Source organism: Pantherophis guttatus, chromosome 16 (genome assembly GCF_059756535.1).
Source record: "Pantherophis guttatus breed Tessera chromosome 16, ASM5975653v1, whole genome shotgun sequence".
Lineage (NCBI taxonomy): Eukaryota > Metazoa > Chordata > Lepidosauria > Squamata > Colubridae > Pantherophis > Pantherophis guttatus.
Genome location: NC_142078.1, coordinates 15,450,568 through 15,579,615, shown reverse-complemented (window position 1 = coordinate 15,579,615; position 129,048 = coordinate 15,450,568). Strand labels below are relative to the sequence as shown.

The window sequence follows — 129,048 nt, the reverse complement described above, 5'->3', positions numbered from 1 at the left end:
CCTCCCTCCCTCCCTCCCGTGATTAAAATGCCATATTGCAGGGTAACTCTGCCAATTGCCAGGAGTTCGATCCTGACTGGCTCAAGGTTGACTCAGCCTTCCGTCCTTCCGAGGTGGGTAAAACGAGGACCCAGATTGTTGGGGGGGAGAGGCTGACTCTGTAAACTGCTCAGAGAGGGCTGTAAAAGGATTGTGAAGCGGCATATAAGTGCTATTGATTCCTTCCTCCGTCCTTCCTTCCTTCCTTCCTTCCTTCCTTTCCTCCCTCCATTCCTTCTTTCCTTCCTCCCTCCTTTCTTCCCTCCCTCCCTCAGCCTTCCGTCCTTCCGAGGTGGGTAAAATGAGGACCCAGACTGTTGGGGGCAAGAGACTGACTCTGTAAACCGCTTAGAGAGGGCTGTAAAAGCACTGTGAAGCGGTATATAAGTCTAAGGGCTGTGGCTATTGCTATTACAGCTTGTTAAGGGAAGAGAGGGGAACGGGGTAACAGTAAATACACAAAAGACTCACACACATTGTTTTTCCTGGAAGGGCCCTCCGGCCATCACTTTGCATGACCCTGATTTGCTAACCAAAGCAGGCCATCCAAAGATAGCTGTCAAGAGGCCGGGAGGCGTTGCGCAAGAGAAGCCGAGTTCGGAGAACTGGTTTTCTCTGCGGCTCCCGCTTGGATGAGATTTTGGCATCGGCTTTGGGTCTTGGTTAACTGTCAGTCAAATGCTGCGGGGTGGGGGGGGGAACTGTTAAGGGAGGCGAACGACAAAGAAGTGTTGTTGGAGGTGGGAGTCGAATTTGCATGCTTTCTTTTGAGAAAGGAGAAGTGCGTGGATTCCCATGTATGAACCTTCAATCCGGTGGAAGATTTTTGAGGGTGGAGAAGGACAGGGGGGCCTGACGTATTTTCCTTCGTTCCTTCCTTCTTTCCTTCCTTCCTTCCCTCCCTTCCCTTCCCTTTCCCTAAACATATTCCTTCCTTCTTTCCTTCCGTCCTTCCTTCCTCCCTCTCTCTCCCTCCCTCCCTCTCTCTCTCTCTCTAAATAACGTTAATAGATTTAAAATAATGAAAACCAAGAAGAACTTATAATTAAGAAAGAAGAGAACAACTAAAGAATGGAAAAGAAGCCAAGTGAGGAAGAAAGGAAGGAAGACAGGAAGGAAGGGATGGAGGGAAGGAGGGAGGGAGGAGAATAGAATAGAATAGAATAGAATAGAATAGAATAGAATAGAATAGAATAGAATAGAATAGAATAGAATAGAAATTTTTATTCGCCAAGTGTGATTGGACACACAAGGAATTTGTCTTTGGTGCATATGCTCTCAGTGTACATAAAAGAAAAGATACATTCATCAAGAATCATAAGGTACAACGCTTAATGATAGTTATAGGGAAGAAAGAAAGAAAGAAAGAAAGAAAGAAAGAAAGAAAGAAAGAAAGAAAGAAAGAAAGAGAAAGAAAAAAAGAAAGAAAAAAGGGAAGGAAGGGCAGAAGGAAAGGGAAGAGGGAAAGGAAAGAAAGAAAGACAAAGAAAGAAAAAAGGGAAGGATGGAAGGAAGGGGAAGGGGAAGCAAGAAAAGGAAAGGAAGAGGAAAGGAAGAAAAGAAAAGAAAGAAAAAGGAAAAAAGGGAAGGAAGGACAGAAGGAAGGGGAAGAGAGAAAGGAAAGGAAGGAAAGAAAGAAAAAGAAAAAAGGGAAGGATGGAAGGAAGGAAGGGGAAGCAAGAAAAGGAAAGAAAGAAGAAAGGAAGGAAGAAAAGAAAAAGAAGAAAAAGAAAAGGAAGAAAGAAAGAGAAAGAAAGAAGGAAAGAAGTCAAATGACTTCTGACTTTCTTTTACCATGGATATTAGTATATATTTACATTAAACTCTCATTCTATGTTTACAACATAACATTCATTTTTGACTTTTATATATATGTATATATATATATCCCTGTTGAAAAAGCTCGCAAAGCAAAGAGGATTGATGTGGGAAAGTGCAGCTTGGAAATCTGAAGCGATCGAGGGGTTGGGTTGATGACCTGCGTTTGGAGTGATAAGTTTATCGGGCCTCGCCGGCTGTCAACGGTCAGAACGCCTGTTTGGAGGAGGGGGACCAGCTCCCAGGGCAAGATAGGTCAGCCCTGGTCTTATCAACCCCGGTCTGAATGTCAGGAGTCCCCAAACATCCCTCCTTCCCCTCCACGGAGGCAGATTGACAGCAGGGGGGAGAGTGAAAGACAAATGCCAAATCTCTCCAAAACTCTTTTCTTCTTACTCCACCTCCCTGCCCCGTGCCTCTCATTTTAATTAAGAATTTTGATCATAATAGTAAAATCTAATACAAGAGAAGAGAAGAGAAGAGAAGAGAAGAGAAGAGAAGAGAAGAGAAGAGAAGGGGAGAGGAGAGGGAAGGGAAGGGAAGAAGGAGAGGGGAGAGAAAAGGGAAAGGGATGGGAAGGGAAGGAGAAAGGGAAGGGAAAGAAAGGGAAGAGGAGAGGAGAGGAGAGAGGAGAAGAGAAGAGAAAAAGGGGAGAGGAGAGGAGAGGGAAGGGAAGGGAAGGGAAGAAGGAGAGGGGAGAGAAAAGGGAAAGGGATGGGAAGGGAAGAAGAAAGGGAAGGGAAGGGAAGGGAAGAGGAGAGAAGAAGGGGAGAGGAGAGGGAAGGGAAGTAGAAAGGGAAGGGAAAGAAAGAGAAGAGGAGAGGAAGAGGAGAGGAGAGAGGAGAAGAGGAAGAGAAGAGAAGAGAAGAGAAGAGAAGAGAAGAGAAGAGAAGAGAAGAGAAGAGAAGAAGGGGAGAGGAGAGGAGAGGAGAGGGAAGGAAAGCTAGAGAAGAAAAGGAAGGGGAAAGGGAAAGGAAGGGAAGGGAAAGGAAAGGAAAGGAAAGGAAAGGGAGAGGAGAGGAGAGGAGAGGGAAGGAAAGCTAGAGAAGAAAAGGAAAGGGGAAAAGGGAAAGGAAAGGAAAGGAAAGGAAAGGAAAGGAAAGGAAAGGAAAGGAAAGGAAAGGAAAGGAAAGGAAAGGAAAGGGAAAAAATATTATTATTTTTTTATTTACAACATATCTGTTTTCCCTCTGGAATACTCCACGAGGCTAACAATCTAATATAAGATGTCACAATTAAAAAATATAATTTATGTAATGACAACTGCCTTACTGGCTGTTTTCCACAGTGACTGAACAATTATTTGCTGCTTGCTGGATTGAAATGGGGAGGAGGGAGGGATTAGGTGGAAGAGCAGTGGATGATGGGTTCAGCCAAGCATATTGAGTGTGCTTCAATGATACAGGCTGTGTGCGTGTGTCATATGTGGAGCCCCGAGACGTGATGTCCAAAATGCTTGCAAGAAAGCTTTTGGGTTTTTTTTCCAGATCGTTTCCAAGCGAGCTCATTTATCTACTGTCCCAAATTTGCGGCTTTCATTTCATTTTTGGCTACGGCTTAAAAAAAACCCAGCATGCTTCCTTCCTTTCTGCCCAACGCAAACTATCTTTCAGGAGCAGGAAGTTTTTTAAAAAATAGCAAGAAAAACCACCGGGAAACCCACAGCTGAATAAAGCTGTCCCTCAGATGATTGCATCCCCCGAGCGTCCTGTGGGTTCAACCTGTCAATCACCCACTCCCAAGGCCATTTGAAAAATCCTTTGTGTTCAAGAAACCGAAGTGTGCTATAACACACCATAGTATTTAAGGTGTTGTTGGATTAGCCTAAAGGGTTTTTTTTTAATTTTATAGACTTGGGGTTTTAAATTGGGAGGCCGATTTATTTAATCTCTTTTAATTATCTTAACTTTTGTATTGTATGTATTTTAATTTTGGCTGTTCACCGCCCTGAGTCCCTTTTGGGAGAAGGGCGGTATACAAATTAAATTAATAATAAAGAGCCTTAGTAGTACAGTGGTTTAATGCATCCTGTAATTAACACAGCTGCCTGCAATTTCTGCAGGTTCGAATCTCTCCAAGGCTCAAGGTTGACTCAGCCTTCCATCCTTTCTAAGGCAGGTAAAATGAGGACCCAGTTTGTGGGGGCAATAAGCTGACTTTGTATAAAATATACAAAAGTATGAAGGCTATTGCTTAACGCATTGTAAGCCGCCCTGAGTCTCCGGAGAAGGGCGGCATATAAATCAAATTTAAAAATAAATAAATAAATAAATAAGTAAGTAAGTAAGTAAGTAAATAAATAAATAATAATAATAATTATTATTATTATTATTATTATTATTATTATTATTTTAGTCCAAATAGTTGGATTAGAAGACATCTAAGGCAGGGGTGGGTTCTACTTACCTTTCCTACCGGTTTGCAACGGGACTGTGCATGCGCAAAAGCTTGATGACATCATCCATGATGACATCATGGCGGGTGGGCGGAGCTTCCCGCCGGTTTTATTACCGGTTCTATAGAACCGGACTGAACCGGGAGCAACCCACCACTGATCTAAGGAGTCTGGAAGACTTCCAAAGGTTTTGAAAGATCTTGAGCGGCTGCCACGCAGGAGAGAGGGAGTCAAGCTATTCTCCAAAGCACCTGAGGGCAGGACAAGAAGCAACGGATGGAAACTAATCAAGGAGAGAAGCAACCTAGAACTAAGGAGAAACGTCATGACAGTGAGAACAATTAATCAGTGGAACAACTTGCCACTGGAAGATGAGAATGCTGCAACACTGGAAGTTTTCGAGAAGAGATTGGACAACCCTTTGTCTGAAGTGGTGTAGGGCCATGATGGCGAACCTGTGGCAGGCGTGCCAGAGGTGGCACGCACAGCCCTCTCTGTTGGCACACGCGCCATTGCCAGCTGCTCTTCTGGTTTCCGGCACGCACATGCACGCCACCCAGCTGCTCTTCGCAGGTGCTGGAGCGCCCGAAAACAGCCCGAAAACCAGCCAAAAAAAGGGCCATTTTCATGGCCCTTTTCAAACCGTTTTTCTGGGCTGTTTTTGACCAGAAAGTGGCCTGAAAACAGCCTGGAAAACGACCCCAAAACAAGCCATTTTCCGAGCCGTTTCTGGGCCTTTCCCCAGCCTTTTTCAGGCCATCTTTTGGTTGTTTTTCGGGCTGTTTTTCGGGCCATTTTTCGGCTGTTTTCGGGCCAGAAACAGCCCTGAAAATGGCCCGAAAAACGGTCAAGAAACAGGCATGTGCGGTGCCAGCCAGCTGGTCTCCGGTTTTCCTGTGTCTGCTGCACACACCTGCACGTACATGCACGCGCGTTCTAGTTTGGGCACTCGGTGCCGAAAAGGTTTGCCATCACTGGTATAGGGTCTCCTGTTTGAGCAGGGGGTTGGACTAGAGGACCTTCAAGGTCCCTTCCGACTCTGTTATTCTAGCAACTCTTTGGTGCACCCACTTTGGCAAATATAAATATTCTTGCTGGCAACTTACTAGGAACCGTCTTCTCCCAACCATATTTATTTATTTTAAAATATTTGCAGTATATGCCTCCCCCCCCTCCCCGCATCTTATACAAGTAGTCCTCGACTTACAACGGTTCATTTAGTGACCATTTGAAGCGGCACTGAAAAAAGTGACTTATGACCATTTTTCACACTTAACGACCGTTGCAGCATCCCCCCGTGGTCAACGCGATCAAGATGCAGATGCTTGGCAACTGACTCATATTTATTTATTTTATTTTATTTTGTTTATTTGTTTCAATTTGTATACCGCCCTTCTCCAGCAGGACTCAGGGCGGTGAACAGCCAGAATAAAAACAGAACATACAAAAATTTAAAAACGGTTTAAAATAATTAAATATTTTTGGCCGCAGTTTAAAACAAACCCAATTTAAAATCAATTAAATTTTAACCCAAAACTGTGGGATCAAGCCAGCCCGGCTAGCTTATGACGGTCGCAGTGCCCCCGGGGTCATGTGATTTTTTTTTGGTGTTATTAACAGAACAGCTGCAGTGATTCCCTTAACAACGGAGGCAAGAAAGGTCATAAAATGGGGCAAAACTCCCTTAACTTGTCTCATTTAGCAACAGAAATGTTGGCCTCAGTTGTGTCGTAAGTCAAGGACTACCTTGCAGTACAGCTCTGAGAGGTTTGCAGCAACAATAAAACCACAAACAGAGAACAACCCAAAAAGCAAACTAAAACCAGCCGATACAATCATCTAGAGCACATTTTTTGGTAGAAAAATGGGGAAGGAAAAAATGCCGTTTTCTTTCCTTTGCAGGTATCCAAAAAGGTTGATCTGAAATTCTCTCGCATTTCACCGCCTCTTTTCTCCTCCTCAGCCTGCGGAAATGAAATCCCTCGGAAAGGCTCTGAGTCGCAACCACTGTTTTATCACTTCTCACCACTTGCCGCCATTGTCCTGCGCTTTCTCCGCCTGTGGGTGATTCGGCAAAATCTTCCTGGGGCAGGGAAAAAAAAAACAGGCTTGCAGAGAAGCAAATCACAATGGCAGATGACCAAGAGGAAGCAAAAGAAGATATCGCAACAGGGAGACTGGTTCCTGAATAGGAATAAAATGGAAGGGAAGGGAAGGGAAGGGAAGGGAAGGGAAGGGAAGGTGGGATGGGATGGGATGGGATGGGATGGGATAGGATAGAATAAAATAGAATAGAATAGAATAGAATAGAATAGAATAGAATAGAATAGAATAGAATAGAATAGAATAGAATAATGAATGGAATGGAATGGAATAATGAAGAATGGAATGAAATGGAATAGAATAGAATAGAATAGAATAGAATAGAATAGAATAGAATAGAATAGAATAGAATAGAATAGAATAGAATAGAATAGAATAGAATAGAATAGAATAGAATAGAATAAGGGTAGGGTAGGGTAGGGTAGAATAGAATAGAAAGGAATAGAGAAGAGAAGAGAAAATAGAATTAGAATTGAAATAGAATTGAAATAGAATAGAACCTTTATTGTCACTTTAAATGTACACTAATCAGCATCCATTAAAATGAAATTTCGTTCCATTCAGCTCTCAAAAGATAACCATTATGCATATACCCACATACACAGACAAATATGACAGACAAGCATCAAAGTCTAGTTTGAATGTATAGGAAGGAAGGGAGGGAGGGGAAGGAAGAAAGGAAAGGGCAGAGAAGGACGGAGGGAGGGAGGGAGGAAGGAAGAAAAGAAAGAAAAGAGAAAGAAAGAAAAAAAGAAAGAAGAAAAGAGAAAGAAAGAAAGAAAGAAAAGAGAGAAAGAAGGAAGGAAGGAAGGAAGGAAGAAAAGAGAAAGAAAGAAAGAAAGAAAAGAGAAAAGAGAAAAGAGAAAAGGAATAAATAAATAAATAAATAAATAAATAAATAAATAAATAAATAAATAAATAAATAAATAAATAAATAAATAAATAAATACGGGATTACGGGAGTCGGAGAAGAAAGAGGAAAGAAAGAGGCAGGGCAGCCACCCGCCTCCTGCTTCGGGCAAGGTAGGAACTCTCCTTCCTCGGAACCTTACTTGCTGGAGCCGCGTGGCTGCGGGACCAGGGGAGGGAGGGGGACGCTTTTAAGGGACGGACCGGCCTGTTCTCCTTCGCGTCGGCACCGACCCAGCCATGGAAGCCTCCTCCGTAGAGGGTGGCGAGCAGGACCGGAGCCCCGGGGCGGGGGGCAGCGGCGGCGGCGGCAGCGGTCCCGTGCTTTCGGAGCTGCAGCGAGAGAAGCGGCTGGTGTGCGTGGAGTTCCCCGGCGTGGTGCAGGACGTGGGCAAGACCCTGAGGACTCTGGGGGGAGAAGAGGGGGTCTCCCGGGTAAGGATTTTCTCCCACCCCCCGCTCCTTCTGCCATTAGCCTCTCCACCCGCAGGAGCCAGAAGAGGCACTCTGTACATGCTCGGAGAAATTACAGTTATACCAGTCTTTTCTTTAAAAAATTCAGCTGTGGCTTACACACACATACATATATTGCCTATGTTGAATAGAATAGAATAGAATAGAATAGAATAGAATAGAATAGAATAGAATAGAATAGAATAGAATAGAATAGAATAGAATAGAAAATATGGAATGGAATGGAATAGAATTAGGAATAGGAATAGAATAAGGGTAGGATGGAGTGGGGTAGGGTAGGGTAGGGTAGAGTAGGGTAGAGTAGAGTAAGGGTAGGGTAGGGTAGTAGAGTAGAATAGAATAAGGGGAGGGGAGGGGAGGGGAGGGGAGGAGAGGAATAGAATAAGGGTAGGGTAGGGTAGGGTAGGGTAGAATAGAAGAATAGAATAGAATAGAATAGAATAGAATAGAATAGAATAGAATAGAATAGAATAGAATAGAATAAAGAATTATTAGAATTAGAATTGAAATAGAATAGAACCTTTATTGTCACTTTAAATGTACACTAATCAGCATCCATTAAAATGAAATTTCGTTGCATTCAGCTCTCAAAAGATAACCATTATGCATATACCCACATACACAGACAAATATGACAGACAAGCATCAAAGTCTAGTTTGAATGTATGGGGGGGGAGGGAGGGAAGGAAGGAAGGAAGGAAGGAAGGAAGGAAGGAAGGAAGGAAGAAAGAACAGGAAGAGAGGAAAGGACAAGGAAGGAAGGAGGGAGGAAGGAATTTGTCTTTGGTGCCTACGCTCTCAGTGTACATAAAAAGACAAGATACACTCGTCAAGAATCACAAGGTACAACACTTAATGATAGTCATAGGGTACAATAAGCAATCAAATCATATTAGGAAACAGTCGATATAAATCGTAAGGATACAAGCAACAAAGTTACAGTCATACAGTCATAAGTGGGAGGAGATGGGTGATGGGAATAATGAGAAGATTAATAGTAGTGCAGACTTAGTGAATAGTTTGACAGTGTTGAGGGAATCATTTGTTGAGCAGAGTGATGGCGTTTGGAAAAAACTGTCCTTGTGTCTAGTTGTTCTGGTGTGCATTTTGGTTTATGTATTGTATGCATTATATATTATACAACTGTATATATTATACAATTGTATATATTATACAATTGTATATATTGTATTTATGTATGTATGTATATATGTCTGTGTACACATATACATACATACACACAAGAAAAAATAAATGAAAAAAAGGAAACAGGCCATCCACCCTTCTATCTATCAACTATAATGATTATACCATCATATTTTCCCCCCATCTCCTTTGGCTGTTTTATTCATCAATCCATTAAAAAAAAAAATTAGCAGCAAAAAACTCATTTAAGGTTTCTAAAACGTCCTTCTTATTTGGGTGGCATTAGGATTCCAAGGACTAAAATTTGGAGTTTGGGAGTAAAGTTCTAATTTCAGATAGAATAATTTGGTCTCTTTTCCTGTAGTCATTGGGAGTGGAACTTGACCTATTGGCTGTTGCATCCTTATTAGATTTATGCCGATCCCAGCAAAAGACTTGAACTGTATTTCCGTCCCAAAGATCCTTACTGCCACCCAGTGTGTGCCAATCGTTTCCCTACCTCTTCAATGCTGTTCAAAGTGAAAAAGAAAACAAGGAGGAAACGGACAGAGGAAGGAAGTCTGGAAGAAGAAATAAAGTTTGAAGTGGAGATACTTGGTGTCATTTCCACCGTTTATAAATTTCAAGGTAATTTATTCTAAAACGGTTGGAGTTTGTGTATAAGTAAGCCCTTACACCTGCTTGTTGCACAATGTATATTTTTATTTATTTTCTTCCTTCAAGTTGCTTGATTTCTTTTACAACCCGCAACCATGATAGTTTATGAATCAAAGAATAGTATCACACAGCAGTGTGGATTCAAAGAGGAAAATTACACAGTTGTGTCCAGATGAATAATTGTGTTCCCTCGCAATTTTTTAGTGTTATCCTTTTCAGTTTATTCTAGTTTACTCCACCCTTAAACTAAGGCAGCGAGCAAAAATAATGCATCATGAGTGACTTACTTATGTACAAAATCTGTTATTTTTGTTCTTGTCCATTCTGGCTAACTAATTTGATAACTTTCCAATTTGCCTATTTCTGTGTGCACTTTAATTTCACTCTAGGTATGTCTGATTTCCAATACTTGGCGATGCATTCAGAGCCAGACGGTAAACAAACATCAATGTATAACAAAGTCTTGATGCTCAAGCCAGAAAAAGAAGATTTTTTTATGAGCGAGTTGCCACTTTATATTCCTCCACCCATTTTCTCACGCCTGGACACTCCTATCGATTATTACTATCGGCCAGATACACATCACAGGTGATTTACTTGCGATATAACGGAGTAGATATTTATTGGAATGGTTTATCTCTGGAGATGTGGGCTAATGTCTCTACTTGTAGCAAGGATCTAGCTTTTAGTAAAGTGGATTATAATGGCTGTAAATAAGCGATAAGAGTCAGTAGAGTTGTGTTATCATTCTGGCAAGTAATAAGAATTTTTTCAATCATAGGAATAATCCCCTTTTGTGACTTTTTGACAAGCAAAGTCAATGAGGAAGGCCAGATTTAATTAACGGCCGTCTTAGGTTAGGATAGGATAGGATAGGATAGGATAGGATAGAATAGAATAGAATAGAATAGAATAGAATAGAATAGAATAGAATAGAATAGAATAGAATAGAATAGAATAGAATAGAATAGAATAGAATAGAATTCTTTATTGGTCAAGTGTGATTGGACACACAAGGAATTTATCTTTGGTGCTTATGCTCTCAGTGTACATAAAAGACAAGATTCATTCGTCAAGAATCATAAGGTACAACACTTAGTGATAGTCATAGGGTACAAATAAGCAATCAAATCATATTAGGAAACAGTCGATATAAATCATAAGGATACAAGCAACAAAGTTACAGTCATGCAGTCATAAGTGGGAGGAGATGGGTGATAGGAATGATGAGAAGATTAATAGTAGTGCAGACTTAGTGAATAGTTTGACTGTGTTGAGGGAATTATTGGTTTAGCAGAGTGATGGCGTTCGGGAAAAAACTGTCCTTGTGTCTAGTTGTTCTGGTGTGCAGTGCTCTATAGCGTCGTTTTGAGGGTAGGAGTTGAAACAGTTGATGTCCAGGGTGCGAGGGGTCTGTAGATATTTTCACAGCCCTCTTGTTGTAACCACACAGCTCTTTAAATGACTTCTACGCAGCTGCATGAATCCAAACTTGTGCATCATATTTGGAAGAGTTTTCCAATATATAATAACGCCAGAGCTGAATTCCATTTGCCGTTGCGTGTAGAACGGCAGAAGAACGTAATGAGAGCGGATCAAATGCAATCAATTGTAAAATCTCGTTCATATCAGCAACGCTACTTTTATCAAGCCACAATGGGGCTTTGCATTGTATTGACCCCCAAATGCCCCTGTCCTCAGTTCCTTTTCCATTCTTCAATGTAACATCTGGGTGGTTTCCCAGGCTAACATCTGTGATTTTTTCCCACTCCTGCAAAGGCTTATAAAAAAAACGTTGATGTTGTAGTTTTCCATTCGAAATGGTTTTGATTCCTCTTAGAGGCTGAATTAGGTAATCTAATTCTTCAGCTCTTGATGTGAGGGTTGCAGTTGTTCTTTTTAAAAACCTTTTATTGAAGTTTATAATCAAAAGTACAAAAAAACACAAAACTCAAAGCAAAAGAGGGTCAGGCTAGAATACAGGTAGTCCACAATTTACCAACATTTCCGTTGCTGAGTGAAACGTGTGTTAAGTCAGTTTTGGCCCATCTTACGACCTTCCTCGTCACAGCTGTTAAGTGAATTACTGCATTTCTTAAGTTAGTAACCCAGTTGTTAAGTGAATCTGGCTTCCCGTTGATTTTGCTTGCCAGAAGATAATCACGTGCTCACGGGGACACTGCAACCGTCATAAATATGAATCAGTTGCCGATCACATGACCGTGGGGATGCTACAAGGGTCATACGTGTGAGAAACGTTCCTCATCATCACCTTTTAAAGACCCTGTAATCTCTTTCTGGGTGGAGTCTTGGGCAACTGAATGGAGCTGAGTGTTTACTGGCCGGATGCCTTTCCTGTCACCAATGCGGAGTCTTGTTCAGCAGATATATTCTCATTGTGCCCAGAGAGAGAAATATCTGCCTCTAGCCTCCTGATTGCGAGACGAGAGTTCCACCTTTAGGCCACCGCACCACTCCTTGTGATAAACATTCCTAAGTCCCTTTTTTTTCGGTGGCATTGTAACTTCAAACGGTCACTAAATGAACTGTTTGTAAGTCAAGGACTGCCTGTCCATGACAAATCAAAGCTTTACGTTCAGCTCGCGTTGAGTTTCCTTTGTCGGTGTTGCATTGTTCTCCAGGGAAGGCTATCGCAACCCTCCCCTGTCGAGCGAGAATCTGATCGGCCTGAGCAGGGCGCGGCGTCCTCACAACGCTATCTTTGTCAACTTTGAGGATGAAGAGGTCCCCTCGAAGCCCTTGGAGGCGGCCGTGCAGACGTGGAAAAAAGTCTGCAGCAACATCGTGGATCACCAAGCGGAAGAAGAGCTGAAGAAAGTAAGTTTGCCTAAGCTCGAAACCTCCCTTAAAACAAATTTTTTTTTTAAATATCCAAGGCATACTTTGGATCGAAAATGCAACATGTTTGTTGCATTGTGTTATTTTTAAAATGCAAGTTCCTACTTCTGAGGGCGGAGCTTGGCATTCTGTGCCTTTCCTTGCCTCTTTGGGACACGTCAGATAAATTACATTGCCAAAAAAAAAACCCTGTCAGCGCTTCGACGCTGGCATAGAGAGCAAAGGAGAGAGAGAGATAAGCTCTGAACTTTTGCCTGCTAAATCCCTTTGAAGTCAGGTTGTCGTGATAAGTGCAATGAACGTTTGTGTTGCTGCAGAGAGTCTCCCCCTTCGGGGTCTTGTCGTGTGTTTATTTTGGTGACATTAGAAAGCAGAAAGGTGATTGTGGAAGCTGTTTCTTTGAAATTGATTGTGCATGGTGAAAAAATAAAATAAAAGATAAATCCAGCAGGATTTTCACTGTTTTGCTGTTTTAAGTCTGCACGAATTCTTTTTCAGCTTTTCGAACTTCGTCCCGTGTGGTCCCGCAATGCAGTGAAAGCCAACATCAGTGTCCACCCTGACAAACTGAAACTGTTACTACCCTATTTGGCTTATTACATGGTGAGTCCCTGTTTTATCAACGTTTTGGTACCTTCTTACAAAAGACGGTGAGTTCTAGTCCCACCTTAGGCATGCAAACCAGTTGGATGACTTTGGGATAATCACCAGGAGACGGTGAGTTCTAGTTCCACCTTAGGCATGTAAGCCAGATGGATGACTTTGGACCAATCACCAGGAGACAGTGAGTTCTAGTCCCGCCTTAGGTATGTAAGCCAGATGGATGACTTTGGGATAATCACCAGGAGACGGTGAGTTCTAGTCCCACCTTAGGCATGTAAGCCAGATGGATGACCTTGCAGTTACTTATAAAGTTACGAAGGCAGGATAAAAATTGTAATCATAAATAAAAATTTTTAAAACGTACTGTATCTACGAAAGAAACGTTCGGTGCATTTTATGATTCCGAAATGATGAACTGCAACAAAACTGCAAAAAAATTAAAATAAAAATCACGCGGTCGACTGAAAAGTAGGAGAGAACGCCTGTACTATAATCTCAGCCATTCTTCCCACCCCACCCCCGAGATGCTAACTTTTTAGCAGTCCGTTACTGATCCTTTTTTATTTTTCTCATATGATCCTTTTAGCTCACGGGACCCTGGAGAAGCCTGTGGGTTCGTTTCGGTTACGATCCTAGGAGGCACCCCGAAGCAAAGATCTACCAGGTTCTGGATTTCAGGATTCGCTGCGGCATGAAATATGGTAAAAATCTAAAACAGCAGCCGGAACGTTGCTCCAGATTTCAGTCCTATTGTCAGCCTCTCTGTTTTAGTTTTTGTTTTTTTGGGGGGGCGGATTTCGTGGCTCGCCAAATCATTCCGGGCTTCCCCGAGAACTGTACTACGCTTGTTGCTGTCCTCCCCATGGCTTGTATTACAATACGGTTGTCAGCATTCTGATGCTGCCATAAAAAGGAGGAGACAAGGCTTGACTTTTCACCTACTTATTTTCTCTGTAGATAATATCCCCTAGGAGATGGGATGGGAGGGGGAACATTCCTGTGGGCTGAGGTCAGAAGCTGGGGAGACTGACTTGGAAGATGGCCAATGAGAAGATGAGAATTGGGGAACAGAAAGGGAAGGGTTTGGGGGTCAGAGGGTTAGTATCGGCTACGACAAAGTTGGGGCCAGATCTGTCGTACTCAATAAATGGAATATTTCAGCAAAGATTAATTGTGCAATTTATTTGAGATGACATCGAAACCTGACAACGGTGTTTCTTCGCGGATCGTGTTTCCGTCTCTTTAGGGTACACCCCGAACGACATGCCAGTGAAAGCCAAACGCAGCACCTACAACTACAGCCTGCCGATCACTTTAAAAAAACCAGGTAGGTCGTTAAAAATTGGGACATTTCTTGGCGCACCTTAAGAAACGAGGAATGAACTTGCTTTCGTTTCTGCTGGAAATATTTTGAGACGCGCCACAGAGAAAACGCTTGTAAGCTAGGATGTACTTCAGGGACCTTGGAGGTCTTCTTGGAGCAGGAGACCCTATAGCCGTGATGACGAACCTATAGCATGTTTGCCAGAGGTGGCACACAGTAAGCCGTCACCCCAGCTCAGCTGTGTTTTTCAACTCCCCAAATTCCTCAGCCTGAGGATTAAATTTGATTGAATCACTAAGTCATCGTTCGGCAACCTCTTTTGCAAGGGTTTCCCCCCCACCCACCCCCCATGATGTTATCCTAAAGAAATTGAGATCATCCCCTCGTATCCCTTTCAGGAAATCACGGCCTCGGCATCCAAGACTTAAAACAGGGGCTCAGCACATCTGGAACATCAGGTGCAAAATCACCATTTATGAGCAAATACAAACTTAAGGTAAGTCCTTCTCCTCCTCCTCCTCCCCCTGGCCATACCGGGAAGTTCTTACCTTCAGACATCTTGTTAATTTTTGGGAGATCTAGATTTACCGAAGATTCCAAGATAAGGCTTACGACCGCAATTGAGCCCCATATTTTGGAGGGCGATTTTTTTTTTTAACCAAAGTACCTCAACTGGGAGAATAGAATAGAACAGAATAGAACACAACAGAACAGAACAGAACAGAACAGAATAGAACAGAACAGAAAAAAAAAAGAAAAGAAAAGAGAAAAGAAAAGAAAAGTGGAATAGAATAGAACAGAACAGAACAGAATTCTGTATTGGCCAAGTGGACACACAAGGAATTTGTCTATGGTGCCTACACTCGCAGTGTACATTAAAAGACAAGATACATTCATCAAGAATCATACATTAAGGTACAACACTTAATGATAGTCATAGGGAACAAATAAGCAATCAAATCATATTAGGAAACAGTCGATATAAATCTTAAGGATACCAGCAACAAAGTTACAGTCATACAGTCATAAGTGGGAGGAGATGGGTGATAGGAAGGATGAGAAGATTAATAGTAGTGCAGACTTAGTAAATAGTTTGACAGTGTTGAGGGAATTATTTGTTGAGCAGAGTGATGGCGTTCGGGGAAAAACTGTCCTTGTGTCTAGTTGTTCTGGTGTGCAGTGCTCTATAGAGTTGTTTTGAGGGTAGGAGTTGAAACAGTTTATGTCCAGGATGCGAGGGGTCTGTAAATATTTTTACAGCCCTCGTTTTGACTCGGGCAGTAGACAGGTCCTCCATGGAAGGCAGGTTGGTAGCAATTGGTAGTACAGAAGGCATCCAAAATTCAGATAGGATTTGGTCCAACCCTGCCTCTGATTCTTTGCCTTCTCCTTCTCCTAGGATTCCATATATACCTTTGAGGAAGGGTCTCTGCCCCCTTATCGACAGATGTTCTACCAGCTGTGTGATTTGAAAGTGGAAAGGTACAGCATTTGCATTGACCTGTTAATTTTAAGCTGTTAAAATCCATCTTGCGTTTTAGTCAAAATCTTGTTTCCTTTGTGCAGCTCTTCTGTGGTTGAAACCCAATCTGTGTATACGCTTGGACATCCTTTGCTTTGCAACTATAGAAAGTCAATTGATGCTTTGTCCAGATGTTTGAGGGCACCCAACCAAGCATCTCAAGTCACAAGTGTATCCTGACTCTAGAAAGACAATTGATGCTTTGCCAGATGTTTGAGGGCACCCAACCAAGCATCTCAAGTCACAAGTGTATCCTGACTCTAGAAAGTCAATTGATGCTTTGTCCAGATGTTTGAGGGCACCCAACCAAGCATCTCATCACAAGTGTATCCTGACTCTAGAAAGACAATTGATGCTTTGCCAGATGTTTGAGGGTACTCAACCAAGCATCTCAAGTCACAAGTGTACCCTAGCAACAGTTAGGTCATCTTGGTTAGCTATAGCTTTCCAAGAAACGGTGCTAATGACAGTCGTGGCTTGGTCCATCTAGGAGGCACGTTTCTCCTGAGCTTGGTTGTCAGAACAGGACTATTCCCTGGCTTCACAATTTGGTTGTCCGATTCTCTGCGCCGAGAAGAACCGCTCTGAAATTTGGCTTCTGTTCAGCTTGCAGAAGATCATCCATCGAAATGACAACATGGAGGCGGCTTGTACGGAGCGGGACGGCTGGTGTCTTCCAAAGACCAATGATGAGTTGAGGGACACCATGTCGCTGATGATAAGGCAGATAATCCGATCTCAAAGGCCAGGTGAGGGGGAAATGGGGCTGGTAAGTCCAGGTATGTTGGTCACCTGTATTATAACCGTCACGAGTCACGATTGCGATGGGCAGGCCCCATGATGGTCATAACTCGAGGTCTACCTGTAATAATGGCACCCATGCAGCTTTTCTCTTCTTCTTCTTTTAATAAAAAACACTTTTGCATTTCTTAGTGTTTTCCCCCATAATTCTGGAATCTTGTCTTTGCTGGCCACGAGATGCTCAAAAGTGCCAGATCCCATATTAATTCATGCTGAATTATCCGAATGGGGTTTTCTGAGCCTTTTGCTTCTCATTTGTAATTCCTTTTTCTCTGGTCTGTTTCAGCTCTGTTCAGAAACCCGTCCAGTGCCACAGAGGGCAAAGAGCAGCTGACTTTTGAATCTGGAGAAGAGGAAGAGGAGGAGGAAGAGGAAGAGGTTTTCAAGCCTTCGGACGGGAGTGAAAATGAAATGGAGACCGAAATTCTTGACTACGTCTAATGTGATGGGGCTGGTGGGCTGGACTGGTTCTTGGGGGGGGAGGAATTTGTTTTGCTCTTTTTGGGGGAGGGGGCAGGGGGGAAGGACAGAAGAAAGGAAGAAACCCATCAATCCAACCAATGAGTCAATGAACCCATCAACTCAACCAACGCGCCAACCCAATCAACTCACCAACACAACACGTTGCATTTCCTAAATAATCTCTCTTTCCTAAATATCTTTCCTAAAGAGCTCAGCGATAGTTGGGTTTTTTGTCGCTTCCTCGATGCAGCCGTCCTTCCATCATTGGATTCAAATGTAGATATGAGACTCTAATTTTGGGGGAATTTCTTTGGCATTTTAGCATTTTTTTGCAATCGAGGGCCAAAGCCCATCTACGTCCGTCAACTTCGTCTCCTGGAGTCTTCTTCTGGATCGGCCACACTCTTGAAATTCCAACCAAGGCCATATGGTTATCTCAGGCCTTCAACAACAGCAGGCAAAATTATAATTTCATTCCTACGAGGACTGAAGTTGTTCCTGTCCTTCTCAAATAAAATAGTCACTTGGAATTTCTTTTCTGACGCCTTGAGAAAAAGAAATCTGTGATTCAATCGTTTGGAGTTTTGTGGGACATCAAATGGGCAGTGTAAGAAATGTTCACTCCTTTGTATAGCGATAAAGAGATTTCTTTTTCAGCTCGAGTGCAAATAAAAGAGATTGGTGCCTTCAAAATAGTTTTAAGTGAGATTTGTTTATAGGACACTTAAAAGGAACTCGGAGAGACATTATTTTAAAATCCAATTTGGAAATAGCTGTTGTGACCTAGGCTTACTTTGTCATTACAAGACACAATTAGTCCCAAACAAACCTATTTTATTGTAACAGCTGAGAATAGAAAGAGTAGAGTAGAGTAGAGTAGAGTAGAGTAGAATAGAATAGAATAATAGAATAGAACAGAATAGAATAGAATAGAATAGAATAGAATAGAATAGAATAGAATAGAACAGAACAGAACAGAACAGAACAGAACAGAACAGAATAGAATAGAATAGAATTCTTTATCGGCCAAGTGAGATTGGACACACAAAGAATTTGTCTTTGGTGCATACGCTCTCGGTGTACATAAAAGAAAAGATACATTCCTCAAGAATCATAAAGTACAACACTTAATGATAGTCATAGGGTACAAATAAGCAATCGAATCATACTAGGAAACAATCAATATAAATCTTAAGGATACCAGCAACAAGGTTACAGTCATACTGTCATAAGTGGGAGGAGATGGGTGATGGGAACGATGAGAAGATTAATAGTAATGCAGACTTAAGGGAATTATTTGTTGAGCAGAGTGATGGCGTTCGGGGAAAAACTGTCCTTGTGTCTCATTGTTCTGGTGTGCAGTGCTCTATAGCTTCGTTTTGAGGGTAGGAGTTGAAACAGTTTACGTCCAGGATGCGAGAGGTCTGTAGATATTTTCCCAGCCCTCTTTTTGACTCCTGCAGTATACAGGACCTCCATGGAAGGCAGGTTGGTAGCCATGGTTTTTTCTGCAGTTCTAATGATCCTCTGAAGTCCGTGTCTGTCTTGTTGGGTTGCAGAGCCAAACCAGACAGTTATGGAGGTGCAGATGACAGACTCAATCATTCCTCTGTAGAACTGGATCAGCAGCTCCTTGGGCAGTTTGAGCTTCCTGAGTTGGCGCAGAAAGAACATTCTTCGTTGTGCTTTTTTGATGGCGTTTCTGATGTTAGGTGTCCATTATCCATTATCCTGGTTCTTCTAATCTTATCCTCGGTCTCCAAGTGAGAGTTTTGTTTGTTATTTGTCAGGGCTGGGGGCCGAACCGTGTGAAAGCACCAGCTGCACCTCAAAGGGGAAGATAAGTTTTTTTTCCCCACTTGCTGGATTTATCTTGGATATTTCCCTGCAAAACTTGGCAGGTGGCAAGGAAACCAGTCCAGCAGTTTTTCAGCTGGGGCTGCGATGCCCTTGGGTTGCCGTAGATATCGGGCTGAACCTGAGCTATAAAGCCATCCGTCTGGAACGTAGCGGCCCAATCGGACGTCGCCATGGATCGCTGGGCCGTTCTGGGCTTTGCTGTCCTCTTCTGCCTGGAGGCAGCAGGAGCCGCCAAGGTAACTTTCAGCTAACTAAGGGATGTAGAGGTAGTCCTTGACTTACAACAGTTCATTTCACCAACAGTTCACCAAAATTGGAAGTTTTTTAAGAAGAGATTGGACAACCATTTGTCTGAAGTGGTGTAGGGTTTCTTGCCTAAGCAGGGGGTTGGACTAGAAGACCTCCAAAGTCTCTTCCAACTCTGTTATTCTATTCTATTCTATTCTATTCTATTCTATTCTATTCTATTCTATTCTACTCTACTCTACTCTACTCTACTCTACACTACGTTGCTCTGCTCTCCTCTCTTAGTTCTATTCTATTCTATTCTATTCTATTCTATTCTATTCTACTCTACTCTACTCTACTCTACACTACATTGCTCTGCTCTCCTCTTTCCTAGTTCTATTCTATTCTATTCTATTCTATTCTATTCTATTCTATTCTATTCTATTCTATTCTATTCTACTCTACTCTACTCTACTCTACACTACGTTGCTCTGCTCTCCTCTCTCCTAGTTCTATTCTATTCTATTCTATTCTATTCTATTCTATTCTATTCTATTCTACTCTACTCTACTCTACACTACGTTGCTCTGCTCTCCTCTCTCCTAGTTCTATTCTATTCTATTCTATTCTATTCTATTCTATTCTATTCTACTCTACTCTACTTTGCTCTGCTCTGCTCTCCTCTATCCTAGTTCTATTCTATTCTATTCTACTCTACTCTACACTCTACCAACTCAGTTATTCTGTTCTGTTTAGTCTTTCTTGATGGAAGAATTAACACACGCTTCTTCCCTTTTGTGGCACGAGTGTAGCTGGGCATCGTATACACCGAAGGTGGGTTTGTGGAAGGCGTCAACAAAAAACTGGGCCTTTTTGGAGATTATATGGATACCTTCAAAGGAATCCCTTTTGGTGCCCCCACCAAGACCTTAGAAGACCCGCAGCCTCACCCCGGCTGGCCAGGTAAGATGGAAAAGACGCCTTAAATTGAATTAACTTCTGTTTTTAAACCGATAACAATTTTACTGTAGGAAATCACTTGGGGCGTCTTGAATAAAAAGACTGAAATTTCTTTCTTGACCCCTAAACGGTTTAGGTGTCTGTTCCATTTTGATGAATGTCTGGATGTTCTACAATCCTACATTTGGGTGGGTGATTTGGCATCCTTCATCCAGGTTGTGGGGGAGGAGGGAGCTTCCAGGGTTGGTAAATTTGAGGAACGGGGCAAAAGGAGAGACACACTTTTAAATCTCCTTTTGCATCCTTAAGGACTAGAAAGTTGTGGAAGGGGTGTGTGTGGATCTATTCCGAACGTGTGGATTTGAAAAATCAATTCTGCGTTTCCTTCTGTCCTCTAGAATTAGGATTAGGACTAGATCATTGCACGTCAACAATAGGGTCTAAATATAAGTGGGACTCCATAGTAGCAACTCCGAGAGGGATCTCGGAGCCCTAGCAGACAATCACTTAAATAGGAGCCAATGCAATCCCAGGCTGAATTAACAAGAGGGATAGAATCAAGATCAGGTGAAGTGTTAATACTGCTTTATAAAGCCTTGGTAAGACCAGACTTGGGATATTGGTCCCCATATTATAAAAAAAGATGTTGAGACTCGTCTAGAAAGAGTGCAGAGAAGAGCAACCAAGATGATTAGGGGACTGGAGGCTAAAACATACGAGGAACGGTTGCAGGAACTGGGTATGTCTAGTTTAATGAAAAGAAGGACTAGGGGAGACATGATAGCAGTCTTCCAATATCTCAGGGGCTGCCCCAAAGAAGAGGGAGTCAAGCTATTCTCCAAAGCACCCGAAGGCAGGACAAGAAGCAACGGGTGGAAACTCATCAAGGAGAGAAGCAACTTAGAACTAAGGAGAAATTCCCTGACAGTGAGAACAATTAACCAGTGGAACGACCTGCCTCCAGAAATATAACTCTGTTATTCTGTCTGCATTGGTATCCAGGAATTAAAAATACGAGTAGAGACCTCCACCACCCGATTTGATGGCTCTAAAAACTGTGTTGACGTGGGAGGTGGTTATAGATCAGACTTTTGAGATTGCCCACTTCGCCTTAAGTGATAACACAACCAATCCTGTGGCATTTTTTTGTCCTTCAGGCACGCTTCAGGCTAACAAATATCAAAAACGTTGCATGCAATCTACTCTCACCCAGAAAGAGGTGCGTGGCTCTGAAGATTGCCTGTATCTAAACATCTGGGTCCCTCAAGGGAAGAAACAGGGTAAGGTTACGCTCGAACGTAGAATTCGCCCATCGTTTTTATTTTTTTTTACTCCTTATTCGGTTGCTGCCTTTCCAGGAAACGAGTTAACCAAGGAAGTGTCTTGTTTTGGAAACCCAGACTATGCCTGGAGCTCAGTGGTGAAATCCAAATTTTTTTTCCTACTGGTTCTGTGGGCGTGGCTGGGTGGGCGTGGTGTGGCTTGGTGGGCGTGGCAAGGGAAGGATATTGCAAAATTCCCATTTCCTCCCCACTCCAGGGGAAGGATACTGTAAAATCCCCATTCCCTTCCCACTCTGGGGCCAGCCAGAGGTGGTATTTGCCGGTTCTCCGAACTACTCAAAATTTCCGCTGCCGGTTCTCCAGAACCTGTCAGAACCTGCTGGATTTTCACCCCTGCATCAGATGTGATACCCAATGAGATAAAGCTTACTTGACATGGCCTCCAGTCAACATTTGAAGATCCGTGGTTAGCTTTTTCAAGTAGCCAACTGCATTTCTTGGTCTGCTGAAGTTCAGCAGGTTGATCTCAGTGGTGGGTTCCAAAAAATTTTTACTACCGGTTCTGTGGGCGTGGCTTGGTGGGCGTAGCAGGGGAAGGATACTGTAAAATCTCCATTCCCACCCCACTCCGGGGGAAGGATACTGCAAAATCCCCATTTCCTCCGGATCAGCTGGGACTCGGGAGGCAGAGAATAGATGGGGGCGGGGCCAGTCAGAATTTTTACTACCGGTTCTCCGAACTACTCATAATTTCCACTACCGGTTCTCCAGAACTGGTCAGAACCTGCTTGATCTGATATATGGGGTTGGACTAGAAGATCTCCAAGGTCCCTTGAATCTATATTCTGATTGATTGATTGATCTGGACATTCTCATTCAAGGCAGAGTCGAAACTTGTTTCTTGTCCGCTTCATGTTTTTCTTTGCATTGCCATCTCTCCCTGTGCTTCAGTTTCCACCAACTTGCCGGTGATGGTCTGGATTTACGGCGGGGCCTTCATCTGGGGAGGTGGACAGGGGGCCAACTTCCTGAATAATTATTTGTACGACGGGGAGGAAATTGCCAGCCGCGGGAAGGTGATCGTGGTGACCTTCAATTACCGGCTTGGCCCGTTGGGTTTCCTAAGTACTGGAGACGCAGCTCTTCCAGGTAAGTTCAGCTCTTGGAGAATTTTGCTCTTCTCCGTCCGTCGTCAGACGAAGATCTTACGATTGCGCATCGTTGTTTTAGTTTTCAGTTACTTTTAATTCGTGACTTTTAGTAGCAAGGTTTCCATTTATTTGTCCATCGATCCATCTGGACTCCTGAACAAATGACATCGAAAAATTCCTGCAGTTTTTGGGGCGGCGGTGGTGGTGGTAGATTTTTAGGAAGAGCTGGCCTTTGCCCGCTCCTTAATTGAGAAAGGGACTGGCCCAAAGCCACCCAGTTTCCATGCCTAAGGTAGGACTAGAACTTCCAATCTCCTGGTTTCTAGCCTGGTGCCTTCACCACTACCTTTCTTGGATTAATAATAAAGCATGAATAATTTCATAAGAGAGAGAGAACAGTGGTTGCTTAATGCTTCATGTTTTCTTCTTCTTCCTCCTCTTCTTCTTCCTCTCCTCCTCTTCTTCTTCTCCTTCTCCTTCTCCTTCTTCTCTTCCTTCTCCTCCTCCTCCTCTTCCTCTCCTCTTCTTCATCTCCTCCTCCTTCTTCTCCCCCTCCTCCCCCTCTTCTTCTTCTCTTCTTCCTCTTCCTCCTCTTCCTCTCCACCTCCTCTTCTTCATCATGTTTTCCTCCTCCTCTTCTCCTTCTCCCCCTCTTCCTCCTCCTCTTCCTCTCCTCCTCCTCCTCTTCTTCTTCATCATGTTCTCCTCTCCTCCTCCTCCTCCTTCTCTTCTTCCTCTTCCTCTCTTCATCTTCTCCTCCTCTTCTTCTCCCCCTCCTCCCTCTTCTTCTCTTGTTCCTCTTCCTCCTCTTCTTCATCATGTTCTCCTCCTCCTCTTCTCCTTCTCCCCTTCCTCCCTCCCCCTCTCCCTCCTCCTCCTCCTCCTCATCTTCCTCTTCCTCCTCTTCCTCTCCTCCTCTTCTTCATCATGTTCTCCTCCTCTTCTTCTTCTCCTCCGCCTCCTCTTCTTCTTCTAGGTAATTATGGCCTCAAAGATCAACACATGGCTATCGCTTGGGTCAAGAGAAACATCAAAAATTTTGGAGGAGACCCTGACAACATCACAATTTTCGGGGAATCTGCTGGCGCTGTCAGCGTCTCCTTACAGGTGAGGATGTTGGAAGACTCTCGGCTGCCTAGTAGCGGGTGTTTCTAAGGACTTTTTGAAAATGTGGGGTGAATTCTTGGCGGCAGACCCAAGGCAAATAGGACCACCTTTTAAGACATCAAAAAGATGCTTGCTTCATTGTCACTGGCTTTCCCATGGCCTGCTAAACCTCCTCAAAGCAAACCACCATTTATGCATGATCCTAATTTTGCGTTGCCTCCTATGTCAACCCAGCTAGTAGACTCCTTTGGAACTAGGTTAATTCCAAAGTCCGTGTTTAATTCAATTCTGGGATTCGTGCGTTGTGGGAATGCGTCTTGCTTTGTCTGTTGGGAATCAAGTCATGATTCCTGAAAGGAATAGTTAGGTTTATGAGGGGTCCTTGATGTTATCTGAGCTTGGTTTTCTTGCAGATGTTTCATGACCCAATTAGATAACTTCATCAAAGTTAAAAGGGAGTGGGACTTTCTATCTATGTATAGAAACTCTGAGCTTGGTGTTTTTCTTGCTGACATTTCATGACCCAATTAGGTAACAACATCAGTGCTAGTGCAAGAAAAATCACCAAGCTCAGACAGCACCAAAGACCCCTCATTTCAACCCTGAGCTACAAATATTCTCCTAGTTAGGTTTATGTCTCCAGCCTTCTCAACCAGATTTGTTTGGAATTCGTTTCCTAGGAATTCCAGCTCTACTAAAATTGAAATCGTAGAGTTCCAAAGCTTTCTCTCTTTCCTGCACGTAGACCCTGTCACCATACAGCAAAGGTTTGATGAAACGGGCCATCAGCCAGAGTGGAGTCGGTCTATGCCCTTGGGCCATCCAGAAAGACCCCCTATACTGGGCTATCAAGGTAAAGCAGAACCTACACATTCTTGGGGATTCCCTCCTTCTATATTGCGTGATGCTGGTGGAAGTTCAGTGGGGTTTTCCTAAGATTCTGTCCATGTTCCCCTTGTAAAAGTGGATTGGGGAAGCTAGAAGGCGGGAGTGGAACAGCTGTTCCCCGTGGGATCTTCAAAGACTGGTCCTAGAGACCACCATTGGCCCATTAGAGATGAAGACTGAGATGTTCCTCAAGTCAAGAGTGGCTCCTGCCCCTTGAAATCTCTCTCCCCAAATGGAGTCATTCAGATGGTTATGGATTGTGGGGCCACCTAGCTCTGGAGATCTTCCATAGTTAGTCCTGGATAGGGTTGGACAGTCCCTTGATGGAGTCGGCGCACAATTTGAGGTCCTCCTAGATTCCCAGATCCTGATAGAATAGCAGATTGGAGGCGTGACTTGGAAGATCTTTGTCCTAGTACATCTTGCATTCGTTCCTGGACCAGGAGGCCCTACTCGGTGTAATCTGGACTGTTACAATACACCCGACACCTTGAGCTGCTCTTGAAATTCACCTAGAAGCCACCTCTGGTCCATAACACAGCAGCACAACTAGTTCGGAGTACACTCACCTGACACTGCTACTGCGTGACCTCCACTGGTTTTCAGTAGACATCTAAATGTGCTTCAAGGTCACCTATAAAGACCTTCATGCAAAGGTCCTGAAGGAATTGAGGAACATCCCCAGTTAACCTCTGACTGCCCTAAAAGAGATCGGACATGTTTTGAGCCCCATCAATTAAAGAGGGTCAGTTTATGGGACCCAGATGTTCTCTGTTTCAGCCCCTGCCCCAGGGGTGAAATTCAGCAGGTTCTGGAGAACTGGTAGCGGAAATTTTGAGTAGTTTGGAGAACTGGCAAATACCACCTCTGGCTGGCCCCAGAGTGGGGTGGGAATGGAGATTTTGCAGTATCTTTTCCCCCTGGAGTGAGGTGGGAATGGAGATTTTGCAATATCCTTCCCCTGGAATGAGGTGGGAATGGGGATTTTGCAATATCCTTCCCCTGGAGTGGGGAGGGAATGGGGATTTTGCAGTATCCTTCCCCTGGAGTGGGGAGGGAATGGGGATTTTGCAGTATCCTTCCCCTGGAGTGGGATGGGAATGGGGATTTTGCAGTATCCTTCCCCTGGAATGAGGTGGAAATGGAGATTTTGTAGTATCCTTCCCCCAGGAGTGGGGTGGGAATGGATATTTTTGCAGTATCCTTCCCCTGCCACGCCCACCAAGCCTCACCACACCCACCAAGCCACGCCCACAGAACCGGTAGTAAAAAATTTTGAATTCCACCACTGCCCTGCCCTATAGAATAGCTCCTCCCCATAGGATTCAGTTGGTCATAGTCCTGCCTGCTTTTAGCAGGACTCTGAAAACGGACTCTTCCCTTGCAGAGCTAATCCAATTGTAACTTTGAGTTTTATGCTTACTCCTCTGTTTAATAGGTTATTAAATTTGATTTTTCATCATTTCCCTGGACTTTTTTAATTCCATCTAGCTGGGGAGGGAAAAAAAAAAAGAAACAATCAGCTCCAGTTCCATTTCCTTTGCAAGATGTTTACAGGGCATCCTCAATTTATGACCCTAATTGAGTTCAACTTTTCTGTCGCTACGTGAGACGGTTAAGTGAGGTGTGCCCCCATTTTAGGACCTTTCCCGCCACTGTTGTTAAGGGAATCCCCTGCCGTTGTTAAGTTAGCCACACGGTCGTAAAGGGGATCGCGTGACATCCCCTCTCCCCCCCAGGGGACACTGCGAACCGTCATAAATGTGAGTCGTTTATCTGAATTGTTTATTGATCGATTTTTGAATGGGGATGCTAAGGTTCCCAAGTCTCCCCTTTTTTCCCCCTCCGGTGCCGTCGTAACTTTGGTCACTAAACGAACCGTTGTAAGTCGAGGACTGCCTGTGAACATCAGTCTCTCCGGCAGCCGAATAAATACAGATTCCGCCTTTCCAGATTGCGCATAAAGTGGGCTGTCGGACAGACAACACAACCGTCCTGGCCAACTGCCTCCGAGTTACCGATCCGAAGGCGCTGACCCTCGCTTACCATATGGAAGTCACCAACCTGCGCTGTAAGACGGAGTGGGGAAGAGTGTCGGGGTTGGGCGTGGGTGGGAAGAGTTTCGTAAGCCAACCCAAAGGAAGAGTTGAGCTTCCAATAAAGGAGAATATTTGTAGCTCAGGGTTGAAAGGAGGGCTCCACAGTGCTCCACGAGCTGGGAAATTCTGGGAGTTGAAGTCCACAAGTCTTAACGTTGGCCAAGTTGAAGAGCCCCGATCTACAGCCACAGATTTAGCAATAGGCCATAGCCCTTAGACTTATATACCGCTTCACGGTGCTTTCCAGCACTCTCTAAGCGGTTTACAGAGTCGGTCTCTCGCCCCCAACAATTTTGGTCCTCGTTTTACCCACCTCAGAAGGAGCAAAGGCTGAGTCAACCTTGAGCCTGGTGAGATTTGAACTTGGCAGAGTTAGCCTGCAAAACTGCATTCTAACCACTGCACACCAGGGAAGGGAAGGGAAGGGAAGGGAAGGGAAGGGAAGGGAGGGAGGGAGGGAATGTCAGGGCATTTATTAATCCCATGTTTGGCTCTGGGACTAATGACCCTGGTTTAATTAGAGGAGATGAATCGTGTCTCCTCCTTGTTTGCAATATTCTGAAAAAGAAACGCGAAGAAAGGTTTCTAATAAAACTCATTTATTTGTTATAAAGAAAATAAAACACCTCACTAACTAAGAAAAGTTAATTGCTACATTTTTGAAAGTAATTCTTGCCGGCTATCTCAGCCGGACCTTGCTGGAAAGAGAACAAAGGAAAGAGTGTGTGAAGCAAGTGAAGGAATGTGGGTGGATACGGAAATAACGCAGTGACAGGGAAGGAGGAAGGAAGGAAGGAAGGAAGGAAGGAAGGAAGGAAGGAAGGAAGGAAGGAAGGAAGGAAGGAAGGAAGGCAGGAAGGAAGATGTTTAGGAAAGGGAAAGGGAAGGGAGGGAGGGGGAACGAACGAAGGAAGATAATATGCTTAGGGAAGGGGAAGGGAAGAAGAAAGGGATGAAAGAAGAAAAGAAAGAAGAACAAAGTAAGAAAGTAACCGGATAGGAAAAGGGAAGAGAAATGAGGAAGGAAAGGAAGGAGTCAGCCAAGAGATTTTGCAGCTCAGTTCTTACTCCCAATGAGAGAGGGAGGGAGGGAGGAAAGGAGGAAGGAAGGAAGGAAGGAAGGAAGGAAGGAAGGAAGGAAGGAAGGAAGGAAGGAAGGAAGGAAGGAAGGAAGGAAGTCCACCTTGAGCCTGGCAAGATTTGAACTGCCACATTGCAGGCAGCCGGCAAACAGCAGAAGTAGTCTGCACTCTAACTCTGCACTCTTGCTCTCTTCTCAGCTCACTCTTTTTTTTTTTAAATTTGATTTATATGCCGCCCTTCTCCGGAGACTCAGGGTGGCTTACAATGCGTTAAGCAATAGCCTTCATCCTTTTGTATATTTATACAAAGTCAGCTTATTGCCCCCACAAACCGGGTCCTCATTTCACCTACCTTAGAAAGGATGGAAGGCTGACTCAACCCTGAGCCTTGGCGAGATTCGAACCCTGCAGTAATTGCAGGCAGCTGGTCTTAATAAGCTTAATAACAGGGTGCCTTAAACCCCTGTACTACCAAGGCTCTGTCTGCAGACCTTACTAATTCAGAAAAGCCTTGCCTGGACTGACTCTGCCCTTCGCCAGTTTCCTCCAAGGCCAACGGAGCCGCCTCTCCATCTCTGTCGGCTCTTGTTCCACCTCATCTTCCCCTTCAGAGCCACCGGCTTTCTCTCCGAACTGATGGGAATTTGCTGTCTGTCTTCTTCCCCTGCAGATCCCTTGGTCCATTATCTAGCTTTCAGCCCGGTGGTGGATGGAGACTTCATCCCTGATGACCCGAAGAACCTCTTTGCCAACGCGGCGGATGTGGACTACCTCATCGGATTCAACGATATGGACGGGCATTTCTTCGCCGGCATGGACCTGCCGGCCATCAACCGTCCCCTAGCGAAGATCACCCCGTAAGGAGGGGCAGGCCAATAGAGATGGTGGGGCACTGGGGGAGGGGAGATCGGCGGTTCGAATCTCACCAGGGTCAAGGTAGACTCAGCCTTCCGTCCTTCCGAGGTGGACCCAGATTGAGGACCAAAATGAGGAGCCAGATTGTTGGGGGGCGAGAGGCTGACTCTGTAAACCGCTTAGAGAGGGCTGTAAAAGCACCGTGAAGCGGTATATAAGTCTAAGGGCTGTTGCTATTGCCCTTTCCTTTCTTTTCTCCTTCTTTCCTTTCCTTTCCTTTCCGTCCCTTCCCTTCCCTTTCTCTTTCTTTCCTTTCCTTTCCTTCCCTTCCCTTTCCTTTTTTCTTTCCCTTTCCCTTCCCTTTCCTTTTTTCTTTCCCTTTCTTTCCCCTTCCCTTCCCCTTCCTTCTTTCCTTTCCTTTCTTTCCTTTCCTTTCTTTCTTTCCTTTCCTTTCTTTCTTTCCTTCCCTTCCTTTCCTTTTTTCCTTTCCTTTCCTTTCCCTTCCCTTTACTTTTTTCCTTTCCTTTCCCTTCCCTTTACTTTTTTCTTTTCTTTTTTCTTCCCCTTTCTTTCCCCTTCCCTTCCCTTCCCCTTCCTTCTTTCCTTTCCTTTCCTTTCTTTCCTTTTTTCCTTTCCTTCCCTTTCTTTCTTTCCTTTCCTTTCTTTCTTTCCTTCCCTTCCTTTTTTCCTTTCCTTTCCTTTCCCTTCCCTTTACTTTTTTCCTTTCCTTTCCTTTCCTTTCCCTTCCCTTTACTTTTTTCTTTTTTTTCTTCCCCTTTCTTTCCCCTTCCCTTCCCTTCCCCTTCCTTCTTTCCCTTCCTTTCCTTTCCCTCTTTTTTCTTTCCTTTCCTTTCCTTCCATTTCCTTTCCTCCTTCCCTTTCCTTTCCTTCCTTTCCTATCCTTTCCTTTCCCTCTTTTCTTTTTCCTTTCCTTTCCTTTCCTTTCCTTTCCTTTTTTCTTTCCCTTTCTTTCCCCTTCCCTTCCCCTTCCTTCTTTCCTTTCCTTTCCTTTCTTTCCTTTCCTTTCCTTTCTCTTTCTTTCCTTTCCTTTCTTTCTTTCCTTCCCTTCCTTTCCTTTTTTCCTTTCCTTTCCTTTCCCTTCCCTTTACTTTTTTCCTTTCCTTTCCCTTCCCTTTACTTTTTTCTTTTCTTTTTTCTTCCCCTTTCTTTCCCCTTCCCTTCCCCTTCCTTCTTTCCTTTCCTTTCCTTTCTTTCCTTTTTTCCTTTCCTTTCCTTTCCTTCCCTTTCTTTCTTTCCTTTCCTTTCTTTCTTTCCTTCCCTTCCTTTTTTCCTTTCCTTTCCTTTCCTTTCCCTTTACTTTTTTCCTTTCCTTTCCTTTCCTTTCCCTTCCCTTTACTTTTTTTTTTCTTCCCCTTTCTTTCCCCTTCCCTTCCCTTCCCCTTCCTTCTTTCCCTTCCTTTCCTTTCCCTCTTTTTTCTTTCCTTTCCTTTCCTTCCATTTCCTTTCCTCCTTCCCTTTCCTTTCCTTCCTTTCCTATCCTTTCCTTTCCCTCTTTTCTTTTTCCTTTCCTTTCCTTTCCTTTCCTTTCCTTTCCTTCCCTTCCCTTCCCTTCCCTTTCCTGGAAAGAGCAGTCACCCGGTGCGCACGAGTGCTCCAGAAACCGGAAAATAATCTCCCCTGTGGACGCGTGTGCACTGGGAGACTGCTCTTTCCATTTCTGGCACTCCCGCTCGCGTGAAGACCAGCTGTCCGGCGTTCCGGAACCTGGAAGAGCAACAGGGGATAGCTTGCATGCCCAGAGAGATGGCTCTGCGTGCCACTTCCAGCACGCGTGCCATAAGTTCCCCATCACGGGGATAGGATCTTGGGACGTATTCTCCAAAGCCCCTGAGGGCAGGACAAGAAGCAACGGATGGAAACTAACCAAGGAGAGAAGCAACCTAGAACGAAGGAGGAATTTCCTGACCGTCGGAACAATTGTTCCTAAAACGGGATAGATAAATGTGATGATGGATCCTTTCTTTTTTTTTTTTTCTTTTAGGCAAAACGTCTACCGATTAATTCAGGGACTGACGGTAGAGAAGGGCCCTGCAGGAGCCGACGCGGCCTACGCCGTGTACACACAGATGTGGAGCAACACGGAAGACCAAGAAGTCATGAAGAGAACAGTGGTGGATCTGGAGACGGATTATATCTTCCTGGTTCCTACCCAGCAAACTCTTCAGCTGCATCAAGAAAACGCCAAGTGAGTGACGAAGGATTCGGAGGGGTCCCTCGTTCGTGTGGAGCATGTCTTGCTGACGGCTGGGCCTCTCAAAGAATCACAGATCTAGAAGGGACCTTGGAGGTCTTCTAGTCCAACCCCCTGCTCAAGCAGACCACTCTATATCATCATCTTTTAACGACCCCATAATCCCTTGTGGGAGGGGTGGAGTCTGGGCAACTGAATGGAGCTAGCAGAGTGTTTTTTACTGGCCCACTGCCCTTCCTGTCACCAGTGCGGAGTTTTGTTCAGCAGATACATTCTCATCGTGCCCACAGAGAGAAATATCTGCCTCTACCTAGGTTCGAACTCACAGCCTCCTGATTGTGAGGCGAGAGTGTCACCTCTAGGCCACCGCACCACTCCCTTGAGACCCTATCATTCTGGAAAAATGGTTGTCCAATCTTTTCTTGAAAACCTCCGGCGATGGGAGCCGTTCCATCGCTGACAGGAAATCTTCGACTTACAACCGTTGGTTCAGTGACCGCTCAGTTACAATGGCGCTGAAAAAAGTGACTGAGGACCGTTTTTCACACTTACGACCGTTGCAGCATCCCCATGATCACATGATCAAAATCCAGATGCTTGGCAACTGACTCATATTTACGCCCGTCGCAGTGTCCCCCTTTTGCGACCTTCTGATAAGCAAAGTCATTGGGATAACCAGATTCACTTAATAAGCATGTGATTAGCTTAATGACTGTAGTGATTCACGTTAACAACTGGGGCAAGAACGGTCGTCAGAATGGAGCAAAACTCAACGAATGCCTCGCTTAACAACGGAAACGTTGGGCTCCATTGTGGGCGTAAGTCGAGGACTAGCTGTCATCGTTCTTATTTATCTTACCATCCAACTTTCTGCTTTGCTCATTCCAGAACTGCCAAGACCTACAGCTATCTCTTCTCCGAGGCCTCGCGAATGCCCGTCTACCCCAGTTGGGTAGGGGCGGATCACGCCGATGAGATTCAGTACGTCTTCGGCAAACCGTTTGCTACGCCTTTGGGTTACAAGGCCCGGCACAGGAAGCTCTCCGAAGCCATGATTGCTTATTGGACCAACTTCGCCAGAACTGGGTGAGAATTTGGGGTTCAGAGTAGAGCACACAGCCAAGGAGCTAGTTAGGGCTCTGGAAACCTTCGCTCCCCCGCCTTTTAAACCATTTTTAATGTTCCTCTTTTAAATGCTACATAATTTTTTAAGGCTTTATTGTAGTTCTTAAATATAATACGTGATGGATGATGATAGATAGATAGAGATAGATATACAGACAGACATAGACAGAAAAGATAAAAATATAGAAGATAAACATATAAAGAGAGAGAGAGACAGAGAAACAGAGAGAGAGAGAGAAGGAAGAAAAGGAAGATCAAGATATAGAGAAAGATAGACAGACAAGAAAGAAAGAAATAGAGATAAATAGACAGAGAAGATAAAGATAAAAGTATAGAGAAGTTATGGATAGATAGAAAGATAAGATAGAAAAAGATCAAAATAGATTGATAGATAATAGATGGATAAAGATAGATGATAGATAGATAGATAGATAGATAGATAGATAGATGATAGATAAGATAGAAAGATGGAAAAATGGAAAGATAGACAATAGATGGATAAAGTTAGATGAGAGAGAGAGAGAGATAGAAAGATGGAAAAATAGAAAGATAGATGAATAGATGATAGATAGAAAGATGGAAAAATAAAAAGATATATGAATAGATGGATAAAGATAGATGATAGAGAGAGAGAGAAAGATGGAAAAATAGATAGATTAATAGATGGATAAAGATAGATGATAGATGATAGAAAGAGAGAGAAAGATGGAAAAATAGATAGATGAATAGATGGATAAAGATAGATAGATAGGTGATAGATAGAGATGGAAAGATGGAAAGATGGAAAAATAGAAAGATGAATAGATGGGTAAAGTAAGATAGATGATAGATAGATAGATAGATAGATAGATAGATAGATAGATAGATAGATATAGAAAGATGGAAAAATAGATAGATGGATAGATGGATAAAGATAGATGATTGATAGATAGAAAAAAAAAGTAGGGAAGGCAGATGGATGGATGGATGGATACACAGACAGAATGGGTGCCCTAGAAAGTTCTCAGTGCCCCCCTTGGAAGGTTTTTCCAGGACCCTTTCGACAACAGGTACCCTAAAAAAAAGCTAAAAAGCCAAGAGTGTCGTATCCTCAACCTAGAAAACATCAGCTCGGAGGATCCTGAACCTGCCTTTGTCGGGAAGGAGGCTCTAGTTTCTTTTCCGTGTCGCGTACACAAACCAATAAGCTGGTGTGATATTTTTTTTTCGTCTGAGTGTGTATTCCTCTCCCCATCAGAGACCCGAACCAAGGAGTATCCAAAGTCCCCATCGCCTGGGTGCCTTACAACAACGAAAGCGCCTTCTACCTCGATATCAACCACAACATCAACTACGAGTCAGTGAAACAAGGCCTGCGCGCTCTTTACGTCAACTTCTGGAACGTGGCTTACCGCCAGCTCCCCAACGTCCGAATCGCAGCGAAGCAGGAATAAGAAAAAACAAACAGAGAACCCCGAACCGTGTGTCTCTGCTGCTCTTTGTATGTGAAACGAGAATCCAATAAACAGATCTCACTCTATGGAAATCTTCCCCGTTTGTTCCGCCTGCGAAAGTCCCAAATTCCAGCATCTCTGTTGCTTTGGGAAACACATACACACACACAGAGAAAGAGAGACACAGAGACACACACACACACAGAGAGAGAGAGAGAGAGAGAGAGAGAGAGACAGACAGACAGACAGACAGAGACAGAGACAGAGAGAGACAGAGAGAGAGAGACAGAGAGAGAGAGAGAGAGAGAGAGAGAGAGAGAGAGAGAGAGAGGCCGGGCTATCAATGTAATGATTTTAAATTGGATGTTTTAAATTTTGGGGGGTTTTAATATTGAGCCGAAATTATTTAATAATTTTAAATTATTTTAATTGTTGTTTGTCTTTGTGTTTTTAATAGGCTGTACACCACCCTGAGTCCTTCAGGAAAAGGGCAGTATAGAAATAAAATTATTATTATTGTTATTATTATTATTATTATTAGAGACAGAGAGAGACAGACACAGAGAGAGACACAGAGAGAGACACACATACACACACACACACAGAGACAGAGACACACACACAGAGAGAGAAACAGAGAGAGAGAGAGAGAGAGAAAAGAGAGAGACTGGAAGAGAAAGAGAGAAAGAAAGAGACTGGGAGAGAGAGAGTGAGAGAAAGAGACTGGGAGAGAGAAAAAGAAAAAGAAAGAGAAAAAGAGAAAAAGAGAAAGAAATGAGGAAGAGAGAAAGAGAGAGAAAAGGAGAGAAAGGCTGGAGGGAGAGTCTTGTCCATTAATTTTGAAAAATGGGCTCTCCGGCAGTTCAGCTCAGTTTTGCAGCACACTGGGTGTTGCTAGGGCAACTCTTTGGGAATGGGGATTTCGCAGTATCCTTCCCCCAGGAGTGGGGAGGGAATGGGGATTTCGCAGTATCCTTCCCCCGGGAGTGGGGAGGGAATGGGGATTTCGCAGTATCCTTCCTCCAGGAGTGGGGAGGGAATGGAGATTTTGCAGTATCCTTCCCCTGCCACGCCCACCGAGCCACGCCCACAGAACCGGTAGTAAAAAAAAAATCTGAATTCCACCGCTGTCAACAGTTCAATCCTGAGCTACGAATAAATTCAATTTCTCAATTCGAAATTGTCGGCGAACAGGATTTCTCTTGCCCGACGCCGTTCTTTCGGGAAACCTTAGGATCGAAGCCCCCGACTCTTCTCAAGAGAGGCACCCAGACAAGACGACGATAGGACCGGTTTCTCTTTTAATTGAAAAGGCTACTTACATCAGCATTAGTGTGCTACTTCACAGAAATAGGTACAAAATTTGACCTCGCCTAGACAGCTCACTTGCACACTGGTTGTGGAATTGGCTGGAGACAAGCCTCCTGACACCAACCCCCAGCAAAAAGGGGGGTGGGGGGAGAGAGAAGGCTAAAAATATTTAGGCAAGAATTATAAAGCCCGATACCCCCTTAATTGCATCTCGGTATGGTCAAGGGACGGCGTGTTGTCCCAAGGAAGGCAAATCCTTGCCAATTTGGGGAAGCGGAGGGGGGCAGAAAGCATTCACCTGGCCGATCAACAGAGAGAAGGTGGCCTCCAGGTAGAAAAGGACCCCTTAAGCCCCCTTCCTTCCTCCCAGCCAAGCAGCTGAACAGGAGGCCACCAATTCCACACACCCCCTGCCCACCAGGGAAACTGTAAAACAAGCGAGACTAGAAAAATCAGCGTTGTCTTCTTAGGGCGCGGGAATTCATAAAAAGCATCCGATGAGGATCCTAGAAAAAGTTGGGAAGGGGGTGGAAAAGATGGTGGTGGGTGTGTGGAAAAAGATGGGAGGCGAGGAGGAACTTCGCCTCTGCCTTCAGGAAGACGATCCTTTCCTTCATAGGCAGAGGTGGAGGGGGTGGAAAAATCCACCGGTGTTAGCGGGTGGGTGGGTTGGTTTTTCTCGAGGGGGTCTTTAAGTATCTTCTTGTTAAACAGGCTCGAAAAAGCAGTGGGGTACCCCCCCTCTTTTGGGGATCCCAAAAGAGGAGAGTCCCAAATCTTTTGGGGATCCCAAAAGAGAAGATTCAGCGGAGAAGATGCTGCCCCATCCAGGTTCTTGGCACGTGGCTTGGAAACTGGAGATTTCCGTGGCCCAATGGAGCCACCGGCGTTTGACGTCGCCTTTCGATTCGAATTGAGGATTCTCTGCCAAGAAACAAGAATCCATGAAACTGCAAAAATTCATATTTCCCTGCGTGGCTTTGAGGCATCGGGGAAGGAGGGGCGAGCAATGCCCTCTCCTCAGTTAAATACATCTCCCTCCTAAGCTGCCTCTGGGCACTGAATTCCGGGCTGCGAAAGAAGCCAGTTTATCCTTATGGGTTTTGTTGTTGTTGTTTTGAAGTTTTAAGGATGAATTTATTAAGCCTTGATGCATTTGGGGGAGCTTTATCTCTCTCTCTCTCCTTGCCTGAATTCCTCCAAGCTCTTTGCACTCAAACCACAAAGCTCTCGGAAACAACCCGAGATGTTAAAACTGGAGTTTCTGCTTCACCCTTCCTTTCACACCTAAAATTTCCCTCGCCCCTCCACAAAACCCTTTAAAAAAAAAAAACAAACAGAAAATAAAAGGGAACGTCACGGACTTTTTAAAGACGGGGTTAGTAAAATGTATAAATCCAACCGGGCTATTTACAAACAATAAATATCGAGGGAATTAGTAAATTCAGGAAAAGCGGGGTCGATTCTCGTCGAGGCTTGTTTTTTGTTTTGTTTTTTACAAAAAAGAAAAAAAAATCAGTCACAGAAGCTACTTCGTAGTCAGGGCTGAAGTCCGTGTCAACACAAAAGTGGTACCTGTCCATTGGGGTCAGGAGCCCCATATTGGGGTGAAGGGGGGAGGGTGAGGAATGGCCTCACACTTTAGAGCTCTCGGTTCGTCCCCCGCCCCGATTCTTCGTCCAATCCACAAATTTTATTTACACGCGTCTGTACAAAAGCTAAGTGTTTTTTGTTTTTTGTTTTACTCCTAGTGTGTCAGCCGAGAGATTTGACGACTGAAAAAAACAACAACAGAAAAACAAAACAACCAGTGCTGTTAAGATCTTTGGTGCAGGTTCTTCTTAAAAGAAAATAAAAAGGCCAGATATTAATAATAATAATAATAAAAAATAAAAAAATGGAGAAGTTAATGATCTGGTGGCTTGGTCTGGCATCCTAAAAGGCCATCTTCAGCCACACACACACACACACATATCCCTTCTCCAATTCCCACAGGAAATTCCACTTTCCCGGGCCACGAAAGTGTCGAGTGTCGAGTCTTCCTCGCGATACGGAAACGGGGGGGAACCACTCCCGATTCCACATCCTTTGCTCTTCCGGTACGTCCACGGTGGGGAAAAAAAAAACCCTTTCAGAAATTGTCGAAGCCCCCAGTCTTTGTTGGTCAACAGAAGATAAGGCAGAAACGGTGGACGGGGAAGTTCACGCAGCCACAGGCTGTGGAGTCCTTTAGACCTTGAGAGAGGTGAATTTTGTATTTTTATATTTTCGGCTTTGTTTTGTTTTTTTAAAGGCTAAAAATCCTCCCCGGATCGGAGTTGGAGGGGGAGGAAGAAACCCCCCAGCAATACACATCTTTTTAAAGGCAACTTCTGCCGACACATCCCACACGCTCAGAAGTCTGCAGAAGCTTGGTTGAGAAGGAGCCACCAACTTCTTGAAGATCTCACCAACGTTCCTAAATTCCCGGGCGAAAATCCGAGGCTTAGGTAACTAGAGGCGTCATCGTCTCACATATACAGACGCCCCAGTGTGGCTTAAGACAGAAGGGCCCGTGGTGGTGGGGGGGGGGCAGGACGACAACCTGGAGAGTCAGTGGGAGGGGGAGACACGGAGACCCCCCCACACACACACCTTTCCCCCCCACCCCTCGGTTAGAAGATGCCTTTGGCGATTTTCAATCCTTTCTGCTTCACCCTGGGGAGCGTGGAGCTGGAGCCGTGCTTGATTTTGATCACTTTGGAGAAGCCTCGCTTCTTGAGCATGAAGTCGTAATTGGCGGCCGAGTTCATGGCGTAGAAGACGTTGGCGTTGTCGGGAATTTTGAGCTCTATGGGGAGGAGGGAGAGAGAAAGGAAAAGAAATGATCCCTACTCACGGTAACTTAATGCCCTAGTCCCGTGATGGGGTACCTATGGCACGTATGCCAGAGGTGGCACGCAGAGCCTTCTCTGTGGGCACGCGCGCCATCGCCAGCTGCTCTTCTGGTGGTTTTAGGCCCGAAAAAGGCCAAAAAACGGTCTGAAAACAGCTGAAAAACGGTCTGAAAACAGCTGAAAAACGGTCTGAAAACAGCTGAAAAACGGTCTGGAAACAGCTGAAAAACGGTCTGGAAACAGCTGAAAAACGGTCTGAACACAGCTGAAAAACGGTCTGGAAACAGCTGAAAAACGGTCTGGAAACAGCTGAAAAACTGAAAACAGCTGAAAAACGGTCTGAACACAGCTGAAAAACGGTCTGAACACAGCTGAAAAACGGTCTGAAAACAGCTGAAAAACGGTCTGGAAACAGCTGAAAAACAGTCTGAAAACAGCTGAAAAACGGTTGAAAAACAACCCGAAAAATGGCCTGAAAACGGCCCGAAAAACAGCCCAAAAACAGGCATGCGTGCCAGGTTGAGCCGATAACTACGCTCCCTTTTAGTGAAGCGTGCAAAACCAGCCTTGTGCATTTCCCGAATTTATTTATTTTTTGATATATTTATTTATTTAAATCCAGAGTTTGGGGAAAGTTAACCCGCACGGTAAATAAAGAAATAGCATGAAATAAAATCAGGAGGGTCCAAATTACCAACTTCTGTACCTCTCTCTTCGGAGATGATCTGGATGAGTTCATAATCTTCCGGCCGATCCCCGTCCAGGTTGTGTTTGGCCATCGCTTTCCGAATCACCACCGGGGTTTTATCCTGGCTTGTCACCTGGAAGAGTGGCATTTAAAAGAGGGACACCTTTAGGCACACGGTGAAGCGAAGCCAACTTCCCTTAATTTCATGGCTAAGGCGGTTGCTATGTTCTGTAGATGTTGCGCTGATGATGTTACCTAGTTGGGTCATGAAACAAGAAAACTACCACGCTCAGGGAGCACCAAGGACCCGAGTCCTTTTCCTTCTCTTCCTCCTCCTCCCCGCCTCCTCCTGCACTCTGCAAAACCTATTCCCATCTAGCACTGATGTTGTTACCTAGTTGGGTCATGAAATGTTTGCAAGAAAACAACTAAGCTCAGGGAGCACCAAGGACCCCACAGTTCTCCTCCTCCTCTTCCTCTTCCTCCTCCTCCTCTTCTTCTTCTCTCTCTTCTCTTTCTCCTCCTTCTCTTTCTCCTCCTTCTTTCTTCTCCTCCTCCTCCTCCTCTTCCTCCTCCTCCTTCCCCTTCGCCTGCACTCTGCAAAACCTATTCCCTTCTAGCACTGATGTTGTTACCTAGTTGGGTCATGAAATGTTTGCAAGAAAACAACCAAGCTCAGGGAGCACCAAGGACCCCACAGTTCTCCTCCTCCTCCTCCTCTTCTTCTTCTCTTTCTTCTCCTTCTCTTTCTTCTCCTCCTCCTTCCCCTTTGCCTGCACTCTGCAAAATCTATTCCCTTCTAGCACTGATGACGTTACCTAGTTGGGTCATGAAATGTTTGCAAGAAAACAACCAAGCTCAGGGAGCACCAAGGACCCCACAGTTCTCCTCCTCCTCTTCCTCTTCCTCCTCCTTCTCCTCTTCCTCCTCCTCCTCTTCTTCTTCTCTTTCTTCTCTTTCTCCTCCTCTTTCTTCTCCTCCTCCTCCTCCTCCTCCTCTTCCTTCGCCTTTGCCTGCACTCTGCAAAATCTATTCCCTTCTAGCACTGATGACGTTACCTAGTTGGGTCATGAAATGTTTGCAAGAAAACTACCAAGCTCAGAGAGCACCAAGGACCCCACAGTTCAGCCCCCAGCTACAAATATTTTCTTGAGGACGGCAAAGGCTGTCTCTTTGTGAGCGCGCAAGAAGAGACAGCGTAAAGACATGATTTTCACTAGCTGTGGTTCCACACTGGCTCAAGTCTCATCGACAGATAGACGTTTCAATTCGGGCTAGATTATTATCCCAACCTTCTCACCTCCGGCAAAGACGGAAGGTACCTACCAAAATACTTTTATACATGTTTCCATTATCCACCGCCAAGCTGACTCGGATGATACAACAATCATCGATCTGCTGGTTATAAAGAGGCAACGAGAGGGAGGAATAGCTGGAAATGCCCGAGACGGAGCGTTTGTGCGTACGGGACACGGTCACCGGCGTGGAGGAGACGGACGACGACGAAGCGCTGCTGGAACTTGACCCGACACCCGACGTATCCAAGGAGGACAATGAGGTAGATTCCCAAAACTTTATAGACGAAAGAGAAACGAAAGACAACGTTGATGATCTAATCAACGAGATCTACTAGCTATCCTATCTTTGCCCTTGTTGGGAGATGCCTTCATGGTGCCTTACAACAGGACCCGCCGTGGTCCAGAAGGACGAGGAAGAAGTTGAGAAGAGAGTGTCCTGACCCAGCTCCCCAAACACGGCCAACCCTCTGAAGTTAAATCAAAAGATTCCTTTATTAGCAGCCCCGGGAAAAAGTTTCTCTCTCAACGCAGGCTAACAAGGCCGTCCAGCAGCTTCCCACATCTATTCATCTCCGCCCCTCTGCCTTTTATCCCCAGATAAAAGAGTGGGGCTTCGCTAGCAGTGGTGGTTCTTCTGTCCCAAGGACCGGCTCATAGATCTCCACTGCTCTCCTCTCCTCTGCCGTCTGTGCATCCATGCATCAGGCATTGGACTCAGCTGTTCCTCCTCCTCCTCATCAGCCACCTCCAGAGCTGGGGGCTGTTGACTCCATTCCCTCTTTCCTCTCTCGGATCTCTCAGGTTGCCTGGATGCTGACCCTGACTCCCACGCCTCCTCCTCCTCCTCTGATTTGGCTGCTGGAGGGGCCGATAGGCCACAACAGATAGTTTTGGAGGTGGACTCTCCAAACCATCTCTAAACATCTTCTATTGCCCCACAAATTTCATCGTATCTCTCCAAAGCACCATGAAGAACATCTCAGCTTCTCAGTTCCCTGGTTGCTCTCAACCAACCCCCACATCAAAGCCCTCCTACCTCCCCCCCACCCCCCCGAAATGGGGCGCACCTGCCGCCTGACCCCCTGGGCACGAGTGGATCCCAGCGAGCCGTGGTCCTGTACCTTCTTCTCTTGAACCTCGGGCGAATCAGGAATGTAGCTGATGTTGATCTCTTCCACGTCGGAGCTGCTGGAACCCGCCGAGGTGATGCTGACCGAATCGGCCCCATCACTGCTGCAGAGATACGGCCCGCACTTCAACTGGTCAAAGGACTTGGAGTGAGAGCTGCCGCTGGTGCAGGAATCGGTACTGGGGGCCTGTCGGCTGTGGGGAGAAGAGAGTCAGGAAAAGGGCTGGTGAAGGGGATTGTATGGGGCTGGCTCCCACCTTGAATGGGAAGCGTGGGCCTGTAATGGATTGTGTGATGATCTGAGGGGAAGGAAGGAAGGAAGGAAGGAAGGAAGGAAGGAAGGAAGGAAGGAAGGAAAGAAGGTGCTGCCTAGGAAACAATTAGAGAAGAGAGGCAGAGAACTATATGATAGCAGTTTTCCAATATCTCAGGGGCTGCCCCAAAGAAGAGGGAGTCAAGGCTGTGGATGCTCCATCACTGGAGGCTTTTAAGAAGAGACTGGACAGCCATTTGTCTCAAATGGTATAGGATCTCCTGCTCAGTTGGACCTCCAGCTCAGATATTCTCTTATTCTGAAATATATTAATCAGTATTCAACTAGAGAGGACAATATATGTGTTTGGGTTTTGTTAACGGACATTTTTTTGTGTGTGTCTTTTGTTTTTGCTGTGTTTGTTGTTTCCCTTTTTTCGTTGACGTTTGTATGTTAACTTTGGAAATAGAGAGGGAGAGAGAGGGAGAGGTGGAGAGAGAGAGAGAGGGAGAGAGGGGGAAAGAGAGGGGGAAAGAGAGAGGGGGGAGAGATGGAGAGAAAGGTGGAGAGAGAGTGGGAGAGGGAAAGAGGTGGAAGAGAGAGAGGGAGAGGGAGACAGAGGGGGATGAGAGAAGGAGAGAGAGAGAGATAGGGAGGGAGAGGGGGGAGAGAGACAGAGGGAGAGAGACAGAGAGAGAGATGGAGAGAGAGAGAGAGTGAGAGAGAAAGAGAGGGAGAGGGAGAGAGAGAGAGAGAAAGAGCAAAGGAACACTAAGTCGCTTCCTGCTGCCACTTTTAACTGCTTGATGCATCAGCACGAGTCCTTCCTAACTTTCTTCCTCTGTCTGTTGAGCAACTGAGGGCTCCTGCCTCTCTTCTCTGATTGTTTCCCGGGCAGAATCTCTTCTCCTTAAGTCCCCCAAGGTCAGTCACACACACATTCCACCGCAGGTTCTCTCCTCTACGTGGTGCCCCAATCGATCGCACAGACCATTCCTCCAAGGGAGGAAGGGGCAAGAGGGCGATCCAAGCTAGACATCCTTAAATCCCTCTTGGGCTTTTGACCACCCCCCCAAAATGCAGTCATATCGTCACCGCTACCGTCTCGGGAGAACCGGGTCGAACCCGGAGGAACCCACCACTGCCTTTGCCACACACACCCCAACTTCCCACTTACTCGCTCCACCGCTTAATGATGCCCGTGTTCTTCTTGGCTTTCAGCGTGTTGCTGGCCGATTCCGACAAGGGTTCGATCTCGCACGAAAGGCCGTAGCTGAAAACAAAGGAAAGAGAGGACTAGAAGCATTGAGACCCACTTGTAGGAGATTTGGTCTAGTGGTTAAGGCAACAGGCTAGAAAGCAGGAGACGGTGAGTTCTAGTCCTGCCGTAGGCATGAAAGCCGGCTGGGTGACTTTGGGCTCACCAGGAGACGGTGAGTTCTAGTCCTGATTTAGTCATGAAAGCTGATTCAGTGACTTAGGGCCAATCACCAGGAGACGGTGAGTTCTAGTCCTGCCTTAGGCATGAAAGCCAACTGGGTGACTTTGGGCCAATCACCAGGAGACGGTGAGTTCTAGTCCCGCCTTAGGCATGAAAGCCAATTGGGTGACTTTGGGCCAATCACCAGGAGATGGTGAGTTCTAGTCCTGATTTAGTCATGAAAGCTGATTCAGTGACTTTGAGCCAATCACCAGGAGATGGTGAGTTCTAGTCCTGCCTCAGGCATGAAAACCAGCTGGGTGACTTTGGGCCAATCACCAGGAGATGGTGAGTTCTAGTCCTGCCTTAGGAACGAAAGCTAGCTGGGTGTCTTTGGGTCAGTCCCTCTCCCTCAGCCCAACCCAACTCAACTCATAGTGTTGTTATTGTGGGGAAAATAGGAAGAGGAAAGTGTGTTGTGTCTATTCGCAGCCCTATTTGCAAACATAATCAGTCAGGATACAAACAAAGAAAGAAATATTTCTTGGCTTTACAGTCAAGTCCTCAACTTTCCTCACCATTGGGGTGAAATCCAGCAGGTTCTGACAGGTTCTAGAGAACCGGTAGGGAAAAAAAATTTGGATTTCATCCCTGCTCCCCGTGAACAAAAAATCGGAGGGCGAGGAGAGGAATAAACCCACCAAAATCTTCATTTGCAGCCCCGAAGAAGAAAACAGCTCCCACTTACCTCTCGGCTTCGCTGAGGCGTTCCACGCTGTGAAACCAAGTCCCAAACCGATCGTCCTTCTTGAAGCTGTAATTATTACAAGCCGACTGAAGCAACTTGATCTGGGCGATGACTTCGAACTCCTGCAGGAACAACGAAGAGGTTAATGTGCGTTTGTGTTTAAAGAAGGAAGAAAAAAAAGGGGGGGAGAACCCCCCAAGAAACGTGACTTTAAAAGCAGCAGCACCAGCAAAATGAGGGTAGATTTAATCAAACTTTTATCAAACAATTTCTGCCAGCCAGTCAACCAGCAGCTCTTTGAGAAGAAGTCATTCCAAACTTCTGAGTTTGAACCCCTGCCTCCCTCTTTCTCAAGATAATACAGGTCGTCCTTGGCTTACAACTATTCCTTTAGTGGCCTGGACGGCACTGAGAGAAGGGACTTGTGACGGTCTCGCAAGTGTCTCGCTTAGCAGCATAAATGTTGAGCTCAATTGGGGTCGTTAAATCCAGGACTAATTGTGGTGGCCCTTAAACCCGGTCTGTGGTAACAACCACAATCACAAATATCTCACCTTCCTCCTTTTCTCAAAGTTGATCAGGCCTCCCTAAAAAAGAAAGAAAGAAAGAAAGAAAGAAAAAACAGATGCTTAACATCCCAAGTCATTTCTAAACATCTAAGAGATGAGAAAGGTTTAAAAAAAAGAGACATATTTTCTGCAGCAAAGCAAAATCAGCAAACATTGCAAGGATCACAATGTATTTATTTGCATCTAGAGGCTAGATTATTATTATTTTTTTAAGGCATTCAGGTCAAGTAAAATACGTTTAAAAAGACGAGGAATCCGTCAGGATACGGCTGGGATGCCAAATATAAAAACGTTCGAAAAGTCTTAAGCAACAAGGCAGGAACTGACAGGGATTTCCCAGAATTCTCAGGGGATCAGAGCTCCCAGAATACTCCCCTCACATTGTGAAAATGCTCACCCATTGCTCAACAAAATTAGAATAGAATAGAATAGAATAGAATAGAATAGAATAGAATAGAATAGAATAGAATAGAATAGAATAGAATAGAATAGAAAAATGAGATAGAAACAGAATAGAAATAGAAATAGAAATAGAAATAGAAATAGAAATAGAAATAGAAATAGAAATAGAATAGAATAGAATAGAATAGAATAGAATAGAATAGAATAGAATAGAATAGAATAGAATAGAAAGCGGAAATTTTGAGCACCGGCAAATACCACCTCTGGCTGGCCCCAGAGTGGGGTGGGAATGGGGATTTTGCAGTATCCTTCCCCAGGAGTGGGGAGGGAATGGGGATTTTGCAGTATCCTTCTCCTGGAGTGGGGAGGGAATGGAGATTTTGCAGTATCCTTCCCCAGGAGTGGGGAGGGAATGGAGATTTTACAGTATCCTTCCCCTGGAGTGGGGTGGGAATAGGGATTTTGCAGTATCATTTCCCTGGAGTGATGTAGGAATGGGGATTTTGCAGTATCCTTTCCCTGCCACGCCCACCAAGCCACGCCCACCAGGCCACGCCCACAGAACCGGTAGTAAAAAAATGTGGATTTCACCACTGAAAAACAGCCAGGGAAATGATTGAAGTCTGGGAAACGAAATGAGCCCCTTGTCAATCAACAGGAGTGCTGGTTTATCACCAGCTTATCGGTTACTTAGGAACGGAGGGCTTGGCAGCCCAAGCCATCCATCCACACCCCAATCAACAACAACAATAACAAAAAAAAAAAACCCCACACAACCAGGCACCACATAAATACCATGCACAGAATGGGTCAAAAACACACATTCTGGCGAGAGAGAAATAAATTCCCCGAGGATGGGCTCCAAGCAAGCACCAGCTCGAAAGCTCGGGAGATAATTTTCTTTTTATTTATTCATTAAATGCATTTGCCGCCCCGTCTCGCCACAAAGGGAGGACAACGCTCCTGCTTTCTTTGCTTTAAAGATAGGCTGCCAAAGAGATCCCAAACCCCATGAAATAAAAAATGCAAACATTGCTAAAAGGTTAAGTACCAGAAGGGTCCACCAGGGGGCGCCGTGCCCTCTTTTTTGCGGGCTTCAATCTGGGCGGAGCAAGGCTCCCTAACCAACCAACCAACCATGTTTTACAAAAAAGACGACATCAAATTAAACATCAAATTAAAAAGAAGGAAAAAAAAGAAAGAAACATAAATCTGGCAGGAAAGAAGTCAGAGGATGAAGGCAAACGAAGGGCCAAAATTTAAATTATTTTTTAAGATTAAAAAAAAGGAAGAAGGAGAATTAGGATCTAAGGATCTAAGGGGCTAAGACGCTGAGCTTGTCGATCGAAAGGCCGGCAGTTCAGCGGTTCGAATCCCTGGTGCCGCGTAACAGAGTGAGCTCCAGTGACTTGTCCCAGCTTCTGCCAACCTAGCAGTTCGAAAGCACGTAAAAAAAAATGCAAGTAGAAAAATAGGGACCACCTTTGGTGGGAAGGGAACAGCGTTCCGTGTGCCTTTGGCGTTGAGTCATGCCGGCCACATGACCACGGAGACGTCTTCGGACTGCGCTGGCTCTTCAGCTTTGAAACGGAGATGAGCACCGCCCCCCTAGAATCGGGAACAACTAACACGTATGTGCGAGGGGAACTTTTACCTATTACCTTACCTCTAAATAATCCTTCATGGCCGTGTCCAGCATCACCAGGTCGGTCAAGAAAGTGCCCAGGTAAGGAATGGTGCCTTGCATTACACCCTGGAATGGAAAATTAAAATTAGGAAGAGGAACGGAGGCAGCAGAGAGATACGGTATATAGTGCAATATCGGGTTTTCAATTTCAATTATATAAAATGTAAAGGATGTATGCTTGCGTTTTTATTTTTATAGTTATAATGTACACTGAAGGCGGCATTTAATTTCGCTGTACCACAAGCAATGACAACAAACTAAACTAAACTAAACTGATGATATTACCCAGTTGGGTAATGAAACGTCTGCAAGAATCCCGCCAAGCTCAGAGAGCGCCAGTCTGAATTTCGTTGCAATCCTCACCATTTCTCGTTGCTGCTGCAGGCGCTTCTGAGCTCTTTTGGGGTTGATCTCCAGCGTGGCAAACTTGGAGGTCCCTTCCTGGAAGTTCAAGAAAGAGAAGGAAGAAGTCAAGGTGAATTGAACGAGAAATTCAAGGCAAAACCACGAACCTCGGGTCGATAGGTGGAGGGAGAGGGAGGCGTCAACCTATTCTTCAAAGCACCCGAGTCAAGAAACAATCGATGGGAACTCATGAAGGAGAGAACCGAACCTAGAACTAAGGAGAAATTTCCTGAGAGTTGGAACAAGGATGCTCCATCCCTGGAGGTTTCAAAGATGATGGGATAAGGCAGTGATGGCGAGCCTTTTTGGCACCGAATGCCCAAACCGGAACACACGTGTATGTGCGTGTGACGGACACCAGCTGGCCGGCACACGCATGCTTGTTTCTTGGCTCTTTTCAGGCCGTTTTCAGGCCGTTTTCAGGGCTGCTTCTGGCCCGAAAACGGCTCAAAAAACGGCCCCAAAAACAGCCTGGAAACGGCCCCCAAAATGCCCAAAAGATGGCCTGGAAACGGCCCAGAAATGGCTTGGAAAATGGCTTGTTTTTTGGTCATTTTCCAGGCTGTTTTCATGTAGTTTTTGGGCTGTTTTTGGCCAGAAAATGACCCAAAAAAACAGTCTGAAAACAGCCTGGAAAACGGCCCCCAAAAGGCCTGGAAACGGCCCAGAAAACAACCAAAAGATGGCCTGAAAAGGGCCTGGAAAAAGGCTTGTTTTTTGGTCGTTTTCCAGGCTGTTTTCACACAGTTTTTAGGCCACTTTTGGGCTGGTTTTGGCTAGAAAATGACCCAAAAAAACAGTCTGAAAACAGCCTGGAAAACGGCCCAAAAAAGGTCTGGAAACAGCCCGGAAAATACCACCATGCTGCAATGGTTGTAAGTATCCAAAAGGGTCATATATATGCTCTCTTTTTTTCAGGGCCGTTGTTCGGACAGCCGCTAAATGAATGGTTGTAAGTCAAGGATAAATTTCCGCCTCTCCCCAGGCCGCCAGGAAAATACGAGCAAGGCACGGCAGCTAATCCACTCCTCGTGAGCTTTCTGTGCTCCAGGGGAAAAAAAAAAAAGAAGATAAGAGGCAGGGAAGCCCTTGGTTGACATATCGGCCTCTTTTCTGGGGCTTTATCTTCTGCCCCACCTCCTCGGGGGATTCCTCGGCTGCCAACTTTGGGAGTTTCCTCTGAAATGAAGCAGACCACAGAGATATCGGGCTGTCAACAGCAGCGCCTTCCTTCTGCTTCACGCCGGCTTAGCGGAGTCAAAAGCCAGCGGGGAAAAAAAGACTTGAGCGACGAGGAGCAAAACTTCGCCAACTCTCCACGCCCAGCCTTACAACTCCTTTGAGACTTAAGAGCTTTTAAATAGGAAGGAGTCCAACCATTGTGGCTTTTAGCACTCCTGGTGAACCCACACACACACAAACACACACACAGACAAATGTTATTTGTTATACGCTCATTCAAAGTTTCCTCCCAACTCCCAAGCGGGCTCACGCTGATGAGTCACCACCAGCGTGTTTACATTGAGAAGGCATTTGGACTGCAGTGCATTCCTGCAACAGAGAAATCTTTTTTATTTCTGGGCAGGGAGAAAATATTGGCCTTTTCGGCCCATCGCTTGAGAATGCAGGGGCTGTTTTGCATTGCGGTTTTCCCCACCAGGCAATGATGCTTCCCACCCCGGCACACGTCCGAGAGACAGGTCTGATGCGGCTTTCTACAGGCGGTGTTTAAATGTTGCCGCTTTTTTAAAAAAAATTATTCATCGGATTGATAAGGCTGGCCCTGGCTTCGTAGGAAGTTTGCCCAGCGAGGAATAAGGAAGGCATCGTGGGGAAAAGAGAAATGAAGCCTCAGGCATCCAGAGGAGAGAATGGAAGGAAGGAAAATTAATTCAGGGAGGGAGAGAGGGAGAGGGAGAGAGAGAGAGAGAGAGAGAGAAAAAGAAAGGAAGGAAGAAAGGAAAATTTCAAGTGAGTAAGAAAGAGGGATGGAGGAGGGGGAAGGGAGAAAGGATTCCTTCCTTCCCTCCTTTTCTCATTTCTTTCTTTCTTCCTTTCTCCCTCATTCACTCTCAAAATTCCTTCTTTTCTTTGCATTCCTACTTGAAATTTCCTTCCCGCCCTTGAGAGAGAGAGAGAGAGAGAGAGAGAGAGGGAGAGAGAGAGAGAGGGAGAGGGAGAGAGAGGGAGACAGAGAGAGAAAAAGAAAGGAAGGAAGAAAGGAAAATTTCAAGTGAGTAAGAAAGAGGGATGGAGGAGGGGGAAGGGAGAAAGGATTCCTTCCTTCCTTCCTTTTCTCATTTCTTTCTTTCTTCCTTTCTCCCTCATTCACTCTCAAAATTCCTTCTTTTCTTTGCATTCCTACTTGAAATTTCCTTCCCGCCCTTGAGAGAGAGAGAGAGAGACAGAGATAGGAAGGAAGGAAGGAAGGAAGGAAGGAAGGAAGGAAGAAAGAAAGAAAGAAAGAAAGAAAGAAAGAAAGAAAGAAAGAAAGAAAGAAAGAAAGAAAGAAAATGTGGAGGAAGGAAGTCCATTTATTCTAAAAATAATAAAACAGGAACCGTCCCATCTAACTCAATACCCCACGAAAAGCCAGATTTTAAGGGCTCTTTCAAACCCAATCAGGGTGGGTACCAGAAAAATTTTAAGAGAAACATTCCCATTCCAGCTGAGGCACCCTTACCTTAATCAGCAGCTCCCGGCTCAAGGAGTGATTGTTCTCGTCCGAAAAGATTTCGGATAATTCGTGGAACATGCGGCAGCTCTCCCTGCAAATGAAGGAATGACAACAATAAAAAAATGCAACGTGAAAAGAAGGGACTAGACAGCCACTTGTCTGAAATGGGGTAGGGCAGTGATGGCGAACCTTTTCGGCACGCGCTCGTCGGGGACGCGCCCCAGAAGAGAAGCTGCCAAGTGGGCATGCGTGCGCCGGGGAATGAACTTCCGGTTTCTGGCGCGAAACCAGAAGACCAGATCTTCCGGCACTGCCGCACACGGAAAAAACAGCTGATCATTGTGGGGCAAAACCCACTTAACCAATTTATCACTTAGCAACATAATTTGGGGGCTCAATTGTGATCATAAGTTGAGGACTACTTGTATAGATTTGCTGGCTGCACTGAGATCTGACTGCGATTGGGACTTTCCGGAGTTTAAAACCCAACCAACCCGGATCCAAACCATCATCCCTGGCGTGAAACCAAATTAAGGAATAGTAATGAAACACGGGAACATCCGATTCTTATAAAAACGCCTGCAAATATGCAAACATAACCCATTTCCCCCCCCCCTATAAGCAGAGATACAGTTGCAGCTTAAAATACACAGAACTGCAAATTGCAAAAACAAGAATAGAAAGCAAATGTTTTGGTGGGTTGAATATTGAAACATTTAATTGCAAAAGGGAAGTCAAACGTTGGTTGGTCGGTTGGTTTTTTTTAAAATGTTGATTAAATGTTTCAATTTAATTTTCTGCAAATTAAATGTTTCAATATTCAGCCCACCCGAAACCTTTTGGAAACATTTGTCTCCGGAAAAGGAATTTAATTTGACTTTAAATGACTTTTGCAGGCTTCCCATTTCGAGACTGGCTGGCTTTGTTTTCAAAACATTTCCCTGTGTAGGTGAAAGTCAGCTAAGGAAGAGATTCGGTCTTAACATTGATCCGAAGGCACTCCCGTTCCCTCCCGCTAAAATCTCCGTTAAAATTAAAAGTTTCCATCCCATTGGAAATTCCACACGGCTGCCAAACCAGCTTGCAGGAGAATAGAAAGGAAATCTTTATATTTTTCAATACAACCGGAACAATCTGGAACTGAACACACGCGTGTGCTGAAAACCAGAGGAGCAGCTGCTCTTTTGGGTTCCTGCGTGCACACATGCGCCAGCCAGCTGGTCTTTATACGCATGGGAGCACCGTAAACCGGAAGAGCAGCTGCCCGGTGCACATGTGCACGCCGGCCAGCTGATCTTCCAATTTCTGGCTCTCCCACATGTGCGAAGATCAGCTGTCCTGCATGCATGCGTGCACCAGAACCCGGAAGAGAAGAACAGGTGGCGACAGCGTGTACCCAGAGAGAGGGCTCTGCGTGTCATCTCTGACATGCGTGCCCAAGGTTCGCCGTCACGGGAGTAGGGGATACGGGCGCTCATCCACGCGGATTTTTCCCTCCTCTGACTCACCGCGACACCTCGTCCCAGGTCTTTTTCAACCGGTGAACTGCGTTGCACTGGAGGGCAGAAAGGATGGCTCGGAGGGAGGAGAAGTTCTTCAGGATGCGGCATTCCTGCAGAAGGGGAGGGGAAAAAAAAAGATGGATGTAAATTTAGCTGCTCGGATCGCTCTCTTACGCATACAGGAACATCCAAATCTTTTCAAAGTCCTCGTATTGCAAGTAAAACTCTTGTCTGTATCACTAATCTAGCTATGCTGTCTATCATCTCTCTGCATCTGTTTTCCCCGTCTATAATCTTGATCTATCTATTTACCTGTCTTTCTTTCCTTCGTTCCTCATCTCTCTATCATCTGTTGATATCTGTCTTCTCTATAATCTCTCCCTATATCTCTAATCCAGCTTCTCTATCTATAATCTTCCTTTTTTCTTCCCTTCCTTGCTTTCTTCCTTCCTTTCCTTCCCTGCTATTTTTCTTCCTTTCTTCTGTCATCTGTCTACATCTGTCTTCTCTGTAATCTTTCTCTCTCCCTCCATCCCTCCCTCCTTCCCTTCCTCCCCTATCATCTTTTTCTTCCTTCCTATCATCTGTCTATATCTGTCTTCTCTATCATCTTTCTCCTTCTTTCCTTTCCCTTCCTTCCTTCCTTCCTTTTCTCCTCTATTATCTTTTTCTTCTTTCCTTCTATCAACTGCCTATATTTGCCTTCTCTATCATCTTTCTCCTTCTTTCCTTTCCCTTCCTTCCTTCCTTTTCTCCCCTATTATCTTTTTCTTCTTTCCTTCTATCAACTGCCTATATCTGCCTTCTCTATAGTCTTTCTCCTTCCTTCCTTTCCTTCCTTTTTTTTTTTTTTAAATTGATTTATATGCCACCATTCTCCAGAGACTCAGGGCAGCTTACAATGCATTATTTCTCTCTCCCTCCATCTTTCTCTCTCCCTCCATCCCTCCCTCCTTCCTTTTCTTCCCTATTATCTTTTTCTTCCTTCCTGCTATCATCTGCCTGTATCTGCCTTCTCTATCATCTTTCTCCTTCCTTCCTTCCTTCCTTCCTTCCTTCCTTCCTTCCTCCCCTTCCTAACTCCCTCCCTTCCTTCTCTATCATCTTTTTCTTCCTTCCTGCTATTATTTGTCTATATCTGCCTTCTCTATAATCTTTCTCCTTCCTTCCTTCCTTCCTTCCTTCCTTCCTTCCTTCCTTCCTTCCTTCCCCCTTGTCTGTCCCATCCATCCACCCATTTCTTTCATCCAGCTTCCTATCACTTCTATCCATCCATCGTTTACCTCCCTCTATCTATCTGGACTTTTGACTTTCAGTTCTGACCCCTGCACAGCTCTGGTTTATTTTTTTAACGGGAAGAGAGAGAGAGAGAGAGAGAGAGGGGCCAGTCGGATCCTTAACGTACCCGGGCGACTTCGATCCATCGCTCCACCACTTTGGCTCTCTGCTGGGGCTTCAGCATCCTGTCCCCGAGGCAGGTGGCGATGACACAATTCGTGACGCTGTTGAACTGGGAGACGGTGGCCCGGATGCTGGGGGCCAAATGTTCCTTCCCCTTCTTGTCCCGCTGAGACCAGATGCAACCGAGGCAGTGATAAGGCACCACTTTCTTAAAGAGCTCCTGCGTGGGGAAAGGCGAGGGGGTCAAGTCAGTTCAGAGGAAAGAGGCAGGAAAGCAGAAGATCCCCAAGGACAGCAGGCCTGGCCGGACTTACAGCATCCATCAGGGTGAACTGCTCAGCCGCCATCTCCGGAGAAAAGGACAAGAACTCCGACTTGCCTTCGCTCAGGCCATTCTCATCCTCCAACCTCAGAGGGCAACTGGGATGATCTACAGCAAGGAAAGGGCAACAGGCAACAGCCGTTCACACAGACTTCTTATTCGGGTTCTTCAATGAATTCGTTTCCTACCGTGTTTCCCCGAAAATAAGACCTCCCCGAATAATAAGCCCCCTGAAAATAAACCCTCCCACCAAAATAAGCCCTCCCGAAAATAAGCCCTCACTGAAAATATTTAAACAGATGCGTAGCTAGTCCCCGCCATTTCCTCTGGTTAGGGTTAGGGTGACAGAGCTGGAAATCAGGTAAGACGCCCCAAAATAGTAAGACCTCCCTGAAAATAAGGCCAAGCGCTTATTTCAGGGTTCAAAAAAAGATAAGACAGGGTCTTATTTTCGGAGAAACACAGTAGGTTCAGGCGCAGGAAACGCAGTGGTGGGTTTCAAATTTTTTTAGTACCGGTTCTGTGGGCGTGGCTTGGTGGGCGTGGCAGGGGAAGGATACTGTAAAATCTCCATTCCCTCCCCACTCCAGGGGAAGGATGCTGCAAAATCTCCATTCCCTCCAGATCAGCTGGGACTCAGGAGGCAGAAAATAGATGAGGGCAGAGCCAGTCAGAATTTTTACTGCCGGTTCTCCGAACTACTCAAAATTTCCCCTACTGGTTCTCCAGAACTGATCCGAACCTGCTGAAACCCACCTCTGAGGAAACGGCAAGGCCAAGAGGTTGGGTTCGTACGAGCCGTAGGAGTACCAACTCAGGTTTTGAAAAGTTGTTATATATGCCGCGCTCACCTTCCGTTTCAGCCTCGGCTCGCTCTTGTTGCTGGAACTGAGTGAAGAGGATTCGTGCTCGCCTCTCCAAATCCGAGCCGGGGATATTAAGCCGGACGTAAATGATCAGCTGCTTAAGGCAGGTGTAATCCGGTGGTTTACGGAAGTCTTCGGAGTATTGATCAAGCCAGGCTCCCAGGATGGATGAAATGGTGCTGGGGGATTAAGAGGAAGAAAGAGGTTTTGGAGACGCTTATTTATTAAACAGAGGATATTTTCGTTGCTCGGGGTTCAAATGTGGGGTCTTTGACGCTCTCTGAGCTTGGTGGTTTTCTTGCAGACGTTTCATGACCCAACTAGGTAACATTATCAGTGCTAGAAGGATGTGTGGAGAGGAGGAGGAGGAAAAAAGGAGGAGGAAGAAGGAAGAGGAGGAGGAGAAGAAGAAGAAGAGGAAGGGGAAGAGGAAGAGGAAGAGGAGGAGGAGGAGGAGGAGGAGGAGGAGGAGGAGGAGAAGGAGAAGGAGAAGAAGAAGGAGAAGGAGAAGAAGAAGAAGAAGAAAAAGAAGAAGAAGAAGAAGAAGAAGAAGAAGAAGAAGAAGAAGAAGAAGGAGAAGAAGAAGAAGAAGAAGCAACAGCAAAGTCAATGGGGAAGCCAGATTCACTTAACAACCGTGTTACTAATTTAAGAACTGTGGCGAGAAAAGGGGCAAAACTCCCTTAACAAATTTCTCACTTAGCAACAAAAATGTGGGGCTCAATTGCAGTCACAAGTTGAGGAGTACCTGTACTTTTAAAACTATGATTTCCCCAGGCTTGGGAGGGGTGATGATGGTAGTACGGTTTTCCCTGGAGAAAACGTCTTGAAGGCTAGAAACTTGAAAGAGAGGCAAATACGAAACTGGCACTTACTTTTTCAACTCCAGCTTCTCATCCACAGCGTGCCTGGGGTGATCTCCATTGGCTTGGTGGTTGAACTTCCCATAGCTAAATAGAAAAAAGAGAAAAGGATGTTTATGCAAAACTTTATTTATTTTTAACAGCTATTTGTTAGGTAAGTGAAGCTTCCTGGCGTGATAGATAGATAGATAGGTAGATAGATAGATAGAGAGAGAGAGAGAGAGATAGAGAGATAGAGATAGATACAGATAGATAGATAGATAGATAGATAGATAGATAGATAGAGATAGATACAGATAGAGAGATAGAGAGATAGATAGATAGACAGACAGACAGACAGACAGACAGACAGACAGACAGACAGATACAGTAGTGGCCAAAATTGTGGGAAACCTTTTTGGAAAAGTGTATTTTTGAGGTTTGATGGCTAATAACACCACTTCTATTTTGGAGTTTCAAGATAATCCTATTCCACTGCTGGAATGGCCTGGGAATAGCCCAGACTTTAACCCAATGGAAAAATTATGGAGCCGACTAAAGAAACTTGCTAGTCAGAAGCGACCCAGCAATAAAACCCAGTTAACAGAAGCCATCTTTCAATCTTGGTTTCACATGATAACAGCTGCAGAACTCAAAGACTTGGTTCCCTCCATGGGAAGACGTTGTAAGGCCGTCATTCATGCTAAAGGTTACCCAACTAAGTATTAACTGATATGGGGATCCTTTTTGTATATCTTGTTTCTTCTATGGTATATAATTTTTGTAACTCTCATTTTTTCTACGTGTTTCACTTGTCTTCTTTATACTGTCACTGCTATTCTAATAGCAAATCCTTCATAAAAGTTATTGCATTACATTCCTGATTAAATGACGTTTCCATTGATCTATGGTTTTATGGGACTGCTCCCCCCAAAAAGTGGTGTTATTAACTAGTTTCAGAAAATACACTTTTCCCAAAAGGTTTCCACAATTTTGGCTACTACTGTATATAAGCAAACCTTTTTTTTTTTTTTTTTTGGGGGGGGGGGGGGGGCTGAAGCTAATTCAGTAACCTGTCAGACAAGTTTGAGCATAAACTGCTTTAGAGGAATGGAATCAGCTGCCTTGCAAAAGAGGAAGCGTTTTGTTCTACTGAACAAATCCAACATATTTCTGAAGTGTACGTACCTTTTGTGAAAGAATGGATGGGCAGATTGGTAAAGGCTGAGGGAGAGGAGGAGAAGAAGGGAAGGAAGGAGAGAGAGGGGGGAAGGAAGGCAAGAGAGAGAGAGAAAGAAGGGAGGAAGGATGATAAGAAGGAAGGAAGAAACTAAGAAAGAGGGAAAGAAGAAAGGGAGGGAGTGGGGAGAAAGGAAGGAAGAAGAAAAGAAGCAAGGAAGGATGGCAAGAAGGAAGGAAGAAACTAAGAAAGAGGGAAAGAAGAAAGGGAGGGAGTGGGGAGAAAGGAAGGAAGAAGAAAAGAAGCAAGGAAGGATGGCAAGAAGGAAGGAAGAAACTAAGAAAGAGGGAAAGAAGAAAGGAGGGGGAAAGGAAGGAAGCAAGGAAGGATGGTAAGAAGAAAGGAAGAAAATAAGAAAGCTGGAAAGATGAAAGGAAGGGAGGGAGGGAGGGAGGGAGGGAGGGAGGGAGGGAGGAGGAAAGAAGGAAGAAGGAAGCAAGCAAGCAAGAAAGAAAGGTAAGAAGGAAGGAAGAAAATAAGGAAGAGGGAAAGCAGAAAGGAAGGGAGGGAGGGAGGGGGAGAAAGGAAGGAAGAAGGAAGCAATGAAGGATGGTAAGAAGGAAGGAAGAAAATAAGAAAGCGGGAAAGGAAGGAAGGAAGGAAGGAAGGAAGAGAGAGAGAGAGAGAGAGAAAGAAAGAAAGAAAGAAAGAAAGAAAGAAAGAAAGAAAGAAAGAAAGAAAGAAAGCTTCAAGGGTTCCTTCCTTCCTTCCCTCTTTCTCATTCACCTTTGGAATCCATCCTTCCTCCCTCTTGGAATTAATCCATCCTCTCTTGGAAGGAAGATGAGAGAAGGAAGGAAACAGACGAGAAAAGGAAGGCAAGAAGGCCTACTCTCTACCCGTTTCCCAAACTCAAATCCTTCCAAGATCCGACAATCCAGCCCACCTCATCAGGTGCTGAAGGCAAACCGCCTTTCCCCAGGTCAAGGAAACCCCAACGAACGCCAACCCTTTTAGGTAGGCCACGTGTGCAGCCCACAAGAGATGGGGGGGGACCCATCTGGCTATCGCTCAGGCCTTGAAAGCAGGGCCTGCCTCCCCTCAGGAGGGAGAAAGGATTACCGGTTGAGCAGAAGATCCAGGACCTGCTTCGTGGTCGCAAACGCCCGGTAGGTACAGAGGAAAATCGTCACGTAGGTGGAATCGTTGCCTTTGAACGCCGAGACCAGGTATTCCACCAACTTCTCCAGGGTGCCGGCTTTGATCGTCCGCACTTTGCACGTCTCGTAGAGGTTCAAGGCCGACTCGTTCTCAAACTGCAAAGGGAGAGAAATCATGAGGAGGGGAGTCCCAAGGGCTGCCTTAAAGCCGAGGACGCACAGTCAATGAGGGGGAAGCTGGATTCGTTTAACGACCGCACCGTTCGCTCAACGACGGCAGCGATTTTCTTAACAAACCGTGGGGCCGGTAAAATCCGGAGCAATTCACTTAGCAACCACCTGGCTTAGGTCTGGAAATTCTGGTTCTAGTCCCAGCAACGGTCGTTAAGCCGAGGATTAACGGCAAGGCAGCCCTTTGGTCTACTCCGCAGGGCACGGAGCGTGTTTCCACCGCTCGAGAACCGTGCCAGAATCAAAACAAACGTCTTCGTTCTGGATCTCCGGCCAACCGTTTTATTTTCTCAGCTGTGCTGGCGTAGTTTGAAAAAGGAAAACAAAACAAGCACACAATCTCTTTGGTCACCTCGGGATCAGCCCTTAGAATATTCAAAATATTTTCCGCTGCTTCGCAGACGCCACACCTCAATTCCCTAACAGAGGAGGGGCTGAATGCTCAACTCAGCTGCTCTGATGTTCTCCTTCTCCGGGGCCCCGTACAGAGTTGGAAGGGACCTTGGAGGTCTTCTAGTCCAACCCCTCGGCTCAGGCAGGAAACTCTAAAACCTTGTTGGATGGAGTTTTCGGCAAGGCGGCAAGCCCAACGGATCGGCAGTTAAAATAAGCCAGCTTCTAGCCCTCAAGGCTAGACAGCATCCTTCCCCGTTGACTTTGCTCGTCAGAAAGTCCCCGAAAAACAGGATCGCACGAGCCCTGCAACCGTCATAAATACGAGTCAGTTGCCAAGCGTCTGAATTTGGATCCTGGGGATGCTGGTGAAAACGGCCGTAAGTCACTTTTTTCAGGGACGTTGTAACTTTGAACGATCCCTAAATGAATATCGTAAGACGAGGACTGCCTGTATTGGCATTAGTGCACAGAGTCCTCGTTTAGCGACCATGAAAGGGGACAAGCAACTTGGTCATTAAGTGAAGCGATCGCTAAGCGAAACCACGATGGCGCTTATATAATTTTTTTCCTTTGCTTTACGGACCTGCGAAGAAAATCTATATAAAATATGCCACCAGAAAAATTAGCAAAGGTGTTTAAGGATAAATCAGCCAAATGTTGGAATATGTTTGCATTTGCCGGGAACATACTCTCCTATGTGGTGATCATGTTTAGAAGCAAAAAATTATCGGTCTAGAAACGGTTGGAAGAAATATTACGTAAATCTATAGAATTAAAACCAGAGTTTTTTTTTTAATTGGGCATTCTCCCAGAGAGATATAGTAAAGAAGATGTGTATCTAATTATACATATAGCAAACGGTCGCTAAATGAGGCCGTCACGAAACGAGGACTACCTCGCGCGATTATTATTGGCTTAAAAGCTTCACTTCCATCCGAGGGGAACAATCTCAGCCCTTGTGGAAATACATAGAATAACCAAAGAGCAGGATATAATTGCATTTTGTGTCCGGGGGGGGGGAGGGAGGAAAGCTCCACCCACCCACTCGTGCTTCCCACAGCCCTGCAAGGTAGGCCAGTGTTCTCAAACACACACACACACACCCTCAAAAAGGATAAATAAGGAACTTACGCCCAGCCATCGCTGGCCTTTGTTGGCTGTGTGATGGAGCTGAACTTTCCGGAGAGAAATACTGTAAATCACGCTATCTTCAAATTCTTCTCCAATCTCCTGAGTTGAGCTCTGGAACGAGAAATGACAGGAAGGGGGGGGGGAAGAAAGGAATTCAAAACGACAGGTAAGTCCTCGACGTACGACGACCACAACAGGAGGCCGACGTTTCTGTAGCTAAGCAAGACGGGTGTGAAGTGAGCTTGGCCCCCCGTTTTAACGACCTTTCTTGCCACACAAGTTGTTAAGCGAATCGGTGCAGTCATCTGGTTGTTAAGTGAATCTGGCTTCCCCTATGTGACCATGGATCACTGCAACTGTCATAAACATGAATCAGTTGCCAAGCATCCCAATTTAGATCATGCTGCAAAGGTTGTAAATTTGAAAAATAACTTCTTCCTCCCTCCCTCCCTTTCCTTTTTCCCTTTCTCCTCTTCCTTTCCTTCCCTAGCTTTCCTTTTCTTTCTTCCTTCTTTCCTTTCCTTTCCTCCTCTTTCCTTTCTTTTCCTTTCCTCCTGTTTCCTTTCTTTTCCTTTCCTTTGCTTTCCTCCTTTCCTTTCCTCCTGTTTCATTCTTTTCCTTTCCTTTCCTCCCTTCTTTTCCTTTCCTCCTGTTTCCTTTCCTTTCCTCCTGTTTCCTTTCTTTTCCTTTCCTTTCCTCCTCTTTCCTTTCCTTTCCTCCTTTCCTTTCCTCCTGTTTCCTTTCTTTTCCTTTCCTCCTTTCCTTTCTTTTTTCCTTTCTGCCTTTCCTTTCTTTTCCTTTCTTTTCCTTTCTTTTCCTTTCCTTTCTTTTCCTTTCCACCTTTCCTTTCTTTTCTTTTCCTTTCTTTTCCTTTCTTTTCCTTTCCTCCTCTTTCCTTTCCTTTCCTCCTCTTCCCTTCCCTTCCCTTCCCTTCCCTTCCTTTCCCTTCCCTTTTTCTTTCAATATGGAATTTGGGGCAGGGAAAACTCCCTATTTTGCTTTATGGCCTGGAAACCTTTGAATAGGTTTTCGTGTTCCTGAGCCCAATCCGCCTGTGCTTTTCAGAGGCACAGAGTCCACAAGGAAACCATCCGCATTCTTCGCATCGCAATCGAAAGCCAGGATCTCATATTACTTTCCCTCCCACTGTCCCCGCTGCTTCTAGATAACGCTGGAAAGTACGGTATAAAAGCCAACCGAAGGACGGGGTTGACATACTAATTCCTGCCTGAAAGCTGCTGAAATTCCTTCCTGATGATTAAAAGCCTGGTCCTGTGTGGCAGAACAAATCCTGTTTTCTAAACGGCTTGAATTAAATGTTCCTGCAGAGATTGCATCCCAACGCAGGCGGCCTCAAGAACAGAAAGAGATAACCCCAAGTCATAATAGTTGCAACTTCCTTCCTTCCCTCCTTCTATCCTCCCTCCCTCCTTCCTTTCTTCCCTCTCCTTCCTTCCTTTCCCTCTCTCCTCCATTCCTTCCTTCTTCCTCCTTCCCTCCTATCCTCTCTTCTTTTTTCCCTCTCTTCCTTCCTTTCCCTCTCTCCTCCATTCCTTCCTTCTTCCTCCTTCCCTCCTATCCTCTCTTCTTTCTTCTCTCTCCCTCTCCTTCCTCCCTTCCTCCTTCCCTCTCCCACCCTCTCCTTCCTTCCTCTCCCTCTCTCCTTCCTTCCTTTCCCTCTCTCCTCCATTCCTTCCTCCTTCCTCTCCCTCTGTCCTTCTTCCTCCTTCCCTCTCCCTCCCTCCTATCCTCCCTTTCTTCCCTCTCTTCCTTCCTTCCTCTCCCTCTCCCCTTCCTTCTTTCCTCCTTCCCTCTCCCTCCCTCCTTCCCTATCCTTCCTTCCTTCCTTCCTCTCCCTTCTATCCTCCCTCTCTCCCACTCCTTCTATCCTCCCTCCCTCTCTCCTTCCTTCCTTCCTTCTTTCCCTCCCTCCCTCCTTCCCTTCCTTTCTGAAGGCAAGGCAAGGCAATTGTTGAGTTGTGCCCAATTGTACAACTTTGTTGTCACGTTTGCAGAGCTGAGCTGGGGTGATGGCTCATGTGCCCACAGAGAGGGTGCTGGCGTGCCATAGGTTCGCCATCACGGGTATATAGGATCTCCTGATTGAGCAGGGGGCTGGACTAGAAGGCCTCCAAGGTCCCTTCCAGCCTTAGGTGGAGGCTGGGTAATTCTACGCCACTCCTTTGTGGAGAAAAACCTCAGCCGCTCTTTCTAGGCAGCCCTTTACACAAAGAGAGATGGCTGTCTGAAATCTCTTTGATCCAAAACATCCCAGCAGGATCAAACCCAGGGGTGAAATCCAGCAGGTTCCGACGAACTGGTAGCGGAAATTTTGAACCGGCAAATACCACCTCTGGCTGGCCCCAAAGTGGGGTGGGAGTGGAGATTTTACAATATCCTTCCCCCAGGAGTGGGGAGGGAATGGGGATTCTGCAGTATCCTTCCCCCAGGAGTGGGGAGGGAATGGGGATTTTGCAGTATCCTTCCCCTGCCACGTCCACCAAGCCACGCCCACAGAACTAGTAGTCAAAACAATTTGGATTTCACCACTGATCAAACCCCAGGGAAACTTTCATGCATTCCCCCACGTAGACCACGACTCCAGCCAACTCAGGACTACCCAGGAATTACCCCCGTGTCGGTAAAATAAAGTCATCGTTTGGGTTTCTCGGCAGTCTACGTTCGTCCGACGGGTTTCCCTCCTGCCTCCGCTTCCATTTCTCCCCAATTTTTCACCCCGTTCCTGGAAACGGTTGCCTCCAAAGACGCCAATGTCTGCAGAAGTGTGGAAATATATATATATGAATATATATATTTAGCAGAAACAAAGTGCCAACTCCTGGAAAAAAAGAGCTGCGGACGTTTGCAGGCAGTGCAGCAGAGGAGAAAATGATGATGATTTGAAGAGGGCAGCCGCAAAGCCTTATCGAGAAAGGATGAATCAAGAATAGGAAACCTGACGTAGCAAATTCAGTTCAGGGGCTCACGAGGCTGCGACGAACCGGAAGGAGGAATGCCCCAGCTTGCTGAGTGCGCGCCCTCAATTTCCTTCCCCTTTTTTTAAATTCAGAAAGCTGATTCAGTTTCACGGCGAAGGGTATCTGGGGGGAGAGTTCTCGGCGCGGGCACCTCGGGGGTGAACTGAGAGTTTGGAGAAGCTGCCATAGATTCAGGGCACGTGATGGGGGGCCTCGTGTTTCGAAGGCTGGCTTGTGGATCACGCTGGCGCCCACTCAGCGGCTCCTTTTTTTTGCTGAGTTGGTCCCTTCGCTGCGTTTCCCCGAAATGGGGGAGGACAAAAACTTGGGCACCTGGGATGGAGTGGGAGGAAAACAACCAGAGATGCATCATTGCAATGGGATCGTTGCCAAGATAGAATTTGGTGGCATTCGGTAGTCTTGTCTGGGCTTTGAAATCCATTTCTCCCCCCTTTTTTTTCCTGGTTCTGATTTTCTCTAGATTGAAGAAGCATCCCATTGTTTCCAGCAACAATACAGGCAGTTCTCAACTTACGACCATGCGTTTATGGGTTACACGGCGCTGAACAAAACGGGACTTACAACCGATTCCTCAGAATGATCCCCTCCACCCCCAATGCAGCATCCCAGGTGTTCACCGGATCAAAATTTGGACGCTTGGCAACTGGCATATCTTTTACTTTTAACCGGCAAAAAGGTTGTCAAATCAGGCGTGGCTTACTTAACAAAACCAACTTGCTTAGCAGCACTAATCCTGGTCCCAATGGTGGTCTTAAATCGAGGACAACCTGCAGCATTTTTGTTTTTGCAGCAGAATTGAAAATAATGCGCATTTCGGCACGGAAAATTGCTGCTCGCTTTCCCTGCGCTGCTAGCTTTCTGCATGCAAGGAAGCTTTGACCTGCTCTTTCCGCAGAGATTTTGCAAGCTGTTGGAAAGACTTTCCGAGTGCCAATAACTGCACCCGCAAATTCCCCCCCCTCCCCAATCACAGGCAGTTCTCGACTTACGACCACAATGGAGCCCCAAATTTATGCTGCTAAGTGACGGCGTTTGTTCCGTTTTGCCCCGTTTGACATTTCTTGTTAAGTGAATCTCTCTTGCCGTTGATAACGTTAGCCGCCCGGTTGTTAAGCGAATCCGGCTTCCCCACTGCCTGTCAGAAGGTCGCAACCGTCATAAGTGGGAGTCAGTGGCCAAGCGTCCCAATTTGGATCAGCTGACGGTGCTGCGACAGTGACAGTATGAAGACCAATCCTAAATCGCTCGTTTTCAGTGCCGTTGCAACTTCGGAACGGTCACTAAAGGAGCTGGGGTAAGTCTAGGACAGAGGTCGGCAACCTTACACTCAAAAGAGCCACAAAGGTCCTAACCGGAAGCCCCCGTTCAATTCTGGAGCCGACCGGAAGTCCGATTTCCCCCACCATAGAGTCTCCTCCTAGCGCGGCGTCCTACCTGTCCTAACCAAAAGCCCTATCAATCGTGGAGCCGACTAGCAACAGGGAGCCGCAGCAGAGGGATGAAAGAGCCACATGCAGCTCCAGAGCCGCCGGTTGCCGACCCCTAATCTAAGACTAACTGTCAATCTTTCCCCGGCGCTTTGAGATAGGATCTGCAGATAAGTCTGTGCAGCACAGAAGTCATCAATATATATATATATAAAAATACTTTTTCTTAAGTGCCTCTTTGGGCCTGGAGAGCCATCCCGTCTATTATAATGTGCTTTTGATGACTTAAGGGCCGCGATGACACTCGCCTTAATGGATTGAGGTACCCGCGATTCTGCCCAGAAGTTACTTAAAACCAGCTGGCCTCTAAATCTATCTTGCTTTCATCTAAATTTTGGCAGGATCGTTGGCCGAGATCTGCAGCCAAAAAAAATCTCTTGATGGATGTGCTGGATCGCGAGAGGCGGACGGGCCGCGTTTTGCCGCATAAGGCCAGAGGCTTTCTCGCCCAGCCGCCAAGTTGTCTGAAATGACTTCGGGCATGGTTTGTGTGTTTTCTGCTTAGCCTACCTGGCAGGGTCGTTGTTAGCGTGGAACGAGCAGGGAGAATGTCCTGTAATGGCTGTATTTGGAGACGGGGCTGCGGCGCGGATGGACTGATCGGATTGGATTTTTTTCCCCCTGCCTTTATTTATTTATTTTTTTATAAATAACTCAAGGCTGGGGACGTACTTAACCCTCCTTGTTCCTGCTACAACAACAACCCTGTGAGGTGGGGTGTGCTGAGAGAGACTGATTGGTGCAAACTCATCCAGTGTTGGGGTCGTGAAATGAATCAGGCTTCCGTGTTGTTTTTGACGCCAGCCGGGAAGGTTTCAAACAGTTCCGATCGTGTGACACCCCCACCCCCCGGGACATTGCATTGCAACGGTCGTAAGTATGAGGATCAATGGCAAGTCACTTTTTTTCCCCCCAATGCCGTTCGAACTTTGGAACGGGTGTAAGTTGGTTTTCGAACTCGGAGCTTGCAATAAAATTGCACAACCTCTTCGCACGCACAGAGAAAAGACCAACAAAACCCGTCTTCGGGATTTCAGAAGAGAAAATAAGAGAGAGAGAGAAGGGACGGGGGACGGGCGGATGGGTAGATTTGCCTAAAGAGAAGTCTTAAAATGAATCACAACTTCCTATTATTCAACCACCTTCCGTTCCTGTTATATAATTGTATTCTTTGTTTGGTGTTGCTCCGGTATTTTTAGGCTTCCTTCACAACGCTCCGGGCACACAAACTCATCGCAAAGCGGAAACGTTTGCAAAGGGGTTGATTTTTTTAAGCTTCTGTAAGCTGTTCATTTTCCCCGTTCGGGTCGGCAATTTCAAACGTTAAGATCTTCAGCCTTGAGGGCTAGAAGCTTGGTTTTTTTAAAAAAAAAACCCACAAAAAATGAAACACTCAACAGCAGGATCATATCCGTGTCTTTCTCAAAACAAGGGCTTCGAAGTCAGAAACGATCACATTCCACATGCAGTTTTACACCTGCCTTGTGATTCCCTAATAATAATAATAATAATAATAATAATAATAATAAGAAGAAGAAGAAGAAGAAGAAGAAGAAGAAGAAGAAGAAGAAGAAGAAGAGCAGGAGGAGGAGGAGGAGGAGGAGGAGGAGGAGGAGGAGGAGAAGAAGAAGAAGAAGAAGAAGAAGAAGAAGAAGAAGAAGAAGAAGAAGAAGAAGAAGAAGAAGAAGAAGAGCAGGAGGAGGAGGAGGAGGAGGAGAAGGAGAAGGAGAAGGAGAAGAAGAAGAAGAAGAAGAAGAAGAAGAAGAAGAAGAAGAAGAAGAAGAGCAGGAGGAGGAGGAGAAGGGGAAGGAGAAGGAGAAGGAGAAGGAGAAGGAGAAGGAGAAGAAGAAGAAGAAGAAGAAGAAGAAGAAGAGGAGGAGGAGGAGGAGGAGGAGGAGGAGGAGGAGGAGGAGGAGGAGGAGGAGGAGGAGTTTATTATTACGCTTGGGAAGTGTTCGACTAGTGATTTGGGATTCGAAATCCAGCATGGTCATCTCGTTTGCTGTATATACTGTCATAATAATAATAATAATAATAATAATAACAACAACAACAACAACAACAACAACAACAACAACAACCTTATATTTTAAATTATTATTATTAATATGGTTAGTCACATAGTTAGGGAATGTTTTGGCTGGGTTTAGCTTTTTTATCTCCCTATTCAGTCCTTCCCAAGGACCTGGCATAGATAGATGCTGTTTAATAAAAATGTCAAAGACATTTTTATTGTTTATTATTATTATTATTATTACTCAGTGGCCTTTCAGATTCATTTCAATTCTTTGCGTTTGCTTCTGGGAAAAAAGACTGAAAGAAGAAGGCGAGTTTCCTGCCTGGAAACAAAATAAAAACAAAAAAACAACTATATTTTTCCAGCTGTTCCATGCAAATGACCAATGCAAATTCTTTTACTTTAGCAACTCGGTTTTTTTTTTTTTAAAAAAAAAGAGCTAGCAATCCCGGATGAACATAAGAAAGTGTTAAGTTTGGCAAAAGAAAAGCGCATTGAATTCATCCGTCCAACCTATTTTGGTTTCTTCTCACAAAGAAAGGAAAACTTTCAGCGAACATCTGCAGCTCTGCTACGTCAGCTTAAAAAATCCATGAGTCAACAAAGCAGAATGGAAAAAAAAAATTAACTCCCCCGCTGTGTCCAATTCACAGAATCTAGTTTTGTTCTTTCCGGATGGAAGCTTGAAAAGGGACGACAACAACAAGTACAGGCAGGTCCTCGACTTACGGCTGCAATTGATGTCGCTAAGTGAGACCGTTGTTAAAAGTGAGCTTTGTCCCGTTTTACCACCTTTCTTGCCGCCGCGGCTAGTGGCTGCCGTCGTTCAGTTAGTCACACGGTTGTTAAGGGAAACTGGCTTTGACTGTGCTCTTCAGAAGGTCGTAAAACGGGACCATGTGACGGTCATAAATGCAAGTCAGTTGCCAAGCGGCTGGATTTCGATCACGTTGACCCTTGGGTTGACGCTGCAAAGGTCATAAGTGTGAAAAACGGTCATTTGAATGGTCACTAAATGAACTGTTGTAAGCCGAGGACTTACATATCCTGAGACACGACAACCTCACAAGGGCATCTCTGGGATGCTTCTTTTTCTATTCTGCAACTAATGAAAAAAACAGAGATTAAAAAAAAAAAACACCGCCTTAATCCATCAGGAATGGTGGCAAATTTTGGAGAAGGAAGAATTTTTGTTCCATAATTTGAGGAAGGCAGAAATAGAGCAAACTGGTTGGATTGGAAGTCCGTATTTCTATATTTCTTCTTGTTCTTTCTTTTGTTCCTTTCCTCTCCTGTTCTCCCTGTTTTCCCTCTTATTTTCTTTTTTACCAGTTCTTTTGCACCTTTTTCCCTAGCTTTTAATGTCATAAAAATAAATAAATAAATAAATAAATAAATAAATAAATAAATAAATAAAGAAAGAAAGAAAGAAAGAAAGAAAGAAAGAAAGAAAGAAAAGCTCTCCAATAAAAATTGGCACCCCTCATCCCTGTCTTGTGTTGGAAGCTCAAAATACATTTTAGAATAGAATAGAATAACAGAGTTGGAAGGGACCTTGGGAGGTCTTCTAGTCCAACCCCCATTTAGGCAGGAAACCCTACCCCACTTCAGACCAATGATTATCCAATATCTTCTGAAAAACGTTGAGTGTTGTTTTCTGGAGTCTTAGATGAGAAAGATGAGAGAAAAAAAGAAAGAAACCGAGATAACCAAAGCTGAGATCGCGTGTCCCATTTTGGAAAGACGGGGAGTGGGGGGGGAAAAAATCATTTCTGATTTCACTCACAAATTCCACAGCACGCAAGCTTGGCTTCCCATATGGCAGCATGGCCCTAAAACAGGTTTTAAATCCAGACTTAATAGGAAATCCAACTTCCGTGGCTAGCTTTCCCCTTCCGAAGCAAAAACAAAATAATAAAAAAAACCCAAAGAAATGGAATTTTAAAGAATTAGAATTCTAATTCTCTTAGTTGCCAAAGGGACGGTTGCTAGGGTAAAAAAAAAAAAAAAAATCCAGAATATTTCCACTGCTGAAAATCCCAGCAACGTTCAGATGCACAGATATGTCGCTTTGATGGGCTCGCAATCTGGCATTTTGTCGCCTTGCAAATTTCCCCGCTGCTGGTTTCGGAGTGAAAGATCTCCGAGGAGCTGTAGGACAAAGACAGCAGAATATTCGGAACGACTTTGAAGTCCTTTATTAATCACCTATACTTCTTAATCACCTATACACATTAACAGAGGGATGCAATCAAGATCAAGGGAGGTACTACTACCACTCTATAAAGTCTTAGTAAGACTACACCTAGAATTCTGCATCCAGTTTTGGTTACCACGCTATAAAAAAGATGTTGAGACTCTAGAAAGAGTGCAGAGAAGAGCAACCAGGATGATTAGGGGACCGGAGGCTAAAATATTCGAAGAACGGTTGCAGGAACTGGACATGGCTAGTCTAGTGAAGAGAAGGACCAGGGGAGACAGGATAGCAGTCTTCCAATATTTGAGGGGCTCCCACAGAGAGGAAGGGGTCAAGCTATTATCCAAAGCAGCTGAAGTCCAGACGAGGAATAATGGATGGAAACTGACCAAGGAGAGATTCAACCATAGAAATAAGGAGAAATTTTCTGACAGTGAGAACAATCAACCAAGTTGCCTTCAGAAGTTGTGGGAGCTTCATCCCTGGAAGCTTTCAAGAAGAGACCGGATTGCCATCTGTCAAAAATGGTGTAGGAAGGAGGCGGGAAGGAGGGTTGGACTAGATGACCTACAAGGTCCCTTCCAACTCTGTTAATCTGTATCTGTATCTGTAGCCCTCAGATCAAAGGAAGGGAGACCAACAGCTCATCAAACAAAGCAAGACAGAATTCTCACTTGAGGCAGCCATGATGATCTCACTTCGAGCACGTTATGGGATGATCTAACTTTCTGGAGAAGTCTCTAATGCCGGGAAAAGTGGAAGGAAAGAGAAGAAGGGCATGACAATGAGCAAGGGTGATGAACTTAAGGGCAATGAGTCCATCTTTGCAAGAGCTGAAGGACCAGGTTAGAGACGGGTCATCTGGAGAAGATCTACGTGTGGTTGCCAAGAGCTGCCACCAGCGTGATGAGTTGACCCATACCCAATTAATCAACATGGAGACCTCGCTCTCTTGAAAAGTCTATAATGCTGGGAGAGAGGGAAGGACAGAGAAGAGGAGGGTGGACATCAGCAAGGAGGGATGGACTCAGTTAAAGTGGCGATGGGGGCACCCTTGGAAGAGTTGAAGGACAAGGTTAAGAACACATCATCACGGAGACAATCCATATCTCCAACTTGATGGCATACAACTCATTAATCAACATGAAGACCTATCTTTCCTGAGAAGTTTATAAGGTTGGGATAACTGGAAGGAAGGAAGGGAGGGAGGGAGGGAGGGAGGGAGGAAGGAAGGAAGGGAGGGGAGGCTGACCATGAACAAAGGGGATGGATTTCATTAAAGTGGAGATGGGTGCAAAGATGGAAGGTCTGAAGTACAAGGCTAGGAACAGAACTTCCTGGAAAAAATCTATAGTTGTGGTTGCTAAGAGTCTACACCAAGTTGATGGCACACCATCCATCCATCCATCCATCCACCCACCCGTCCGTCCGTCCGTCTGTCTGCCCATCCATCCATCCACCCACCCACCCACCCATCCATCCATCCATGCATCCATCCATCCGTCCGTCCGCCCATCCATCCATCCGTCCGTCCGTCCATCTGTCCGCCCATCCATCCATCCATCCACCCACCCACCCGTCTGCCCATCCATCCATCCATCCGCCCATCCATCCATCCATCCACTCTTCTGTCTGTCCATCCGTCTGTCCATTCGTCTGTCCATCCATCCATCTATCCATCCATCCATCCACCCATCCATTCATCCATCCATTTCTACCTGGCTGTACGATTCCTACAGACGTCCATAATGCTGGGAAAGTTGGATGGAAAAAGAAGAAGAGGACAGCCAGCAGAAAAGGTGGATGGACTTGGTCTAAGGATGAAGGGTATAAAATACTGGAAGATCTGAAGGAGCAGGATTTCCTCTCTTGTATATTCACGTATTTATTATATTCAAAACTTATTTTTCATTTTTATCGTGGTGTGCGAAAAACGCCGTCCCCTTCGGCTAGGTTACAGTCTAAAGGATTGTATGATTGAAGGAAATGTGTGAGTGCGCTAACAAAATTAAAGGTATCCTTCCTCCCAGACAGATTAGCCTTTTATTTCATTTATGCAACCACTCAGGATTTGGTGAACCACCGTTTGCGGAACCTGCTAATTGTGAGCACTAAGGACTAGCATCTTGATTAAACACAGTTTGCGGAACTTGCTAATTGTGAGCACTAAGGACAGTTTGTGGAACCTACTAATTGTAACTACTAAAGACTTGGGAAAAAAAGATGACATGTTGCCTGAAGAACCTAGCAATTGCGTAAACTATGGACTAGAACCTTGATGGAGAAGTTTTTGGAATTGAGTAAGTGCAATAACTAAGGATTAGAAGCCTGGTGATATTTTGCTTGTGGAACTTACTAAATGTAAAAACTGAGGGCTAGAAACTTGATGACCAACAGTTAGTGGAGTCTAGTCATTGTAAGCAAAGATTAAAAACTTGAGAATTTCCTGAAATGCACAGCTAAGAGGAGGAATGCCCAAATACCTGCATGCAAACACAGTCCAGGAACTTAAATTTCCTGCACCCCTTCAGGACTAGAGCCTTGAAATACAGACTTGCAAAAAGCTGCCAAGGGAAGTTGTACCAGAAACACAAAATTATCTCCCGCCTACGACTTTTCATGCGCAAGATCAACCGGGGAAGGCCAAGCGTTTATTTCGGGGTTCAAAAAAAAATAAAATAAGACAGGGTCTTATTTTCAGGGAAACACGGTAGCCGACTCAAATCTGGAGCTTACAAAATGCCGATCCAGCCAAATTTTTTACCCCCCCTTTAAAAAAAAACTTATTTTTATCGCTCTTTGTTTCCAATTCATTCCCTCTTGTACCGGTCTTTTTAATTTAGCCTTTTTTTTTTAGCTTTTAACCTTTTTACAGCCTCTACACAAAAAAAAAAAGAAAGAAAGAAAGAAATGGAGGGGGTTAGGAAACCCCCCCTATTTTGGACCGTTTCCAACAAGGAAGCAACTCGCAAATACTTTCAGATCCTCAATTAAAAACAATAAAGCGATCAATCAATAAACGATCAAGAGAAAGCTTCATTTCTAGCTCTAAAAAAGGCCAGGGAGTTAAAAAACAGAAGCACAATCGCTCACTTTGTTAAGAGACGACTAAAAAAAAAAAAAATGCACGCACTGGGAAATTTCTTTGAATATCTTAAAACACGTTTCACCGAAGAGTTCAAGCAAAAAGTTTACGGGAAGGCCTGGAGAATACAGAAAGACTTCTCTTTTTGACAATGAGGGCGGCCAAACTCTGAATATACCCGAAATACCTGATTTAATAATTGAAAACTGAAATAATCAATTCAAAGGACGGGCTTTTCTGCCTTGCCCCCAAATCTCATCCATTTTGGGTTGTTTAGAAAATGCCAAACCCTTTCTACAAAACTTTGGCCGACCCCAACACAGCAAAGGGATAACAATTTTGGTTTAGCGAACTGCTCTTCTAAGGCTTATTACCTACGTATTTCACCCACAACTTCTGGAGGCAACTTCGTTTCCACTGGTTAATTGTTCTTCACTGTCAAGAAATTATATATATATATATAAACGATATATATATATGATTTATATGCCGCCCTTCTCCGGAGACTCAGGGCGGCTTACAATGTGCTCAGCAATAGCCTTCATCCTTTTGTATATTTATACAAAGTCAGCTTATTGCCCCCACAAACTGGGTCCTCATTTTACCTACCTTAGAAAGGATGGAAGGCTGAGTCAACCTTGAGCCTTGGCGAGATTCGAACTTACTTTAATTGCAGGCAGCTGAATGTTAATAACAGGCTATTAGTCTGCTGCGCCACCAGGCAGAATAAGAATTATTCTTATTCCATATAAGAATAATTTCTTATTATTTAATAATTTCCAGGTTTTTTAATAATCTTTCGCCTGCTGCTTCTTGTCCTGCCCTGATGCTTTGGACACCAAGTCCATCCCCTCTTCTGTGTGACAGCCGCTCAAATATTGGAAGACGATTATCAAGCCCCCCGTAATCCTTCTCTTTGTTAGAATACCTAGCTCCCTCAATTGTTCATTGTATGCTTTAGCTTCCGAGGCAATAAGCAGAACAAGAAGAAATTTGAAAATATAATTATATAAAAAGGCGGTGTGGTAATTGTACAGTAGGGGCCAAAATTGTGGAAACCTTTTGGGGAAAGTGTATTTTCTAAAACTAGCTAATAACATCACTTTTTGGGGGAGTAGTACCATAAAATTATGTATCAATGAAAAGATAATTTAATCAAGAATGTAATGCAGTAATGCAGTTATGAAGGATTTGCTATTAGAATAGCAGTGACAGTATAAAGAAGAAAAGTAAAACACATAGAAAAAATGAGCTATACAAAAATTATCCCCGTCAGTGAATCCTTCGTTGGGTAACGTTTAGCATGAATGACGGCCTTAGAACGTCTTTCCATGGAGGGATCCAAGTCTTTGAGTTCTGCAGCTGTTATGATGTGAAACCAAGATTGAATGATGGCTTCTGTTAACTGGGTTTTATTGCTGGGTCGCTTCTGACTAGCAAGTTTCTTTAGTCGGCTCCATAATTTTTCCATTGGGTTAAGGTCTGGGCTATTCCCAGGCCATTCCAGCAGTGGAATAGGATTATCTTGAAACTCCAAAATAAAAGTGGTGTTATTAGCCATCAAACCTCAAAAATACACTTTTCCCAAAAGGTTTCCACAATTTTGGCCACTACTGTAGGTATCTAAGCATAATAAATTTCAGTAAATTTCTGGAATAACTCGGGGTTCTATTTACCAGTTAATGGGCCAGGAAGCCAAGGATCTCTTAATTCCATAAAGCCACAGCTTCATTCACCCATAATCCCCCTACATTTCCCCACCACCACCACAATGCCTGGCACTGCCGACTTAATTTTCCACAATGCCCCAAAGGGAACTCTCCAACTGCGAGGAATATTTTAAATAATGCCTGCGCTGTTTACTTGGACGTCAGCCCTTGGCACCCCCCAAACAGAGCCCTCTCATTGTGTTACACACACACACATACCCGCTTCAAACTTGGCACCTGTGCCAACCATCTCTCCGGCTACAAGGCAGGCATTCGGAGTGCCCATCCACCTCTGGATGAGTCAGAAAAACAGAAGTCTATTGTGGCCTGTCCAATCCTTCGGATTGCAAACCGGGAAATGTAGGAGGGTTCAATGAACGGCGGTAACCCCACATCACCGTGGTTTCTGGTCCGTTCCTCCCCATCGTGGAGTCGTTCCACAAGGCAGCCAATCAGAAATGGGAGGAGGGGAGGGAAAACGGGCACATATTATCACATGCGGTGGACATGTGCAAAGGCAAAAAAATACTGGACGAAAATACATACACGGTTGGAAAACACGTTAAAGCAACACATAGATTATAAGCCGGAAATATTTCCGTTAGGCATAGTACCAGAAAAATACGATAAAGGGAATATATATTTAATATTACGTATCTTGATGGCAGCAAAAGCTGTATATGCACAGCAACTGGAAAAACGAAGAGCCACCCATAGAAGAAGATGTAATTAAAAAAATACTAGATTGTGCAGAAATGGATAGGTTGACGTTAAAGATAAAAGACAAAGAAGATATATTCTGTATTTTCACAACATGGGACTTATTTTATCAGTGGTTGGCCAACAGAAGTAGAAATTAGAAATTGGAAAAAATACTATTATGTATGTCTTAACGTTTAATATATTATATGTGGAAACTAATCAAGGAGAGAAGCAACTTAGAACTAAGGAGAAATTTCCTGACAGTGAGAACAATTAACCAGTGGAACAACTTGCCACCAGAAGTTGTGAATGCTCCAACACTGGAAGTTTTTAAGAAGAGGTTGGGCAACCATTTGGCTGAAGTGGTGTAGGGTTTCCTGCCTAAGCAGGGGGTTGGACTAGAAGACCTCCAAGGTTCCTTCCAACTCTGTTATTCTATTCTATATACTATTATGTAAGCAAATTGACTAGGACAATACGCTGTTCATAAAACACTTATGTATGTTAAGAAAAAATATATATAAATAAAGTGTTTTTTTAAAAAAAGGGGGGGGAGCCCAAGGCGACTTGTCTTGTTTGCTCAATTGTCTTTCTCTTCCGCCTCCCACCCCCACTTTCATTCTTCCTCTTCCTCTCCGTTTCTGCAGCATTGTGAGCCAGGGAGCCACCCGAAGCAAGATTTCCACCCAAGAATCGTGGCATCCTGGCAAGGCCACCCACTCTGCTGCTCCTGAGCCGCGCGAGCCTTGCATTTCTCCGACCATCGGCGTGGTGGTAAGGCCGGCAGCTGCCTGGCAGGCCGGCGTTTGGGCGTGTGAAACATTTGCTGCAAAGGCCCCCGGGATTGCAAACCTCACCCCACCCGGACACCCCACAGCTCACATCGGCACACATCTGGCTTGCATTGCGAGGGGCGTTTGCTTCCTCGAAAACAATCGCTTGCGTCTTGCTGAGGGGAAGGGAGGAGGAAAAAAAAGAAGAATTTGCAGCAAAGGCGTGCCAAGAAATAATATATATATATATGTAGGTCTTTGGTTATTCGGGTTTTCTCCCGCGTAAAATTGGAGGTGTCTTGGCAACGTTTCAACGAAGTCTCATTCGTCATCTTCAGGCTGGTGTTCTCGGCTTCGTGCTTCTAGGAGCAATGTTGCATTGCTCCTAGAAGCACATTGTCACATTGCTCCTAGAAGCACGAAGCCGAAAACACCAGCCTGAAGATGACGAATGAGACTTCGTTGAAAGGTTGCCAAGACACCTCCAATTTTACGTGGGAGAAAACCCGAATAACCAAAGACCTACATACAAACACCCGCGAAAACCTCAGAAAACAAATTATATATATCCTGCGCTTTTAATCCACGTTCCATTGGCGGGCCTTTGGGGCTAAGGACTCGCTTTCTGAAGAGAAAATAATAATAAAAAAAAAAGGGGGTTTATTCTCAAGCAGTTTTAGCCACGGGGGAGTGAAATTACGTAAGATTCCCAGAGGTTGCAAGCAGTTATCGACTTACAGCCGTAATTGAGCCCTATCAAATTTCTGTTGACAGGCGAGACATTAGTTCAGTGGATTTTGCCACGTTTTCTGATCTTGATGAAGGAAATCGCTGGAATTAAGGAGGAATTTCCTGATAGTTAGAAAGAACAATTAACCAGTAGAACGACTTGCCTCCAGAAGTTGTGGGTGCAACAATACTTTTTAAGAAGAGATTGAATAACCATTTCTCTGGAATGATATAGGTCTCCCGCTTGAGCAGGGGGTTGGACTATAAGACCTCCAAGGTCCCTTCCAACTCTGTTATAGAATAGAATAGAGTAGAGTAGAGTAGAGTAGAGTAGAGTAGAGTAGAGTAGAGTAGAGTAGAATAAGGAATAGAATAGAATAGAGTAGAGTAGAGTAGAATAAGGAATAGAATAGAATAGAATAGAATAGAATAGAATAGAATAGAATAGAATAGAATAGAATAGAATAGAATAGAATTTTTCATTGGCCAAGTGTGATTGGACACACAAGGAATTTGTCTTGGTGCATACGCTCTCAGTGTACATAAAAGAAAAAAACTATGCTATTATTCTGTAACTAAATTAATTCTTGTTAAGTTGAGCACTACATATGTACCAAAACTGGCAATTTGAGAGGGCAAGTACACACAACCCCAGAGCATGCAAGGAAGTCCGTGAGAGTCTGGTGGCTCTGCTGTTTGCCAAAAGATCTTGCTAGCAATGTCTCCTCTTACAATACCTCCAGGCGAGAGCAGCAAAAGTTTATCTGGAGATGCAGCCTTGTAATTTAAGAAGGAAACACCATCCTTGTAGTTATGGGAACAAATAGCTGGTTACACCCAGTTAACCTGCTGATTGCTTCTACAACACAGGCATTGCTCAGAAAGGAAGACTCCTAGACTCCTAGGGCTGAAAGATATGCCGATGATACCACTCTTGATGGCAGAAAGCGAAGAGGAAGTAAAGAGCCTCTCGATGAGGGTGAAGGAGGAGAGTGCAAACGTTGGCTTGAAACTCAACATTAAGAAAACTAAGATCATGGCATCCGGGCCCTCTCAATTCCTGGCAAATAGATGGGGAAGAAATGGAGATAGTTACAGATTTTATTTTCCTGGGCTCCAAGATGATCGTAGATGGGACTGCAGCCAAGAAATGAAAAGACGCTTGCTCCTGGGGAGGAAAGCCATGGCAAATCTAGACAGCATACTAAAAAGCAGAGACATCACCCTGCCAACAAAAGTGCGTATAGTCAAGGCGATGGTTTTCCCAGTTGCAATGGATGGCTGTGAAAGTTGGACCATAAGGAAGGCTGAGAAGGCCAAAGAATGGAGGCCTTTGAACTCTGGTGCCGGAGAAGACTCCTGCGAGTCCCTTGGACTGCAAGGCGATCCAACCGGTCAGTCCTAGAGGAGATCAACCCTGACTGCTCTTTAGAAGGCCAGATCCTGAAGAGGAAACTCAAATACTTTGGCCACCTAAGGAGAAGGAAGGTCTCCCTGGAGATGGAGTGAGGAAGGAAGTGGAATATTGCATCCAGTCTTGGTTGCCACGATGTAAAAAAAAGATATGGAGACTCTAGAAAGAGTGACGAGAAGAGAAATGAACATGATGAGGGGACTGGAGGCTAAAACGAATGAAGAACGGTTGCAGGAACTGACTAAGTCTAGTTTAATGAAGGAAAGGATTAGGGAGACATGGCAGCAGTCTTCCGATATTTGAGGGGCTGCCCCAAAGAAGAGGGGGTGTCAACCTATTCTCCAAGCATTTGAGGGCAGGACAAGAAGTAACCGAAGGAAGCTTATCAAAGAAAGATCCAAGCTCGAACTAAGGAGAACTTTTCTGACAACAATTAATCAATGAAATAGCTTGCCTTTAGAAGTTATGGATGCTCTATCACTGGAGGCTTTTTAAGAAGAGATTACTAGAATGGTATAAGGATAAGGATAATTTTATTTTTATACCGCCCCGAGTCCTTCGGGAGCTAGGTAAAAACACAATACAAATATCACAATTTAAATTAAAAAAATTATTAAAAGTATTACATTTGAGGCCAATTAACTAAAAAACCCCCAAAATTTAAGAATTCCAAATTTAAAACTCAATTAGGAAGCTAGCCCCGCCTGTCGGAAGAGCAGGGTCTTAAAGAGCACAGCGTATAAAGCCGTGATGGCGTGGTGGCACAGAGAGCCCTCTCTGTGGGCACACCCGCCATTGCCAGTTGGTCTTTTGCTTTCCGGTACGCGCATGCGTGCCAACCAAGCTGGTCTTCGGGCGCACCAGAGCGCCGAAAACCCAAAAATCAGCTGGTCGGCGCACGCATGTCTGGTCTTTGGGTTTCTGGTCGAGTTTCCGGCGCTCCGGCGCACGCTCTGGTTTGGGCACTCGATGCCATCACTTCGCCATCACTGGTGTAAAGTCTCCTGCCTGAGTAGGGGGTTAGACTAGAAGACCTTCAAGGTCCCTTCCAGACCGATGAATTTATGTCATGTCTCTTTAACTCGTTTTTACAAGCTACGCGCACAATTTCCCCGTCTTGGTTTAATTCAGCTTAAAATCAGATTTCTCCTTCTTTTCCTTCTGGTAGCTTGAAAGGTTTGACTGAGCCTATGTTTGCCCCCCAGATGAGGAGGAAGGAAAGGGAAAGCAAGAGGGCTAAAAATGTTTTGGGTTGTTTTTTTTTTCTTCCCCTCCCTGGTTCTTCCAATGTTGAAAAGCTTAAAAGGAAAACAAACCAGAAGCGTGTTAAGTATTTCCGACTTTGTTCAGCTGTGGTTGATTAAAAGGGCTCTAAAAATAATATTTTTTTAAAAAAAAGGGATCCTGGACGGAGTCGACTGAAGGGCTCTCTTTCCAGGCCTCAGTCTTTGTTGCAAGACAAAGCACAAATCACACACACACACACACACAGCATCCATATCCGGTCCACCACACGCAGCTTGGCAGGGCAAAAAGCCCAGTGATGTTTTTCCTGCCTTCCCAGGCGCAGCGAGGAAACCGAAACGGAGATCCTGGCTGGATTTGTGGGGAAAGAATTTTCCCCTCCATGCATAATCCCCACATCAAAATGAAAGGTGCTAACAAGTAACATGCAATTGGGGGTGCTTCTCTCTCTCTTTCCTTCCTTCCTCTCCTCCCTTCCTCCCATCCATCCTTATCTCTCCTTCTTTCCTCCCTCCCTCCCTCCCTCCCTCCTTATCTCTCTTTCCTTCCTTCCATCCATCCTCATCTCTCTTTCCTTCCTTCCTTCTATCCATCCATCCTTATCTCTCCTTCCTTCCTTTCCTGCCTCCTTCCCATCCTTATCTCTTTCTTTCCTTCCTTCCTCTCCTCCCTCCCTCCCATCCATCCTTATCTCTCCTTTCCTTCCTTCCTCCCTCCCTCCCTCACCTTCCTTCCTTCCTTCCATCTATTCTCATCTCTTTCCTTCCTTCCTTCCTTCCATCCATCCATCCTTATCTCTCCTTCCTTCCTTTCCTGCCTCCTTCCCATCCTTATCTCTTTCTTTCCTTCCTTCCTCTCCTCTTTCCCTCCCTCCCATCCATCCTTATCTCTCCTTTCCTTCCTCCCTCCCTCCCTCACCTTCCTTCCTTCCTTCCATCTATCCTCATCTCTTTCCTTCCTTCCTTCATCCATCCATCCATCTTTATCTCTCCTTCCTTCTTTTCCTCCCTCCCTCCCATGCTTATCTCTTTCTTTCCGTCCTTCCTTTCCTCCCTCCCTCCCATCCATCCTTATCTCTCCTTCTTTCCTTCCTCCCTCCCTCCTTATCTTTCCTTCCTTCCATCCATCCTCATCTCTTTCCTTCCTTCCTTCCATCCATCCATCCTTATCTCTCCTTCCTTCCTTTCCTCCCTCCCTCCCATCCTTATCTCTTTCTTTCTTTCCTTCCTTCCTCCCTCTCTTCCATCCATCCTTATCTCTCCTTCCTTCCTTCCTTCCTTCCTTCCTTCCTTCCTTCCTTCCTTCCTTCCTTCCTTCCGTCCTTCCTTCCCAAAGGCTGTGGCTGAACCATACAAAAAAAAAAAGAGAGAGAGAGCAAAGCAAAATAAAATAACAGGCAAGGGAAGTGGGAACGGAAAGAGAAAACCTTGCCAGACCAACAAGGAAACAGGAAAACGGAAGGATGCTTTCCAAGATGCACCATTTAGAGCTCGGAGGAGGGGGTGGGGGGGAGAGTATTTTTTTTCCCTTTCCCCTCCAAGAGCTCCCCAGGCAAGCGAGTTCGAATCCAAACCAATTCCCTGCGAAGATGGCAAGGCCTCGGAGCCAGCGCCAAGTGGATTGGCTCAGGAGAAGGGGTCGCTGAATGCATCCGTGTTCCTCTCTTTTATTTCCTCTGGCCCTCCTCGGAGCTGAGCTTGCAAGGACACACACACACACACAAACACAAGACAAACACCCCTTTTGTGATGCTGGACTGAAGGATCCCTTGTCTGGTGTACCCGGAGCCTGCACGCAACTCGTGCAAAGCTTCCCTCGCTGAATGTTTGCCTTCCCTGGGCCGATGGAGGAAAAAATCGCAAGGAAAAACAAAACAAAACAAAAATCTCCAGATTTGGTTCTCTTGCTGCAGAACAAAAAGAGCCAGAGAAACAGACAACAGTGGGGTTTTTTTTTTGGGGTGGTGGTGGGGTAATCGGGTCAACTCGGGTGGGATTTAAATAAGTCCCATTTCCGGCAGTTCCAAAGACTTTCAGACCAGAGAAAAACAGGAAAATCCAGCATCCGTGTTTGTTAGCCGCTTTGGTTAAATCGCTTCAGTCAAGAAAAACTTCAAAGGAGGTTGAATGTTGTTGCCCAAACCGATCGCAGAATAACGGAGTTACCCCCCTCCCCAAGCAGGAGACCCCCCTATACCAGTATTGGCGAACCTTTTCGGCACCGAGTGCCAAAATGCGTGCACGTACGTGCCGGAAACCGGTAGAGTAGCCGTCCGATGCGCGTGCCGGGAAAATGGTCTTCCAGTTTCCAGCGCACGGATGTGCACCGGCCCCCTGGTCTTCCGGTTACTGGCGCACATGCGCACACAAAATCCAGGTGTCTCATGTGCACGCATGTGCCGGAACCCGGAAGATCATTTTCCCCACCGTACCATCCTATCAAATGGCTGTCCAGTCTCTTCTTCAAAATCCCCAGCGATGGAGGCACCCGCATTTCTGTTGTGCAGTGAGACCTTTGTTCAGTGAGTTTCGCCCCATTTTGCGACCGTTGTTAAGTGAATCGCTGCCCTTGTTAAAGTCAGTAACCTGGTTGTTAAGTGAATCTGGTTTCCCCCTTGACTTTGCTGGTCAGAAGGTCGCAAAAGGGAATCACGTGACACCCCTCCCCCCCCGGGACTGTCATAAATACGAGTCAGTTGCCCAAGCGTCCGAATTTTGATCACGTGACTGTGGGGGAAGCCTGCAACGGTCGTAAGTGTGAAAAACGGTCCGAAGTCACATTTTTTTCAGTGCCGTCGTAACTTTTGAGCAGGTCACTAAACAGACTGTTGTTGTTACATCTGCACGGATGTGAGAGAAGAGCTAAATTCAATCTCTTGGCTACTCTTTCAAAATGACCTTTGCACACCTAATCTGAAAACGCCGACCTAGAAATGTGCTTTTCAAGATTAAGCAAAAAAAAAGCTGATATTCTCTAACCAGCCTTCCCAGCAACGATAAAATTGCAGAACAGGCTGAAAAATGGGTAAAACTGTACCAATGATTTAATCAACATGGAAATAGTTGAATAAAAGCCAAATCACACAGGTTAAATATCTAGGGTTTGTGTGTGGTCGTATTAAACAGGTCCAACTTCTTACATTGTTTTGTAAAAAGGTAAAGGTAAAGGTTCCCCTCGCACATCTGTGCTAGTCGTTCCTGACTCTAGGGGGCAGTGCTCATCTCCGTTTCAAAGCCGAAGAGCCAGCGCTGTCCGAAGACGTCTCCGTGGTCATGTGGCCGGCATGACTCAACGCCAAAGGCGCACAGAACGCTCTTCCCTTCCCACCAAAGGTGGTCCCTATTTTTTCTACTTGCATTTTTTTTTACCTGCTTTCGAACTGCTAGGTTGGCAGAAGCTGGGACAAGTTACGGGAGCTCACCCCGTTAGGCAGCACCAGGGATTCGAACCGCTAACCTGTCGACTTTCTGATCGATATATATCCTTTGCAATCGACTTGAATTATCAAGAATGAGGGGTTTTTTTTCAGCCAAGTGAAGCAAAGTTTATCGGCAAACTGTCCATATGAAAAAGGGAGAATGTGTATAAGTATATGATGAGAAATGTGGTGGACATATTCAGGACAAAATTCCACAATTCAAGTTGAAATTCTAATTTGATCATTTTACACCTATCTGGGAGACAGTGGATAACACAAAATGCAAGATGACCACAAAGAATAGATGACTTTTTAGAATTGCACCACAGAGGGTTTTTCAGCAAACTCAGTTATTCAAATCGGGGAAGTGACCGGAAAAATAAAGGGGAAATACACACTCTCTTAAATATTGATGATGTTGACACATAATGGAAAGCACAAATTTTTTTAACACGATGTTCTGGTCAAAATCCCAACAAGGCAGAATATAATTTTGCAGATAAGCAAAGTTAAACGAGTAGGAGGTCTTTTCACCCGTTCAAACTCTAGAAAGTTCTAGTTTTTTTCCTGCAATCTGTAACTCTTACACTACAAAAACATATGGACTTCACAACTCGACCAGCAATAGACGCAATTTATATAGACTTCTGTAAAGCCTTTGATTCAGTGGTATACGACAAACTACTTCTAAAAACTCCCCAAAAAGCCACCAAACACCTGAAAATAAAGAAGAGATGCTAAATTGCAGTGTTTTGCAGAAAAAATAAAGTTCTTCAGCAGTTTCTGATTCACAGCAGTCATTCAATGTAACAACAACGACAAAAAAAAAACAGCCTCTTTTCTAAATGACTCTTTTTTTCCTTGTTTTGAACAAAAAAACAAAACACTCCAACAGTGTATCAATAAAGCGTTAGAAAGGAACAGCGGAGTAACAAAAGAGAACAAAAGAGAACGGGAAAAAAAAAAGGAAAGCTGCAGAAAGATGAGAGGAGAAAGGAATTTGGGACAGTGTGGGTCTCTCTTTGTGTTGATTTGCAACATTAGAACCCAGATAGTCCTCGACTTACGACCAACAATTGGCACCTCCGTGCCCCCCCAAGGAGGCTGCAACTGTCATATATACAGGCAGGTTGCCAAGCAAACTGAATTTTTCATTGTGTGACTGCAGGGATGCAGTGACGGTCGTAAATGCGAGGACTGGTGTTACAAAGATTCCTTTTTTTCAGTGTCTATGTAACTTTGAACAGGGGGGTCTTTCTCAGAACCCGATCCAGCCAAGAAACAACCATGTGCCCCATTTTTCTAAATCATGAGGACTAGAGCCTTGGTTCCCACATTCTTTTTGATTTTGAAATCCAGCATTTTGCAGCCGGGAGTGGGGAGAGGAATCATGAGGACTAGAGTCTTGGTTCCCACATTCTTTTTGATTTTGAAACCCAGCATCTTGCAGCCAGGGGGGTGGGGGGGTGGAATCATGAGGACTAGAGCCTTGGGGCTGGCTTTTGATTCCCACTTTCTGGAGGGGGAAGGCTCAAAATGAATGTTAGCCTATACACTAATGATACAGAAACCGTTGAAAGCAGCCAATGACAATGACTCTTCAAAGTTTAACATAAATCTTTAAATGACTCTTTAAAGTTTCTTTAAAGGGTAAGAGAATTTTTGGGAAAACAGCCAAGGCCAAATTTTGTTATCATATCCTCTTTTCAGTGACTAGATACCGAGACAGGTTTCCAGCCAAATCTCTGGAGTTTTGAGCGTTGCATAAACTCAGGGAATTGCAATTTAATCCATAAAGTGTGTTTAAAACGGCCGTGTTTATCTCTCTTAACTGTGCCAGAAAAAAAATCGCAGTTGCTGTTTTATTTTCCACAGCCAAACTCTGCACAAGTCGTGTGTTCCCTCTTAAGCCTCGGATTTTAAGAACTGTTGGAAAGAAAGAAAGAAAGAAAGAAAGAAAGAAAGAAAGAAAGAAAGAAAGAAAGAAAGAAAGAAAACACTCCGAAGAAGAATGAAAATGATTAAAGCGGGGAAAAGAGAAAGAAAAGTAGAAATGAAGCCGAACTGAATAAGTTCAGCCTTGAGAAAGAAATATCTGTCTGTCTATCTATCTATCTATCTATCTATCTATCTATCTATCTATCTATCTATCATCCATCCATCCATCCATCCATCCATCCATCTATCATCTATCATCTATCATCTATCTATCTATCTATCTATCTATCTATCTATCTATCTATCTATCTATCTATCTATCTATCTGCAGGAGATAGAAACTTTTGAAGTCCTTTTATTAGTCCAGAGTGCAGAAAATAGAACAAAGGTTTTAAATTACAAGAGAAGGCAAAAAATCTCTTTGGATGTTAGGAAAATTTTCTGATTTTCCTTTTCTTTTATGTACACTGAGAGCGTATGCACCAAAGACAAATTCCTTGTGTGTCCAATCACATAGGCCAATAAAGAATTCTATTCTATTCTATTCTATTCTATTCTATTCTATTCTATTCTACTCTACTCTATTCCTATTAAATTCTATTCTATTCTATTCTATTCTATTCTATTCTATTCTATTCTATTCTATTCTATTCCATTCTATTCTATTCTTCCATTCCATTCCATTCCCTATTCTATTCTATTCTATTCTATTCTTCTCTATTCTATTCTATTCTATTCCTATTACATTCTTCTCTATTCCTATTCCTATTCTATTCCTATTCTATTCCTATTCAATTCCTATTCAATTCTATTCTATTCTATTCTATTCTATTCTATTCTTCCATTCCATTCCATTCCATTCCAAGAATAAAGTGAAAAAACAGAAGCTTCGTTTGAAAGGAGAGAAAAATGTTCCAGAGAGAGTTTGGTCATAAAGGCAACCATAAAAAAAAATAGCTTTCTTTTGATGGTAGTACTGGAAAAACAGTCGTAAAAGTAACTTCATTCAGTATTTAAAAAATGGCAATTATAAGAGAGTATATCTGGGAATAAAGACCGAACAGATGATCCTCTGGGAACCTAATCTGCTATCTTGACAGTTTTGTAACGTGCAAAGCACCGAGAAGCGGAAACTGGTTTTTCCCCCCTTCCTAACAAAAGTTTTGAGAGTATGAAAGAGGTTAATAAATCCAATTTCTTCAGCTCTAGCCATAGAAAATGGCGTTTTATATTATCCTCTTTGCTGCTGGTGGAACTCCCTGCCACAAGACAAGGATCTCTCGGTTTTCTTAAAGGGCGGTGAAAAGCAGCAGCAAAATTAAAAAAGCTGTTGTGAAAGAACAAGAAAGTCCCTATCTGAGGACAATATTTTCCCCAGGTGGGGTACCCAAACAACAGAAAACTTCTGCCTTTGCAAGCCTGGAGGGCGTTCCTGACCGTCCCTGGCCAGCCCCAAACGGAAACAGGATGCTAGGTTAAAATGGACCTTGAACCTAATCCAAGTACGAACGGTAATGAGGGAGGTTCATACAATATGCAGCCATATCCCTTTTCAGGGATGGTAAGAAAGGCAGGCCACATTAGAGCAAGGAGAAAAGAGTGGGGGGGGATCACGGAAGGAAGGAAGGAAGGAAGGAAGGAGAATGAGAGGAAGGGAGGGAGAAAGGAAGAATGAGAATGGGAGAAGGGAGAGAGGGAGGAAGGAAGAAAGGAAGGAAGGGAGGAAGGAGAATGAGAGGAAGGGAGGGAGAAAGGAATGAAAATGAATGAAAATGAGAATGAGAAAGGAAGGAAGGAAGGAAAGAAAGAGGGAAGAAGGGAGGAAGGGAGGAAGGAAGGAAAATGAGAATAGAAGAAGGGAGGGAGGGACGAAGGAAAGAAGGAAGGAAGGAAGGAGAATGAGAGGAAGGGAGGGAGAAAGGAATGAGAATGAATGAGAATGAGAAAGGAAGGAAGGAAGGAAGGAGAATGAGAGAAAGGGGGGAGAAAGAAAGGAGAATGAGAATAGGAGACGGGAGGGAGGGAGGAAGGAAGGAGAAGGGAGGGAGGGAGGGAGGAAGGAAGGAGAATGAGAGGAAGGGGGAGAAAGAAAGGAGAATGAGAATAGGAGACGGGAGGGAGGGAGGAAGGAAGGAAGGAGAATGAGAGGAAGGGAGGGAGAAAGGAAGGAGAATGAGAGGAAGGGGGGAGAAAGAAAGGAGAATGAGAATAGGAGACGGGAGGGAGGGAGGGAGGAAGGAAGGAGAATGAGAGGAAGGGAGGGAGAAAGGAAGGAGAATGAGAGGAAGGGGGAGAAAGAAAGGAGAATGAGAATAGGAGACGGGAGGGAGGGAGGAAGGAAGGAAGGAGAATGAGAGGAAGGGAGGGAGAAAGGAAGGAGAATGAGAGGAAGGGGGGAGAAAGAAAGGAGAATGAGAATAGGAGAAGGGAGGGAGGGAGGGAGGAAGGAAGGAGAATGAGAGGAAGGGGGAGAAAGAAAGGAGAATGAGAATAGGAGATGGGAGGGAGGGAGGGAGGAAGGAAGGAAAATGAGAGGAAGGGAGGGAGAAAGGAAGGAGAATGAGAGGAAGGGGGGAGAAAGAAAGGAGAATGAGAATAGGAGATGGGAGGGAGGGAGGAAGGAAGGAGAATGAGAGGAAGGGAGGGAGAAAGGAAGGAGAATGAGGGGAAGGGGGGAGAAAGAAAGGAGAATGAGAATGGGGGAGGGAGGGAGGGAGGGAAGGAAGAATGAGAGGAAGGGAGGGAGAAAGGAAGAATGAGAATGGAAAAGGGAGGGAGGGAGGAAGGAGAACCTTTTAGCAACAGCTGTGAAAATAAGAAGACAAAAGAAAATATTTTTTCCTCCTCTCTGCAACCTGGCAGTCCCCATTAACACACACAAAAAAACACAAACAACACCTCCTGCCCCCAAATGTCTGAAACCAAGGCCCTCCTTTTCTTGCCAACTCTGAGGTTGAAGAAACAAGATCTAATGGGAAGCAGATGATGGGGGTTTGGCTTTATTCTACACCCCCCCTAAAAGGGGGAAAGGGGCCCAGCCCACCCACAAGAAGCAGACCCCTCCCCTCTCCTCTCCACATCAGAGGCAAAATCCAAGAAGAGGGAGGGTTAGAGTTTCCGGGAAGGACAGCGATAAACGCTTAAGCGATAACTGGGGAGAAATCAGAAGTAAATCAAAAGTTCTTTGGAGCCCAAACAGAAAAATCCGAAGAGGGTTAATGAAGCGTTAAGGAAATAAATGAAGGCCAGGATACTCGGATCAATGGGGAAGGGGAGAAATAACCCCAGATTTAGGAAAGATGGCCTCCTTATTGGACCAATGGAAGGATTTGAGAATTCCTTCCTTCCTTCCTTCCTTCCGGTTGGTAGACGGAAAGGAAGACAGAATCGAAAACACTGCTGGGATTTTGCGTTTGTTGAATTACTCCAAGGTTGAGTTAACTGGCCAACCCTAAATTGTTCCTTCCGTTTCTCCTGCAATAATAGGAGGAGGAGGAGGAGGAGGAGGAGGAGGAGGAGGAGGAGGAGGAGGAGGAGGAGAAGAAGAAGAAGAAGAAGAAGAAGAAGAAGAAGAAGAAGAAGAAGAAGAAGAAGAAGAAGAAGAAGAAGAAGAGAAAGAGAAGATGATAGAGGAGAAGGAGGAGGAGATGATGATGATAGAGGAGGAGAAGAAGAAGAAGAGGAGGAGAAGATGATGATAGAGGAGGAGGAGGAGGAGGAGAAGAAGAAGAAGAAGGAGGCGGAGGAGGAGGAGGCGGAGGCGGAGATGATAGAGGAGGAGGAAGAGGAGGAGAAGGAGAAGGAGAAGATGATGATAGAGGAGAAGAAGGAGATGATGATAGAGGAGGAGGAGGAGAAGAAGGAGATGATGTTGATAGAGGAGGAGGAGGAGGAGGAGAAGGAGAAGAAGAAGGAGGAGAAGATGATGATAGAGGAGGAGGAGGAGGAGAAGAAGGAGATGATGATGATGATGGAGGAGGAGGAGGAGGAGAAGAAGGAGATGATGATCATAGAGGAGAAGGATGAAAAGGAGAAGGAGAAGACGATTCTCAACAACCAAGCATCCCTCTCCGAGCTCCTGCGATGATGAAGGCTAAATGCACCCCAAGTGACTACGATCCCTTTCCCAAGCAAGTACAGCTAAGTCCTTGTTATTACAACGGTTTGTTTAGTGACCGTCTGAAGTTACAACGGCACTGGAAAAAAGTGGCTCAGGACCGTTTTTCCACACTTAACGACCGTTGCACCAACCCCGCGGTCACGTGATCACAATTTGGCCACCGACTCATATTTATGACGATCGCGGGGCCATCCGATCCCCTTTTGCGACCGTCTGACAAGCCAAGTCAATGCGAAAGCCAGATTCGCTTAACAACCGGGTTACTAACTTAACAACGGCGGGCGATTCACTTCAAACTGCGGCCAGAAGGGTTGTAAAACGGGGCAAAACGCACTTCACTGTCTCCCTTAGCAACAGAAATTCTGGGCTCCGTTGTGGTCGTACGTCGAGGACTCCCTGTATCAAACTTTGGGGGCTTTTTACACCCTCGGCTAATAAACGTTGGCATTTTCACGACAAGCAACCTAACCAGCACAGCTGATCTAATCGCAATTTTAACTCACTTTCTAAATCTGGAGTGTCTTGGCAGGCAGGAAGGAACAGCTCGGAGCAAAAAGTCCGAAAATAATTCCCAATAGGAAATCTGTCGCCCTCCATTCAATGCCTCGGAATTAAGTGCCTGGACCGAGCGCTCTCCCTGCAGAGCCTCCGTATCTCAGCGTGGTCCCTTGTCGGCTGGTGCCAATTAATGGCCTGAGAATCTGAAGCCAAGTAAATTAAGGATCACTCTCACTTGGCTCAGTGGTTAAAGATACTGAGCTTGTCAACTGGAGAGCTGAGAGCCCAGGTTCGAGACCTGAGCGCTGTGGGACCGGGGGAGCTCCCGTTCCTTGCTCCAGCTCCTGCCAGGTTCGAGACCTGAGCGCCGTGGGACCGGGGGAGCTCCCATTCCTTGCTCCAGCTCCTGACAGGTTCGAGACCCGAGCACTGTGGGACCAGGGGAGCTCCCGTTCCTTGTTCCAGCTCCTGCCAGGTTCGAGACCTGAGCGCTGTGGGACCGGGGGAGCTCCCGTTCCTTGCTCCAGCTCCTGCCAGGTTCGAGACCTGAGCGCCGTGGGACCGGGGGAGCTCCCATTCCTTGCTCCAGCTCCTGACAGGTTCGAGACCCGAGCACTGTGGGACCAGGGGAGCTCCCGTTCCTTGCTCCAGCTCCTGACAGGTTCGAGACCCCCAGCACCGCACGACTGGGTGAGTTCCTGTTCCTTGCTCCAGCTCCTGCCAGGTTCAAGACCTGAGCGCCATGGGACCGGGGGAGCTCCCGTTCCTTGCTCCAGCTCCTGCCAGGTTCGAAACCTGAGCGCCGTGGGACCAGGGGAGCTCCCGTTCCTTGCTCCAGCTCCTGCCAGGTTCGAGACCCCCAGCACCGCACGACCGGGTGAGTTCCTGTTCCTTGCTCCAGCTCCCGCACAATTAGCAGTTCGAAAGCATGCCAATGTGAGTAGATAAATAGGTTTGGTGGGAAAGGAACAGCGTTCCATGCTGGCCACATGACCACGGAAAATGTCTTCGGACAACGCTGGCCCCCCTCAGCTGAGAAACAGAGATGAGCACAGCACCCTAGACTCAGGGAAACTTTATCTTTATCTGGGTGCACTACCAAAATGCTCTTGGTCAGTTTGGCTTGTTGGTCAGAAGAAAAACAGACCCGTTTAGCGAAGAAAAATGATGCCGGATTAGACAGGTGACAGCTTGGTTTACCATCCAGTTCCCAACAGCAACGCTTTATGGCTTATCTTCAGCTTTTTCATAAGTAAAAGGTAGAGTGCCCCCAACGAGGAAGGTTCTATCATTTCAACAATCATCTCCTGTTGAATCTGAGTCCGCAATCATTTCTACATTGTTTTCAACAAACCGGTACCGGTTTAGAAAGTTGGTTTCCTGCATTGGTTAGTTTCCATTTCATGGTCTTTTTTTTTTTTTGCTTTGGCCTTATTGGTCTTTCCAGAAAGAATCGGTTTCATGATGAGGCTCCAATGCTAGAAAACTCATGATTTTTATGAAAGGATGACCTTTCTCCTATTGTTTTAACACAAAATACAACTTAACTTACTTAAATCCTACTACACTGCCAGCCTACGTATCAATCCCTCGCTTCAATTAAACACAATATTAATATTTGGAGGACAAATCAAGGCTGGAAAATCAGATTTTTTTTTTAAAGCAATTTTGCCAATCAAACTATTACATGTTTTGAGTCCATAAACTCCCAAGGAGCTGAAAGCAACACGAAGGAATCTCGATTTTGGATTCTACGATGGGCTCTAACATCACTGTTCCTCCAGCGAGTAAAAATATTTTGAACTGCACAGAAAACTATGCAACATTCTCGGATTCAAATTCATCTCTCTGCCATCCAGTGAATAAATTACTCATAAATTTCACGCCCCCCCCTACAAGTTAGAGAACACACAATCTTTGTGCAGATGGCAAGAATTATTCTTTCGATGGTATATAACTAAACAGCTGCCTTGAAATTCCAGAGTACTAATTAATGTGCCTTAATATATCCTCGGACGGAGCCCAGCAAGCTACAGACTTCTGTGCATCTTGATAAACACAAACAGCCTTATCCTTAGGGAACTCTGGACTTCCCCGGGTTTTATTTGGGAAAATAGGAAGTTGCAAGATGAAAAGGTCCCCAAATTCTAAGATACGACTTCCAGTTCAAATCAGGGTTGTTGTTTTTTTTGTGCATTGTTTGACAAAGACCATTCCTAGCCACAAAGAGGACTGGGATCTAGGAATGCACTAATCCTCGCATGAATTTCATTCATTCCAGATCTGAGAAAGAAATGTTTGCGTGGGAGGCCATCAGCATGTTCTACCTCCCGGTTCACTGCATGCATAAATTAAAAAAAAATAAAGAAAGAAATAATCAAGCAGGGTGAACCAGGGATCAACACACACTTCCTACTCAAGCAAATAGGGAAAGTAGTTGAACTATGCAGTGATTTTACTCAGAGGCTGTGTGCACCGAGCAACCAGAGGGAACAACAGAGGAAAGGAAGGGCAGCTAATTCCGCATCCTTGTTCTAGAATAAACATTCTTCTTCCGAACAAGAAGCAGGCAAGCAGATAGCTAAGAAGAGCTAAGAGGAGATAAGATGGGGGACAGGCTTCCAAAGTTTTTTACCCTCAAATAATTTTATTGCATTTTACAAAGTCATACGCATTAAAAAAAAAAAAAGGAGAATAACTACCCTGTTTCCCCCAAAATAAGACATTCCCCTGATAATAAGCCCAATCGGGCTTTTTGGGCACATGGCAATAAGGCTAAGCGCTTATTTCAGGGTTCAAAAAAATATGACAGGGTCTTATTTTCGGGGAAACACGGTATCTATCTATCTATCTATCTATCTATCTATTTATCTATCTATCTATCTATCTATCTATCTGCCCTGTTTCCCCCAAAATAAGATAATAAGGCCAATCAAGCTTTTGAGCGCATGGCAATAAGGCCAAACACTTATTTCAAGGTTCAAAAAAATATAAGACAGGGTCTTATTTTCGGGGAAACACGGTCTCTATCATATCTATCTATCTATCTATCTATCTATCTATCTATCTATCTATCTATCTATCTATCTATCTATCTATCTGCCCTGTTTCCCCCAAAATAAGATAATAAGCCCAATCAAGCTTTTGAGCGCATGGCAATAAGGCCAAACACTTATTTCAAGGTTCAAAAAAATATAAGACAGGGTCTCATTTTCGGGGAAACACGGTAACCATCAAGAGAAACAATGAAGAGTAGAAAGAAAAGCGGGATAGAAGCTGAGAGAAAGGAAACAAAACAAGGAAAACACAAAGATATACGAAGAATACTTCCGACTTCTTCCAATACAATGGATAAATAGGAAGAACGCTTCCGTCTGGCTTTTAGTTTAAGACCAAATGAAATACTAAGTCCTCAACAACTGAACTCAGAATTTCTGCTTGTTAAGAGAGAGATTTCTTAAGTGAATTTGGCCCCGTTTTACGCCCTTTCTTGCCACAGTTGTTAAGCGAATCACTGCAGGTGTTAATTTAGGAACAGGGTTGTTAAGCGAATCTGGCTTCCCCGATTGACTTTGCTTGTCAGACGGTCGCAAAAGGGGATCATGTGACCCCCGGGACGTCGCCACCGTCATAAATGCAAGCCAGTTGCCGAGAGTCTGAATTTTGATTGGGAATTCTGCAACGGTCATTAAGTGTGGAAAAAACGTCATGTCACTTTTTTTTTAGTGAACTCTTAACGGTCACTAAACAAACTGCCGTAAGTGGAGGACTATCTGCAATCCTCCAAAGTTCAAATAACCTGCCTCCCTTACCCAAAAGACGCTATTCTGAGAGATCCTTGGTATTGCCTAGAGCTTGGGTGCTTTTCTTGCAGACGTTTCATTACCAAACTAGGTATCATTATCAGTGCGCATCATCCTGTCTCCCAAAAGTTGTCAATACAAAATCCATCAAAAGGAATCCTTTTTTTTTTCCTTTTGCTTCAGACACCCCTCCCCTTAAACACCCTTCAGCTCTCCAAGCTTGAAAAAGTGTCAAATTCTCCAAATTTGGAAGGCCTTGTATCTAGGCTAGGTAAAGGTAAAGGTTCCCCTTGCACCTATGTGCTAGTTGTTCCTGACTCTAGGGGGCGGTGCTCATCTCCGTTTCAAAGCCAAAGAGCCAGCGCTGTCTGAAGATGTCTCCGTGGTCATATGGCCGGCATGACACAACGCCAAAGATGCACGGAGCGCTGTTCCGTTCCCACCAAAAGTGATCCCTATTTTTCTACTTGCATTTTTTTACCTGCTTTCGAACTGCTAGGTTGGCAGAAGCTGGGACAAGTCACGGGAGCTCACCCCGTTAACGCGGCACTCGGGATTCGAACCGCTGAACTGCTCTATCTAGGCTAGAGTCTGGTTAAAAGGCAGTTACGTTTTGTGGCTTCGTCCGTCCTGCGTAAACCAGCCAGGCTAAGCCTATTTATTTAGCGCTGTGCCTCCAACAGGGTGGCACGGTGTGACTTAATCCGCGGCAAGGATTTATTCAGGGGGCAGCTTGCGGTTCGGATTAAACACCCCAAGGGAGGGCATTTAAACCTAGTTAACCTGAGGGTGTGACGTTTACCCTGACCTTCCCCTGGCTTCATCTGTCACTTTCCATCTCCCGGCAGTAAAAACTTAAAATGTGATGTTATGGAATAAAGAAGTCGCAGTTGGTTAGGTCAAGCAGGTGGGGAGATGCTTTGAAGGCAGGGTTAGCCACCCACGAGGGAGGGCTGTTTTTTTTTTTACAGAGAAGGTTGCCACACAATCCCAGTTTGTCACAAACTAAGCTTTTCTTTGTTCGACCCAGAAAAGGGGAAGAAAAAAAAAAAAAAGACCCCCTCCTCTGCCGTCCCACCAAGCTGGAGAGCGCTCCATCATTCCAAAGACTCAAAACTCGGGGGAACCAGGAGGAGACCCCCCGAAAAGCAACCCAGCCAAGCGCACCACCCACCAACCGAGTTCACCAGCCGGATTCAAGCACCCACATCACATCAGCCCCCCATAAACAGGGCGGCGGGCATCGCGTGCGCCCTTGCCCCTGAGCGCAGCGCGTAAAAGGAGGAGAGAGCGCGCATTCCTCGGCGCCCGGGCGGACTTGGCGAGCCGATCCCCGGGGGTTGTTTTTTTGCACGCCGTGTGAACCCACCGCCCACTCGAGTTTTTTTTCCTTGCATCCCACCCACCCAGGCCAGCCTTGCGACCCCCCCCCACAGCCTTGCAATCCACCCCCCCCCCCCAGCCTTGCAACCTACCCCATCCATCCAGGGCAGCCTTACAACCTACCCCTCCACCCCCCCCAGCCTTGCAACCCCCCCCACCCGGCCAGCCTTGCATCCCACCCACCCAGCTTTGCAACCGACCCCTCCACCCCGCAGCCTTGCGACCCCCCCCAGTCCAGCCTTGCATCCCACCCACTCAGCTTTCCAACTTACCCCTCCACCCCCCAGCCTTGCAACCCCTCCACCCCCCAGCCTTGCAACCCCCCTCCCCAGGCCAGCCTTGCGACCCCCCACCCAGCTTTGCAACCTACCCCTCCACCCCGCAGCCTTGCAAACACCCCCCCCCCAAACAGGCCAGCCTGGTTTGTTACCTCCAGAGGGGGAAGATCGGGATCCAGCTGGGTGAAACTGTGCAAGACCACCGGGCTGGCGTCCTCGGCGGCCACTTCCAAGCGGACCGCATCCCAGAGGCTGCGGAGGCGGCGGCAGCCCTCGAAGAGGCGCTCGGGGCTGCTGGTGGTGCTGGCCGAGCGCTCCTCCGGCAGCAGCTCGGACCACATGAGGACCACCATGGAGCTGCGCCCGCCGGGCTCCGCTTGCAGCCAGCTTTTGGGGAAGAGAGGGTGGAGGGTGGGGGGTCTCTCTTCCCCCTTGCGCGGTTCTTCTGCCACCGGGAGGCTTTTCAAGAGCCCCTCCCCTCGGGAAGAAGGCCCTCCCCTCCCTCCCTCCAGCCCTGATGTCATTCAAACACTGGGGTGGAGTTGTGAGTTGAGTGGGGGGGGAGAGAAAAAGGAGCTTTCCGCGTCTGGGCTGAGCAGGGAAGGAAAGGAGACCACGAGGCGCCCTCTGCAGGCCGAGAGGCGAGGTTGTTGTTGTTTGTTTTTTGTTTCTGAACTGGAAAAGCCAACCTTGTTGCTATTTTTCTGATTTGTTTTTTTTTTTAGGAGAATTGGGCTATTGTTTCAATCTGTCCATCGGGCTGGCTTGATCCCACTGTTTTGGTTAAGTTGGATGGATTTTCATTGGGTTGCTTTTAAATTGTGGCCCAAAAAATATTTAATTATTTTTAAACTGTTTAAATTTAAATTTTGTAGGTTCTGTTTTATTCTGGCCGTTCACCGCCCTGAGTCCTGCTGGAGAAGGGCGGTATATAAATTAAAACGAATAAATAAATATCCGATTCACCGGGACAATGGGCCGGGCCAGCCCATCGCAAGCTGGGCTGGCTTGAGTTAAATTTTAAATTGATTTTAAATTGGGTTGTTTTAATTTACGGCCAAAATATTTAATTATTTTAATACTGTTTTTAAATTTTGTATGCTCTGTTTTTTACTTTGGCTGTTCACCGCCCTGAGTCCTATTTGGAGAAGGGCGGTATAGAAATGGAAACAAACAAATAAATAAATAAATAAATCGCAAGGCGGATGATTGGCTAAATTGAGGGCTTTCGTTAAATGAATAAATTGAATATATATATTTTTTTACTTTTGTTTCTACTTGGGAACCGCTTCTGGGTTTTATTTATTTCTTTATTATTTATTTTATTAAACTTCTAGACCGCCCTTCTCCCGAAGGACTCAGGGCGCGGTGTACAGCCATATTAAAACAAACAGATACTCACAAAATTTAAAAAAAACGACTTAAAATCAATCTATAAATTTGGCCCTTCTGTTAAAAGCTACAAACGCCCAATTTAAAATTCATTTTCTAAGCCAGCCCGGCCTGTTGGAACAAAAGAGTTTTAAGGGCACGGCGAAAGGGACGGAGGTCGGGGATCATGGAAACCTCCAGAGGGCTGGTGCCCCCACAGAGAAGGCTCTCCCCCGCCAGTCAACATTGTTTGGCCAATTTTGTGGTTGAGATTTGTTTGTTTGTTTAAATGAAATTTTGATTTGGGATTTTAGAGATGAATGGGTTTGTTGTTACACCAAAACAGCTAGACGCAAGGGCAGTTTTTTCCCCGAATGCCATCGCTCTGCTTAACAACTAATTCCCACAACACTGTCAAACTATTTACTAAGACTAGATTACTATTTTTCTTCTCATCCTTCCTATTACCTATCTCCTCCCACAACCATGCTGCTTGTATTTTTCAATTTATATTGTTTTTATTTGTTTCCTAGTACGATTTGATAGCTTATTAGTAACCTTGACTATCACTAAGTGTTGTATCCTTTTATTCTTGATGAACGTATTTTATTCTCCTTATGTACACTTGAGAGCGTATGCACCAAAGACAAATTCCTTGAGAAGATCTGCAAGAAGCAATGAGAAGCATCTGAAAGCAAAGAGTTAAGCTAACTGTCCAAGAGTTGACCTGGAAACCAGCAACAAGAAAATCAGGCCATTGTTTGCAGGGTGGGTTATTCTCTTCCACGCTGAGAAGAGTGTTTGTTTTCTTTACTTGTGGGGAGGGGGTCTGTAAAGGGGAGGGAAGGGTGGGAAATGGGGACGTCAGGCTTTTTCCTGGAAGGAAATAAATCCAGGGAAACTAAGGGGGGGGGGGGAAAAACCCCAAACAAAACGTAAAAACAAGTTAACTTGAAAGATCAAAACTGTTCTGTCCGTCCGCAGGAAACACGCAGTCAGCAACATTTTTTTTTCCTGCCCGATCTATTCATAGAGTTCGGTTAATTTATGGGTAGAATATTACTCCGCTTGCAGGATGCGAAGTCTGCAGAATTTGGGTTCATTGGGATCAGCTGATCGTGGCTAATGAAAGAGTCCAATATTCCCTTGGCAAAGCCTCTGCTTTCCCATCCCCATCCCCTGAAATGCATGGTTTTAATTTGGCGGGTGGCAAAAAACAAAAAAAACAGTCCGTGAGTTCAACCGAGACTTACGACGGTCGCAGTGTCTCAGCAGGCTTCCCACGAGCAGAGTCCGGGGGGGGGAAGCCGGACAATCGCAGTGATTCACTTAACAACCATTACAAAAAAAGGTTGTAAAATTAGGCAGGACTCACTTAACAATCGCCTAGCTTAGCAATGGAAATTCTAAGCCTCAACCGCGGTCGTAATTCGAGGACTATCTGTATTTTCTACATACAAGCAAGCTTTCCACTAGTAAAGAGCATTTGGGGACAGATTTACATGTTCCTCAGCACGTTTTCACTACTCGGAGCATCACTTCCTAAAATTGTGAGCGCTGCAGATTTGCCAACTTCTTCCTTTTGGGTTCCTAAGGTCCAAAATCACCAGACTTGCCTCCAAAAGTCTTCATTATCCATCCTTAAGTCAAAGCTTGTTTCCCTTTCCTTCATTCTGTTAGAAACACCAGACAGTCTCCAGCTCGGCAACACCATTCCTGTTTTATAATTAATGTTATTTATTTTTACCGATTCTCTCATTCCTTTTTTAATGTATGATCTTACGATGTGTTAATTCTCCTCCTGTTCCTGTGGCAGTTAATGTCACTTTATTGTCCTCGGGTGTTAACTGCTTTTGTACCCTGTCCGGACGGATCTTGCTGGAAGCAACCGTTTTTTTAAAAAAAACGTAATAATAACTCGTAAACGAACCCCGTAAAGACAGTTTGCTGATTAGTACGGAACATGAAGTACCACGAAGGCGAGCTAAACCAGAAAAAAAAATCAAAAGCTCTGGAAACGGCTAAATGATTTTAACACCCAAGGCAAAACATTTTGCATGTTGTGGGTCTGGATTTTTTCCAGCAATATCACACAAAGATTAAAGAGGAAGTTTTGGAGACCAAGAAGTGGCCACTCACTTCATAAAATCATAAGGATAGAAGGGACCTTCGAGGTCTTCTGCTCTAACCCTCTGCCCAAGACAGGAGTGCATCATGCCATCTCAGACAAATGGTTTTCCAATCTCTTTCCAAAGCCAACACAATCCTAAATTGCATTAATAGAGGGATGCAATCAAGATCAAGGGAGGAACTAATGCCACGCTACAAAGCCTTAGTAAGGCCACACCTAGAGTCCTGCATCCCGTTTTGGTCACCACACTATAAAAAAAAGATGTGGAGACTCTAGAAAGAGTGCAGAGAAGAGCAACCAAGGTCATTAGGAAGTTAGGAGGAGCTTTTTGGAGGTTAGGGGACTGGAGGCTCAAACATACGATGAACGGTTTGTAGGAACTGGGCATGGCTGGTCTAGTGAAGAGAAGGACCAGGGGAGACAGGATAGCAATCCTCCAATATTTGAGGGGCTGCCACAGAGAGGAGGGGGCCAAGCTATTCTCCAAAGCACCTGAAAGCCAGATAAGGAATAATGGATGGAAACTGACCAAGGAGAGATTCAACCTGGAAATAAGGAGAAATTTTCTGACAGTGAGAACAATCAACCAAGTTGCCTTCAGTAGTTGAGGGAACTTCATCCCTGGAAGCTTTCAAGAAGACACCGGACTGCCACCTGTCAGAAATGGTGTAGGGTCTCCTGCTTGGAAAGGGGGTTGGACTAGATGACCTACAAGATCCCTTCCAACTCTGTTAATCTGTATCTGTATCTTCTTAAAAATCTCCACTGACTGAGCACCCCATAGTTTCTGGAGGAAAATCTGTTTCACTGGTTAATTGTTTTCACTGTCAGGAAATATTACATCCTCGATTGCTTCTCTCTCCGATAAGCTTCCACCCATTACTTCTTGTCCTGCCCTCAGATGCTTTGGAGAATAGGCTGAGCCCCCTCGTCTCTGTGGCAGCCCCTCAAATATTGGAAGACGCGATCGTGTGCCCGCAAATTCTTTTCTTCCTTAGACTGGCCATGCCCAGTTCCTGCAACTTATTCATCATATCATTTAGCCTCCAGGCCCCCTAATCCTCTTTGTTGCTCTTCTCTGCACTCTTTCTAGAGTCTCAACAACTTTTCTGTATTGTGACGACCAGAACTGGATGCAATAATCCAAGTGTGGTGTCATTAGGCAACTCAACATAAAAATTCTTATTTCTTTAAAAGGTAAAAAAGATTCCCCTCGCACATATGTGCTGGTTGTTCCCGACTCAAGGGGGCGGTGCTCATCTCCGTTTCAAAGCCGAAGAGCCAGCGCTGTCCGAAGACGTCTCCGTGGTCATGTGGCTGGCATGACTTAACACCAAAGGCGCACGGAACGCTCTTACCTTCCCACCAAAGGTGGTCCCTATTTTTCTACTGGCATTTTTTACCTGCTTTCGAACTGCTAGGTTGGCAGAAGCTGGGACAAGTCACGGGAGCTCACCCCATTACGCAGCACTAGGGATTCGAACCGCTGAACTGCCGACCTTTTGGTTGACAAGCTCAGCATCTTAGGCACTGAGCCATCGCGTCCTTATTTCTTTACAGGAACTCAATAAACTGCCCCCGGGGAGCTAGCTAACATCCTGGATACAAAACACATCACTGAGTCACGTCAAATCCAGACAGGTGCACACGGTGCTTTGGTTCGGTGTGGCTCGACAGGTAAGGCTTTGTGGTGTTTGCAATCTCCACTGGCAGGTAATGCCCAGCCCAAACCTGGAGGTGTTGCTAATTGCAGCTTTTGGGAAAGTCATCTATATTTAGAGAAGACTTTCTTTGAAGGCCAAGGGGTTGGGCAGCCTTAAGGTTGCAACTCTCCAGTCTCCCAAGAGGGAATTAAGAAATAATAATAATAATAATAATAATAATAATAATAATAATAATAATATATTTTTAAAAATTCCCAAACATTCATCAGCACAAACATCTCTTTTGGAAAAGCCTTTGCTAGGAAAGGAAAGGAGGTCTAGAAAGAAAGCACTAGGAGGAAGGAAAAGGAAATGGAGGAGGAAGGAAAGAGGGAAAGGGGAAGGAAAAGGAAAGAAAAGGGAAGAGAAGAGAAGAGAAGAGAAGAGAAGAGAAGAGGAAAGAAGAGAAAGCTAGGGAGGGAAGGGAAGGGAGAAGGGAATGAAAGAAGGAAGGAGAGGAGAGGAGAAGAAAGCTAGAGAAGGAAAGGAAAAGAAAGGGGAAAGGGGAAGGAAAGGAAAGATGAAAGGGGGAGGAAAGGAAAAGAAAGGAAAGGGAAAGGAAAGGAAAGATGAAAGGGGGAGGAAAGGAAAGGAAAGGAAAGGAAAGCTAGGGAGGGAAGGGAAGGGAGAAGAGAATGAAAGAAAGAAGGAGAGGAGAGGAAAGCTAGAGAAGGAAAGGAAAGGGAAAGGAAAGGAAATGAAAGATGAAAGGTGGAGGAAAGGAAAGGAAAGGAAAGGAAAGCTAGGGGGGAAGGGAAGGGAAGGGAAGGGAGAAGGGAATGAAAGAAAGGAGAGGAGAGGAAAGCTAGAGAAGGAAAGGAAAAGAAAGGAAAGGAAAAGAAATTAATGGATGAGGAAGGGAAGGGAAGGGGAAAAGGAGGAAGAAGAAGGAGATGGGAAGGAGAAAAAGAGAGAGACAAAGAGAAAGAGAGCAAGAGAGGAAGGGGGAAGGAAGAAAAGAGAAAGGGAAAGAAAGGGAAAGGGAAGAAAAGAAAAAAAACCAACCAAAGGGAAAGGAGTAAGTACATTTTGTCATTAAGCAGCCTGGTCACTTTTTTTTTTTAATCAATCCAGGCCAAGCGAGACCGTTTTTGCTTGGATTTCATTTACTTTTCTCATTTGATTCAAATTCAGCTCTGGGCTTCTGTGCTGAACTTTCCAGCCAGGCGCTGAGTCAATACCTCCTTCGCTCCCAGGCAAAAACCATCAAACTTTCAGAGATGCATCAGCCGCCACCGACAGGCCGTACGTAGAAACACCGGGTGTGAAAATAACAAGCCGTTTTCCGCGTGGAGAAAGTACAACGGCAATCGGAGCAAGCGGGCATGATACGCCACTAATTCAAGCGACTCCCGTCTCTGGATAGGCCAAAATGTCTAAAAGGATTCATAACGGAGCAGAGTTGTAGCTCAGGGTTGAAATTGTGGGGGTCCTTGGCGCTCTCCGAGCTTGGTGGTTTCCTTGCAGACGTTTCATGACCGAACTAGGTAACATCATCAGTGCTAACGAGTGGAGTGTTCGCTCCCTGTTTATCTACAGTAGCTTCTCCTTTCAGTCTTGGTGGAGGTGTGGTTTTCTCCTTGATTGTTTGTCTGGTGTTCATCCCTGTGTCACCACTTCAACCTGCATTTACTCTAGTGCTGACATAAGAAGGAGAAGAGGGGGCAGCTGGCAAGAGGACGCTTGACATTTCACCTCCTTATTTTCCCTGAAGATAATATCCCCTAGGACAGTGGTCACCAACCTTTTTATCGCCGCGGCCCACTGAGCACACGCAGGGGTGGGGGCACGGCCCAGGAGCTTTTGCGCACGGCCCATTGCGCACGGCCCAGGAGCCTTTGCGCTGCAGCGTTCATGTCCCCCGGCCGCTGCGCGGCCCGGTGCCAGGTACTCCACGGCCCGGCACCGGTCCGCGGACCGGGGGTTGGGGACCACTGCCCTAGGAGACGAGATGGGAGGGGGGGACATTCCTGGGAGCTTAAGTAGTAGACATGGGGAGAGGGATTTGGAAGAAGGCCAATGAGACGCAGAGAATTGGGGAATGGAAAGGGAAGGTTTGGGGTCAGGAAGTCAGAGTTGGCTACGCCACGACTGGGGCCAGATTGTCGTGCTCAATAAAATGAAAGATTTCTTCAAAGGCTATCTGTTTGGAAATGCAATTTATTTTATTTGAGATGACATCGAAACCTGACACCCTGCTTATCTGGATATTGGGCGCCGGTTGCAGGTTGAGCTACCGAAAATAAACGCGGAACAAACTCCGCGCTCCCTCATCCTGATGATGTTATCTAGTTGGGTCGTGAAACGTCTGCAAGAAAACAACCAAGCTCAGAGAGCGATCCAGGACCCCTTAAAAAGGATCCTCTCAATTGGGAGTGGGAGGGTCGTTGGGTTCCCCTGGGCAGAGCAAAAGGGATGCATTTTGAGCCCGCTCCGATTTCCCCCAAATCTGCCTGCTTTCTCTGATATACACACATACACACACACACACACACAATCACACTAATAGTACAAGTTCTGGGCTGGCATCCTTTAAAATTGCTACTCACAATGCTGTGCAACTCAGTCTATAGAACGTAGAATAAACAAGATATGGAAGGGACCTTAGAGGTCATCTAGTCCAACCCCCTGCCAAAGCAGGAGATCCTAAACCAGCGATGGCTAACCTTTTTCCTATCGCGTGCCAAAAGCAGGGGGGACGCGGGGGAGGAGGTCACACATATGTGTGCCCACATCCATAATTTTATGCGCCCCTTGCTTTTGGCACACGATGGCAAGGTGGGCCCGGTAGGCTCATTTTTCGCTCTCCCCAGGCTCCAGAGCCTTTCTAGACGCCTGGGGAGGGCAAAAACAGCCTTCCCCACCGTCCCCTAGAGGCCCTCCAGAGGCTGAAAACAGTGTGTTTCCTGACTTCTGGTGGGCCCAGAAGGCCTGAAAATCAACTGGCCGGCGCACGCATGCGTGCCAGAGCTGAATTCACGTGCCCACCAATATGGCTCCATGTGCCACCTCTGGCACCCGTGCCATAGTTTCACCATCATGGTCCTAAACCATTCCGGACAAGACGCTGTCCAGCCTCTTCTTGAAAAACCTCCAGTGATGGAGCACCCATAACTTCCGGAGGCAATTATATCCATTAAGCACCCAGGTTGAGAACAAATATGGACAGTGAAACTCACAATAAGTAGTCCTCAACTTACAATCACGCAACCATTCAGAACCGCTCTCCATATTCTGCCCTTATGAATCAGTCAATCCAGCAATATTACTGCTTTTCATTTTAACGACCGTTCAGAATTGCGGCGGCCCCGAGAAAAGTGACTTTCGGACGATCCTCGCACTTACAACCGTCGGGAGCGGTTTCGATCCAAAGTCAGACCCGTGGCGATTGGCTGAACGACGGTGGCCAGAAAGGTGTCGTAAAATGGGGCAAAGCTCACTTAACGACCGTCTTGCTTAGCCACGGAAAATCTGGGGCCTCCGTCGCGGTCGTAACTCGAGGACTACCTCTGTGGCTTCCTTGAGAAACCTGGTTCTTTCTCACAATCCTATTTCCCGGCTAAAAGGGATTTTTTTTTTTTCCCCAGCCAGGAGTGGCTGAAAATATTCCGAGAGAGCCTCCACGAGGGCTTGATTTCAGATGTCACAATCTGGATTATTATTATTATTATTTTTTTCCCAGAGAAGTTTAATCACTGGGTGTTTGTTTGTGGAAGGCAATTAATAAGCCGGGGATGAAATCCCTAGAACCAGACTGGGAGTAGCCTCAAATGCGGCTCCCATTTGCAGAGTTTACCTCCGGGCGGCCTATAAATTTTATAGACAAAATAAACATACGCCAGGCCAAATCTTGGTCTTTCCCACCCCACCCCACGCCGCGCCTACGGACTAGAGATCTCTTGCACCCAGGACTCATCCTCTCCTCTCCCTTGGGGCGTCCTGGCGGATTTTGGAGCTTCCCGGGCCGAGGCGAGGTGCCCGCTTGGCAGAGTTTGGGTTGGGTGAATGGTGGCACAACGGGGAGGAGAGACCCTGCCAGGAAAACACCCCTACCCACTCCCCACTTTAAGCCAATCGAGTTGAAATGCTTAACAAAGGCAATTGCGGGGAAACTTCGCTGGCAGGCAGGAGGGTGAAGAATTGGTAGGGAGGATTTGTGGCCCCTTCCTTCCCCAAACCTTATCCCAGGCTTCCTTTCCCCCACACACACACACCTTCCCTTGCCCAAATCCCTCCCAGCCAACCCTCCTGGCTCAGTCTACTCACATCGTCGTCTTGCACGCTCAAAGGGATATCCAACATGCACATCTGGAATGGCTGCACCAATGCCTTCTGCATGCTGAATAAAGGCTTGCCCTCCATCCTCAAGGCGGCTCGGCACGGCTGCCCACGCTCCTACCTGGAACCCCCCCCGGAGGCTTATGACTGACTCCTGGAGGATGGAGCCCTCCTCACCACTCTCCTCCTTCGCCTTAGCGCCACTGAAACAGGTTGCCAACAAGCACGGCGTCCGTCAGCACCAGCACCAGCACCGCAGCAGCAGGAGAAGCTCTCCGGGGCGATTCCAAAGGCGGCATCAGTGAGCCGTTTCCGTCTGCGTGCCCAGGTTTTGGGTCATCAAGGGATCCCGTCTCCTCCCTCTGGCAGGGAGGCAGGCAGGGCAGGCACCTCCTTTGGGGCTCAACCTGCTTTCCCTCGGCTGGGCTTCCCCCGGATTCCTGCTGCCCCCAGCAGCTCCCCAGCCTTCTCTTCCAAAGGCTGGGCACTCAGGCTGAGGCTCTGCATTGTCTTCTAAGACACAACAGGTTCCCTTCCTTCCAGTCCCGGCTACTGCAAGGCTGGGAGTCTGCAGTCATCCATGGCAGAGAAAGCACAAAAAGGGTCGAGGAGGAGGAGGAGGAGGAGGAGGAGGAGGAGGAGGAGGAGGGGAAGGTTGACGCAGCCACGTTCTCCTTCTCTTTCTCTGGCCCCCCTCCAGCTCAATCCCCTCCTTGCTGGAAAGGGGAACGCCCTCCCTCACCGTCAAGGGCACGGCAGGGGTGGGAAACCTGAATTCATATTCCCTAGCTCTGCATTTCTGCAGGAAAATCCTACGCTGGGCATCCCCCTCTGCCAAACACACACAGAGAGAGAAGGAGAGATGGAGAGAGGGAAAGAGGGGGGAGACAAAAAGATTTGAGGGGGGAGAGAGAGAGAGAGAGAGAGAAAGGGAGAGAGAGATGGAGAGAAAAGAGGAGAGAAAAAAATGAAAGGGAGAGAGAAAGGGAGAGAGAGAGATGGAGAGAGAGAAAGAGGGGAAGAGAGAGATAAGGGGGGAGAGAGGGAAAGGGAGGGAAAGAGAGGGAGAGAGAGAGAAAGGGAGAGAGATGGAGAGAGAGAAAGAGGGGGAGAGAGAGATAAGGGGGGAGAGAGGGAAAGGGAGGGAAAGAGAGAGAAAGGGAGAGAAAGGGAGAGAGAGAGATGGAGAGAGAGAAAGAGGGGGAGAGAGAGATAAGGGGGAGAGGGGGAAAGGGAGGGAAAGAGAGGGAGAGAGAGAGAAAGGGAGAGAGAGATGGAGAGAGAGAAAGAGGGGGAGAGAGAGATAAGGGGGGAGAGAGGGAAAGGGAGGGAAAGAAAGAGAAAGAGAGAGAAAGGGAGAGAGAGAGATGGAGAGAGAGAAAGAGGGGGAGAGAGAGATAAGGGGGGAGAGAGGGAAAGGGAGGGAAAGAGAGGGAGAGAGAGAGAAAGGGGGAGAGAGAGATGGAGAGAGAAAGAGGGGGAGAGAGAAATAAGGGGGAGAGAAAGAAAGAGAAGGAGAGAGTGAGAGAAAGAGAAATATTGAGAGAGAGAGAGAGGAATATTGGGAGGGAGAGAGAGAGAAATATTGGGAGAGAGAGAAATGAAGATAGAGAGAGAAAGGGAGAAAGAGAGATTTCTCTCTAGAGTGGGAGGCGTTGTGGCCCACATCTAGCGAGACCAACTCTTTCCCAGTGGGTTTTAAGGAGGGCAGTTCCTTGTGGGAAACGGATGGTTTCAAAATGGGATCAATAAAATTATTATTATTATTATTATTATTATTATTATTATTATTATTATTATTATTACTACTACTACTACTACTACTACTACTACTACTACTACTACTATAAAAAAAATAATGGAAGGAGATCAGAACTGGGAAGAGTTTGCTTTCCCCAAGGATTAAATGTAGGATTAGCACTTGAGGAAAGATACACATTATTGGTAAGAGGAAGCAGAGAAAGGATGATCTGTGCACTGACTTCTCAGACGCATCAATTAATTGACTGGCTTTGATTTGATTAACTAAGGGGAATCTTTCCCTTCTAACACTGATGAGGTTACCTAGTTGGGTCACGAAAAGTCTGCAAGAAAACCACCCAGCTCAGAGAGCACCAAGGACCCCACAGTCGTCGTCCTCCTCCTCCTCCTCTTCCTCCTCCTCCTCCTCCTCCTCCTCCTCCTCCCCGTCCTCCTCCTCTCTTCACACACTACTCCTAGTACTGATGATGTTACCTAGTTGGATAATGAAACGTCTCCAAGAAAACAAGCAAGCTCAGAGACCACCAAGGACCCCAAGTTGTAAACAGGTTTGGTTACTGCCCCACTACAACACAACACAACACAACATGCCTTCAATCACACCTACTTGCAAAACGGGAGGTGCAATTTTATTTGCCCGTGATTTGTACTGCCCTCTCTCTCTCCGCTGACTAAATCTCCTCCCGTTTCCAAGCCCAAGGCAACAAAACTAGCATTGTTTTGAATCCATGGGCTGTTTCCGATCACCTTTAACCCAGGTTAAAGCCAGCAACAGAACGGGGGGGGGGGGGGACACGAGAAGGAAGTCCCCCCCCTACCCACAAAAAAAATCCAACAGGGAACAGAGTTTGCAGGATGTTGCCACCCCAAACATCCGTTAATTCCAAAGGAAATTGAAGCATTCAAGACACAAGAATAACCTGGGTTGGCCAAGGAGTCACATTAAACCCCTCGCTCGCAATTAATTGCAAAAAGATGAACGCCAAGAGAGGGGGGGAAATGAGCTCTTTCTTGTTTTTAAGACTGTGAGAAAAAGCAGATTGGCTAGGGAGCCCTTGCTAGAAATTCACCTGCTCTTCAATTACTCAAAAAAAAAAACCCTCACTTGTGGGGCATTATCTGGATTCCCCCCCCAACTCCCTGTTTGCTTCTCTCTCCAATCTTGCACTGGAGAGGTTGTTTTTTTTTCCCAAGAGAAGTCATTCAAAATCTGAACAGGGGTGGGATCTGGGCGCAGGTCCAAAGAAGCCCGGTGGAGTTTGTGAAGTTGATGCGAAAGGGAGAAATAAAAAATGATTATCGAAACAGCCTCTCAAAGAGATAACTGCGTTGGGGAAAGGGGGGAAAAAAAGCAATTATACATACATACAGCTATTTCTGGGTTTCTATTTCCCAGCAGTTTTTAAAATTGTTTCTGTTAGGGGGGGGGGCAGGGTAGTCAGTATATTGTCTGAGTCAGTGGTGAAATCTGAACTGGGGGGTGGGTTTGAAATCAGCTGTGGGGCTCAATCTTGGGAACCTTTTTAAAAACTTTTTAAAAGCATTTTTTACTACCGGTTCGGGCGAATAGGTAGTAAAAAATGCTTTAAAAAAGTAAAAAAAAAAAAAAGTTCCGACGATCACAGCTGTGCCGCGTGATCATCGGAACCTCTTTTCTTTACTTTTTTAAAGCATTTTTTTACTACCTATTTGCCTGAGCCTATAGTAAATAAATGCTTAAAAAGTAAAAAAAAAAAAAAGTTCCGATGATTGCGCGTCGCTTAGCTGATTCGGATGTCCGAACTTTTTTTAAAACATTTTTTTACTACCTGTTTGGCGAACCAGGAGCATTTTTTACTACCAGTTTGGCGAACTAGAAGAATTTTTTACAACCAGTTTGGCGAACTAGAAGCATTTTTTACTACCGGTTTGGCGAAGCAGGAGCATTTTTTACTACCAGTTCGGTGAACTAGGAGCATTTTTTACTACCGGTTTGGCGTGAGCAGCAGCCTTTTTTACTACTGGTTTGGCGAACTAGGAGCATTTTTTACTACCGGTTTGGCAAACCAGAAGCATTTTTTACTACCAGTTCGGCGAACCAGGAGCATTTTTTTACTACCGGTTCAGGCAAACCGGGCCGAACCGGTAGCATTTCACCCATGGTCTGAGTATATAGGCAGTTCCGAATAACGTGGATAATAATTTTTTTTTTTTTTGCAAAGTCAGAATATTCATGTCTGATAAGTTCAAAATGTCCACGTTTCTAGGCATCAATTCTTTGGGGATTGATGAAGCTTCTTCAGCTCTGACTGGATGTTGGGGAAACCAAAGAAGCTTCTTGGATGAGGAACAAAACGTCTTAGAATTTAGAATTCTATATTGGCCAAGTGTGATTGGACACACAAGGAATTTGTCTTTGGTGCATAGGCTCTCAGTGTACATAAAAAGACAAGATACGTTTGTCAAGAATAAAAGGATACAACACTTAAGTGATAGTCAAGGTTACTAATAAGTTATCAAATCGTACTAGGAAACAATAAACAACAAATAAAAACAATATAAATTGTAAGATACAAGAAATATGGTTATAGTAATAAATGGAAAGAGGTAGATACTAGTAAAGAAGAGAAGGATAATAGTAGTGCAGACTTAGTAAATAGTTTGACAGTGTTGAGGGAATTATTTGTTGAGCAGAGTGATGGCGTTTGGGAAAAAACTGTCCTTGTGTCTCGTTGTTCTGGTGCGCAGTGCTCCATAGCGTCGTTTTGAGGGTAGGAGTTGAAACAGTTGATGTCCAGGATGCGAGGGGTCTGTAGATATTTTCACAGCCCACTTTTTGCCTCGTGCAGTATACAGGTCCCCCATGGAAGGCAGGTTGGTAGCCATGGTTTTTTCCGCAGTTCTAATGATCTTCTGAAATCTGTGTCTGTTTTGTTGGGTTGCAGAGCCAAACCAGACAGTTATGGAGGTGCAGATGACAGACTCAATCATTCCTCTGTAGAACTGGATCGGCAGCTCCTTGGGCAGTTTGAGCTTCCTGAGTTGGCGCAAAGGTCTTCAAAGGAAAACCAGAAAAATCCAGAAAAAACCTTTGGATGACTGAGAACCTCTAGAGACAATGTGTGTTTTGTGATTTTTCTCCAATTCGTTTTTTCTTCTATTCTGCTGTCTCCAGGCACTGCTACGTCCACGATTCAGATTCTTTTTTTTTGTCTTTCTTATCGACAATTGTTAAATTAGGGGGTGTTACGTGCCTGTCTGAATTCTAAAGTCCCTGAGCATGGGAGCGTCTTCATTTTGTATGGTTGCTTCTTCTTCTTCTTCTTCTTCTTCTTCTTCTTCTTCTTCTTCTTCTTCTTCTTCTTCTTCTTCTTCTTCTTCTTCTTCTTCCTCTTCTTCCTCTTCCTCCTCTTCCTCCTCCTCCTCCTCCACAGCTGCTTCTTCTTCTTCTTCTTCTTCTTCTTCTTCTTCTTCTTCTTCTTCTTCTTCTTCTTCTTCTTCTTCTTCTTCCTCTTCTTCCTCTTCCTCCTCCACAGCTGCTGCTGCTTCTTCTTCTTCTTCTTCTTCTTCTTCTTCTTCTTCTTCTTCTTCTTCTTCTTCTTCTTCTTCTTCTTCTTCATTTTATCTGTTGCGCAAAGGGTCTAATTTGTATGATGGTATTATTTATGGTGCGTTTCGGCCAGATGTTGAGACTGGATTTGGCATTTTTGTCCGTCTATTGAGTCCTTCCCAAGGACCTGCAATAGGCAGACGTTAAATCGTTCGATGGGGTTTACAGATATCCCATGCAGGATGTCAGCTCTTCCGAGGGAAGCTGCCTTTTTGCAATTGACTGATGCATCCTTACGGTTCATCGCACAGTCAGTCAGATGTATACCTTGCGTTTGACCTTTTTATCCACCTGTCGAGTTGCGTTATTATTATTTATCTTTTTTTTTTAGGGCAAGGCCATGGCGATTTGCAAGATAAAGCGAATAGATTGGTGGGTGTTCAAAATGGGGGGGGGGATTATTTGCCCCCACCACCACCACCAGCCTAACTGCAAAGGAGGCGGGAAGATAAATTACCTGCTCCAAAAATGATCCACAATTTTTGGGCACTTTTCACGACCGTCCCCTGAATATTACCAAACGAAAGGGGACGCTGTTAGATTAGGTTGTAAAAAAATGTGGGGGGGGGAACACCCCCCCCCCCCACACACACAAACACAATTCAGCAACGGGTTTTCCCGTCCTTCTCCATCTTTCGTGCTGGGTACCACACACGGTTGTCATGGAGACAGCCACATGCAACGTTGCCATGCTTACAAAGCGTACGATGAGGCCGGGGACGACCCCTCGATGCGCGCGAGGGGGAAAAATCGCTCAGAAATAGTACGCGGTGCAAACCCGGAGTATTCATGCCCTTTAACGACATCGGTTGCAAAATACGAAGCCTCTAAAATTCGGTTTATATACCTCTAAAGCCATCATCTCTTCTGGCCTGGGGGGGGGGGTATCTCTGTGCAACATGTCAGAGATCGGGGAGGGGGGGAACCAAAATCGATGTAGGGTTATTCGAAACGGCACAAAATTCAAGGTGATGGCGAGAAAGCAACCGGTTTCCCACGCTTTCTGTAGCCTAAAAAAACTAGAAGGGAGTATTCACACGTTCAGACCATTAACCTGGTTTACTGATTTACGTTGTTTCTCTAGGTTTACAGTGACCTAGAATTGAACAATAGCTTCATCCATGAATCTCACCAAGGGGAACATTAATCAAGCTTGTCACGGCATGAATGAGCCTTCAATTGACCTGGTTAACATGCCGTGAAATGCATTCCCTCCCCCCCCTTCCTTCTCTTTCTCTCCCTCTCCCTCTCTCTCTCCCTCCCTCCCTCTCTCACAAACACACACAGTGAGAGAGATCATCCATTGATGGGAAGTTGTGACCTGAAACTATCCCTCCTCCTCAACTGATTATTTATTTTATTTTTATTTATTTTATTTGCCAAGCATATATAAGATAACAGGTAAAAGTATAAACATAATTTGAATACATGAAAAGAGTTAAGAGTAAAAAAGAAACATTAGGATAGGGACGGCAGGCAGGCAGGTTGGTGGGCTTATGCTTAGGAATGGGGTGAGGACGTCAACAGTAGACAGTCTAAGGTTAAAGTTTTGGGGGGTTTGGGGAAGAAATTAAATTAAATTCAATCTTTCGCTTTCTCTGCTTGAGATAAATACGAGTTTCCTCCTTTTTTGGTGGGGGGGGCAAGAGAAGATATCCGATGGGACGGCTTGCGGGATTAAAAAAAAAAAGAAAGAAAGAAAGCTGGAAAACCATTTGTCTGAAATGATGTCGGGTTTCCTTGCTTGAGTCAGGAGGGTTTGCAATCCCCTTCCTCCTCCTTTCTAGCACTGATAATGTTACGTCGCTGGGTAATGAAATGTCTACAAGAAAAGTAACCAAGCTCAGAGAGCCCCGAGAATTCTCCCCCTCCTCCCTCTTCTAGCACTGATGATGTTACCAAGTTGGGTCATGAAATGTCTGCAAGAAAGTAACCAAGCTCAGAGAGCACCGAGAATCCTACAATCCTCCTCCTCCCTCTTCTAGCACTGATGGTGTTACCAAGTTGGGTCATGAAATGTCTGCAAGAAAATCACCTAGCTTAGGGACACCAAGGAGCCCACAATCCTTTTCCTCCTCCTCCTCCTCCCATCTAGCACTGATAATGTTACCTCGCTGGGTAATGAAACGTCTACAAGAAAAGTAACCAAGCTCAGAGAGCACCGAGAATTCTCCTCCTCCTCCCATCTAGCACTGGTATAGTGTTGCCTAGCTGGGTAATGAAATGTCTGCAAGCTCAGAGAGCACCAAGGACCCACAGTTGTTGTTGTTGTTGTTGTTTTTGTTGTCTTCCTCCTCCTCCTCTTTGCAAGCATCTTCCCTTTCTAGCACTGATGATGTTATCTAGTTGGGTAATGAAACATCTGCAAGAAAACTCCTCTCGGAGAGCACCAAGGACCCCACAGTCGTTGTCCTCCTCCTCCTCCTCCTTTTCACAAATCCCACTCCCTTCTAGCACTGAAGATGTTACCTAGCTGGGCCACGAAACGTCTGCAAGAAAGCAAGCTCAGAGAGCAGCAAGGACCCTACAATCCTCCTCCTCCCATCTAGCACTGATGATGTTACCTCGCTGGGTAATGAAACGTCTGCAAGAAAGCAACCAAGCTCAGAGAGCAGCAAGGACCGTACAATCCTCCTCCTCCCACCTAGCACTGATAATGTTACCTCGCTGGGCCACGAAACGTCTGCAAGAAAGCAAGCAAGCTCAGAGAGCAGCAAGGACCCTACAATCCTCTTCCTCCCATCTAGCACTGATAATGTTACCTTGCTGGGTAATGAAACGTCTACAAGAAAGCAAGCAAGCTCAGAGAGCACCAACCCTGAGCTACCAACATTCTCTTTGATTAATGCAAGATTTTTTTTAAAAAAAATCCTGTTTCCAGAACAAGAGCAGGGCTTGAAATGAGTCAGAGCCGACAAACCTGACCACACGGTTGCTCTGAATTCTCCTTTAGAAACATCACAAAGGAGCAGTGCCCCCTCGCCAAGCATGTGTCTGTGCCCACCTGACTTTCCGTTGCTCTCTCGCTCACTCGCTCTGGCCCCCGTGAAGAATATTTTCCATCCTTCAAAAAAAAAGAAAAAAAGAAAAGGCCCAGCCTCACCTGGAGGAAATACGAGAACCCACGGCGTGTCTTCCCCATGACCTGAAGCAGGAAGACGTTTTAACTGGGAGGAGCTGGGAAAACTTGCCAACCAGGACTGTGGACTTAAAACCTTACGGTGCAATTGTCCTGCGTTGATGCCACACGCAAGCGAACCGAAAGTAAGGAAGAAGGTCAAAAAAAATCGAAGCCAACGTTTTACGAGGGTCGTCGTAAACCAGAAGGGCGAAGATACGAACGATCGGTTTTTTTTTGAAAAACCGAAAGTTCGTTTTGGAAAGGAGCATTTGCTCGAACCTTTCGAGCAAGGCAAGCCAAGTTCCTGGCAGGTACATCCACACAAATGCTTTTGGTGCTTAGTCCTGGGCACACGCTGTCAGGAAATGGGTCATTTCAGGATCCAACTCTTTTAAACATGTGTTTAAAAAGCATTTTGAAAAACTAAAAACTTTTTTCCCTCCCTCATTCACTTTCAGAATTCCTTCCTTCCTTCCTTCCTTCCTACCTACCTACCTACCTACCTGCCTACCTTCCCCTTTTATCTTCCTTCCTTCCTTCCCCTTTTATCTTCCTTCCTTCCCCTTTACCTTCCTTCCTTTCTTATCTTCCTTCCTTCCTTCCCCTTTTATCTTCCTTCCTTCCTTCCTTCCTTCCTTCCTTCCTTCCTTCCTTCCTTCCTTCCTTCCCCTTTTATCTTCATTCCTTCCTTCCCCTCTTATCTCCCTCCCTTCCTTCCTTCCCCTCTTATCTCCCTTCCTTCCTTTCTTCCCCTTTTATCTTCCTTCCTTCTTTCCCCTTTTATCTTCCTTCCTTCCTTCCTTCCTTCCTTCCTTCCTTCCTTCCTTCCTTCCCCTTTTATCTTCCTTCCTTATTTCCCCTTTTATTTTCCTCCTTTCCTCCCTCCCTCGCTCCTTTTGCACACCATAATTATATTTATCTTTATCTATCTTTTTTTTAAAAAAATCCCCTGATATTTTTATTTCCTACACACGGGGATTATTTCCATTTTCAGGGGTTTCGCCAATTCCCAATCTGCAGCCTGAAACAATTCTGTATATCGACGGAGTCTGCTCTGCTGTGCTTAAAATTACAAGGAGGAAAATGTAAGGGCCCTTGTGCAAATGCCGGCAATTGTTTTGCCGTCCCTGGTAAACACATTGCAAGGAGCTGCATCAGAGCCAATCCACTCACTCTTCTCCCTTTGAAATTTTATATCTCGATTAACTGCTCTTGTTCATCCCCCTCTTGGGAGAAATCAAAACACGGCCTTCGCGTCTGGTTTGGCCAGGCAGTCACCTCGCAGCTCTTGACGTCAACTCTGCCTCCCGAAAAAATATTTTCTTTGACCGATGGCCAAACCAAGCTCAGAACTGGAAAAGAAAGCGAGGCAATAAATCCTCGGCTGAGGAGTAAAATCAGCGGGATCCTGGCACTTTGTAGGTGGGCAAAAACAGGGCAATTTAAAAGAAAAATAACGAATGTGTATTCAGGGTTTGGGATAGCTGGAAATGACCTCCCTTCAAATAAACTTATCATTTGGAGAAACCTGATTCTTTTTCTTTCTTTCTTTCTTTCTTTCTTTCTTTCTTTCTTTCTTTCTTTCTTTCTTTCTTTCTTCCTTCCTTTCTTTCTTCCTTCCTTCCTTCCTCCCTCCCTCCCTCTTCCTTCCTTCCTTCCTTTCCTTCCTTCCTCCCTCCTTCCCTCCCTCCTCCTTCCTTCCTTCCTTCCTTCCTTCCTTCCTTCCTTTCCTTCCTTCCTTCCTTCCTTCCTTCCTTCCTTCTTTCTTTCCTTTCTTTCTTTCTTTCTCTCTTTCTCTTTTCCTTCCTTCCTTCCACTTTCCTTCTCTCCCTCCTCCCTCCCTTCCTTCCTTCTCCTCCTCCTTTCTCCTTCCTCCTCCTCCTATTATTATTGTTTGTCACAATCAGACAGATGTTTAAACTGGATCTGGCATTTCGGTCCAACTCTCAGGTCCTCTATAATAATACTAAATGTATTTTCACGGGATGTAACCCGTTCCAAGTCAAGCTGCCTTTTGCAATTGACTGATGGTTTAAATTTGTCAATGCCGATGGATGTTCCAGCGGTGCTCCAGCTGTTTTGGGATTGCACCCAAGGCGCCTATCCCTATCGGTACAGGTAGTCCTCGACTTACAAGCATTCATTTACTGACCGTTCAAAGTTACAACGGAACTGGAAGGGATCGTGCTCTGGAAAAGCCGAACTTCCGGGTTCTGGCGCGCATGAGCACCCAACGATCAGCTGGCCGGTGTGCATGAGCACAGCAGTTTTCAGCACTGCCGCGCGGGCGAAGAACAGCTGATCGTCACGCGTGCATGCGTGTCAGAAACCCAGAAGACAAACCGGCAAGGTCCGCGCGTGCCGGGCGACATGGCTTCACGTGCCACTTTGGGCACACGTGCCATAAATTCGCCATCACAGTTCTATATATTTGCAGCACATGATCTACATTTTGTAGCGACAATCACATCTGGCTTATCAGGGGCTAAATGTTTACCAGTTTGTACTGCGAAGCTATTATTTTTTTTAAAAAAAAATAAGTATTATCCTTTCCTCCTCCTCCTTCCTCCTCTTCCTTCTCCATTGGATGTTCAGAATCAGAGGCTTCAGGTGGGCAGAAGATGGCAGCAGATAACCACTGCTGGCTGATCTCAGAAAATGAATAAGCCAAGAGACCACAAACTCAACCTACTGAAGGCAAACCGAATTCCGAAACTCAGCAGAGTCAATCCGGGAGACACCAGGAAATCCCCAACCTTGAACGTAGACTGGGAAGTTGAAAACAAAAAAACAGGAAGGTGGCGGACTATTTTTATGACGCCCTTCCTTTAAAGTCAGAGGGAAACTTGACCGTTTGCAAGGGGTACAAGGGTTGCGATGGCTTGGGCATTTTGTATGGGGAGGGACCTTGATTTTTTTTTTTTTAATTCTCCAAAGCACCTGAAGGGCAGGATGAGAAGCAATGGATGGAATAACAGACAAATGGTTGTCCAATCTCTTCTTGAAAACTTTCAGTGTTGGAGCATTCTCATCTTCCAGTGGTAAGTTGTTCCACTGGTTAATTGTTCTGACTGTCAGGAAGTTTCTCCTTAGTTCTAGGTTGCTACTCTCCTTGGTTAGTTTCCACCCGTTGCTTCTTGTCCTGCCTTCAGGCGCTTTGGAGAATAGCTTGACTCCCTCTTCTTTGGGGCAAACTGATGGAAATTCCCAGGGTCATTCAATCCCCTTGATAAGCATAGTCAATGGGGAAGCCAGATACACTTAATAACCAGTGGTGGGATTCAAATAATTTAACAACCGGTTCTTTGCCCTAATGACCAGCTGGGTAGGCGTGGCTCGGTGGTCATGTGACCGTGTGGGTGTGGCCAACTCAATGTCACTCACGTCGATGGGCGTTTCACCTTACTATTACAATGTAATAAGGGTTAACCAGAGAGGCAGTTTATATAAGCAGGGCAATAAAGATTAGGCTAGAAACACCACCAGAATGTTTCCTTCCTGCCTTCCTTACAGGATTAGTCCTGTAAAGTGGAAAAAAACAAAATAAGATTTCTTCCAACAACAGGTTCTCCGAACTGCTTAGAAAGTTAATAACCGGTTCTCCCGAATAGGTGCAAACTGGCTGAATAACCCTGTTAATAACCCTGTGAACAAGTGAATAACCCTGTTAATAACCCTGTGAACAAGTGCAGGGATTCACTTCACGAATGCGGCAAGAAAGCCCGTAAAATGGGACAGAACCCATTTTAACAAACGTCTCGTTTAGCAGCGGAAATATTGGGCTCAGTTGCGGTCGTAAGCCGAGGACTACTTATAATTAAGCCAATCCCTCCCAGCTCAGATCCATTGCAACGAGCGATGATGATGCCTGGTGTCAATCAAGCTTGCCAAAACCAGAAAATCCCAGTTTCGGGGCTGAGCTGGGACCAGAAAGGCATGATCTGGAATGCCGAGAGTTTCAGCTACTACAAAAAAAAAAAAAAAAAGCCAGAAATACAAAATGGTGATTCACGGGCCCTTGTCTCCCATTAAGTCTTTTAGTCATTGTATAAAATGTCAGAACAAATTGTTCTTTTATTTAGAAGGTCTTTTGCATCTACACCAAAAGCAGCTGGCGCCACCTCCTGGCCAGATCAGGAAGAACTGTTAGTAAATCTGAATCCTGTGCATAGAGTGTCCTCGCTGTGTGTAGGGCTGGACTAGAAGACCTCCAAGGCCCCCTTCCAACTCTGTTATTCTGTCTACGGAAATGTTTTCTCTGAAGCTGTCAATAAACCCTCTCTTCCCAGACGTAGATCCCAGACACGACTTGTTTTCACAGCCGAAATTAAACCCTGGTGGTGCCATTTTGCCCCATGCAGACATAGCACAACACAACACAGGTTGAAACAGGCCCTGTCGGCTCCAGCTGATGTCAGCAGCCAAGGTGCTTATTTGGCTAAGCCCAAAAAAAACCAGCTGAATTCCCATTTACCTTCCCTCCCCGCTCCAAGAAAGGATCTCTTAATGGGTGAGGTTCTTTGTGCCTTAACTTTGAAGGATAATCATCATCATCGTCATCATCGTTGTCGTCATTTGGAACACAACACGCCAAATAACACGGTTGTCGAGGGCCGAAGCGTACAATTTATTGAAATCGCTGCCCCAGGAGACGCCGGAGTCGAAGAAAAAGAACTGGAAATAAAATCACGAAATATCGCGACCTGCTCATCGAAACGACACGGTTATGGATGAAACATGTCACAGTGATACCCATTGTCATCGGGGCACTTGGTACCACGTCCAAGAATTTTACAAAACACATCAAGAAATTGCAGCTTCCTGCAATGACACCAGCGGAACTGCAAAAAAACTGCGCTACTCGGAACATCGTATATTTTAAGAAGATCCTTGGTTGATCCCTAGGACGCTGGCAGCAACCCCTATCAACCATTAGCACCAGTCAATCGCATTTGTGACGCATTTTTGAATGTTCAGCTGACTGAGTTTCGTGTTTAATAATAATATCATCTATGGCTTTCAAGTTTCTCATCCATCTGGAAGGCAAATTCAAGATTTAGCCAACCAGCCAACGCATTTTTTTAACGTTTCCAAGGTAATTCTTACTCCATCGCGAAGGTGGCAAAACTGGGGAAGAACGGCAGAATCCTAAACTTGGGAATTTAAGCGCGTCGCATCCCACGGCTTTGTGGGATCAATTTGGGAGCCCCCAATATCCCTCTAGCCGCAATTCGAGATCTGGGTACGACCCTCTAAAAGCTTCACCCCACATTGCCCCATCCTCCATTCCTACCTACTGGTACAGGCAGTTCATTTAGTGACCGTTTAAAGTTACGACGGCACTGGGGGGGGAAAAAAAGGTGACGTAGGGCCGGGTTTTTTTTTTTTTCACCCTTACGACCGTTGTAGCATCTCCGCGGCCCACATGAACAAAATTTATGACGGTCTCAGCGTCCCTGAGGTCACGCTTCTGACGACGTTCTGATCAGCAAAGCCAGCCATTCGCTTAAACCACAATGGCAGGAAAGATTGTTAAAAACGCGGCACTGAACAAATGTCTCGCTTAGCAACATCAACGCTGGGCTCCATTGGGGTTGTAAGTCGAGGACTATTTATTTATTTATTTATTTCAATTTGTATACCGCCCTTCTCCTAGTGGACTCAGGGCGGTGCACAGCCAGAACTAAAACACCTACCAATACAAAATTTAAAATTGTTAAAAGAATTACATGCTTCGGCCCAAATTTAGAACAATTCGAATTAAAACCCATTGACAATTAAAAGCTAAAAAACTAAAAAGACTAAAAAAGGGTTACTGTAAAAAAAGACTACCTGTAATCTTAATGATTCGGAAGGAAGGAAGCATCGTGATCGACCTTTCCAAGTGGGGGGGGGTCACTATAGCCCCCCCAAGGGCCCAGCAGTGGGGCTGATGATCCCCGGGGCTTGAAAATGAAGACAGCTCTAAGGCGTGTAGCCAAGTTCCTTCTCTACCATTAAAAAGATCACCAGTCGGGAGGCCTCTAAGGATCATCTAGTCCACCCCACCAAGACCCCCAATGCAATGACCACTGCGTGGGCGGGCAGCCCTTGTTTTAACACCCCCCCCACCCCTCTCATTAAAGCTCTTGTTCTAATGAATCCTTAGGAAGACGGAAGCCTGGGTCTTTCCCAGCGTTTTCCAGTTCCCCTTTCCCAGTTCCCCTGTCCAGAAGGGACCTGTCCTCCGCACCCACCCGCCCACCCACCCCACGCCCTTTCCCAGATGCGAATGTGGGCTTCCCCAACAAGCCCCCAACAGCTGCATTCACACGTGCCAAGCCTAGTTTAGCTAGGGGGGAGAGAGGGGGAAGGCAAATTAATAACGCCGCCGGTGCCAACCTCCTGAGCGGTCCCCCCTACCCACCCCCGGACCCCACCCCCAAAGAAAGGCGAGGGTCGTGAGGACGCAGCCCTCCCTCCCTCCATCCTCCATCCCCCTTCCCTTCCCTTCCAGGTCTTCTCCAGCCTGGCGTCTTACCTGGCTCTCCAGCATCATGGTTTTCCGTTCATCGTTTCTAAGGGAGCCAGGCGAGGAGAAAGACGGCGGGGGCGATGGGGAGGGAGGAGGAGGGGGGGGCGATCCAGGCCCGGGGAGGGGGGCTAGGAGAGGAAGAGGAGGAGGAGGAGGAGGAGGAAGAAGAAGAAGAAGAAGAAGAAGAGGCGGCAGGTGGAGGAGCGCAGGGCTGGCCAAGGGAAAGCCGCCGCCGCCGCCGTCGCTGCCACCCCGGTGCTGTTCAGCAGCTCTCCTCCAAACCCATAATAATCCGGGCTTCCTGCTCGCCTTCTCCGGGCGGAGCTGGGGCGATCGTCCCCGATCGGCGTCTCCATCCACCTCGCCCGCCCGCCCCGGGAGCTCGGGCAGACGCAGCAGCGAAGCTGCCGGTCAAATTGACCATTGGGCTGTAAGCCAGCTAGGTCGCGTCAATTTCAGGCGGGCAGCAGCGGCTGGTTGAATTCTGCACCCAGAGGAAGGTCGCTTTCCCTTCGGGGGGACGGGCGGAGCCCCGCGGGCTCGGCTTTGCAAATAAAGCACCCGGGGGAGACCCGAGCCCGCCTCCTGCCTTCCCCCTCCCCTCCTATAAGCTTGGGTTTAGGATCGCGCGGGGGAGCGTAGAAGGCGAAGGAGCCGAAGGGAATTGCCCGGGGGTTGGGGGTGGGAGAAAGGAGCGCGGATCCAAGCGGGGAGAGGGGGGGAAGGCACGGCGTGGAAAGGGGCGGAGAGCTAACGTGACTCAGGCACCGGCGAGCAGGTAAAACAGCCTGTCTCTTTGGGAAGGGAAGGGAAGGGAAGGGAAGGGAAGGAAAGGAAAGGAAAGGAAAGGAAAGGAAAGGAAAGGAAAGGAAAAGGATGGAAAGAAAGAAAGAAAGAAAGAAAGAAAGAAAGAAAGAAAGAAAGAAAGAAAGAAAGAAAGAAAGAAAGAAAGAAAGAAAGAAAGAAAGAAGGCACACAAAAGCTGTGGGGAGCTAAAGATGCCTTGGCCAGGGCTCCTGAGCGCGTGCAGAAAGCCAGTTAGCCAGCCCAAGGGGTTTAAGCTGTCTCTTTGAGAAGGAAGGAAGGAAGGAAGGAAGGAAGGAAGGAAGGAAGGAAGGAAAGAAAGAAAGAAAGAAAGAAAGAAAGAAAGAAAGAAAGAAAGAAAGAAAGAAAGAAAGAAAGAAAGAAGGCACACAAAAGCTGTGGGGAGCTAAAGATGCCTTGGCCGGGACTCCTGAGCGCGTGCAGAAAGCCAGTTAGCCAACCCAAGAGGTTTAACCTGTCTCTTTAGGAAGGAAGGAAGGAAGGAAGGAAGGAAGGAAGGAAGGAAGGAAGGAAGGAAGGAAGGAAAGAAGAAAGAAAGAAAGAAAGAGAGAAAGAAAGAAAGAAAGAAAGAAGGCACACAAAAGCTGTGGGGAGCTAAAGATGCCTTGGCCGGGACTCCTGAGCGCGTGCAGAAAGCCAGTTAGCCAACCCAAGAGGTTTAACCTGTCTCTTTAGGAAGGAAGGAAGGAAGGAAGGAAGGAAGGAAGGAAGGAAGGAAGGAAAGAAGAAAGAAAGAAAGAAAGAAAGAAAGAAAGAAAGAAAGAAAGAAAGAAAGAAAGAAAGCAGGCACACAAAAGCTGTGGGGAGCTAAAGATGCCTTGGCCAGGGCTCCTGAGCGCATGCAGAAAGCTAGCTAGCCAGCCCAAGAGGTTTAGTCTGTCTCTTTAGGAAGGAAGGAAGGAAGGAAAAGAAGGAAGGAAGGAAGGAAAGAAGGAAGGAAGGAAGGAAGGAAGGAAGGAAGGAAGGAAGGAAGGAAGGAGCACAAAAGCTGTGGGGAGCTAAAGATGCTTTGGCCAGGGCTCCTGAGCGCATGCAGAAAGCCAGCTAGCCAGCCCAAGGGGTTTAACCTGTCTCTTAAGGAAGGAAGGAAGGAAGGAAGGAAGGAAGGAAGGAAGGAAGGAAGGAAGGAAGGAAGGAAGGGACAAAGACTTCTCCCTCCCCTCGTCCAAAAGAAATCTGGGCTGTCAAGTATCTTTTCTCCTGAAAGAAAAAAACCGTGGGAAACCAAGAGAACCAAGAAACAAGGCTGTTTCTGAGCATGTGCAGAATGCCAAAGGAAAGCTATCTCACAGGTGAGGGATGCCACCTTGCTTTAAAGCAACCCTGATACAGCACATGAAGGCCACTGTATCTGAGCGGTCCTGAGCAGTAGCTTTATTTAACAGTAACAGAGTTGGAAGGGATCTTAGAGGTCATCCAGTCCAACCCCCTGCTCACGCAGGAGACCTGTACTAGGGAGTCGAACTGCCGAACGGCCGACCTTTCTGATCGACAAGCTCAGTGTCTTAGCCACTGAGCCACCTAGTCCTCAAATAACGGTATTATTTGATTGATTGATGGATTGATTGGTTTCTGTAGCCGCCCATCTCAGCCCAGTGAGACTCCAAGCAGCTTACAATTCTAAAACAGTTAAAGCAATTTAAAAACTTAGAACGTCCAAAAAAACCACATACATATAGCAGCCAGATATTATAGTGGTTATATATTTAAAATTATTGCGATTGTTTCACTGATTGGCAATCGATGGGATATTGTTTGGGTTTCGGGGCTGTTATACAGCCTACTTCTCAGGCATTATTTAAAATAAAAATAAAAATGGAGAACTGAAAAAGAAAACATACGTTTCCGTTCTGTGGGGGCAGGATTGTGGTTTAATAACGAAAGCGAAAAAAGGATTTAAACATTTACGTAATGAGAAAGAGAGAGAGAGAGAGAGTAAGCAAGCAAGCAAGAAAAAGAAGAAAACAAGAAAACAAGCAAGAAATAGAGGAAAAGAGAGGCAGGAAGGAAGGAAGGGAGAAAGAAAAAGAAAGCAAGAAATAAAAAGAGAGAGGAAGGAAGGAATTAGTACGGAAGCAATTTAAATTAATAACACGGTTGTGAAGTGAATCTGGCTTCTCCGTTGATGTCGCCTGTCAAAAGGTCGCAAAAGGATCACGTGAATGGAAAAAAGACTGTTTTTTCCAGTTCCGTTGTAACTTTGAACGGTTAGTAAATGAATGCTTGTAAGTCGAGGACTACCTGTATCGATAGGGATAGGCGCCTTGGGTGCAATCCCAAAACAGCTGGAGCACCGCTGGAACATCCATCGGCATTGACAAATTTAAACCATCAGTCAATTGCAAAAGGCAGCTTGACTTGGAATGGCTTACATCCCGTGAAAATACATTTAGTATTATTATAGAGGACCTGAGAGTTGGACCGAAATGCCAGGTCCAGTATAAACATCTGGCTGATTGTGACGAACAATAATAATAGGAGGAGGAGGAGGAGGAAGGAGAAAGGAGGAGGAAAAGGAAGGGAGGGAGGGAGGGAGGAGGGGGAGGAGGAAAGGGAAGGAGAGAGGAAACTGGAAGGAAGGAAAGAAAAAAGGAAAGAAAAAGAAAGAAAGAAAGAAAGAAGAAAAAAGAAAGAGAAAGAAAGAAAGAAAGAAAGAAAGAAAGAAAGAAAGAAAGAAAGAAAGAAAGAAAGAAATCTCATCTCCAAATGATGAGCCGATTTGAAGGGAGGTCATTTGCAGCTATCCCAAACCCTGAATACACAGAAATAAATCTTTAAGGAGAATGAAATCTGAATTGGGTGCTGAGACAGGGTTCCTGAGCATGTGCAGAATTTGGCTTTATTTTGGCAACAGAACCCCCGAGAAAAAAAATTGCTGCGTTTCGCACAATGCCCGAGACCCACAAATACACTTTCTTCTCACACGGTCATGGGATCAAAATTCAGGCACTTGGGGCACATAGATTTATGAAGGCGACTGCATCCCAGGTCACGTGATTCCCCATTTGCGACACGCAAAGCCAACGGGTTCGCTTAGCGACTGTGCGACTCACTCAACGACCTCAGTGACTCTCTTCATGACAGGGCCAAAAAGGTGGTAAAATTAGGAGAGGACACGGGGGGAGGGGGGCCATAACGGGCACCTCACTTAGCGATGGAAATCAATTGCGGTCATTAAGTTGAGGACCGCCTGCACGGAGAAGCTGCCATGATGCTGGAAACCAGGATGGGATGGACGGAGAAGGCGATGCGTTGCGTTGTTCTGCTTCCAAACCCAATTGAAGCCCTTGAATCATTGGGAAATTCTCCCTCTTGGCAGCCACGGAGACCACCTGCCACGCAGGCCACCCACGTTCGCCACAAAAAATAATAATAATAATAAAATAAATCTCACTTGGAAGGTATTTGATTTTGGCTGGACTAAACCCCAAGGGGACACAGCCAGGTTTTTCACACGAGACAGGGGGGGTCTCCGGTTTATCACAGGGGGGGGGGGAAGAGAAGGTGTTTTGTGACACACACACGGATGCTAACAAATCGCCCACTGCAAAGCCCGAAAAGCATAATCCAATTCTCCATCCTTAAGATGCCCACAGGATGCTTTGCAGGAAAAAGAGTCCAGATTTCCAGATTACAACCGTGTGCAGAGATTTTATTCTGGTCCAAGCGGGACCGCCCCGGAAGGGAGGAGGGGGGGGTGTATTTCCAATTAGCCCAAATCCCACCCCAAAACGAGGAGGATGCTGATCCCCAGCTCCTTAACCTCTGCCACGTGATCGAAGCTGTGCCCACCCACCCACACGCCCACCTCCACTCCGACAACTTCATCTCTATTCGAACCAATCCTTCCGTTGCTGGAGCAGAAGAAGAAGGAGGGGGCGGGAAGTCATTGCAAAACTCCGGGCCCGTGCCATTTTTATTTCCAATTTTTTTGGTGTGTGTGTGTGTGTGTGTGTGTGTAAAATTTATATTTAATCACTGGTGCTTTTGGGCAATAGAAAAAAGGGGCCAGTGGGAGTTGCTATGGAAACGAGAAGACTCTACATATATGTGTGTGTTTGTGTGTGTGTAGTAGGGAGGGTTAAAAGATTGTGAACAACACAACACAAAGAGTGTTGGCAGTGTAGAAAATTCATCCCGGAGGGTCACAATTTAGGGTTGAAAAGAGGGCCCTTCTGCTGTTGAGCGAGATGGCTTGTGAAGGGAGGTGCTGTCCCACGTTATCGGGGTCGTTGTTTTTGTCACGGTTGTTAAGCGAAATCCGGCTTCCTTCCTCGGAAAATGGCTGGGAAGGTTGCAAATGACCATTCTGTGAACTCTGGGATGCTGCATCTGCCGCAAATTTTGATCGCATGACTCGGGACTCTTTTGACGGTCATAAATGTGAAGACCGGGCACAAGTCAATTTTTCCAGCACCGTCATAATGCGGAACGGTCACTAAATGAACGGTTGGTAAGTCGAGGACTATTGGAGTATAGAGAGCATCAACTGTCCCAGGCAAATTTATAGTAGCAGCCTGCAGAGCAGGGGTGAAATGCTGCCGGTTCGCACCGGTTCAGGCAAACTGGTAGCGGTGGCGGCGTGTGGTTCGGCGAACTGGTAGCGGCGGCAGTGCGAAGCTCCGCCCACCCGCCCGGATGTTGTTACTTCCTGGTTTTAACCAGGAAGTCACCTGTTTTTGACCCTCTGCACATGCACAGAAGGCTTTGCGCATCGCAGAGGGTCCAAAACTGCATGAGATGCGCGCGCACGTCCAAATTGGTAGGGAAGGTAAGTAGATTTCACCTCTGTTGCAGAGGTTGCCCAGGATAATATCGGAGAGGCATCTTTCTCTGCTCATTAAGCCGTATTATTTATTCATCCCTTTATTTATATCTACATGGATCTATAGCCTGTCTCAAGCCTCTTCAGAACAGCCGACACAACAAGTCAAGGCAAGGAAGAAGAGGTTTGCTAAGTTTAAAGCCACGCCAAAACATTTTGGAAAAAAACAGACAAGCCAGCCATTTGCAAATCAAAGGCTTTGCGCAGATTGCAAACAGGGGCTGCCACAAAGAAGGAGGAGGAGGGGGGGGTCAACTTATTTTTTGCTCCACGCGCCCCAAAATAATAAGACCTCCCTGAAAATAAGGCCAAGCATTTATTTCAGGGTTCACCAAAATATAAGACAGGGTCTTATTTTCGGGGAAACGCGGCATACGGGAACTTGGCTGCATACACAGCAAACGTTTTGGGCTGAGCTGCCGAATAAACCCGGATTCGCCCTCCATGGTAATCCTAGTTGGGTTTGTCTGATGAGCGTAACAGGAGAGGCGGAAAGATGCCATTCCGTTCACTCATCTTTCTTGGCGTCCCGTGATCTCACCTGTAGGGAACGTTGATCGCATTTGGCAAGTAGACATGGGCTTAGAGATAAAGCTGGATTAATTCGCTTTGCTGCTTTAAAAAAAAAAAAAGCTGGCGTTTCCACAGCGTACAAACATCTCTGCCGAGGAGAGCCAGCAGAGCTAATCCAGGCTGACATCCTCGGAGTCGGCGGAGCAAAGGAGTGGTGGAAAAAAAATCACAAGCTTCTCTCATATTTTCCTTCTCTGGGTTGGAAAGAGACGGGTTTTCCTCTGCAGTCAGTCAAACAGTATAAGCCAAATGAGGAGGGAAAAATCTACAATAGAACTGAACAGAACAGAACTGAAATCAGAATAGAATAGAATAAGCAATAGAATAGAAAATAGAATAGAAAATAGAATAGAAAATAGAAAATAAAAAAATAGAAATTAGAATAGAATTGAAAATAGAATAGAAAATAGAAAATAGAAATTAGAATAGAATTGAAAATAGAAAAGAATAGAAACTGGGGAATAGAACAATACAAAATAGAATACCAATAGAACAGAATAGAATAGAATAATAGAGTAGAATGGTTTACCTATTGTGGTTTTGTATTCTTTCCATTAGGTTTGGCCGAATTTTGGCTGAAGTCACTTGGTTGAGATAGGTGGCTGTACAAATACTTTTAATACATATATACAGTGCATTCAGAAAGTATTCAGACCTCCCGGTTTGTCTATTTTGTTATGCTGCAGCCTGATTCCACAGTTGTTGTTTTTTTTCTCTCATTAATCTGCCCTCAAGTAATGACAAAGTGAAAACATAATTTTAGAAATTACGAAAGCACTGTATATTTAAGAAAATCCCCAAGAAAGCAAATTGAAATGCAAACTTCCTTGGGTTTTTTTTTTCCCCGTTACCCAAATGTTCTTTTTCATGACAATTTTCCCATTACAAAAGGAAGGAAGGAAGGAAGGAAGGAAGGAAGGAAGGAAGGAAGGAAGGAAGGAAGGAAGGAAGGAAGGAAGGAAGGAGAAAAAAACAAAGAAAAAGGAAGGAAGGAAGGAAAGAAAGAAAAAGAAAGAATGAAAGAAGAAGAAAAGAAGGGAAGGAATGGAAGGAAGGAGGGAGGGAGGGAGGACGGAAAGTAATTGAAATCAGGAGGGAGGGAAGGAAGGAAAGTGGAAGGGAGGGAGGAAGGATGCTCTCTCAAAAGAGGCACTAAGCGAATTGTCGTTAAGTCGAGGACTACCTGTAGAAAACCGGTTAATCTGCAAGGCCACCAGGTTTTCCAGATGCAGTTCAGGACAGGGGAAAACCGGCTTATCAGAAAGGTGAAATGAAATAAAATCCGAAGCTCCCGGATTGCGTTGCCGGAGAACACAATTTAAGGCTACCGTGGGGGATAAGGAGGACTATTCCCCCCCCCAAACACCAGAGGAGGTGAAGTTTCAATGGTTCCCTGGAGGCGTGGAAGGCGAAGTGGATTCTCCCACATTCGGGATGCAGAATGCAAAGGCGAGGAGCAGCAGGGAAAGACTCTCTGCTTGGGGGTGAAAAAAATAAATCAAAGGCGATTAGGAAAAAGATAAACAGCAGAGAGAGTGGCTGAATGACGCTGTAAGCCAGAGCTTGCAAGAATTCAAAGCAGCCGTTAGCTGACATTCCGTCTGGCTGAAAACATCGTTCGTGGCTTGCAAAGAGTTGGAAGCGACTGAGGAGCAGCGGCCGAGTAGGACCGAATGGTGTGCAAAGGCCAATTTTTATATCGGAGTGACTACAGATCGGAGAAGATGGAACAGATGAATTTCGAGTCGAGTCAACAAGTGAGTGTGTTGTTATCGTAGCTATTTTTGACCAAGGATTGAGTCAGAAACCTGGGCTGACGAGCAGAAAAATAATCTAGAGGTTTTTCATTTAGCTGCTCACCGAATCGTTACCCGAGCGCACAGGAAATCCTGGACTTGCGACAGTTCGCTTAATGACCGCTTGAAGTCAAAACGGCACCAGAACAAGTGACTTGTGGCTGTTTTTCACACTTGCAGCATCCCTCTGGTCACGTGCTCAGAGATGCTTGGCAACTGGCATGTATTTATGACGGTTGCAGCATCCCAGGGATGTCTGTCACACGGTTCTCCTTTAGCGACCTCCTGACAAGCAAAGTCAGCTTAACAACCAGGTTACTCACTTATCCAGCTCAGCGATTCACTTAGCCACGGTGGGCAAGGGAAGTCGTAAAGCGGGGCAGAAAACTCACTTGTCTCGCTTAGCCACAGAAATTTCGGGTGGAGGAACTGCCTGCCACTGGTCCGTGTTGAAGAAGTTTTGCGACTCTCACATTTCACAGCAAGGGGTCAACATGGCAGCTAAAACTCCGGAAGCCTCGGAGTTTGTCTGAGCTCAATGTTTGCGCTCTCCGAGGTTTATGTTGGCGCATTTGCATAGCTGTCTTTATCCGTGTGCTCTGGGGCGTAGAAACCTGCCAGTCACATGCGCAGCTGTACGTGGGCAAGCAAAGCTAGCTAAACCAATATTCTTACGATACAGTGGCGAAGATGCAGCTGGCCATGAACCGTAACTGCACAGATGCAATCCTATGAAATGCAATGTGACCTTAGTTATCACATGCTCTGTGCAATGATCCAGCTGAGTTGTTTTCTTTTTAAAAAAAAAAAGAAAAGAAAAGAAAACTTATATTTAAAAAAAAAAGTTCCTATCTGGCTTTTGTCTTTGTAAAAATGTTGTTCTTTTCTTTTGGCGTTTTCCAAATAAATTTTTTAAAAATGCATCGGAGAGAGAGAGAGAGAAAAAAGAAAGCGTACAACTATTTGTTAACAACCATTGAAAGTTGCAAAAAAAAAAAGGGGGGTGGGAAACGACTTATGACTGGTCCTCACACTTATAACGGCTGCAGCGTCCTGGGGTTATGCGATCGCTATTTGTGAAGCCTGTTTCTCAACAGGCTTCAGAAAATAAAGTCAAAGGAATAAGAGGGAGTTGCGCGATAACTTAATTGCAGTGATTCGCTTTAACAACTGTGGCAAAAAAAAAAAACGCGGTCCTTACGTCCAGTGGCTAACAGCGAAGGAAAGAAAAAGAACCCCAAAACTGGTTCAAACTATCTTTTAAGTTACCCTGGATCTGCTTTTGAACATGTTTGGTTTTATATTTTAATATTCGGTACAAATCTCCAGGAGTTTTATTTTCAGCTGGGAAGGATAGAAATGTTGAAATTAATCCGTGCAGCCGGTGGAATGAAAACAGATCCCGTCAGTTTTAAGTTTGGCAGAGCTAACTTGGAAGTTATTTAAACCTCCCAGACGAAGTGATGAAGCCCCAACAATTAAGTCTTTAATCTTCACACTGCAGCTCAGAGAGAAGCTTAAATCTTAATTTTGCTTTCTCTCTCTCTTGGTGGAGAGCATCACTTCCATATTTAGTAGAGATCTGGTGGGAGGGGGAAAAAAAAACCCCAAAAGCATGAAACTCAAGAATGTTTGATGAGTCAATTTTGCACACAGCTTGAGAAAAATGATACTTGGAAAAGAACAAATAGGCCAAGGGTGGAATCTAAAATTTTCCCCTACCGGTTCTGTGGGCATGGCTTGGTGGACATGGCAGGGGAAGGATACTGCAAAATCTCCATTCCCACCCAACTCCAGGGGAAGGATACTGCAAAATCTCCATTCCCTCCCCAACTCTGGGGTCAGCCAGAGGTGGCATTTACCGGTTCTCCGAACTACTCAAAATTTCCGCTACCGGTTCTCTGAACTACTCAAAATTTCCACTACCGGTTCTCCAGAACCTGTCAGAACCTGCTGGATTTCACCCCTGAAATAGGCATTGTTTTATAATTGAGTATTACTAAAGTACAGGAGGTCCTTGCCTTACAACAATTTGTTTAGTGGACAAATTAGAATTTATGACACTGAAAAAAAGTGACTTAATGATTTAGGTTTTTCACACTTACGACCGTTGCAGCATCCCCCGCGGTCACGTGATCAAAACATTCAGACACTTGGCAACTGACTCATAATTATGACGATTTGTGGTGTGCCGTGGTCCCGTTTTGAGACCTTTCGAAAAGCAAAGTCAATGGGGCGGCCGGATTCGCTTAACAAATGTGGGACTAACTTAACCGATTCACTTAAACAAATTTGGCAAGAAAATTCATCCAATGTGGTAAAATTCACTTAATCGTGTTACTAACTTAACTGCAATGAGTCACTTAACCGCTGTGATAAGAAAGGTCGTAAGATGGGGCGAAGCTCACTTAACTGCCCCCCTTAGCAACAGAAATTTTGGCCTCAATTGTGGTCGTAAGTCGAGGACTACCTGTACTTAGAAAATACAGAATGGGATAGTGTCATAATTACAGTACGTATTGCTAACGAGATGCCGGCAGGGGAATTCTGAGAGTTGAAGTCCACAGGCCTTAAAATTGATAAATTTGGGAAACGCCAATCATCCGTACTTTCGGAAGATGCCAAGATATGCAAAAATAGCAGCGTTTTTTTTAATTTTTTCAGACTAAACATTTTTCTTTTCCTACAGATGGAAATTATACGTCTATATCGCACAAATGAGGAGGAGGGGGAGGGAGAGGGCGAGGAAACGTGGATCCTGGGAGATTAAGACTGGTTCACAAATAGAGCTGTTTGATTTTTTGCACGGATTTCTTCCACCAATGGGCCCAGTGTTGGGTTTTCATGAGGTGAGCGGAGTTTTCCTCCTTGATCCTGGCAAATTCCATCTGGAGCGTCTCCTTGAATTTCTATGTAAGCCGAAGGAGAAAATTCAGTATCCGGTTGTAATTTGGCATTTTTAGAGTGACCAAGAGGTGATTTTTAAAAAATACAAAAGGGAAGAGAAGAGGCTAATCAAGGAACCTATGCCCATTCTCACCAGCACTGACAGTAACTGTACCTAAACATAAACCGTACATAAACGGAGAGCAAACCCCCATTCCTTTCTAGCACTGATGATGTTACCTAGTTGGGTCATGAAATGCTGCAAGAAAACCACTTCGGCAAGAGCCTTGGTAGTACAGTGGTCTAAGGCACCCTGTTATTAAGCTGGTTATTAAGACCAGATGCCTGCAATTACTGCAGGTTCGAATCTCGCCAAGGCTCAAGGTTGACTCAGCCTTCCATCCTTTCTAAGGTAGGTGAAATGAGGACCCAGTTTGTGGGGGCAATAAGCTGACTTTGTATAAATATACAAAAGGATGAAGGCTATTGCTGAGCACATTGTAAGCCGCCCTGAGTCTCCGGAGAAGGGCGGCATATAAATCAAATTTAAAAAAAAAGAAAAGAAAAAAAAAGAAAGTTCATCCAATGTGGTAAAATTCACTTAATCGTGTCACTAACTTATGACAAGGGATGGGAAAAAAAACAACATTTGCTCATCCCGAAGTTGCTAACTTTGGACCCAAAGAGTCTCTCTCTTTCCCAGCGAATTCTCTGTGGCTTCCAGGAGAAGCCTTAAGCCCGACTACGTACTGCGTAAACGGCGTCTCTCTCTTCCACCGCAGCGACGTGGCCTAGGGTGGTTTTGGCTGTGGTCACGGACGCCGTTTCTCGAAAGATCACCTGATTCGGCAGACTCGGGATGGTGGTTTGTGGGATGCCGGGCCAGGTTCTGCAAAAAGGCAAACAAACAGCCCCTCAAGGGGTACCACGTGATTCCCCTTCTCGCGACCTTTCGCAATTGTCCGCGGGGAAGCCGGATTCACTTAACAAACCGTGTCACGCACTTAAGAATTGCAATAATTCGCTTCACCAAAGGCCGTAAAATGGGGCAAAATGCGCTTCATGGCGGTCTCGCTCAGCAATGGAAATTTGGGGCTCGATTTTGGTCGTTAAGTCGAGGACCGCTTGTAGAAAGCATCGCTTTGTCAGCTAAGATCTTGGTCCCAGGCTGGGCCCGTCCCCAAGCGGAGGTGGGTGTAAAATCATCCGCGCCCCGTCAAGAGGACAGAGATACGTCACCTGCTGCCTCGTTCAGCCACCAGTTTCCGTTCTTCCACTTCTAAGGAGAGGCCGGCTTTTTTACGACGGATCAGGGTGATGGTTTTCTCTCGGACTTTTTCCGTTTCTGGCGAAAAACACAAGATCGGGTGAGAAAGAGGCATTGTCAGCGTCCCGAGGAACACTGTTAACGAGAGAAAACTCCCGAGGCTTGAGTTTCCTCAAAGTTCCATTTTATTAGAGATGTCATATTGGCACATCTGGGGAAACCCGAATCTGAAAGCTCTCTGATTTTCCCCACCCAAAGGAAAGCCCAAATCCCTTCCCCCCTGCACCCACATGTCCATCACATGGTCCAATCAAAGCACCATCCCAACTGGAGATGCCTCCCAGTCATCCAACTCCAGGTGCAGGGCAAGATGACCTTGACTCTCTGAGAAAGGAATGTTATTTTGACTACATATCACCCACAGTTTCCCACAGCAGTAAAGGTGGCAGGTCTGAAGGCCTAAGACTAAAGATGGCTTCCAGGCCTGACAGTCATTTTGATTATCCCCTTGTTGTGATCCATTCACGTGGCCCGGTTAAGTTATTGCAGGGAGTCCTCGACTTGCAAGGATTCATTCAGTGACCATTAAAAGTTACCACGGCACTGAAAAGAAAGCGACGGGATGGTTTTTCACGCTTACGACCGTTGCACCTATCCCTGAGGTGTCACAGGATCGGAATTCAGATGCTTGGCAACGGGTTTGTATTTATGCGGCCAGAAGATG

General features: G+C 45.5%; 4 protein-coding genes across 10 annotated transcripts in view; 2 read left to right on the top strand and 2 right to left on the bottom strand.

Moving 5' to 3' along the window:
• Positions 1-7,421: 7,421 nt before the first annotated feature.
• GTF3C5 (general transcription factor IIIC subunit 5) lies at positions 7,422-17,805 on the top strand. Its single transcript, XM_034404373.3, has 11 exons — positions 7,422-7,699; positions 9,295-9,511; positions 9,931-10,129; positions 12,184-12,379; positions 12,899-13,003; positions 13,590-13,704; positions 14,250-14,330; positions 14,726-14,823; positions 15,727-15,809; positions 16,456-16,598; positions 16,937-17,805. The coding sequence occupies exons 1-11, from the start codon at positions 7,505-7,507 to the stop codon at positions 17,089-17,091; spliced, it is 1,587 nt and encodes a 528-aa protein (XP_034260264.2). The 5' UTR covers positions 7,422-7,504; the 3' UTR covers positions 17,092-17,805.
• A 1,229-nt stretch (positions 17,806-19,034) lies between these two features.
• Positions 19,035-33,481, top strand: CEL (carboxyl ester lipase). Its single transcript, XM_034404379.3, has 11 exons — positions 19,035-19,208; positions 20,013-20,163; positions 21,318-21,440; positions 22,395-22,592; positions 23,571-23,701; positions 24,447-24,554; positions 26,543-26,660; positions 28,441-28,627; positions 30,628-30,831; positions 31,726-31,923; positions 33,200-33,481. The coding sequence occupies exons 1-11, from the start codon at positions 19,143-19,145 to the stop codon at positions 33,393-33,395; spliced, it is 1,680 nt and encodes a 559-aa protein (XP_034260270.2). The 5' UTR covers positions 19,035-19,142; the 3' UTR covers positions 33,396-33,481.
• Positions 33,482-34,675: 1,194 nt separating this feature from the next.
• Positions 34,676-116,813, bottom strand: RALGDS (ral guanine nucleotide dissociation stimulator). 6 transcript variants are annotated; one of them, XM_087879975.1, is made up of 18 exons: positions 116,159-116,813; positions 57,890-58,000; positions 56,094-56,287; positions 53,825-53,899; positions 52,935-53,128; positions 52,076-52,191; positions 51,766-51,981; positions 50,367-50,470; positions 48,865-48,949; positions 46,140-46,217; positions 45,756-45,842; positions 43,673-43,705; positions 43,119-43,240; positions 42,128-42,223; positions 40,690-40,891; positions 39,597-39,842; positions 38,289-38,403; positions 34,676-37,536 (listed from the first exon to the last, which is right to left on the bottom strand). In XM_087879975.1, exons 1-18 carry the CDS (start codon positions 116,174-116,176, stop codon positions 37,361-37,363), a joined length of 2,268 nt encoding a protein of 755 aa, XP_087736101.1. In that variant the 5' UTR covers positions 116,177-116,813; the 3' UTR covers positions 34,676-37,360. The 6 variants fall into 6 exon arrangements, with proteins under 6 accessions (XP_087736101.1, XP_060540593.2, XP_087736100.1 ...); XM_060684610.2 differs by having other exon boundaries at positions 40,636-40,891; positions 116,159-116,799; XM_087879974.1 differs by lacking the exon at positions 116,159-116,813 and adding an exon at positions 101,156-101,907.
• A 9,995-nt stretch (positions 116,814-126,808) lies between these two features.
• The window catches only part of CCDC180 (coiled-coil domain containing 180), a 41,477-nt gene continuing 39,237 nt past the window's right edge, over positions 126,809-129,048 (bottom strand). For both annotated transcript variants that reach the window (XM_087879962.1, XM_087879963.1), the window contains 3 exons: positions 128,297-128,402; positions 127,808-127,946; positions 126,809-127,080 (listed from right to left, as the gene is read on the bottom strand). In XM_087879962.1, the coding sequence (XP_087736088.1) occupies positions 126,949-127,080; positions 127,808-127,946; positions 128,297-128,402 (377 nt within the window). In that variant the 3' untranslated portion in view covers positions 126,809-126,948. The remainder of the gene's footprint in view (positions 127,081-127,807; positions 127,947-128,296; positions 128,403-129,048) is intronic.

Coding starts and splice junctions, on each gene's coding strand:
- GTF3C5 (XM_034404373.3), top strand. CDS start 7,505: ATGGAAGCCTCCTCCGTAGAGGGTGGCGAGCAGGACCGGAGCCCCGGG. Junction 7,700..9,294: donor GAGAAGAGGGGGTCTCCCGG/GTAAGGATTTTC, acceptor CATCCTTATTAG/ATTTATGCCGATCCCAGCAA. Junction 13,004..13,589: donor CCTATTTGGCTTATTACATG/GTGAGTCCCTGT, acceptor TGATCCTTTTAG/CTCACGGGACCCTGGAGAAG.
- CEL (XM_034404379.3), top strand. CDS start 19,143: ATGGATCGCTGGGCCGTTCTGGGCTTTGCTGTCCTCTTCTGCCTGGAG. Junction 20,164..21,317: donor GCCTCACCCCGGCTGGCCAG/GTAAGATGGAAA, acceptor TTTGTCCTTCAG/GCACGCTTCAGGCTAACAAA. Junction 28,628..30,627: donor CCCCTAGCGAAGATCACCCC/GTAAGGAGGGGC, acceptor TTTTTCTTTTAG/GCAAAACGTCTACCGATTAA.
- RALGDS (XM_060684606.2), bottom strand. CDS start 92,037: ATGGTGGTCCTCATGTGGTCCGAGCTGCTGCCGGAGGAGCGCTCGGCC. Junction 53,900..56,093: donor CTGGATCTTCTGCTCAACCG/GTAATCCTTTCT, acceptor TTTTCTATTTAG/CTATGGGAAGTTCAACCACC. Junction 38,404..39,596: donor ACATGTATAAAAGTATTTTG/GTAGGTACCTTC, acceptor CCACTCTTCCAG/GTGACAAGCCAGGATAAAAC.